The sequence below is a fragment of the Meriones unguiculatus genome, chromosome 15 (assembly GCF_030254825.1).
Source record: "Meriones unguiculatus strain TT.TT164.6M chromosome 15, Bangor_MerUng_6.1, whole genome shotgun sequence".
Taxonomy (NCBI): Eukaryota; Metazoa; Chordata; class Mammalia; order Rodentia; family Muridae; genus Meriones; species Meriones unguiculatus.
Genome location: NC_083362.1, coordinates 47153606 through 47297784, shown reverse-complemented (window position 1 = coordinate 47297784; position 144179 = coordinate 47153606). Strand labels below are relative to the sequence as shown.

The 144179-nt window shown below is 46.5% G+C and overlaps 1 protein-coding gene and 1 long non-coding RNA gene across 6 annotated transcripts; one reads left to right on the top strand and one right to left on the bottom strand.

Moving 5' to 3' along the window:
- Positions 1-47318: 47318 nt before the first annotated feature.
- Positions 47319-141215, bottom strand: Cdk15 (cyclin dependent kinase 15). 5 transcript variants are annotated; one of them, XM_060368417.1, is made up of 14 exons: positions 141063-141215; positions 140238-140375; positions 139818-139915; positions 133008-133087; positions 119798-119892; positions 118607-118669; positions 112123-112246; positions 110662-110782; positions 96608-96701; positions 88915-88978; positions 72738-72786; positions 67878-68017; positions 55080-55209; positions 47319-47824 (listed from the first exon to the last, which is right to left on the bottom strand). In XM_060368417.1, the coding sequence occupies exons 1-13, from the start codon at positions 141186-141188 to the stop codon at positions 55100-55102; spliced, it is 1302 nt and encodes a 433-aa protein (XP_060224400.1). In that variant the 5' UTR covers positions 141189-141215; the 3' UTR covers positions 47319-47824; positions 55080-55099. The 5 variants fall into 5 exon arrangements, with proteins under 5 accessions (XP_060224400.1, XP_060224397.1, XP_060224398.1 ...); XM_060368414.1 differs by lacking the exon at positions 47319-47824 and adding an exon at positions 49849-52208; XM_060368415.1 differs by lacking the exon at positions 47319-47824 and adding an exon at positions 49849-50921.
- Positions 141216-141273: 58 nt separating this feature from the next.
- Positions 141274-143502, top strand: LOC132648067 (uncharacterized). The gene is made up of 2 exons (XR_009586439.1): positions 141274-141479; positions 142338-143502. It is a non-coding gene; the product is annotated as an uncharacterized LOC132648067 (long non-coding RNA).
- The last annotated feature ends 677 nt before the right edge of the window (positions 143503-144179 follow it).

Sequence of the window (144179 nt, the reverse complement as noted above, 5' to 3'; positions counted from 1 at the left end):
ACGGCGGCTCTGCCTCCTGTTTGCCTTCCTCCTGTCTTCTCTCCCATGATCCTTCTGTCCCCAAAGCCCTCAAACCATAGCTCCGCCCCTTCCTTCTGTCCTGCCCTGGTGTAGGCTTTTTATTTAGCCAATCAGGAATAATTTCTTAGGCAAGGTTACAAACGTCCTTCTAGGGTATGTGAGTGTCTGCTTAAAAAAGACAGCAAGCAGTCCTCCGGAGCAGAATAGTAACAACCAAATACAAAGCAGCAGGCCATGCTGTTACCTCCTTGGGATAACTTCTCACTTCCACTTGTCTCCTCAATTCAAACCTTAAAGTCACCCCCAGGAGAAAAGAACTTTTGCTTTTTGCTCTATCCAAATGGGTTGGGTTTGGTTCAGCTGCTTACTACTCCAGCTCATCCCCAAGGGAGCATGAGGTTTTTATAAGCATGAGCTCACACACACAGGCGCATACTCCAAAAATGCATGAAAATGCAACCGCGGTTTTGGGAGTGAATTTTACTAATTCTTTCTCCACTTAAGAAGCAGCCAGACGTCTTCCCAAGCTAGAAGGGGAGAAACTGCAGTTTTTGGAAACCCGGGAGTTCAGAAAAATGGGCACACGGAACAGCATGGGTAAGGGAGCTAGTGTGTCAGCACGGAAGGCGAGGCCAGAGAAAGGTCAGCAAATGTCTCTTAAGGTCAAGTGAACACTGTGGCTATGAGTATAAAGAAGACTGGCCAGGGAGTAAATGCTACCTGGTGATGGCTACAGAGCGACTTTCTCTATCACAGCCAGGACACCTAAGCGAATCCCCCTGAAGGCATGAATGACTGCATCCCACCAGCCATCTTACTATGTAGCCCTGGTTGGCTGATACTTGCTAGGCAATCCCGGCCTTGAATTTGCAGCAATCCTCCAGCCTCAGCCAGCCCCCCCACCCCCAGTCCTGGGATTACAGTGATGTGCCACCAAACCTGAATAAATTTTTCACTTTATTTTGTAATTTAATGTCCATATATCTTTATGACATAATAAAAGAAATCAATATTTGTATGCAGTGTGTAGTGACCCTATCAGGGTGAAGTAAAGATTTCTGTCTTCTCAAATATTTCTATTTGCTGGAAAACCTTACTCTGTTTTTGTTTTGATTTTAGATTTATTTATTTTTATGCGTATGGGTGTTTGCTTGCATGTGTGTTTGTGTATCATGTGTCCCATGGAGGCCAGAACTAGACTAGAGCATGACAGACAGCTGTCACCATCATGTTGGTTCAGGGAACAGACCTGTATCCTCTAGGAAAACAAGTGCTCTGAACTGCTGAGTCATTTCTCCAGGCTCTTGCTCTTCTATTTCAAAACACTGTTGTGGACTGTGGCTAGCCAACTCTACTGTGGAATGCCAGAACTAAATCTTTGGGTCCAGCTATGTTTCATCGGCTTTTGCCCTAATTTCTTTCAGTTCCCACACGATTCTGTACCTTTTCCAGTTCTTAGTAACTGCTATCCCACTCTCTTGCTTAAGATCAATATTTAAGTTTCTACAAATGAATGCGAACAGAAAGAATTGTCTTTCTGTGCCCGGCTGGTTTCACTTAGCGTGATATCCTTTAGTTCTGCCCTCTTTGATGTAAATGACAGGATTTTTTTTTTTTTTTTTTTTTTTTTTTTGTGGCTCAGTAATGGTCCATTAGGCACATGTACCAAACTTTCTTTATTCAGTCACACTTTGATGGAAGAGCTTGGTTGGTACCAGATCTTGGCTGCTGTGAATGGTGCTATAATCATCAAGAGACTGCAAGTGTCTCCCTCTTGTAAGAGTTCCTTTCCTTGGATAAATGCCCAGAAATGAGAGTGCAGGTTCATACAGTAGTTCTACTTTTTGTATGTAAAGTAGTGGTTCTCAACATTCCTAATGCTGAGACTCTCTAATAGATTCTCCATGTTATGGTGACCCCCAACCATAACATTATTTTTGTCGCTAATTCACAACTATAATTTTGCTACCACTATGAGCAGCGTGTGAATGCCTAATATCCCTCTGAGATCTTGACCTGTGGGTCAAGCACCACTGATGGAAAGGAATCTCCATAATTGTCTTAGGTAGGGTTTCTATCGATGGGATAAAATGCCACGACCAAAAACAACATGGAGGAAAGGGTTTATTTCATCCTACTCTTCCAGGTAACTAATAGTCTGTCCCTGTGGGAGGTCAGGGCAAGAGCCTGGAGTCATGAATGGAAGAAGCCATGGAAGGGAGCTGTGTGCTGGCTTGTTCCCCATGGCTTGCTCAACCTGCTTTCTGATAGCACCCAGGACCACCTGCCCAGGGGTGGTGCCACCCACAATGAGCTGTGCTCCCTCACATCAGCCATTAAGACAATACGCCACAGACTTTCCTCCAAGCCAGTCCCGTGGAGGTGTAATTAAGATTCTCTCCTCCCAGATGTCTAGGTTTATGTGAAGTTGGCAGGAACCATCCAGCACTGTTTTCTGCAGTGGCCACCCCCACCACCCGTGTTTGAGTTTTCTTCCCTCTGTGTCCTCACCAGTGTTTATCACTTAGTCCCTCGAATAATGGCCGCTCTGACTAGGCTGAGGTACCGGGTCATTGTGCCTTTGGCTTGTGATTCTGCTCAGTGATGTTGAACGTTTTCATCTAACTTGAGATCATGTGTACATCTTCTGAGAAATGTCCATTTGGCTCACTTGCCCGAGTTTTGATAGGATGGCCTTCACCGGGCTGTTGTAGTACCTTATAATATCTGGATATATAGCTTCTGCCAGTGGAAAGGTTGTAAGTACCTTCCCTCACTGTTCTGGTTGTCCCTTCACACCGACAACTGTTTCCCTTGCTGTGTAGAAGGTCTTAGTTGGATATAATCCCATTAGTACATTTTTTACTTTTGTCTGTGTTTTGGGGGTCTTATGCAAAAAGATCTATTCCAATCCCATGTCTGGGAGCATTTCCCTTATGTTTTCTTCTAGTAAGTACAAAGCCTCAGGTCTTAATTTAAGTCTTTGATTCTTTTGAGTTGATTTTTTTGTGTGTATCTTGAGAGGTAGGAGTTTAGTTTCATTCTGCATGTACTGCCTGATTCTTGCCAGAAAAATGCTGTGGCGGCCACATTCCCTGGCGGTGGGTGGGAAAGGCAGCCTCCCACATCCTCTCCTGGTTCTCATTGTCCTCTGCTACAACTGTTTTGGGAAGTGTTTGTTGATTGCCAAGCAGACATGCCGATAGGGACTCAGCGAGCTGGTATCAGTGAATTACTTTCAGAGATGCGACACCCATAAGGCATCTGTTCTTAAGTGACAGCCAAGCCTGGTCTGGCGAGACTGTCGAGTTCTGCCAAAGCTTCAGCCACCACAAGCTCTGGAGCTCGAGTTCTAACTCGTGGCCTGTGCGGCCTAGATGGTTCCTTTCCTTCGTTTCACGGAGGCACAGTGACAGAGCTTGTCTTGTGTGCGCCCTCCAACTGGTGACACTCCTTGTCACATCCCACACTTCTCCAGCTTTTCTTCGGAATATCCTGAAAGCTTTTCTTCCTTCCTTCTTTCTCTCCTCCCTCTATTTTTCCAATGACAGTAGAGCATGGGGGGGGGGGTTTCTGGGTTTGAGTCCTACTTTAACTATGTGACCTTGGGCGAGTGACTTTACCCTCTGTTCATTGGGCTTCTTCATATACCAAAATGGGAGCAACAATCGTATCTGCCTCTCGGTTCTTGTGAGGCCGAGGGAAGGTGAAACAGACAAAGTGGCCTTTGTGGGAACAAGAGATACAGGTTCTCACACCCTTAATCCATAAAGCCTGCTACCCACCAGCAATCTTTCTCTTTCCCTGTCAACAGTGACTGAAAGGTGGCTGTCCCTCCTCCCCCTCTTCCCTTATCTTATCAAGAGAAAGGGAGAGAGAAACAACACCCCGCGAGATACAGGAAAATGCCAAGATGTCTCCAAGGATGAGCTGTCCACAGATCTGTATCTTACCTGAGAAAATCCCTTAAACTTCTAGGAAGAGACTTCTCTAAAAACGCTGTCCTCATGACTAACAAAAACCACCCACCTCAGACCACTCAGGCAGCCTGATAAGATGGCTGCCTGCTCTCTGTCAGCCGCAGCCCAGTCTCCAGAAATCCAGCGCAGTCCCCTACCTCAACCCATTTTTTTCCCTTCCATGAAAACTTTTGCCTGAAAGTTTCTGATCGCGATTTAGTTCTTATTTCCATCACAGCCAGGACAAAGTTTCATTGTGTCTCAAATGAGAGGCAACCCATACCAAGTGTTGAGAACTATAAAGCCTCCAGTAATTATAGAATAGATGCAGCTATCATCTTGGGAGAGAAGGTCATTTCCTAAATGTTTCCTTCCTTCAGCTCAGCAGTTTTTGTTGCAGGGGAATAAGACCCAGAAGAAAAAGCATAGTCCTGTGTGTGTGTGTGTGTGTGTGTGTGTGTGTGTGTGTGTGACTGGCTGGCTGGGTGTGGTGGCTCATGCCTGCAATACCATTTGAGAAACTGAGGTAGAATTGCTGAGTTCAAGTCCAGCTGGACTATAGAGTGAGACCTTTTTTGAAAAAAAGAAAAGAAAATCGGTCATCAAATAAATAAATACATGCCAGAGATGATATTTGTGTGTTAGAAAGTATTGAAAAATGAGAGAAGCCACTGAGGCCCAAGAACTGGCTGAGGCGGAGTGGGGGGATGTGACAGGTTAGGAGGTCGAGGCTGAAGAGTTGACCCTAGCTCTAGGTCTTAAAGGAGAAAGCAGAGCCATGTAATGTGGTCCAGCTGTGGTTGCTATTCTGTGACCAAAGGTCACCAGCGTGGAGGAGGGTACAGAAGGGGCAGCCAGGGGACAGGTCAGGTCACTGACATGAGGACTGAGGTCACCCAGGATGATAACAAGGGAAGGGAGGAACCAGCAGGAATGCAGGGGCGGGTGGCTGGCCAGACACTAAGGGTTTGACTGGCGGGACCAGATGGCAAAGGCTTACACACCTTTCCTTCCTGCGGCTTTTACAGAGAGGGCACTGAGAAGCCGGATGTGGCCTGGCATCGGCAGGCTTGGGTGACGAGGAGGGGGCCGTCAGGGCTACTCGGACCGTAGGGTGGGCTTTCGCTGGGTTCTGTGAAAAGGTGGGAATCGAGAGCCTCTAGGAGAGTCCCTGGCTCCCGAGGGAAGGAACCTTGTGTGTTTGACGCTGTCCCTCTGGGACCAGGAGCTCATCCTTCGGTTAGAGGGAGAATAAACCAACACACAGATGCTTCGGTGTTGAGAAGACTGCCAGGTTCCCATTGATGCCCACATATTTTTCGGGAGCCAGGGTGGCACTGACATCGCAGCTCTGGAACAGCCGCCCCGGCACTCTTTCTGGGCAGCACGTGTGGGCAACACTGGGGCCTTTCTCCTAAGACGAACGTCCTTCTCCTTGGGCCTGTCAGGGGGCTCAGCAGGTAAAGGCACTTGTCACAATGACCTGAGTTCCATCTCCGTGGTGGAAGACGAGAACCAACTCCTGTGGACTTCCGCACATGCACAAAAGCAAGTAGATGAGAATGTAGTTCTAAGACATCTTTCCTGATCTTGGCTTTCCACATATTTTTCAATTCCTAGTCCTTGGTCTCACCTCAAGGCAATTGCACTTCAGTTGAAATTCAAGAAATTCAAGCATTTCTCCAAGCAAGGTATCCTTGGAAAATGCTCCGCATTTCTTACTTCTGAGTCACCTCCTCCTGTCTGGTCATTTGCTGACATGTCATCATCCTCTCTCGGAAGGGAAGTCTGAACAGAAGTCATCAGACCCTGCAGGGTCTGTTTCTGCCCGTTTCCCTTGATCCCTATCCAGTCTATCCAGAGACTGACTCGCCGTCCTCATGTCAGTTCAGAGCCTCTGGGTGGTCCGAACCTGTCACAGCAGGTCACACCCTACACTCGGTGCTCTGAGCCATTCCAACCATACAGATCAACCACTGAATAGTGCAACTCTCCCCGGGGCATTCCCACCCCCTGGCTTACTGTAGTTCCCTCTTACATTCTCAGGTTTGGAAGGGCACTTTAAAGCACAGCCCATAACTAGAGCAAAAGGACATCTGGCTGATGACTGGTCCCCGCGGGTTCATGCCTGACACTTCAACAATCTCACGCTTTCCCCTTTTACTCTTTCACCATATCCATTTTACTTTTTCTATGTATTTTCTTTCACTCATTTAGTTGCCGTCTGTTTCCTCCATCGGAGTGTGTCCAGTTAGAGGACAAGGGTCTTGTTCGTTTGGTCCACTGTGGCACTGAGCGTCTGTCTCAGCCTTTCCAGGCCCTCAGTGGCTGGGAGTGTTTATTGGGTAGGAAGAGGGATGAAGGCATCCAACCACTCCCTCTTCCAAATCGAGACACATGGCCACCTCAGTTAGTTTAGTGGTTTACCTCCTTGGCTAGCCAACTTTGGTATAGACAGAAATACAAGCTCCAAGAGTGACCTGTCTGAGAAATGAGAAAAACCAGGCCAGCGTGAGGTCTGTACAGTAACTTCATCAAGAAACTCAGTGTTTCTGGGGTAAAGCTGTGCCTTCAGGCAAGTTTTTCAATGTAGGAAGAGCTATCGGAGCTATAAGTGAGGTTTCACTTGGTTCACGTACTAGATTTAATTTTAACCCCTGGGATCTTGAATGTCCTCGCAATTCTGAAGTAATTAAGTGGAGACCGCTTTGTTCAGCTCCCTCCAGTTTCTGCCGGTCTCACCCCAAAGCATAGCTGGGTGGTAGGTGGGGATCTGGTTTCTCAGGAACCCCAGCTGTTTTCGGCCTGAGCCTTGACAGAACCAGAGGTGGGCAGTTCAGGCAGAGGCCAGGCTCGCAAGGGACAAGCTCAAAAGTGCTCAGTCCAGGGTTGGGGTTGGGGGCAGGGTGAGGAGGGCTAGGGCTGGGAATGGGGTGAGAGCCGGATGGAACTCACTCAACCCGGGAATCAATGGCAGGAGCAATTGAGTAGAGCAGATGAGGGCCTGGCGCAGCAACTTTGTGCGAATCAGAAAAAGATGCTGCTCCAGGCTGAGGATGGGAAACCTCATCTCTTCACAGCTGTAGGCAAGTCCGGACGAGAACAGAAGAAAGCCAGCCAAGCCCTGGGACAAGCCAAGGACCCAAGACCTCCCTGGGAGGCTGAGATTCAATGATATAAAATTTGGCCTCTTGGGAGCTGTGGTACTTGCCTGTGGTCTCAGAACTTGGGAAACTGAGGGAGGAGGATAAAGGTTAACAACAGGGCCTTTAAGACGGCTCCACAGGTAAAGCCATGTGCCTGGAAAGGCTGTCAACCTGAGTTTAATTTCTGCAGTCCATATGGTTGGTAGAGCAAACTAGAGTACTGACTCTTGGAAGTTGACCTCTTACACACACACAGACACACACACACACACACACACACACTTTTTTCAAAAGAGAGTGAGCCAGCCTGGGTCATAAGGAAGAGTCCATCAAACAACCAGCAAACGAACAAACCCTGGCCCCCTTAGAGAACTGTATCCGAAGCAAGAGGAGCTGTGGCTTGTCCCAGGGCTTGGCTGACTTCCTTTTCTTCTCTGCAGGGCCTCGCCTATCATTGGAAGGAGACATCCTTTCCCATCCTCTGCTGGGAGAAGCATCTTTTTCTAATTCATACCAAGATGCCATGCCAGGCCCTCATCCACTCCAGTCAGTCTGGCGACCATCACGGCAGAACAAAGTTGAGCTGCAGATAATCAAACAACAGAAATCTGTTTGTAAGAACAGATAAATCAGGGCCCAAGTGTGCCAACCTCAAAAATGACTCGAGTGTGTTGATGGAGTCCCCATTCTTGCTGACACAGAGAGGACCCCCAGCGTGAGGGCTCCTGAAATCCCAGGCAGCCATTCACTGGTCTCAGTGGCACAGGCACCAGATTTATCTTAAAATAGACCCACCTGTGGGGTTTACACTTAGGGGTTCCCTAAGTGTGGGCCTTGGACTAGCAAACTCTTTGAACTGGCTAGAAATGCAGATTTTTGGGCCATTCCCGGAGATGCTGAGTTAGAAGTGGATTGAGGGGAAGTTGGGTCACAAGTCAATTCTCTCTGGAATCGAGAACTTGGCATGGTTGAACTCAGCATGTCAGGCTTGGCAGCAAGCACCTTTACCTACTGAGCCATTTTACCAGCCTGGAAACGAAAATATTAACAAGCTGCCAGGCAATCCTGATCTCCGGTACAGCTTGAAACCACCCTTGTCATTGAAATGCTCCTGCTACTGGGTTAAAGACAGCCTTGGTGTTGATGGAGAAACTCCCGTGCTTCTGGAAGATACTGGGGCGGATATTTATGGCAAATCTCCATCTGTTTAAAACGAAGAGCAAGGTTCTGACTGAGGTTCAGGGCAGGAGGCTCATGCTCATGCCCAGCGGCTGGGGAGGCTTTTCCTTGATTCTAATCCTTAGGAATTGTTCCTCATCATCCAAGGACAAGATGGATCAGAAGGAATTATTGCCACTCTGGTAGCGTAGATGCAAAAGAAAAGGTCCTTTTTGGGGTAAGATGTCTATTGAAGTCTGTGGGGCTGAAGCGACATTTCTACTATTTTCTTTAAGTAACAAACTTCAGTAAAGATGGAAAAAGAAGTAAGACAAGTGTGGCGATTCCTGACAGTCCCTGAGTAAGCTGTTGACAAGCGACTTTCCTCATCGCCTCTACGGAACACCTGAGGATCCATCTTGAAGAAGGGTTTGCTTTGGCTCATGGTTCCCACAGTTTCGAAGGGTTCAGCCCATACGTGCTCGGGTCGATGCGGGACAGATCACGGTAGTAGCTTATAGCAGAAGAAACTGTTCACTGCTTGGCTGAACAGGAAGCCGGGAGCAGGAGAATGTTGGGTTGGAGAGACAGCTCTCCCTGCGCAAGCGTGAGGGTCTGAGTTTGGATTCCAGCACCTATGTAAAAAGATGGCATCTAGGTCTGAAATCTCTGTCCTGGGGAGGCAGAGATAGGTGGACCCCCGGAGCTCACTGACCTGCCAGCCTGGCTGGCTTGGTAGGCTCCAGGCTCGTCAAGGGACTGGGTCTCAAACAAAGCAGAGTATGATGGTCGAAGACACCTGATCGCAGCCTCTAGCCTCCGTATGCATGTGCCCTTACATGTACACACTCATACACCACACACAAAGATAAACGCTCAGCTAAAAGCAGTCTTATTTTGTGTAACTGGCTTCGGTCTAAAAGGGAGCGGGTGTCTCCTGAGCGCAGCAAGGTAGATGGCCCCAGTATTAACTGTCCCCCCTCCACCCTGTTGTCCCAGAGAGGCCCACCTTGGCCTCTTTACGTTTCCACCTGCAGCTTCTCAACAGCCAGGGTGGCTGGAACCAGCACACACCTGTGGGAACCAGAAATGAACACCCCTCTGGAGGTCGACTTTAGGGGAAAGGGCAGTTCTACACCGTTAAGCAATACAGGCTTGTGGGGGTGGAGTATCAGATGTCAGGTGGAAAGGAGGAGAGGAGCGGCCTCCTGGCACCAGCTGCCTTCTCCCAGCTCAGCATGCTTTTAGAGTCTGGGGAAGACTGCTTGGCTGTTTGCAGGAAGTCTACTTTGTACATTTATTTTGTTTGTCTGGCTAAACCTTTTCTTACTATGTTCCCTAGGATGGCCTTGAACTAACGGGCCTCTTCTGAGGACTACGATCATAGAAGCACTCCGCCCACTTCCCTTCATTTATTAATTTAAAATGCAGGGCTTGACTTCTGTTTAACGGTGTGAAATAGGTCTCGTCATTTTCCTCACTCTAATTTCTGATCAGGGATTTTTTTTTTTAACGGACAACTTAGAGGCCTTGGGGTTGATCGCTAGCTCTTCATAGCTCTAATGAGGACCTCTTGGAGGTAGCAAAGTCATCACCAGCCTCTGGGCTTTTACTAGCTGGACAGCAAGAGACATCTTTCGTACTTCATTTACCCACAAGTGGAGAATGAAGAAATGGCTACGGGCAAGATCACAGGACATGACACAGGTCAAGAGACTGTGCTTCGTTTTTAGACAGTTGTTTCCTCCTTGCTGGATGTCATGCTGTGTGTGCATGGCATAAGCTGCTAGTTTACAAGCTCTCTGAGGACCACCACTCCATCCAATGGTCATGTCACACCATTCTCCAAAATAACCTCCGGCTCTCCATTCGAACATCTTTCATAGGCCTTAAATATGTCAACAGCAGCTAGGTAACCGACTAGCTGAGTACCTACTGAGCTTTGACTGGAGAGTTAATTAGCTGAGTACCTACTGTCTTACCTACTTGCTTATTTTACACATTCTCCCTCCTCTCTGTAGTGAAATCTTAAGATCCCAGGGTACCCAGCCTTCCTTCCTTGGAAGATGGCGAGGAAGAAACACCTAAGAAAGTCCTGAGACAACCTGTGAGGCTCCGCACACTAAAGGACGGGGTTCAGTTTTGCCCCTCTATCCATTTGAATGGCTGCTAATACTGGAAAGAATTCAACTCCAGTGGCTGCCTGTCCCCAGGCCGGCTCAGATAAGGATTCTTATGGAGCCACTCAAGCCCCAAGATGGAAATACAGATAATCCTCTGCTATTTAAATCGGAGCTCCAGTCCTTTGGAGACAAATTAGAAAAAGAGGAGGGAGGCAGCGGGGGGAGAAAAGAGGCCTGTTTAAATCTCTTTATTTTCAGGAAAACAATAATTTTAATGATTCAACCTTTAATTTGGAAAACAAACACAGCTGCCGCTCGACGCCCTCATCTGATTTCAAAGGCACTCGTCCTCCAGCAGGGCTCCAGGGGACATCCCCAGGACTAGAGGTTGTGGCGTAGGTTCAGACCTGTTGCAGAGATTGGGGGGCAGGGCCCGGAAGCCCAGTGGCCACCAGAGTGGAGCTTTCTACAGTGGACGACCCACGGGTGTACACCAGGGCCGGGACATCTTCTGCAAAGGGTCAGACAGGAAGACAGGTTTTCCTAACGGACCCTCACGGCCATGGAGCTTGAGTGGACAAGCCACTTCCCCACCGGGGAAGTCACAGTGTACGGATAGATGAAGAAGGCTGGCAGAATTCTGCTTAGCTCGGTGTGGTTTCTGTAACACTCCCCAAAGAAAAAGTTTCCCATTAGGAAAGGTTCGGGGTTAGGAAACAAACAAACAAAACCAAAAACAAACAAAACAAAAAGGCCTAGCCTAATAAAGTGTCTTATGCCTCTTTGGGGAGGCTGAGGCAGAAGGATCACTGCAAGTTGGAGGTTACATAATGAATTCCAGGGTCAGACTGGGCTGGTCACTACAAAAGGGAAAAGAAAAAGAAGTTACAGAGACACAGGAAGAAGGAAACGTGACATAGAGGATGACATGGTTCCCTATGAAGCCTTGTTAAAACAGGTGTTTATCTGAGACCCACGATTTCAAACTACCCAAAATGGCTCGGACAATAAAGAACTCAGCCTGAGGATGATAAAATTTTCTCTTTAAGGGCTTGTTTCTCGTAAGTAATGATTCTGCCCCTACAGTTTTAAGCAAAAACACTTTGGGGAAAGCCGTGTTCCTAAAAAGCCAGCAGCATTAAGGAGCCTTCATTCTTGGGGGAGGGCAGGATGGCTTGGCAGGTAAACGTGTCTGCTGCCAAGCTAGTTGACCCCGAGTTTGACATCTGGTACCAATATGGTGGAAGGAGAGAACCAACTCCACAGATTTGTCCACTGACCTTCATATTTGCTCCATGGCTCTTTTGTTCACACACACACACACACACACACACACACACACACACACACACACACTCACGGGAGGAAAACATGCAGTTTCATCAGTACAGATTTTACAGTGCTTGATGTGGTGGTACCTGCCTATAATCCTGTACCTTTTGGTGGAAGCAAGAGTAGAAAGTCAGGAGTTCAAGGCTGGCTTCGGTTACTTAAGAAGTTCAAGGACAGCTTGTTTTTTTTTTAAGACCCTATCTTTAAAAAAAAAAAAAAAATTCAGGCATGGTGGCACCCATGTGTGCCTTTAGTGCAGAAAAGCTGGAGGCAGATGGCCAGCCTGGTCTATGGGGTGAGCACAGGCCAGACCAAGCAGGGTAAGTGAGCTGAAGATGTCTTCCTGCAGGTGTCACAGTGGCCTTCTCCAGCTTGGGCCTAATGTCTGCTTCGGAAGGGAGAGCAGCGGTGAGCGCCCAGGTTTCTCTAACCCACGTCTGCTGTTTTCTCAAATGACAAGATAGCACACTTTGAGGTAGCATGTTCTAAACTCCTGGCTGAAGGAGACAGACGGTGCAAAGGAGCCGGATTGCAGGGGCAAGAGGTGGAGCGATGCCTTGGTGGGTAATGCCTTGCTGCCGGGGCTCCCCACGGGTTCTGTGGCTCCCGAGTTCTCCAGGGGGACCTGACCTTGGAACTTCGGTTGAGTTTGGAGGTGCTGCAGGCTGAGTTTGGAGGCTGACCCCTTCTTGTAGGTTAATCCAAGCACCAGCTGCCCCACAGCAGGGCAGGCAGTTCCCACCAGCCGTGGAGATGGTACCGGTTCTTTTCCTCTGAATCCTTGACCCTGCTGTCCTCCAGAGTCAGTGATCCGGACAGGGTGCTGCAGGAACCTTCCTGACCCGTGGAGGGGACTGAGTGGGCTCCCAGTCACCGGGCTGTTAACATGAGCACTGAGGAGAGAGAAGTCTCCATACTGCGTGTGAACTGGGACGTGCAGCCCAGGCCTGACCTGCCCGGTCTCCTCCTTAGAAATGTGCCTCTGGGACTGAGCCTCAGGCCCGCTAACAAATACTTCGCCCAGTAAGGCCTGCTCCAGTTTTTATTCTGCGCCTCAGACCTCTACCTGCCTGTTGCCGGGGGCTACAGCAGAGAGGCAAGCCACTTGTCAACAATTTTCCTGTGCTGAAATTCCCTGAATCCTTGATGCCACCGTCCCCTTAACAAACAAAGGGGAGCATGAGAGACCCCGTACCACTCACCCTCCCGCACCCTTCCTTTCTTCTATATGCCTCCCCCCCCATCCAGACTGGTGAGAAACTCCTGAGAAACCACATCCACAATTAAGTTCGGAGGTCACATTTAGTTCAGCACCATTGGCTGCTTAATTGGCTGAGTCTATCGCCGCTCTCCTCATCTGCCAACACAGCCTCTAACAAGCTGCTCACAGGGCAATTAAGCCTCGGTTTCGGAGCGTGGCTGATGCAAGGCTCCACTCGAGTAAGTACACTCTCTTCTAGACTCCCGGACGAAACTATGGGGCTCAGTGAACACAGCCGAAGGAGCTGGCACCAGAATCCAGGAAAGAGCTCTTCTGGGCCCCGAGGAGACAACTCAGCCTGACTGAACCTCTCAGGTTATCTGGGGCAGAGAGGCAGTGATGCTAAAGGGTTAGAGAATGCAGGGTCAGGTATGTCCCTCCGCTTGGAAATCTGACCTTGCCCCTTTACTATCGTTATGACCCTGGGAAAGTTACAACCTTTTCTGAGCTTCCGTTTCTTCACCACCAAATGTGGATGACTTCATGCTGCAGAGATAGAGCACTTTGCATAAGGCCTGGCGCTGTATTAGGTCGACAATGATGTTAGAGAAGCAAATGAAATCACATAGCCCAGGGCAGATTATCTCCAATCCCAGATTGACAGGAGGACCTGTAAATGACAGCGGCCATGAAGAGATGGTAGGGATGGAAGACAGCTGTTTATTCAACCAGGAGGAGCAGAATTGAGGTGGAAGGGTTTTCATCCCTTCCCCCACTCAGTTTATCCACTGACTATCCGTGGCTATTGGAAGCGTGCTGTAGCATGGATCTGGAATGTCCCTCACAGGCCACACGTTAAAAGCGTGGGCCTTAGCAGGCCTGGTCAGCACGCCTTTAACTCCAGCACTCGGAGGCAGAGGCAGGCAGATCTCTGAGTCCCAGGCCAGCCTGGTCTGTAAAGTGAGCTCCAGGGCAGCCAAGGCTACAGGACTACACGGAGAATCCTGTCTCAAAAAATCAGAAGCCAAAACCAAAACCAAAACAAGCTGAGCCTTGGCTTGAAGCTATGGTGACATGGTGGAGACCCGTAAGAGCCAGGGGCCCAGTGAGATCAGTGGGGGTGTGTCCTCAGAGGAAATGTTGGAATCCCAGCCCCCTCTTCTCTTTCTCACCATGACTAGTTCAGTTTCACCATGAGTTTGCTACAGAAGGCTGTAGTTGTTAGTATTTTGGAACACAACCTGCTGGGTTACCTAGCAACTTATGTCATCATGTGGCCACGTGGTCACACCGGGAAGACGTGTCCTTAAAGGGACATTCCCACACAACACATGGTCGCTCTCTTGCTTCTTCTCTTTCACTCCTCTCTCTCTCTCTCTCGCTCTCTCTCTCTCTCTCTTTCTCTCCCCATCATGTCCTGTTCCCCCGTTCCCTCCATACCCACCTAATAAACCTCTTGCCTAGAAGATCAGTTGACCAGCCTCATTCTTTTATAAATCTAACAGTAGTAACAGCCAGCCATGCCCTAAAACCTCTAACTCTATGAGTCAAATAAACCTTTCACCGATTGTTATAGGTGGATCAGCACAGGGCTTTGACACAGTGATAGAAAACCGTCATCTCCATTATCAATATCACTATTCAAAGCCAAGCATGGTCTCCAAGCCCATCTGGAGAGATTAGTGTTCAGTCCTCAGATGAGGTCTATGATGTGTGCGGAGGCTCGTCCTTCCAGCCCTGAGGTTCTTTACTTTCCTTGTTTGATCACACACATGCCAAGGCGCTCGGAGCCCGTTTTTCTGTTGCAAGCCAGGCTTCGTCACGCGGGTGTGAGAACGTTACTGCTGGGATGGCCGAGGGACGTCCGGTTGATGATCTGAGCAGCGCTGGCAGTCATCTGTATCCCTCTCTGCCGAGGAACACGAGGGTGACCCGAGCCCAGGCACACTGCTGGAAAAGGAAGTGCTGTATCCCCATGTGGGCCGAGGGGCTGGATGTGAAAACATTTCCATCCATTTCATAGCTGGACCCGAAGCCTCTGCGTAATTCAGAGGGTGGCGTCGGAGGGCTGGCCCAGACAGACACTCCCACTGCTCCTGAGGGTGAGGCAGGCATGTCCATTCCACCCCTTATGCTTGCTTAACAACAAGAAAATGGCTTCTTTGTTTCTAGATGGGGGGGGGGGATTTGTTCTGTTTCGTTTTGTTTGTTTTTCAAAATAAAGAGCTTTTCTATGTAGTTCTGGCTGTCCTAGAACTTGATCTGTAGACCAGGCTGGCCTTGAACTCAGAGATCTGCCTGCCTCTGCCTCCCCAGTGCTGGGATTAAAGATGCACACCAGCATAACTGACTGGAAAATTTGTTCTTAATAAAATAAAAATAAAAAAAAGAACCAGGGAGATGGCTCAACAGGTAAGAGTATTTGGTCTGAAAGCATAAGGGCCTGAGTTCAAATCCCCAGCACCCATTCTATTTATTAACTGTTTATTTATTTATTTATTTATTTACTTACTTACTTACTTATACCCAGGTGAGGGCTCCAGTATCTATAGCCCCAATACTGTGGGATGGGAACAGGTGGATCCTAAGAGATTGCTGGCCAGCCAGAATAGCCAAATGGAGAGCTTTCAGTCTGGCCAACAGGCTCTGTCTCAAGACAATTGGGTGAGAGTTAACAGAAGATCCTGCTCTGGCATCTGCATGCATGATCACATGTGTGCACTCACACACACATTTTCCATATATAATTTACCACACAGAAGCACACACAACTACCATGCACACGTCGGTATGCACCATACATACAATTCACCATACACAACTTTAAAAATATGAGTTAACTTTGGCCTCTTTGTTTAAATTCTGTGAGAGTCCAACACCCCAGCGATGGTGGTCCAGTGTGGGTGGTGAGGAGAGACAGGGTGAGATGCTGAGGACAGCCAGTGGTAGTCCTGCTGGCAGGCCCTCATTTCTGCGTGGTTCTGGCTTTGTTTACTGCTTAGCGGTGGCTGTGGTGGCTGCCTGCTTGCCTTCATGAGCAAACTTCCGTCCTTTCAGTATATGTTAAAACAATTGTTCCTGCTTTTCTAAAAAGTTTACTTTGAAATGGGAGCAGTGGTGCACACCTGTAATCCCAGCACTCAGGGAGGCAGAGGCAGTGGATCTCTGTGAGTTCAAGGCCAGCCTGGTCTACAGAGAGAGTCCAGGACAGCCAAGGCTACACAGAGAAACCCTGTCTCGGGGGAAAAAAAAAGGTTCCTTTAAAAAGTTACTTGAAATTGGGCATGATCCCACACTTAGGAGGCAGAGGCAGGAGGATCATGAGTTTGAGGTCAACCCTGTGACCAGTCAAGGCAACCAGCAACCTTAGTTTTCTCCTCTGGAAATGTAAACCTTGGCAACCATCAGAGAGGGTCAACGCACCAACACACAGGGACAGGACTGGAAGTGTCACCTGGGACTTGAATAACCCTGAGAATGCTGATTCCTGAGCATGGGCTTCGTTAGTGACTTGAGATACCTGGAAAATGAAGAGTGGAAAGGCGTGAAGACGCTGGAAATGTCTGGTTGGCTGAAGAAACTCTCTGGGATTCCTTAACGTATGTGTTTCTGGGTTCAGTCTGAGGATCTCCTAAGAAAGACGGAGTAGAGTTACCACAGATCCTGGAAATTCAAGATAATTCCCCTTCACCTTTCTTCTTGAAATCTCCCAGGATTTGGTTAAGAGTAAGCTGATTGATTGGGGCCTGCCTCCCTGCCTTCCTGACTCCATTCCTTCTTTCCATTCTTTGTTTCTTCTTCCTTCTTTCTTTCCTTTCCTCTTTTTTTCCCTCCCTCTTTCCTTCCCTCTTCCTTCCTTCTTCTTCTGGGCAAGACTATTAACAACCAAGGAGATGGTTACAGGGTGGGCAGTAATGGTAAGAAAAGGAGATGTGGTAAAAATCTAGTCTGGGCAAACAGTCCGTGGTTCATCGAGGGCAACACTGTGGCTCTGAAGCACAGACGGGAGCCATGGCAAGAGTTGGCATCTCAATCCCTCCCCACCAGGCTGAATGAAGAGTCCTGCTCCCAGGCAGGAGCGCTAAGGAGTGTGAGAGCAGTACTATATCCCTGACCGAGGACTTAGCCCTTGTACGGGTATTCACTCCAGGAACTATTAAGGAGAGTAGAAAATTTGCTCGGTTCAGTTCAAAAAAGCAATGACTTCCTCAGTTTTGCAAATCCTCATTGGTTGGTTCCCCATGTCCATAATTCATATTCATTCTCCCATTTTTCTTACCAATACCCCCAGTTCCCTGTGAGGAATCAGCCTTCCTCCCATTCTCTGTCACTTTCTTCTAGAGGATCTAGGGGATTCAGATTTCAGTGCTCGGTAGGGGGAACGTGATTTCCCATAAACCAGTCGATACTTGAATTTCTCCTGTTCTTCTCTATCAGTTGTTCTTAACTGAGTCTGGGTTGGGAGCCACCTCGGGGTTGTTAGGAAAAGCCCTGACGTGGGTAGAGCCTGATGGAATGAAGAAGCTGAGAAATGGAGAGAAAAGGAAGCAACCCTCTTTGGTTGCTTGTTTAGGTTATGAGAACAGTCTTTCCTGGAAGGAAGAGGCTGCCCTACTTCAAACCCTAGTTTAAAGAAAGCTGGTAATCGGCCCCCTCTCCATTCACTGTGGGTGCCGTGGCACAGAGGTAGAGGTTAGGAGACAACTTTCAAGGGTTGGTTCTCTCTACTATGCAGGTCCTGGGAACTGAACCCGGGATCGGCTGCAATTGTCTTCAGAAGCTGAGCTGCTCCAAAAGTTTTGATTTTAGAAAATGCTTTGATAAAATATCTTGAGCCCATTTGCATGGGGTCTCCCATTATTTGTAACTGAAAGCGTCTGATCAGAAACAACCAGCAGCTGAGAATGTAGCTCAGTTAGTGGAATGATAACCTACTATCTGCATGCCCTGGGTTCAAGCCCTAGAACAGCTAGAAAAGAGAAAGAAAACAAACAAACAAACAAACAAAAACCAGACTGCTTGTATCTGCCACACAAGGTTACAGTAAGGGCTAAATTGGAATACATCAACATGAAGAGCACAAAGCTGCTTTTAGTCTCTCTCCCTCCCTCACCCTAAGTGCTGTCAGTGTTAGCAGGTGAGGCAGTCTGTGGGAGTGTCTGCCCAGAGGAGAATGGATGCTCTTCTTGTCTCCGAGGCTTGCCTCTGCCCAAAGGGAGACCCGCCACTGAAGCAGCTCCCCTCCTTGGAAACTGAATGAGTTTCCCTAACATACGACTGTACTATCACTGAGTTGGTTACTTTTTGGTCAACTTGATCCAAGGTGGGATCATCTGGGAGGCGGAACCTCAGCCGAGAAGATGCCTCCTTCTGATTGGTCTGTAAGGTATTACCTTGATTTAATGATTGATGCGCGGTGGTGCAGCCCACTGGGGGCAGGTGGCCCTCGGTGACATACATCATGGGGAGCAAGCCGGTAGGCAGCACTCCTCCGTGGTCTCTGCTTCAGTTCCTGCCTCCAGGTTCCTGCCTCGAGTCCCTGCCCTGACTTCCCATCAACTGTGAACTGTGAGCTGAGATAAACCCTCTCCTTGTCAAATTGCTGTTTGGGCGCAGTATTTTATCACAGCAGCCGAAAGCAAAAGAGGACAGGCGGGACATATGCATTTAACAGTTTGGAAGGATGACCAGAAGTGAGAAGTCAGCTTCACCTGGCTCAGAACGAGCCGCCGGAAGGACGGGCTTTCCTGAGGCCACGGGGGAGATCTGTCCTTGACTTTTGCTGCTTTTGGTGGCTGCCTGTATCGCCGGCCCTTGTGCAGTTAGTCCTACTAAGGCCACTTGTGATTGTGATGGTTATGTAGCCCACACAGGTCAATTTAGGAATAGTCTAACCATCTGTGGTGGTTAATATTGACTGTGAGGCTGGGGGTGGAGGTGCTCGGGAGCAGAAGGAGGAGGATCAGCTTCAAGGGCAGCCGTGGCTGTAGAGTGAGTTTGAGGCCAGTTTGGATTCTATGAGGCAGTGTTCTAACCCCCACCCATTCTCTCTCTCTTTCTGACTTGGTTGGAACTAAAATCACTTAGGAGACAAGGCTCTGAACACGTCATCGAGAGAGTTTTTCTAGACTGGGTAAACTGAGGAAGATCCACTCTAAATGTGGGTGTCACCATCTGTGGGCTGAGGTCCTAGATGGAATAAAAAGGAGAAGTAAGCTAAGCCGGGAACTTCGTTCATCTCTGCTTCCTGGCTGAAGGTACCACGTGGTCAGCTGCCTCGAACCCCTGCCACCATTACTTCCTTGCCATGCTGGACTATATTTCCAGCTGTCGGCCTAAAGAAATCCTTCCTTAAGTTGCTTTTGCCAGATGTTTTTTGTCACAGCAACAAGATAGTAATGAACACATCATTCAGGATCCTTGACATGACATCTGCCCAAGTCCCTTTTGTCATTAGAGGCTGCATCCCAGGTCCTAACCTCAGGTCCTCCTGGGGTTAGGACCTGAGTGCCTTTGGGAGGACATTATAAATCCTTTCACTGCAAGTCAAGGGGAAGCCTCGTTGGTTCAAGACACACTCAGGAGCCCATTTTTCTTTGCTTTGCTGATGGCTATGCCACCAGAGATGACAAAATACACTTTTCTTCAAAGGGCTCCATGAGCTGTTTTTGTTGTTCGTGGACTCATTCCGCTAACCGCTGTCATTTGTCAAAGGCCGCATTTGTAAAATCCCGACCACATTTATGCCTCCCTCTCTAGGATGTAAGTTCCCGAATGACGCTGCTGCTGGCTGTGGAGTAGCCTTTGGTCTCTCTCTCTCTCTCTCTCTCTCTCTCTCTCTCTCTCTCTCTCTCTCACACACACACACACACACACGAAAGCCAGTGAAGATGTAGACTTGTTAGACTTGGCTCAGCTCTCTTCCAGTCTTCAAAATCATTTCCCTCCTCGCTAGGTGGGATGGGCGGTCATTTGAGCCTGTGGTAAGTACCAAACTCCAAGAAAGTCTTTCTCACACAGCCAGTACTGAGCTCCACCAAAGAAGGGCATTCTGTCAACAAAAACACTAAAGCTGTGGTGTCCTGTATGCTGGGGGCTTTGTTCAGCCAAATCCGGTGGCCCCGCTGGGGCTCTTTCCTTGCTGTGCCAGGGTGGCCTCCTGGGACTCGGCAAAGGCAACACAGCTTTCTGTCTCGGAGGAGTGACAGATGGCTTCAGAGAATCCTCCTCTCTAGAGGACAGGGGAGAAGGAAAAAAAAAAGAAGATTTTGCTTAAACTGTGAAAGGGGAAAGTAGCTCTTGCTGGGATCGGGATTAAATTGAGATGTTATTTTTGGGTGACTGTGACTTAGCATTAATTTTTAATAGCAAGAAAGACGTGCCTATCCTAACTACCTCCAAATAGAGCCAGGGAAGAATAACTCAAGATGCTGGAAAGTAGCATTTTTAAAAAATGTATTTCTGATGGATACATGTAAGTTTGAAGCATTCACTTAATGTCTTCATTAGATGCGGGCAGATTCACACTAAGTAGAAGCCTTAAGTGAGATGCCTGAGTTACTGTTTATTTAAAAAGCACGGTTTTATTATTCTTAAGAGCTTTGAGTAACAAGCTAACAAGGTGTTACCTAGGAGACATAGTTGTGGATTTATTCTTGAGGAAGCAGAAATGGCTCCAATTTAGAATTCCAATTCTGCTATTGGGAGGGCAAGGTCTGCAAATTGAAGGTGTGCCCTTGCTGCAGGTAGGGGCATTCAGTCACACTCACACACACGAGAGAGAGAGAGAGAGAGACAGAGACAGAGACAGAGACAGAGACAGAGAGAGAATTTCAACACCACACAGTCATGACCTATTGGAGTGGAACAACTCTGCAGCCATCTGGTCAACCCAAAAGACCCAGGAGCCTCTCAAAGGCCAGAGTGGTGAGGTGACTTACAGAGGAGTTCACCACGGGTGGAGGAAGGGAACTGAGGTGTGAATCTCTGGTCCTAGGGCCAGTTCTCTTTTCCTGGTGCCTTTTAGGCCACATTAGGAAAGGGGGAAAGAAACTGGTAAGCAAGGGCAGAAGGGGGAGAACTTTTAGATTTGGAGTGAGCTACCCTCGGCCCCCTGCTAACACAGCAGCAACAGCAACTGCACTTTCCCTGGGGCTGGTCCACACCAGCCTTTCTAAGCACTTGACATGGATTGACTCATTTGACCTTCAGGACAACTTCTTCAAGGAAGAACTGTGATTAGTGCCTTAGCACAAGTGAGAAAACTGAGGCAGAGAGTCAAGAATGACTGTGCCCAGATTCAAATCTAAGTGTTTTGACTTCAGAGGCTTCCCCCCCCACCCCCGCCAACACACAACCACCATCATTCTGCCACAACCATTTTTCTCTGGGTGGATTGGGGGCCAGGGGTATCTGTCATATTGTATTGTCATTTGCTCTGGGTGCCATTATATAAGAAAGTCTGGGAGCTGCAGTTCTATTCTGCGTCCTGGTATTGATGAAATCTGTTTCTACCCCGTTTAGGCCATCTGGCCCACTTAAGACGAAGTATCCGCAGCATAGTGAGTAAGCCTCCCAGATCTTACTTCTTCACCTCATAACTGTGAGAGAGAGAAAGCCAGGGCGCACCCAGGTACATGCAAACCCATCAGCTACCAGAAAGGCTTCTGGAGTTTTCAGCTGAGCGTAAGTCAGCAGATCATGTACATGTGAAGATAGGACTTGGGCCAGTGAGAAAAAAGCTCTCCCCGTGGCAGCCTGATGAGCTGAGTCTGATCCCTGGGACTTCCTTTGAAAGGACAGAACCAACACCTAACAACTGTCCTCTGACCCTCACACAAATTTCAGGAGGCTGAAGCAGGAGAATCCAAAGCTCAATGCCAGCCCAGACAACATAGACAACACAGTGAGTGAGACTCTATCGCTATAAGAGAAAACAAAAAAACAAAGTCAATGTAAAGAAACCATTGCTGGGCATGGTGGTGCACACCTGTAATCCCAGCACCCAGAGGCAGAGGCAGACAGACCTCTGTGAGTTCGAGGCCAGCCTGGTCTACAAAGTGAGTCCAGAGTTATCAAGGCTACACAGAGAAACCCTGCCTAAAACAAAACAAAACAAAACAAAACAAAACAAAACAAAACAACAACAAAAGTCTAAAGAAAGCACCAAGGCTTTGAGTCACAAAACCTGAAATGAAGGGTTAGGTCAGTTCCTTTTCAAATGTTTCTGCCTGTCATTCAGGGAAGCTAGTTTGTGCTGGGAAGGCCATGTTCTGTTCCTTGAATGAGAATTACCTGTTCTGAGATGCCGGGGTTAAAGGAGTCAGCAATTATGAGCTTACAAGATAATGACATGTGTGTTTAGGGTGATTGGCAAATTATACCATAGAAAAATTTTTTTAAGATTCGGATTGAACTGTTTTCCCATATAAACTTACTGCCTCGGGAAAACTGTGGTTAAAATTATAAATTACCAGGAAACTTCAAATTTGCCCTAGAGAGCCAAAATAGAAATACAAGAAGCATTGTTGAAACCATCCCAAATTGGAAGCAATGGTTATTCAATTAAAAATAAGTTAGTTACACTTTGTGTTTATATATTTTCCCTTAGCTAGAGGCTCAAAGGGAGCCTTAGTAATTCTGGCTTTTGGTCTCATCTATGATGGCTTACTTAGGAGCTAATCATTTTGTCAGTTGTTTTGTTTTTGAGACAGGCTGGCCTCAAACTCATGATGATTCTCTTGCTCCAGTTTCTGAGTGCTGGGATTACAGTATGAGCGGCCATACCCAGCAATGATAGCAGCTAATCTTTCCCCCCCAAATCTCTAAAGATACAGCCTCCTCTAACGTGACCCTGCTTTACTCTTCCTAGCTTTCACGATCAGCAAGTCCCTTCTAATGCCTATTCAGAATTTTCTCATTACGATCTAAATTTATCTACTGTTGCTAACACCCCTGCTATGACTCTTTCACCCATGATCTTTTGCTCTGTTTTAGGGAAATGGCGGGCAGTTAGCTCTCCATAGGCATAGAGAAAATAATCTGCTTAAACCCTGACCTTGTTCCTATAGAAATAGGCAACCTTATGCCATACAGCTTCCATCTGGGGAGGGAATGGCTAAATATAAGCAGACAGGAGGCAGGGTCATCACTGGAATGCACTGTTGTCTCGGTGGATTCTGCTAGTTGCCACTGTTGACTGTTCCATCTGTGGAGTCGTGGGTTGGCCAGTGTCTGGCCTTCCAGGAGCAGGGAGTTGACTTTTTCCTTTATCATCCAGGAAACGCGGAGTCTGCAGGAAGAAGAGGTGCTCTCCAGGAAGGCAGAGATGGGTTTCACACACTGTACACTGGCCTGGCACCTTGGGTATCTCAGTGGACCTTTGAGTGCCACAGTGTCCTCCTTTGTAAGGATAGTGACCTCTTCACAGAGTCTCCAGAATGATGCTAAGATCAGACAAGATGTAGGGCTGTTGGTGTGGCTTGGTGGTAGAACGCTTAAACTTATGTGAGGCTCTGGCCTTGATCCTCAGCATCTAAAACGTATGTGTGTTAAGGTTAATTGGAACGAAATGGCCAACTCTAGCTGGATGAGAAGTGAGATTAAGCCACCCATCGGGGGGGCTATTTTCTACCGGTTTAAAAAGTGCTTTGCTACCTAACGTTGCTACCTTCCCTTTGCTTCATGTCACCATTAACTCAGTGTGTGTGGAAAAAAAAAAAAAGTATGATTTCTCACTAAGCTAATGTAAGATTTCAGAGTACTAAGTGTGAGTTCCAGGAGACCAGTGTTCTGGGCTAGGCTCCTGCACTAGGCCTGAAAGACCAGGCTAGCATATCGGAACAGTCACTCATGCCGGAGTCCTGTGCTGCCAAGATGAAACTAAGCTACCCATTTCACCTTTGAGAAATCAGGATTAGGAGACAGCAACTAGATTTCCCAAGTGGGACCAGTTTCAACTGGCAGGATCGGATTCCCTCTGCCTTAATCCCACGTAGGCTAACTTTATGTAACCTACTTCATGAAGAGCAGTTTCCTACAGTCGTTTCTGCCTCCCTGCCCTGCCGTACAGGGCAGGTCACTTTGAAATGACCAATCTGTTGGCTGTTTTCAGTCGTTCCTTCCCTCAGCCCTTTTCCGTCTGTGGAGCCAGCCTCCCGTGCTTGGCTCCGGGAACACACATTCTGTTTCATGGAAGGAAGTGTTGCTCAGTCCTAGACTAAGAAAGAAAGCCAATTAAGACCTTCAAAATGAATTCCTGGAATCTGGTCCTTTGGCGTTCCCTGCTACAGTCAACAAAAGATGTCCATCAGCATGGAGATTTTTCCCCCTGGGATGGGTAAAGCCTTGATGGCAGTTTCTGTTTTATCATAGGTACATTAGAGAATTCCCTCTGAGGTAGCTGGGCTCTGGGGAGAAAAATGGGGAGGGGCTGTTACAGGGGACCAATCCATCCAAAGTCTTCATGTGGTGGGTGCTGGGCAAAAGGCACTTTGGATGGAGAGAAAGAACTTGAAACTTGAGTTGCCATTTGTAAGCCATCTGCCTTTGGGTTACCACTGCTGATGAACTTTTCTTTTCCTAGAAACAAGGTACAAAGAGCTGAGTCTGTTTCTCACAGCTGAATCTGAGGGTAAAGCAGCAGGCTGTCCATCTCTGCAAACCGGGAAGGGAAGGCAAGAGTTGCTCAGTGCTGTGACTCTGCTGTATATCTCTAGATCCAGGGCCAGCAGAAAGAGACATAAACCCAGTCAGTTTGTTGAGAGCACCGCTATGCCTAGTGTGTCTCAGAGGTATGGGTGCCTGGTGCCATCCACACAGGAAGTCTGATAACGTCCTGGATCCCTTGCTGGGAACCCAATGCTGAGCTAATGACCTGCCTTCCTTATTTCCAGCCCTCACGTCAACCTGGTAGCAGTGATATGGTTCCAGCACCTGTCATTATGTATGAGGAAAGGAGGCCAGAGAGGTCAAACAACAGTCTAAGGTCACACAGCAGTGGCAGGCAGGAGCTAAGACTCGAACTGAAGACCCCAGGGCCCAAGTTCTTGGTCTTTGCTTCCATGTAAGTTTTTCAGGCATGGCCCCCTAAGACCTTCATCATGAAGTCCTGGTTTAGACAGGAGACAACCAGATCCCCAGCACTTCCCCAGCTCAGCTTACAGAGATGGCCAGCAGACTGGGTTACCCAGGCTTTCCATTGGGTGGGCTTGTAGATCTCAGAGGAGAGGTGGTCACCCGTCCGTGTGCTGGTACCCAGAGCACCAGGTCCTCATTTGAGGCATGAGTGGTTGTAACAGAAGTCAAAATATTTCTTTTCTTTCCTTGTCTTTTCTTCTTCTTATTCATCTTCTCGTTCTCTTTCGAGACAGGGTTTCTCGATGGAGTCCTCGTTGTCCTGGAACTTTCTATGTACACCAGGCTAGCCTCAGATATCACCGGCCTGCCTTTACCTCAGGAGTGTTTGGGATTAAAGGTGAACAGCACCGCAGCCTGATTTAGAAGTCATAATATTTCAACAACAGTCATCAGTGGGGAAAGAAGCCAGTGAGGGCTCATGTCCATGTCAAAAGACCTCTGGTCCTTCTAGGCACCGGGCCATTCTCTCCCGTTTCAACACACAGTACTCACACACTGCGTGGCCTCCAGCCAGCAGAACTGTTGTGACACAAACCTCTTCAAACTCAAAGAGCTTTTAATCAGCTGGCACAGGAGAAGAGGGGGAAGAAAGACAACAGGAATGCAAGTAGGGCGAGCAGGGTGCAAGGGCCCACTCAGAGGGAATTAACTCCTTTGGCCCAGCCCTTCCCCAAAGAGAAGGCAATATGAGGGGAGCTGAAGGTGGGAGCGGAACAGAGACAAGCACTGTGGAGGCCCAGACATCTATTTTTAAACCCCCGAAGTCCCAACTCAGCCTTGATTTGATGTCACACGTTCATTTAGGGCTCAGCCATCCGGCAAGTGTGACTTCCTCCATCGCCAGGAAGTAGAAAGACTGCTGCTTTCCTCTTGAGGCCTCCAGAACCAGAAAGCTAACATTGTGGGTGTGCAGTTTCACACCCTAGGCGTCTACCATAAGGGGACTGACGGGCAGACGGGAAGGAAAACATCCAGTGATCCGCAGGGGTTGCCTGCTGCTCCGTGGGAGGCCTGGGAACTAGCCAGGGTGGAGGCCGGAGCCAGGGGAGAGATGGGTGTTGCCGAGTGGCAGGAGCCAAGAGCAAATGGGAGTGAAAGAAAGAGGCCTAAAGTGGTAAGAGCTCTGTCATAACTGTCTCTTCAGCAACCATAAGGCACAGGTTCTGGGCAAGATGACTGTCTTTTTTCAAGCTCAGGACAGATCCATATTAACAATCCAAGATGGTTCAAGGAGGGCTTTTGCTGTTGCTGTTGTTTCAGTGCTAAGATTCTTGGTCTTTAAATCATTACTTACATTTAAATTTTTTTTTTCATAGCTACTCAGTAAAACCCCAAATTAAAAATAACATTCTGCCCAACTCTTCCTGATTTCTGAGTTTATTTCACCACTCAGCCTAGCGGGATAGAGAGTGTTAGGCTCTCCTCGTTGGCTAGAAATGAGAGGGAGGTTGTGTGGATTGACACAAACTGGATTGACTAGAACCTGGGTCTTTTGACTCCAAATTCAGCCTTCCCACAGCCATTATCCACCAACTGAGAGAGGAGCTTTCAGAGGCAAAGCCCTACATTAATGTTCCTTTGAAATGCCCATCCTTTGAGACAGTTCATTCTGTAGTCTAGGCTGGCCTCCAAGTGCTCTACCTGTCCTGGTCTCTCCAGTACTAGCATTATGGGTGCGTGTCTCCATGCTTAGTTCTGTCTTTGCTTTTTAAAATACAAATCAGGCTTGGTGGCGCACAAGAAATTTGAGGCAGCCAGATCTCTGTGAGTTCGAGGCCAGCCTGGTCTACAAAGGGAGTCCTTTGTGTGTGTGTGTGTGTGTGTGTGTGTGTACACTGTCATGCCATGGCACAGATATGGAGGTCAGAGGACATCTCTCTGTGAGCAAGGTTCTTTCTTCTACCTTTATGGGTGCTTCCAGTTTGCAAGGCCTGTTCAGCAAGGCCTTATTACCTGAGTCAGCTCACTGGCCCCATCCCTTTCTGTTTCAAGTTAAAACTTAAAAAAAAAAAAAAACAACAAACAAACAAACAACAACAACAAAACAAACCTGAGACAGGGTCTCGCTGTGTAGCCCCAGCTGGCCTAGAACTTGATGTGTAGACCAGCTTGGCTTTGAACTCACAGAGATCTGCCTGTTTCTGCTCCTCTTTCTCTTGTTTCTGCTGGGAATAGCTCCATACCTAGGCCAAAACTACTACTACCACCACTACCACTAAGAAACGTTTTAGAGAAAGCTGAGTGTAGGCAGGCGATTTCCTGTTCCCATCTTTGGGGAGGATGCCTGTGTTTCTGTCCATATTTTAAGCTCTCAAATACCTGCTCTATGTCCTTGAGCTCACCTTGCCCCAAAGTGTGTCCGTCACCTCACCTCCTTGAACTCTGACCCTTAACTGAACATGCTCAGCACTCCTAACTGGAGTGCTTTTCCGTTGTGACTCTGAGTTGGTTCCCCAAATTAATTCCTCCCTTCCTTTGTTTGGAGCACCTCTGGGGCCTTCAATTCCTTACCTCAGTAACACATCGCCTCCACCCCCACCCCTCCCTCATGCCCCTCCATCGCTTCTTGGCTTTTCATCCACAGAGATGAGAATCCATTGCATTCAGTTGCGCAGGGGTCTGCAGTCACTGGAAAATTAAAGCAGTTCTTAGGGCCCCCTGACTTGGTCTGTCCAAAATGCTCTAAAGCAGCCATTACTTATCAACTGACCAACCAACCAACCAACCAAACAAACAAACAAACCACTTTTCAGAGCATCTTAACTGCCATTGTCCCCAGCATGGCATTTCCGAGGCCTCGTGGGTCTTTTCCCACAGTGGTTCTCTATCAAAGTCCTGCCTCTTGACCAGGCCTGCCTTTCTCTCTAGCTCTGGTTTTCGTCCACTCCACTTGCCCCAGACTGTTCACAGAATCTGTTCTCCATCCCTCCAGCACTCTAAAATCCCCAGCGCACCCTGGAAGGACCTGCACATTTGGGGTGGATAGATAACCAGATGGGAGCTCCCCCTGCTCTCTGAGTTCTGCCCTGGCTCCCTTTGCTCTTACTCTGGGGTCTGTATCTTCCTGGAAAAGGTTTGAGGTGGACACAGAGTTAACACAGCTCACCTCTGGCGTCTCTGTGAGGGACGGCTTGGCATTCGATAGAAACCTCCTCGCTGCCGGGGGGGGGGGGGGTTGCTGCTCATCATCTTCTGCTCCCTCTTGCCAATAAAATGACCCATTTAAAACAGATTTTTCTGATTAACAAGCTTCTTACTAAATGGCTTCAGCTGTACTTGTTAATTTATGAGGCTCGGGGAGTGTTGCTCAGCTGCAGCACTCCTCGTTTGTCCAAGTCTGTCTGTGCCCCCCAAACCCCACCCGTGAATCTTTGTTGCCCAGGCGATACCATGGCAGGATACCAGCACTCTCTGAGGGGCAGCCCAGAGGGATTTCTCTTTTCTTTTGAAAACTCTAATTGTGGACATATCGAAACAAACAAAATTCAAAAATGACATAATAAAACCGGTGGTGACAGCACATACTTTTAATCCCAACACTCATGAGGCAGAGGCAGGTCAGTCTCTGTGAGTTCGAGGCCAGCTTGGCCTACAGAGTGAGTTCCAGGACAGCCAGGGTTACACAGAGAGACCCTGTCTCAAAAACAAAACAAAACAAAAAGCCCAAACTCTTTACAAATGGTTCGTCACCTGCCAGCCGTGTTTGGTTCACCGGCTACTGTCTCCCCAAACTGACACCATCCTACTGAGATTGATTTAAAGCATTCATTTAACCTATGGATGCTTTAGTGCATTTTCTAAACAATAAAGACTATCTGGGCTTGAACATATCACCAGACTATTGTTACATCTAAAATTAGCAACCATAATTCCTGAATATTATCTGATATCTACCCAGAGTTCAAAACTTCCTGGTTGTCTCACCAATGTCCTCTTGCGTTTAATTCCTTTAAGCCGAGATCCAGCACACACTTAGTGCAGTGAACCTGTGATCCCAGGACCAGGGAGGTGGAGATGAAGAGGCTGGGTCTGCAGACAGCCCAAAAAAAAAAAAAATCCAGTCACTTCCCAATTACATCTAATTAATGTGCCGGCTCATGTGGCTTTCTGAAACAAAAACAAAAACAAGTTTTTCTTTTCATTTTCTCTTCTCTCTTGCCTCCAGGTTCCCAAAACATGTGTTCACTGTGTCCTAAGCAGTAAACAAACCTTGAGAGCCCTTACCAGCTGACAACATCCTGATGCTGGGATGGAGCTGTTCCCACTGCCATTGCCCTAGCCCACAGGCCTGTTCCCTGCAGTCCCTGCGACTCTGTGAGAAGGCTAAATGGTTGTATTCCAATACCGGGGTCCCAGGGTGCTGAGTCGGTACCAGCCCACTCACGCCAATTACTCACAAATGTGTTAATAAACTTGCCATGCAAGTTCTCGCTTCCCTCTGGGGCCTTCCTGAAGCGTCCAGGTTCCTCTCAGGCAAGGCCAGCAAGACCCTTCAAGGGAAGGGTCAGTGGGAGGTGCCCTGGAGTAAGGTTGTGAGAAAGAGGAGGCTGGGAGGAGGGGCCTCCAGAGACCTAGTGGCCTTCTGTGGAGCCTCTTTGTCTATGCTGGCCTTGCTAATATCCAGGAGGAAGGCTTTCTCTCTTCTCTGTTTTCACAAGTCTACACAAACCTTTATAACCACACACTGTCAAGCCTACACAAGTACAATGTCCACATGCCCTCATGACAACAAATTCAACACAATTGGTTGGCTGATTGGCCAGCCCCACTAGTGGGCACTTCTACTATCACAGGTTTTCGAATATGTGAGCATGACACACACACAGACACACATGCACACACATACATGCACACATAGACACATACACACACACTCTTCTGTGTTGAACAAAGTCAGACTCTAGAGAGTGTAGGGAAGGGAGGGAAGAGGGAGGAAGACTAGTGTTTTGTCTTGGTGGCAGCCACAACAAAAGGCTATTTGACTTCAAGTAAAAGGGCTGTCTGTCCATCCATCCATCCATCCATCCATCCATCCATCCATCCTTCTATCCATCCAAATTTGACAGTTTTTGTTTGTTTGTTTTTGTTTTTCAAGACAGAGTTTCTCTGTTTAGTCCTGGCCGTCCTGGAACTCTCTCGCTGTAGACCAGGCTGGCCTCGAACTCACAGAGACCCACTGCCTCTGCCTCCCCAGTGCTGGGATTAAAGGCGTGTGTCTGGCTATTGGCAGGCTTTCTGAAATCCTGGAAAAGAGAAAAACTGTGGGGTGCCTGGTGAAGGTGGGGAGTCCGGCTGTGCGTAGGAGCTGGCTGGTTAAAGAGCCTTGAATCCAGTTCTCTCTAGGAGAGGCCTCATCTGTGGTCCTAAGTGATAGAAAAACACCAACTGCTAGCAAGATAATCCAATTTCCTTTCTCCATTGCTGGAGAAGGCCTGCCTGGGCCCTCCTGCTCCAACTTCCTGCTGGGCCTCAGTCTGGCTAGAACTCTCTACCCCTCCAGCAGAATGCATATCAAAGCCTCAGCCCCCAGGGTTCATTAGGAGGCATTTATTTCTGCATATTCTTGGCGGGGTGGGAGGGAGGATAACTTGATTCGCAATGCAAATTGCTCGGCTGTAATTTCAACTCTCCCTCCCTTCTCACAGGGAGATTTTGCAGGTCATTAAAAATATATGATTGCCTCCAAAATAGCAGTGGCAGCTGCTCTGCTGTGCTGGGCCAGGTGCTGGTGTCGAGGAGTGATGGAGGGTGGATTCTCTGGGGGCAAATGGTGCCAAGCCCTCACTGCCTTGTATGCCAGCGTCTGGGCTCCGGATCACGAGGCTGGTGGCCTCATCTGTCTTCTGTTTGGTTGTGCCTTCTGCTGCTGTGGGAGGCAGGGCGAGCGTTTTTTTCATCCCTGAGCCCATGGTTTCCTCCTCCACAGGATGGGGATGAATAAAGGGTTGGGCATAAAGCGGCTGGCATGGAGTAGGTGTGTGGTCGGCTGTGTGGGCCAGGTTTGCTGCTTGGCCCAGCACCCTTCTCCACAGGTTTGCTGCCCAGCCCAACAACATAGTGCCCTTCTTTATCCTCTGGCCCTTCCCAGTCTCGGGTACTGGAACACACCATTACGAGGAAGAACTGTTTAAGTTTATGATAAGTACCTCACTTGGCCTTTTCTTCCGCATGCTGCTGTGGGTAGGAAACTCCAGAACTGTCCAGGCCTTTCCCCCAGGCTCAGCTGATTCTGTAGATAGCACCATACTGGGAAGAGGAGCAAGGAGTCTGCCTTAGTCACTGTTCTGTTGCTGTGACAAAACACCATGGCCAGGGCAATTTCTAAAACAAAACAAAACAAAACAAACCAACAAGCGCATTTAATTTGAGGGCTCACGGTTTCAGAATGTTAGTCCATGACCATCATGGCAGGGCTCACGGCAGTAGGCTTACCGGCATGGTTTTGATGCTTACATCTCATCCACAAGCATGAGGCAGAGGAAGAGAGAGGAAGAGAGAGGAAGAGAGAGAGAGAGAGAGAGAATAAAAAGAATGCTAACAGGCAATGGCTTGGCCTTTTGAAACCTCAAACTCCCCAGTGACACACTTTTTAAAAACAAAGCCACACCTCCTGATCCTTCCCAAACAGTTCCACCCCGGGGACTATGCATTTAATACATGAGCCTATGGAGGACATTGTCATTCAAACCACCACAGGCCTAATGGATGAGAGCACCAATCACAGCCAGTAGTAACAAGAAAAGATTTTAGAAAGGACACTTCCTTCATGAGTCTGAGGAATAAACCTGGGATTCTCTTAGTAGGTCCTTCAAGCTTAGGTCAGCAGAGTCCCAGGATGCCACAGCCTGAGCATGAGGGACATGGTGTTCTGCTTCAAAAATGACCCCACAACAATGGAGGAGCACAGATTTCTGTGTGCAACTGTAAGAGGGAAGCCAGACATTTTGAAGAGTTAACATTACCTTTTGTATTTCATTTTAATTTTGAGTTTTGGTGTTATGAGGTTAAACCCAGGACCTTATCCACATTAAGGCACTCTATCTCCCAGGTCTAACTCAGATTTTAATAGTGTATACATGTGTGCCAAATAGTTTTATGCCAACTTGACATAAGCTAAAGTCATCTCAGAGGAGAGAACCTCATTAAGAAAATGCCTCCATAAGATCTGGTTTTAGGGCATCTCTTTAATTAGTGATCAGTGAGGGAGGGCCCAGCCCATTGTGTGTGATGTTACCCTGGGCTGGTGGTCCTGGGTTCAATAAGAAAACAGGCTGAGCAAGTAATGGGGGACAAGCCAGAAAGCCATACCCCTCCATGGCCTCTGCATCAGCTCCTGCCTCCAGGTTCCCGTTCTGTTGGAGTTCCTGTCCTGGCTTCCTTCAATAACAGACTACAATGTACAAGTGTAAGCCAAATAAATCCTTTCTTCCCCAACTTGCTTTTTGGTCACAGTGTTTCATCACAGCAATTGAAACTAGGACAGAATTTATAAGAAAACAGGTTGGTAGTTCTTAAAAATGGCAAACATGGATCTTTCACATGAGTCACCTTTTTATCTATACCAAGAGGTAGAAACAAGGTCTCACGAAAATTTGTCCATCCATAGCCATAGCAGATTATTTGGTAGCCCCAACCTAAAAAACAATACACATGTCCTTAAGGTTATGGGGCAAAATTATAAATAAAGACCATTAGGCGTACGACAGATCTTATATATAAAAGAGGTTTATTAGGTGGATATGGAAAGGGAGAGAAGGGAGAACAGGGAGAGCAGGACATGATGGGGGAAAGAGAGAGGGAAAGAGAGAGAAAGGGGAAGAGAAACGGGGTACCCCGATAGAGAAAGGACCAAGAGAGGAGGGATCAAAAGAGAAAGAACCAAGAGAGAGACCACATGGCCGGCTGGTCCCTGTAAGGGGCAAGGTAACCACACCTTCCAGGTGTGGCCACCTGGCTGGCAACACATGATGACATCATAAGTTGCTAGGCAACCCAGAAGCAGGCTTTGTTTCAAAATCCTAACATGTCCATCAAAGGATGAATGATTGAAGTATGGTATATTTTCAAAATGGATGCTGATGAGCCACAAAATGAAATGAAAACTAGAAGACAGTACAAAGTAAAGTTTGAAAGCCTTATAAGGCCTAAAAGGCCCATGACAAAGATCACACATTATACAATCCTGTTAGGAGCAATGTCCAGAATAAGCAAAGCACTGAGACAGAAAGCAGGTTAGTGATTACCTAGGGTGAAGGGTAAAGGAGTTGGGGGAGAAAGAGGGGTGCTGGAAATGGGTGTGTCCTTTCTTTGGAGGCAATATGTCCTGGAAGGTATTGCTCAGTACAAATGTATTGTATGGGAACTGTGGGAACTTAGCAAAAATTACTGGATTGGGAGCTGGGCCTGTAGCTCAGTTGGTAGAGTGTTTGCCTAGCATGCTCGAAGTTCTGGGTTCATTCCCCAGCTTCACCTAAAACTGGTTGAGATAAGGCGGGGTGCATACACAATCCCAGCATTTGGGAGCAGAGGCAGGAGGATCTAGGGTTCAAGATAATCTTTGGCTATAGAACAAGTTTGAAGCCAGTTTGGATTAGAGATCCTTCTCCCCCCAAAAAAAAAAAAAATCCCTAAAAGCTCCCACTGAATCATGTACTCTTTTTTTTTTTTTTTTTTTTTTTTTTTTTTTTTTTGAGACAGAGTTCTCTGTGTATTTCTGGCTGTTCTGGAACTCACTCTGTGGACCAGGATGGTCTCAAACTCACAGAGATCCAACTGCCTCTGCCTCCCAAGTGCTGGAATCAAAGGAATGCGCCACCGCTGCCTGGCTTGAATCATAGGCTCTTAATCAAGTGAACCCTATGGCATAGGAACTTTATTTCAAAACAAATAGCAAAACAGGAAGGAAAGAGGTGGATAATGTGACAAATCCTTGCTGTTTCTTCCTAACACCGCTGATGGGTTCCTGAATCCTGAGCACAGAGCCAGGGGCCACTCACCAGCCAGAGATGGAAGTGGGTTTGGGGTAGGCAAAGGGGGACAGAGTTAGTGGGAAATCTGCACACTCCCTTGACATTCAAGGGATGCACATTCTGAAAATATAATGAGCACATTCACAAAAAGGTTTCAACAACTCTCTGGCTGACAGAGGCTGTCCTCACCTAAGGCTGATGCCCTGAGCTTGTCAACTTAAACAGATGAGATCTTATGCAACCAGAGATCAGAAGCAACGGCTAGACAAGGATTCCAAGCTCTGAGAAATGTGCTCATCACAAACTCTGGCACACACGCACATGCGCGTGCACACACACCTCTGCTTGCACTCACTTTTGTTTGGACAGTTTCCTGAAGAGAACCAGGTGCCGTCCGCACAGGAGAACCTGGGAAGAAAGACCCCTCTCGCCAATTCCATCTGTAGCTGTTCCTCCAGTGTTGCTCTTTGGATCCTCAACTCTCTGTAGTTCTAGACCCTTCTATCCTGTTCTTTGTCCAGCCACCACTCAATTGTCTTCCAGAGGAAACTTCCCTAGCCTCGTGTTTCCCCAGAGGCGGCTGTTCTCTGTCACCTTCCCCAGGCTAAGGAGCAGTCACGTCCCTTGGGTAGTGAACAAGCACAGGCCACAAGGACTGGGAGCTCCCAGCAGGAAACCAGACTTTCCTTACTGGTATGGGAAGGAAGGAAAGGAAAGGAAGACAGAAGGGGAAAAAAAAAGCTTTTTTTAAAAGTTACTATTTCTGTGTGTGTTTGTGTGTGATAGAATAAGTATGTGATGATGTGCTTATATGTGTGTGGTATATGTGTATGTGTGAGAGACTGAGTATGTAAGGGTATGTGTGTATCATATGTGAGGTGTGATTGTGTGTATGAGTGTGTAGAAGTGTGTGAGCATACAAGAGAGTGTGAGTGTGTAAATGTACGTGAATGTTGAGGTAGGTAGGCAGGGCAGAGGTTGAGGTTGGGTGTCTTCTTTTTTTATAATTTATTTAATTTTATTTTATGTGCATTAATGTGAAGATGTCAGATCCCTTGGAATTGGCAATACAGACAGTTGTGCGCTGCCATGTGGGTGCTGGGAATTGAACCCGGGTCCTTCCATAGAGCAGACAGTGCTCTTAACCACTGAGCCATCTCTCCAGCCCTGGGTGTCTTCTTTTATTGCCCTCCACATTATATTGTGAGGCTCTCTCACTAACCCTGAAGCTCTCCACTTCTGCTAGACTGGGTGTACAATGGCTCCTGGGGTCCACCTGTCCCCCCACAGCCCTGAGGGGTTGTACTGAAGTCTGGCCAATCTGGCTTCTCACGTGGGTGCTGGGGACCCAAATGCAAGTCTTTACATTTGGGCGGTAAGCACTTTCCTCAGCGAACCTTTCTCCACCCTTGGGTGCTGTTTCTTACTTTTATATGATAACGTTTAAGAAGAAAGAAGAGGAACGGGTTTCATGAGGTCTCAGCTCTAAGCTTTTATTGTTGATCTTGCATAGGTTCATTTGTGAATAAGACACAGAGGGGAAAGCTCTGGCACATTTTACATGCTAAATAAACTAAAAGATGTTTGAAGAACTGAAAGAAGTAGCTACAGACTAGACATGGTGGAATCTGCTTAGAGTCCGGATTTCTCTCTGCTCAGATGGAAACACACACACACACACACACACACACTCAAAGCCGTTTCCTTCAGCGCAGGAGGGCCTAGCTGCCACTACATTTCTCTTTGGTCCAAATCTATCCTGCCCAGGGCTAGTGTGTGCAAATGCTCAAGGCTGACTGTCTATGAAGTTCAAAGGGCGTTCCATAAGAGCACTGGAGATGTGGAGATAGGGCAGACAGGGCTGGCCTGTCTATAGCAGTGAGCAATTACTGTGCTTTTATAATCATTAACTAGTATCCTGCTGGAGCAGGTCCCACAGGCGTGGATGGAAATTGTTTGAATGTGGCAGGGTAGAAACTGACCTTCTGGCTAGGTTACTCTCCCCTCCCTCAAAGCTGGTCACCGTGAAGAAAAAAACTCTGAAAGGCTTCCCCTTCCATCTCTGCCATGAGGCAGCTGTGTGACCTTAGGTGCTGAGGTCACCTGTTTCCTTGACAGTTTTGTGGCTGGCTTCAATCAGTGGACCCAAATAGGTATCAGATGTGCTACCACGGCTGTGCTGCCGTCATCCCAGCAGACATGGCTAATCAATCCTGGTGCTTTCCCTCAGCCTGTGCAGAGCCGCATGACTGTAGGTGCCTGCAACCGAGCTGGTGATGGCCTGCGAGCCTCTGCCACTTCCCATGCCTGGATTAGAAGACCTTTACTCCTTCTCCCAGGGCCAACACTCATCGATGGTAAGTCTTGTAGCCGTTTATTTTGTTGTGGAAACGGCCATCAACAGACCTCATAAAACTACACTCTCTGCCAGGCATCCCAAAGAAGCTCTTTCCTTAACATGCTTATACAAAGACAGAAAAATAGGTATTCTATTTCAACACTCCAGACGGTGAGTCTGCCTGGAAAAAAAAAAAAAAAAAAAAAGAATTGGCCTAGCTACTCTATAATTGCCAATCAAGACTAAAAGCTGTGGCCACTGCTGCAACCGATTCCTACTTCTTGCCTCTGGAGGAAGAGGCGAGTCTTTTTTCCCAAAGGGAATTCATACGGTGTGAACCTGGGATGGAAATTAGTAGGCTCGTTGTACATGCCCGTGAGAATATAAGACGGTGCTACGGCTTGGAAAACAGACTGGCAGTTCCTCCAAATGTTACATGTAGGCATGCCATATGACCAGAGAGTGTGCCCGTGGGTGTGCTAGACCCGTAAGAGGCGCACATCCACAGAGACACCCGCCCGGTGTTCTCGGGAGCCATTGCCGTGCTAGCCCTGAGGTAGAGAGAACTGGGACCCAGAAGTTCCACAGCTGCTCAGCATGTAACGGTGGGAGCCGGGCATGATGGCACGCACCTGTAATCCTAGCACCTGGAGGCTGAGGTGAGAGGATGGGCAGCTCCAGACCAGCATGGGCTACACAGCAGGACCCTGGCGTCACAAATCAAAAAAAAAAAAGTGCAATCGCGGGAGTGAATAAAAAGACCTCACATTGTAATACTACACAGTTGTAAAATGCCTAGAATAGGCAGATCTATGCAGACAGAAAGTAGGTTAGTGGTAGGATAAGACTGACAGGGATCTAAGAGGCGTGGTTGATAAAAATATTCTGAAACTGACCCTGAGGGAAACCAGAACAGTTGCGTGTGTGCGTGTGGTACTGGGGTCGAACAATGTGTAGATAGGGTACTAGCTACATCCCAGTCCTCAGATATTATTTAAAAAAAATTCTCAACCTGCCATTAGCTGAATGTGCAGATACGGAACCTGCAGATGTGAGGAATACCTAAGTCCCTACACATATGAACGTATAACCTTTGCATGATTTCAAATTGACCTGTTCATAAAATCACACTTGTCAATATTAAAATAAGATCGTGTATAACAGCAACATTCAAACTTTTTTTTTTCTCAGCAGCTTTAAAGATTTTTGTTTTGTTTTGTGATAGGGTCTGAGGCTCAGGCCATTCTGGAACTCAGAGTCCTCTGGTCTCAGCCTCTTGAGTGGTAAAATTACAGACGTGGGCACCACGCCTACTTCTTACGGGTCTTAGCTGGTGTCGTCACTCCCTCCCAACTACCACCCCATGCTGGAGGATCAGCCGCAGAACAGCACAGATCCCAGGGAGCACAGCATTTATGAGCCAAAGGATGAGCCCCAAGCTGCGCAGCTGGCCGATGGCAGGCCTGCCCACCCGGTCTCTCACTAGTCACTAGTCTCGTCGGCAGAGAGCCTGGAGGATTTCTGTGAGAAACCAGTGGGCACACGGACTCGATGCACAGCTACGTTAGGGGCAGAAAGAAACCACCCCTCACCCCCCTTTCGAAACTATTAGAACACGCTACAATATGTATTCTAGTGGACCAGTGTTGCTTCCTTCAGTTCCTGGGCCTGGACCCTTGCACACGGCAGGCCGAGGGTTGCTAGTGAGCCGGCCCTCTGTGTATACACAGGATAAGTGATGGGCCCCGTAAAACAGAGATTTCTTTAATCTTCCGAGGGAGCACCGTGGACGAGACACCACGAGGGCACAGCTGTGCTTACTCCAGGGTCACCTGGTGTTATTTATAATAAATGCTTTTGCTTTTGCACTTTTGGATATGAAGTATGTTACCCCAGAACCAGACACCGTTAATGGGCCCACATGTCTCTGAACACACCAGCCGGTCCCAGATTTTATAGCATCCATCACAGGACGCCAGGATCCTTATTAAAGAGGAGAACTTTTGCAGCGTTTCCCAGAGCATCATATATTTTGGAGTCAGCCCACAGGGAGAATGCTACGGTAAAAGATATTGCACTGTAGGCCGTTAGCTGGGGTCTAAGGACGTGAAGGCAAGGGGGAAAAGTCATCAAATGGTATTTATTACGTGCTCTCCCGGGTTGACACAGTGCTAGGAGCCATCCAAGGAAAGTTAGAACGCTTGACACTTTCCCCCTTAGGAGCTTCTATTTGGAAAGAGAACACTGAGGCCTAAGTAAGAATTATGACTCACTTCTCCGCATGCACCGTGGAGTAAAAATGTAATTAACTTTGATTTACGGTGTGCAGTACAAACCCTGATCTTTTTAACCCCCCTGGGCCACCAGAAGTTCTTTTTCATTTCAACCCTCATGTAATATCTTATCTGCTGGTCTCGGGCCCCTTTCCCTATTTAGGAAGTTGAGTTTACCAAATATAATCTTATCTCTCTCTTTCAGGACTAAAACTTTCGCGGTGTCCTACTGGCGTTTGAAGCTGGCCCGAGCGCTCTGTGGAGAACTGCAGAGCTGACAATGGGCCAGCTTTGATGTTGACACCTGCCCTGCCTCTCCACTAGCCGGGTGGCCTAGGACACGCTGCGCCAGCCACCAGCCAAAGCCCTGGTGAAATGGAACTAGCAGCAGTCACCCTCCCGGGGCTGCCGATGGCAAGTGGGAAGTCCTTAGCACGGGGTGGGCCCGGCTGCGAGCACCAAACGGATGATTGCTGTTATTGGTCATGTCTAAATGGAAGGAGAGCCCAGCGTAAGATGTCAGGACCTATCCCAGAAATCTCCACAGCTTGTACCAAGGGCTTCAGCACCCATGCAGCTCCCCGCTCAGGGCTCACCCTTCCAGCCCCTGCAGCTGGGCCTATCAAGGGCTGATGGTTCACAGCATTGTTAACCTCTCACTGTTCTCAGCCACCTCGTCAGAGGCTGTGCCCTCCCCAAACTGGTCACTCAGACAAGGAGGGACAACCCTTTTTCTTGCTTTGGGGCAGCGAGGAGGAACTATGCCAGCCCCAGAGTTGTCCCTGAAGCCAGCTACAGCCTTGGATGACATCAGGCTGATGTCCCCCTCTGTTGAGTTCAAATTTTCTTACCAGACAGCTCTTCCCAGTAAACCTGCGGCCTCAGCCTGTTGGGTCAGAGTTTATTTTAGAAGGATCCGGCTTAAGCTGTTGCTTAAAAGTAAATAGCTGGCTTTAACTTTTCTCGCCATTTTATCGTTTCCCCGACATGTGATATGCATAAAACCCGCTGCTGAGATGCCGGAGCAATGGCTCCGTTGGCTGAGAACCTGTGCTGCTTTTCTAAAGGACCCACGCTTGGTCCCCAGCACCTGTGTCAGGCATAACCACCCGTAACTCCACCTCCAGGTGACCCAATACCCAGTCTCTGGCCTCTGGGCACCTGCACATATGTGGCGTATGCTCATACATAAAAACCCATACATAAAAATACAGTCTTTTAAGAATGCTGGTGAGTACCTTTTCTGGTTGCTCAGATTTTCATTTCTGCTTGCTGCTACAGCAAGCCACCATAAGCCTAACGGATTTAAACAATCTGTATTTACCATATTGTAATTCTGAGTTAAAGTCAAGGATTCCCCCTTGCTTTTTGAGGGTGGTAGGGGAAATCTGTTTCCTCATCTCCCCTGGCAGCTCGCACAACCCTGCCTTCTGTTTCTCCTGCCTGCTTCTGCCATCCTCAGAGCCAGCAACGGCGGGCCCAGTCTTCCCAAACAATTCTCTGCCTGCTTCATCTTCCCCCCTTTTATTGGCTTATTTCTTTTTATATTTTTGTAAATTGGTGTTTCACCTGCACGTATCCACGTGTGAGGGTGTTGGAGCCCCTGGAAACTGGAGTTACGGACAGCTGTGAGCTGCCGTGCGGGTGCTGGAAATTGAAGCTGGGTCTTCTGGAAGAATGGCCAGTGCTCTTAACCGCTGGTCAGTCTCTCCATCTCCTCTGTCTGTAGTCCCTAACTCCTGCTCATCAGATAACGAGACACAGACATGGGTGTCTGAATGGGGACGTGGACATCTTTGGGGACCATTCCTTTTCACACTGAGGGACATTTAAATAATTAACCAATAAAACAAACCAAATGACAACAGCCAAGAAACCAGAAGTGACAAGAAGTTATGTAAATGCAAAAAAAAAAAAAAAAAAAAAAAAAAAAGCAAGACTATTCTTTGGGTAAAGGAGCAAAGAGGCCCATACATAAGGCCTAAACCCAGTGACAAGGCCAATAGACTGGATTAGCCAGCACTCTGCCTAAGGTGTGTTAAGAGCCGAGACTAAAGGAGCCAAGAATGGGAAATGATGGTTGCCTGTGTCTGGTGCTGAACCGATGAACTGGAGGATAGGTGGGTGGATGGATGTCTGGTTACAGTATGACTACATGGAGAAGCTGACAACATTCGTCAGAGGTTGTTGGGCATTGTCTGGGCTAGGATGTTACACCACATTTCTGGCGACCTGAGGAGCATCTCAAAAGTCTCAGCATGGATGCATGAATGAGGGATGGATGACTTCCGGTCAGAAATGCTGCAGCTAATACCTAATCATCATCTCTTCAGAGCCCCAAAGAACTTCCACTTCCGGACAGAGACGGGATGGTGTGTATGCTTGGGAAACATCTCTGTTCAGGTGGGGTCCCCTTCCTCAGGGGAGCCTCTTGCTCATGAGCAATTTAGTAATTAATTGACCTTTGCAGCACTGGGGATTGAACCTACGGCCTTGCACACACTACGAAAACATTCTACCACTGAGCTACATCCCTGGCCCTTTCACTCATGTTTATAGTACTGCATAAAAGTTCAAAAGTGCAGACAAGACACAGTCCCAAAGGACTTGGTGACCTCATCAATCCCCCTTCCCCAGCAGAGTGGAGTGTCAGAGGCACCAGGGAAGTTGCTTGCGAGTCTGTGCAAGGACACTGAAGGTATGTTTTAAATAAACATACCAGACAGCATGCATCCCACAAGAGCCTCCCTTCAAAGCAGTCTCCTTGGAAGACGAATCGCCTAGCCCCAAGACGCTGTTAAGAAGCCCCCCGGTTCCTCTCCTTTCAGACACTGCGCTGCGTTCTTTGGAGTATCCTGATGAGAGCACATATCTATCCTTTGAAGGTGGATTTGATTTTTAACAGCAGCCAAAATTCATTCAGATCAAAGCCCAGGAACTGAGGTGCACAATCAAGTTGAGGAATACCATTTTGGAGCAGATGATGGAGATGGTGAAATTCAATAAGTGTCGTTTTCATGGGAGGTTTGCCTATGCTTATGGCAACCAAAGAGTAGGGACAACGGAGGGTTTGCGAGGACAAACTGGCGGGTTTGGAAGCCACTTCTTTACAAGACAATACACACGCGAAAGTGGAGAGTGTTTTAGAATTTATTCCTTTTTTAAAGCTGTTCCCTCAGAGGCCCCTATATCACAGCTTTGAAAACACGAACTCTGGGGTGAGCCCCGAATCTGCGCACCTCCGGGGAAGTTGCCTGGCCTGGTTGAGTGTCACCGTGGTTACGTGAAAAAGAGGGTCAGAGGGTCGTAGCATCAACCGCATCACAGGACGGCTTCATGTCATCTGTGTAGAGCCGAAGTGCATGCGTGCAAACTACTCAGCCTGTACTGCATGACGTGTGGAAAGCGCTCAGTCAATAGCGGTTAATTTTCCCCTCGTAGCCACGCTGTGCACTCACAAGTACACACATGTATTCATAGTGTTAGCTGTGTTTGCCATCCACGTGACAGTCCTGATAACGACAGTTGGATGAATCTCCCTGTTGGTCAGCTCCCCTCCAGTCTTACTGTAACCCCTTAGAAATAGGTGCTATTGCTGGACCCGTTTTCACAGGTGACGAAGCTGAGGCCTAACCCATCCAAAGGCATTCAGCCAAGAAGCCACTGCATCATGCCTTAGCCACTTCCACACAGCGGCTCCTTGTTTGAACCCTTCTGCAGAAGGAAGGCCTCCAGGACAGACAGTGGAGTCCCATAGGTGTGATTTGACTGACTCCTGCTTATGTCTGATGAGGAACCTCATGCAACACAGAACTGATCCCTGGGCTCGGCTGAAGCCAAATGAGACAGACTGATATAGCCCTGAGGAATGAATGGAGCATGCTGCCCTGGGCTCAGCTGAAACCAAATGGGATTGAAGGCCGTGAGGAATGAATGGAGCGTGGTGCCTGGTTTTGGTCACCTACCACCTACTCATGAGGCACACACACCCGACTGGGTGCTGGGAGATAGCGTTCTGGGCTGTTCTAAAAGCCTCTGGTGATAACCCAAGTATGAAACACAGTCTTCCTGATAGTGGAGAGGTCTCCTGAAAGCAGGAAAAGTGTCTCTATCAGATGGCGGCTGAATTCCCGTGAGAGTGGAGGAGGTGACAGACAAGAACACTTCAGTCGCTGCTCAGCCTACGAGTCGGCACTCTGATCGGGCACTATTCCTAACACACGTTCCTGGAGAGCGCCTTGTTATCTGGGGCTGGGGGTTGCCTGCGGGCCCCCACGCTAATCTGAGGCAATCGCCACCACAGCGCTTCCCCACAAACTGCCAGGCTAAGCCTGAGCGGTCAGGGGAAACCCAACAGGGTTTGCGGTTTGGCCTTGGGCTGCTCTGGAGTGTTCCTTCACCCCTTTTCTCGTGTGCATCTGTTTCTCTTCTACCCGCTCCCAGGTGACCTAGTGCTGGTCGTCCTGGAAGCAGTTGCTCAGGCCCCCCGGGGAGGACTCAGATCTGTGGAGGACATTGTTCTTTTAATACCGTTGTTTACATGGGTTCCTGTGCTGCATGCCTGTATTGGTTCTTTGCTGTTGGTGGAACAACACCTGTTGATGGTCACGGCTCAGAGCTTCAGAAATTCCAATGCGTGGTGAGCGTAAGGCGCCTGCGGAATCACGGAATCTGGCTGGCAGTGCTCACACATGTGTCTCCAGGGTCTCACTGCGTGAAAGAGCAGCTGCGTCCTTGGTTGTGTAACCACTGCCACCTTACATCACTGTCGGTGCCACGTTTTACAGACACAGAGTTGCTGCTTTGTCGGCTTTGGTCTCTAACTCAGAAATAGTAAGCTACAGCTACCTATGCATTTTGAGGCTAGCCTGTGCTACATGAGACCTTTGTTCAAAAAAAAAAAAATTTAAAAAGGCCGGGAATGTTGCTCAGTTGGTAGGATGTCAAAGGATTTTTTATTTGCCTGATTTAATTGTTGTTTCCAAGGCTTACTGCCTCTGTCTGCTGACTTAGGCCTAGTCCTGAAAGCTTCCAGCCTCCATACAATCTAATCTAGGCCTAGAAGGTTGTGAGCTCTGAGACTTACTGCTGAATAAGCTCACCATTTCTAGCTCTTTTTGAAATCTGGCTGGCTGGTTCAACTCAGTTGCTCTGGCTCAAACTCTTCTCCAAGCTGACTGATTCAAACTGGCTTCTCTCTCCTTCTGACTAAATTACTCTGCCTGGCCTCATACTAAATTTGGCAGTACGTTCTAAGTTTCTGGATCCTTCTCATTCTCTGACTTGTTCTGGCTTCACCTGTGTCTAGCTTGTTCTCTCTCTGCCTGTCTCTATAAAACTTTCTCTCAGTTCTCTGCACTGTTCTCCTAAGTCCTTGTTTTCCTGTCTCTTCTGGTGAGAGTTGGGCGTATCCTATCCTGACTCATTCTGTTAAGTCTTTCTCTGATTCATCACTTTATCTGCCCCTAAACTAGATGACACTTTCAAACATGGGTGCTTCCTTCTACAAACTAACTTTACTTTCATTGCTTGGGATTAAAGGCGTACACTATCCGTGTTGCTGGATTAAAACCCCTCCACAGCAGGGTGCTTGGCCATGCATTCACCACGCAGTAACCACCGCTTCCAGTTCAAGACCAGACTGGGATATACGAGATGCTATCAAAAAGAACAAAACAGAAACCAAAAAGCTTTAAAAATAGGGGCTCAGCAGCTCAGAGCATTTGCTGCTCTTGCGGAGAACAGAGGCTCGATTCCCAGCACCCACACAATGCCTCACAAGCCTCCCCAAGTCCAGTTCCGGGAGGTCCGATGCCCTCTTCTGACCTTCTCAGGCACATCCACGGTACCCATAGACAGACATTCGGGCAAAACATACACATAAAACAAATTAGTGAAAAAATTTCAAATTCAGGTAAGCGATACTGTTTAAAGACACTGTTGTTTTTGAGACAGGGTCCATGGCATAATGCAGGCTGCCTTGGGACTTGCTGTCCTCTTCCCTTTGCTTCCTGAAGTGCTGGGAGGTATTACCACACTGGTTCAGAATTCTTTTTATTAGGTGCTAAAAATAAGATGGTCCTTCCTAGCCCATTTCCTCACCAGTACGTGAGACTTTAAAGAGGGTCTCTAAAGCTCTAGCGAATTGCCAGTGAGGGTGAGTCCTGAGAGTGCCAAATGCATGAGTCTTTTTTGCCCCCAAACCACCAGCCTCTATCCTAACCCAAATATTATTTATTTCTTTCATCAACATAGTAAATGCTTGTTGAATGAGTGACTGAACTCACTAATGAATGCCTACTGTGTCCCACCCCAGGGAATGCCTTTGAGGACCTGACAATCTGGAAGAGGAGGAAGATATAAACAGAAGCACCATTCAGCTCAACTTTATTTTCGTTCACTTTTTCTTATTGTTATAATTAAAATTTAATTGACCTAGTCTAGTCCTTTTCCAGCTGCTGGTTGCCGTATAATGACTATACGCACTTGCCCTGCAGAGCAGCTATCTCTGACCCAATAATAAAGCCTGGTGAAGGCGAGCAGAGACAGGACCGTCAGCAGTCCGTCACCTCCGCAGATGGGACTCTTTAGCTTCTAGCTTCCCCCACGCTGGGCTACCCGACCTATCCGTAACCCATCCGTTCGTTTGCTTAAAAGTGTCTAGCAAACTGTACATAGTTTCTTAGAAACTTTGTTCTATGTGTTTGATCAGTAAAAGGCTATAATGATGTCTTTTTAGCCACCGCAATATATTACATATATAAAAATATACTGTATATGATCTATTCCACCTCTCTCTCTCTCATACACACACACACACACACACACACACACACACACACACACAACATTGAATACTGTTAAGTATACTTACGTCAAAATGTTTACACTGCTTCTTCCCTAGTTCTTCCATTGAACTTCACACAGGATTTTAAAAGAAAAACAAACGTTTTCTTTCTCTCTTCTATCCGACCTCCATGCTTTCCTCTTATTGGTGAGAAGAGCCTGAGGCGTGTGTCCTAGCCTCAGTTTCCCCATGGTGAAGCAGAGATGCTGAGTTTAGCGACTGTCAAGGGCTCTGTGACAGCCGCATGCTGAGTGGTCTCTTTGATTCTGCACCGGTTTTGCCACAGGATCTCCAGAAGTTGGTAACACTGGGAAAGTTATTTTTTTTTGCCTGGTTTAATTTAACTTTTTCAGAGTACATTTCTATCAGAAAGTAGTCAAGCCCTATCGTCAGAGATGTGTCTTAAAGGTATTTCCAAACTTGTTTCTTATTCTTTGCTTGACACGGGCTGTCACAGGCTCCATCACTCCTAGGCTAACAGCTACCAATAAACAGAGAATTATTTCCCACTGTTTACTTTCCAGAAAAATTGCACTTTCCAATCTGACAGTTGATCAAGGGCGTCCCGCTGCTGTCAGCAGGAAGAAATGTTTAAACACAGAGATGGGAGTTTAAACATTTTCTCATTATCACAGAATAAGAAGAAAAAACACAAATAAATAAATAAGTAAAAAATGGCATCCAGCCTCTCCGGACCCCTGCTGGGAGCGTAATGAAGCTGTGTCATGTGACCAGAAGGAGTGGGCTTTTATCTCTGGCCTCAGTATCTTACTCAAGTGACACCTGTCACATGACCCAACTTGGGTCTTTTATCTGCCTTCCCCAGGCACCCTTTTGGGGAATTGTCTTTTCCAGAGCCTTGTGTCCTTTAACAGCCATTGTCGTGGGCACTGTTAGAATCTCTTAGATTCCCCAAATGTGTTTAAACACACTAAATGATAAAACTAAAAGAAAATCTTGAAATGGTCTGGGGGTGGGACGGCCATGTCGTGCTTGTATTTCCTGTGAGTTTGCGTGGCTTGGAGCCTGTCTGTTGAAGGTAGCATCTGTGATTTGAAACTCCGCTCATCGGTTTTGAATCTGTTTATCAGAACAGTTCTGGCAGTGAGAGGCAAGCATCCGAATCATGGCCACACCCAGGCAGGTTCACGGAGTGAACCCAAGCACAGCAGAGGCAGAGGCAGGTGCTGGGACCGTCCCCTTCACCCCCAGCCCCAGCCTAACTCTGGAACCTGGATCCCTGGTCACTCCTCTGCGTCCTTTGTCTTTCGCTTTGCTGGGGCCCTGGAACCACCTGGCCTGCCTTTGCCAGCAGCAGGTTCTATAGGGCCCACGGTGCACCAGGCGGTGTTTAAAGGGACCCTGGGTGTTAGGTTGTTTAATCACAGGCAGCTCTCGCTCCGAGAGATAGTCATTATTTGTGCTTTACAAAAGAGGACAGGAGCAGACAGGATGGCCCAGGCCTCTAAGGCCGGCACTCACCAAGTTTAGGCAGGAGGATTGCTACAAGGATGAGGTTAGCCTGGACTACACGGTGATATCTGTGTCTGGTGAAAACAAAACAAACAAACAGGAGGACGTGAGAGTCCAGAGGCACAAGCAGTAAGTGGCAGATCTGAACAAAAGGAATCAGAGTCTGCGTCCTCAATGGAGCTTAGCAGTTTAACATCTTTAACATTTTTATTTTATGTATTGGTATTCTGCCTACATGTGTGTTTGTGTGCCACCTGCATGCCCGGTGCCCTCAGAGGCCAGAGACGGGTGTCGGATCCCTGGAACTAGAGGTACAGACAGCTGTGGACTGCCATGTGGGAATCCAGCTGGGTCCTCTGGATGAGCAGGCTTGGCTCCTAACTGCCAAGCCATCTCTCCAGTCCCTTCCTCCCACCTTCCTTAAGCTTTTGTTTTCCTTTCCTTTCCGTTTGAGAAAAGGTATCAGTAGGTAGCCCTGACTTGAAACTCTACACAGTCCAGGCTCCTTCAGACTCTCAGAGATGCGATTAGCCAGTGCAGGCCGCTGCTCCCTAATGCTCTTCAATGGGTCCCCTTCAAGCTCTGAATCCTAGCTATTTCTTGTACAACCGTCTTATGAGCACGGCCCTATGCCAGGGAGAGCTCTGGATGCTTGGTGAGGGGTGACGCTGAAAACACAGCGGAGGCCAGGAGTGGTGGCATGCATCTATCATCGCCGTACTTGCTCTCAGCTGAGGCAGGAGGATGGTGGGGTTGAGGCCAGTCTGAGTGAGGCCGTATCTTAGAAAACAACAAGAGAAACATGGTGACAGAGTGCGTCCATCCCGGATGTTTCTGAAGCAGCTCCTGGGGGAGAGAGAACAGTTTGTCTTGACAGACATGGCCGCTAGGAGGTTGCCCAGTCACATGTGCGGCCTCCCACCCGTGCACTAGTGGACAGCATTGATTGGACTCAGTGGGTTAAAAACAGGAGGACAGGAAGTTGGCAGGGACCTGGCAGGAGTTGGGAGGGAGAAAGGAGGGGTGGATATGGTGATCCATTATATATACACATGAAATTCTCAAAGAATGCATTTGTTTAAAGGCAAAAAGGTTTTGAAAGCAAAAACCAAGAAGATAAGGCACTCTCCGAGGTATGTTTGTCAGTGATTGCAGTTCTTGCCTTCTAGAAACAGGAGCTATCACAAGTAAGTCATAAATTGCTGGGCATGAGATCGAGTGAGGACCTGTGCTGGGACTGGAGCAGAGGCAGGGGATTAATCCAGAAGGCTTTTGGGTCACACAGGTGCTGTAGGAAGCTGCCCTGAGATGTGACGGTGAGCAAAGGCTTGACACAGGCCAGGGAGCTGTCTGTGAGGGTTATTTGGGAGAATAAGCCAGACAAAGCCAGTGAGGGAAAAGGATAGGCTGTTGGGCTGTTATTTGGTTGTTGTTTTCTCTTTCTTTCTTTCTTTCTTTCTTTCTTTCTTTCTTTCTTTCTTTCTTTCTTTCTTTCTTTCTTTTCTTCCTTCCTTCCTTCCTTCCTTCCTTTCTTTTTCTTTCTCTCTCTCTCTTTCTTTCTTTCTTTTTTTCTTTCTTTCTTTCTTTTCCTTCCTTCCTTTCTTCCTTTCTTTTCCTTCCTTTCTTCCTTCTCTGTCTCTCTCTTTTTCTTTCTTTCTTTCCTTCTTTTGCCTCTGATGCTGCCAGCTTTCTTAGGCATGTAAAAATGCATCACCTCTCCTGTGCTAAACAAAACAGGGAGCCTCTCGCCCTTGTTCTCCCTACTGCTATCCTATCTCCTCTGTCCTTTCAGGAGAGAATTACTGAAAGGATCAGCTTCTGTTTTCTGGTCAACTCTCTTTAACCTGCTGTGTTTTTCTATCAGTGGATGAAGCCCCCCTGTAACTTACCAGGGATCAGTAGCCAACAAACCATGGCCTTTCATAGCTCATTCCGCCCTTTCTTTTTTAAAAATACACAGTTGGGGAATACATATAAGCACACCCTTTTGTGTGTTTTTTTTTTTTTTTTTTACATCTTCAGACTTCCATTTTTGTTTCACCTATATGGGTGTTTCGCTTGCACGTATGTCCGTGCAGCAGTATATACAGTGCTTATAGAGACCAGAGGAGGGTGTTGGACCCCTGGAACCAGTTTCAGACAGTTGTGAGCTGTCATGTGGGTGCTGGGGATTGAATTTGTGTCCTCTGAAACAGCAAGTGCTCTAACCGATGAGCCATCTCTCCAGCCCAGTTGACTCCATCTTAACAGTTTGCTTTGTAGGCCACCAGTCTGCAGATGCTTCTCCTAAGTTCCACTGCATGGAATGGCCCTAGTTTCTACCTGCCTTCGCAACCTTCTCTCCTTACTAATTCCTATTGGCTCTGTTAGACTATTTTATGTTGCTATCATAAAACAGCAGAGCTTCCCCGTACTAGGGAACCCACTTGGATACTGAGCTGCCATGGGCTACAACCATGCTTTAGCTCTTTGTCCTGGGCTCATCTTGAGAGATTCTGGCCCACATAACAGCAGGAGCAAAACAAAGGAAATCTGGAGAGGCTCGCACAGGTAGCCAGCAAACACTCGGCCCAGGCACCGAACCTGTCATTTCTTCTCACAACCTGTTGGCTAGAACAGGTCAAGCTGTCCTCCCCACCCACTAACGAGGCAGGGAGTACATCTGGCTGATTACGGATGATCCAGAGACAGAGGTCCCAAAGGAACAGCAGTAATGGCTAAGGGTGGCTAGTCGAATGGAGTACAAACAATTATGTTTTTGAAAGCCAAGTGTGTCGTTATCAAAGGACTCAGCAAAAACATGGGAGAAAATGCACAAACAGCAGGAATCCTTATTTTACAAAATCAAGGAATGAAGGAAAAATTCAATGTTTTAAAGCCAGTGTGCATAATTTTTATTAATCTTTCCAATAGGCAGATCCATTAAAGGAGGGAGGGGAAGGCACAAACATAATTTATCTTCCACTTATTTAAAGATGATACTTCTTGTTTTTGGTTTTGGGTTTTTTTTTTTGTTGTTGTTGTTGTTGTTGTTTTTTTTTTTTTGAGACAGGGTTTCTCTGTGTAGCCGTGGCTGTCCTCAAACTCTATCTGTGTAGTCCAGGCTAGCCTTGAACTTGCAGAGATCCACCTGCCTCTGCCTCCCGAGTGCTGGGATCAAAGGTGTGCACCACAACTTCATGGCTAAAGAGGATAATTTTTTTCATTTAATAATAATAATAATAATAAAAATCTTTCATAGAAAAAAAAAGTCTACCTATTCGTGCAGTGACAGGATCTTACAGAAACCCCAGGGCAGTCTGTCACAGAGTTCTGAGGTCATGCTCAAGAATCTGCTGTCTTAACCTCCCAAGGGGAATCTTGGCTATAGCTCTCCGGTCGTCCAGGAGGTAGAGAAAGCCGCCGCTGTGGTGAGGACTCATGGCCAGGTGAGCTGGTTCATGGAGCTTTCTGGCCCAGCCCACACAGAGCAGTGCTGATCCTGCAGGCCTCAGCAGCCCGCCGGCCCCTTCACTGTGCCACAACCCCTAGCACTGGAAGGAGGGTCTCTGGCTCCTGGGTTTTCCTCTTCTGGCATCTCGTCCCTCCACGTGGCTTGTCCCACATGCCTTATTCCTCCTGGTAGTTCACCTTGGAGCACAGACTTTGGGGACAGAGTTTGTGACTCAAACCCTAGCGACTTCCATCTGATCTGAGTGTCCTCTGTAATCTCTACCCTGTCTTGGCGTTGTTAAGGAGATTATGCACGATTAGATCTGCAAGCTAACAGGCGAGCAATAAACACCTATTTCATAGAATGCTTCTTCTAAAGCGTGGTATGTGATGTGCGGAGCTGAGCTTAATGATTTGAATGTGCCCGGATCAGAAGAGGCTGCGCAGTTTTTCTTCTTGTGGGGCATCTTCTTAGGCTTTCATTTCTGAAGGCTGAAGGGATTAGTGTTATCTGTTGGGGGCGGTGAGATTATATAATTAATTCACCTCATACTTAAAAGTGCCACTTTCCAGTAAGTCACAGCCTTGCTTCAGTTATGAGCACTTTGAGCCCAACGTGTAAGAATTCAAATCAGATAAAAACTGACAGGAATAAGTATTGTTTTGACTCACTGCTGATTAGCTAGGTCTGCTTCCTCTGAATCAGGATCCAGTGGAAAATATCAGCCGCCTCCTCAACAGTTCAATGGTATACAAATCTGACTGAGCAGGCTTTGTCAATGGCTTGTTCATATACACAAAGGCTGCTTTTTTTTTGGGGGGGGGGGCTATCTACACGTATTTCTTTTCCTTTTCTCATCTCAGACACTGGGTGGATAGTTACCATTTTAAAATTCTCTCTTAATTGGTTCCTGCTTCTAAGGGATACAAACAAGTCTCTGGTTTCTGGGCTACTATACTGCCTGAGATGATCCCTTGATGAAGTAATTTGAGTTTCCCAGGCTTCCTTTAGGAGGCACTATAAAAAAAGTGGCACACGTGTCAGCTGGGCGTGCGTGCACACGTGTCTGATGGTGCCACAGAGATTGAATTGCGTCTCTGGAGCTCCAGTATCTCCGCCATCAGTGGCAGCTTAGGTTCCCCGGTGCTTTGGCCATCGCTGCGACGATTAGGATTCAGTAGCGGGTGATAGATAGCCTGCAACTCAATTCTAGCCAGCAGCTCAATCTGAACTCCTCAAATCTGGGTGGACTGAAGTGCTAAAGCACCCTGAGAGCCACCGAAGGAGGAAAAAGCCCGAGCTCCACCCCAGGCAGGAGCATCAGGAAGTCCCAAGCAAATCCGTTTGTTGACAACTTTATCCAAGAGACCACCTTCCCTGGAGACCTCGTTAAGCCGGACTAATCCTCTCTGTGCCCCAGAAGTTGGGAGGAACTGTAGGGGCCGATGCAGCAAGCACCAGCTCTGGCTCCAGAGCATCCTGCTGTCCGTCTCCCACTCTGTCCTGTAAAGGAACAGAGCAGTGTGGCCCAGGGAACTGGCAAAATGGCTGGAACTGTTAGGAAGTCTGCTTCCCATGACATCTCAGTTTGTGTCTGTTTTGTTGCTGTTGTTTTAAGGCAGCAATAATGGCAAAAAGCTCCCATTGCATTCCCTTCCTGTTTTACATCATTGCCTTGAACATGGTGTTTTAAATATTCTGGGCGGCAAGAGAGAAAGTAAAGATCTCTGATCCAGCATGAAATAGGGCACGAAGCATGGAGATAAACTGACACAGTGAAAGAGCATAGCTGTGGGCCTGAAAGGGAATGAGGAGAAAAACCAAAATGAAACAATGAGTGAGAAAAGTACAGACTGAGTAAAGAAAACGGGTTAAACGCTACTGAAGACGGAATTCCATATTTTGGCTTTAAAAACGTGCTGATAAAGGATTACAGAGGCAACATCTTAAAATAGTCATTAAAACATCACTGATTGTCAAGTGTCTGGGTGTTTTGGCTGCAGGTGTGTCTGTGCACCACATCTGCGCAGGGCCCAAGGAGGCCAGAAGAGGGTGACACAGTGAAAGAGCATAGCTGTGGGCCTGAAAGGGAATGAGGAGAAAAATGAGTCCCAGGGACCTGAGTTGTGAGCCCTGTGAGGGAGCAGCGAGCAGCACTCTTTAGCCCTGGACATCTCTCCAGCCGAGAGAGACATCATCTTGTCCATCATAACAAGAGCCAGGAAAACTTTAATAAAAAGAACTCAGTGTGCCAGTGTAACATTTAATCCCAGCAATTGAAAGGCACAGGCAGGTGGATCTCTGTGTGTTCTAGGCCGGACAAGGCTACAAAGTGAGACCTATCCTTTTTTTTTTTTTTTTTTTTTTTTTTGTGGTGTTTAGAAACAGGGTTTCTCTGTGTAGCCCTGGCTGTCCTGGAACTGCTTTACAAACCAGGCTGGCCTCGAACTCACAGAGCTCTGCCTGAGTTCTGGGATTACAGGCCTGGCTCTAGAATGTATTTTACATCTACCTCTGACTTTACAAACTGCGGTTGTAACTCAGCGCACCGGGGGTGGAAGTACCCTAGTTTTAACACGCCGCCTGAGAATCACCATGGTCACAGGGGTGACTGGTATGTTTTGCACACAGAACACTTCGGTTCCTCTCCACTCCTTTGCTGTGGACATCAGTACCTGTGTAAGAGCCCCAGACTGATATTTTTATGACCCTGCCGAGAGTCTTGATCTTGAGGTACTGCTGCCAGTTACCAAGTCCTAATACCCCGATTTACATTTTGACTGAAAAGCGAATATTTTAACATGAGTCAGATTTAGAGGAAAAGATTTACAGACCCCCTGTGTCCCTGTGAGCACAGCTCCTAGTCTCCTTAACTCCAGCACTCTCCAGTTTTACAGACCCCAAGCCATTTATTAAACCGTTTAATTGCTCTAGCTTCTCCCACTTGTGGTTCACCTCCAACAGGTTTCGTCTGTGTGGCAGGACAGAGGCCTCCGCACTTCCTGGGTCTGCTCCACGAGAGGCTGATCTGCCTCCTCCCGCCCACCATTGCTAGGATTCAGCTCCACATACCACATCGGATTGATCTTTCGTCGTGACCAATTTTGTGTGTAGAGGTAGCCTGTTCTTTGTGAGGGTCCTCCGTAGATCAGAAAGGCAGGGTTCTCTCCCTCCCTTCTGGCTGCTTAAGAGGGACAAAATCTGGGGTACAGCAACAGCTCCGTGGCTAAGAGCCCTTGCTGCTCTTGCAGAGGACCCAGGTTCTGTTCCCAGCACCCACATGCTGGCTCACAACTGTCTGTCACTCCAATTTTGGGGATCTGCCTTTTTCTGGCCTTTTCAGGTAACAGACATACATGTGATATACATACTTACCTATGATAAGGCACTCATACAAATAAAACTAAATTTTAAATAATTTTTTTTTAAAAGTAGGCCAAGACTGTCACAATAGAAGGAAGAGCAGCACTGAGGTAGGCAAGCATTTGAGGCTGTTTTCCTTAGTCTCGTCTTGACAGGGCTTGGGCTAGGATGTTTGCCTAGCCCACACCAGGCTCTGGGTTCAGTCTTCAGTTCAGGAAGGGATGGCAGCTTTGATGATGGCGTGAAGGATTAACCCCTCACTTTGGGGATGGTAGTTTGAGTTGATCCTGCTCTCAGCTAGTTAGTCTAAATGGGGAATTTTTAGTCTCAGTTTTGCGTGGGGAATAATTTCACATTGGGCATCATCAAGGCACACACTTAGACATTCATAAAATGCTGTGGGGGATATCTGTAATTCTCAACTTCCCTGCTATTTAAAGGCAAATCATTGCTGAAGAGCCAGAAGGCAGACATCCTGGATTCGTAGATACCTTTAAATCGTGACAGTCGGAGACAGAGATCCAAGAGAAGGTCACAAAGAACCAGAGGATGCCAGGCAGTGACACTGGGGTGCACACAGGGGGGATAGGCCGTGGTTTCCACTGGGAGACAAGGCCAATCTGTGGTTGCCAGCTGGGTGGCCCTATCACAAAACAGTGCTTACGGTGTGGACTCTGTCCAGGGACACCTAAAGGGCCTCCTGGCCCTGCACGTGGCTTCACACTAACGCCATCCGCATCACTGTCCTCAGGGCAGAGGCTCTGTATTAGAATTGCTCCTGAGACACGGGGTGTCTGCACTTGGCTTTGGGGAGTGTCCCACCAGCCTTGTGTGCATGCTGGCAGATACCTTCAGGGTACGGCGGACCTGGGAAAATCTACCATGGTACCGTTTACTCCTTGAGACTGCCAGAGAAGATAGTTCACCACTAAGATGACAAAGCCTCTTGATTTAGCAGTGTCACGTCAGCACTGACTAGCCTGTGACCCCCCCACCCCCCAGGAACCCTCTCAACTTTGGGAAAAGTGGCTCTGCTGATCAACCTTAGCCCTGATGTGTGTCTCGCCAGCTAACACAGGGGCCTACCTGGTTAAGGAAAACAGTGCCACTGAAATTCTATTCCACTAGTGTTGGTGGAAAGCCTGAGAGGCTGTGACTCAGGAGCCTGGCTCCAGGGGTGGGAGAGGTGGCCACACACATCCTCATCTCTCCCCCGTCTTAGGAAACGGGGCCCTAGAAATGGGGACAGGTGAACACTGTTCCCTCCGGCCAGCAGCTGCCCCCTGTGGTCCCGGGACCGCTTACCTGAAATGATCTGGATGACCTCACCAACATTTGTTAACCCCGGCTAGGCGGTGACCCTTCCGGTAGGAGGCCGAAAGGTCACACATTTCTGGCTTTAGCTTCACTCCCGAAACTGCGAACAAAGACTCCTCTGTAGGGAGGAAAGGAGAAAAGCATCAGTGTGCTATTTCCCGAGATCTTCCACAGCACATATATTTTGTCTGCTCTGTTTCCCAAAGAGGTGTCAGGATAGGCAGGCTCACTCATAATTTATGCTGAGTCGGGGTACACTACCAAATCCGTAAGAGCTGTCAAGTGCTCCCCATTTAATTCAGCTCTGTGCCTATCGGCCAACGGACAACGGCGAAACCGGGGAAGGGTCTGGCACCCACACGGAAGTGTTAGACTGTCATGCCAAGGACTCTTCCACCAAGTCGGGCAAAGTACAGCACTAGTACAGCCTAGACATACCGTGGGAGGTTTAAAGACATGCCAGATCCATTAGTCTCTAAAGTGAGTCTAAATAAACCCTCCGGCATGACTTCCATAAATTAAGGAAAAAAAATACTATTTTGAGATATCCTTATGTCGAACCTTCATCCTTACATATAGACAGATGTCCCTTGACTCACCACGGGGATATGTCCTGTTAAGCCAGTGGAAGACTTTGGGTTCAATTCCCAACGTAAAAGAAAGACGATATATATCATAAGTTAAAGATGTGGGTTTTTTTTTCCATTTACTTTTTATTTTATGTGTACGGATGTTTTGCCTGCATGCATGTCTGTACTATCCATGAGGAAGCTGTGGAGGTCAGTGGGCATGGAGGTCAGGTTCCCGGGGACTAGAGGTGCAGACAGCTGTATGCTGAGGTGTGGGTGCTGGGAACTGAACCTAGGAACTGGTCCCCTTGAAGAATGGCTATTGCCTTTAAGCACTGAGACATCCCTCCAGCATCATTAAAAACTCACTTCATAGGGCTGGAGAGCTGGCTCAGCGGTTAAGGGCACTGGCTGCTCTCTCAGAAGTCTGGACTTCAGCTCCCAGCACCCACATGGTGCCTCACGACTGGCCTGGAGCTGTAGTGCCACAGGATCCGATGCCCTCTTCTGGTCTGCAGACGTACATGCAGACAAAATACCCATAATAACCAGATACAAAAATGCGCTTACTAAGACCTTATCTCAAAACAATAACAAGCATTGAGCACACCTAACTTACAGAACATCGGCTTAGCCACGCTGTTCACTGTAGAGAGCTGGTTGTTTCCCCCATGAATGTAGTGTGGAGAGAGTACATCACTAGACCCCAAAGGGACCAAAACTTGAAAGAAAGGCACCCCTTGTGCCCTGGTCCAGGACTACCGTGAGCACCCAAAGATGCTAAGTCGCTCATGTATAGCAGTACCGTATGGACCATACGTGCTGTCTGTGCATATTACACACCCATACATAAACACACACACACACAATCGCCTCTAGATTATTCATCACACCCAGTGTGGTCCACACTGTGTAAATAGTTACACGGCATCTTAAAGGAAATGATGACGAGAGAAAAGTTGTTCTGTGTTAAGTAGGGACACACTTTCTCTAGGCTGAATACGTGGGGTTGTCTGCATCTGAAACACAGTCATGGGAGCCATGGACACGGAGAGCCCGTTCTATGGTTCCTATGGAATGCATATGGCTTTCACCCCATGATAATGACGAGACAGCTCTGAAACGAAAGCGTTGCCGATCAGAGATAGCCTGTGTGTGACTGGCTGGGCACCCTGGCAGCTGGCAGTTCCACAGACGCCCCTGTTTGTCGCACCCCTGGGGTGTCTGTGTGCACTCAGCAGGGCGCTGGGCCAAGTTCTTCCGAAGTCAGTGTTCACTTAAGGGGCTCCTCGGCATGAAGGGAAAACAAAACTTCCCAACAGATTGCTATGAGTTAAATGTGCACGTGTGCGAGACGCCTTACACGGCTCCTCACACCAAGTAGCCACTGGACCACTGCCATCGCTGGGGGCAAGGGCAGAGCAGTACTGGGGCCTCGGGTCCCCAAGGCACACATCTTGCTCACACATCCTCCCTGCTCAGGCATTGCTCCTCCAGGCTCATAATCTGAAAAGCTCGTAATTTAACAGACAGAGCATCTATGCTCGGCACACCAAAGGCACAAAATGTCATGATAGAATTGTTTGCTCACAGATGCTCACACCCAAAGGGCAGAAAGAAGCCTGTACTGTTAGCTCAGCCGGGGCTTCTCTGTGGGAAATCTGCGGTTCTGACATCTTTGGTTTAAAATTATAGATTTGCTTGGCTGGCCCGGGGAGAAGGATAAATTTTTGCTGATCCAAATAAGACATTTTTCACTCTAATATGCCCTTTTGTACTCTTCCTTAGCTCACCATCACAGCATAAACGGTTAAACAGCTGAAATAAACAGTGTGTATACTTTACAGATGACTCTCCGTCAACCCAAATCCAAGCCGATTTAGGAGCCTGTCTCCAGGAGAAATCTCTTCTTGCCTTGGAGACAGTGGCATGAAAGCCGGGGTTTCCCTGAGGCTTTTTTGCCCCTCAAAAGCAGGGATGGAGATGGAGGAGGACAGGGGGAGAGAAGAAGGGGAAAGGCGAGAAGGAAGAGAAGAAGGGAGGGAGGGAGAGGAGAGGGGAGGAAAGGAAGAGATGAAGAGAAGAGAGGAGGAGGGGAGAAAAGAGAAAGTAGGGAAGAGGAGAGAGAGACTGAGAGACTGAGAAATTAATCAAAAGGATTCAAGTTGGCTTGCCAGACTCTCCTTCCTAACTCACAGTAAAAGCAAAATGAAAAAGCGGGGAAGAAAAAGATAGAAAGGGAAGGAGGGAAGCCAGCAGACAGGCTCCCCCAGTGATCTCGGCAAGGCAAGCCCTTCCACTCCGGTGACTGTTCATTAGCTTAGTGAATCTGACAGCGTAATTATCACAGCTGCTTTGCACTTAGAATAAATAAATACGAAAGTGGGTGCTTAAAAGTTTTTTTGAGAAGGGAAATTCAGTCATCTAGACTGTCGGCAAGACAAGTTTATTTAAAACTTTTAGGTTCTTATGTATTTGGACCATTTCAGAGGAGATAATGAGAGAGTTGTCTCTCAGTCTAATTGAGTTCCTCAGCTCCTGGCAGCTGGCTGTCACCCTTTCAAACTTTGCTTTGACTTTCTTCCTTAGAAATCGGATCCCAGCGTCTCCGTTTACTCTCCCCGTGCTGATAACCTGGGGAAGGCCGGTGCACTGGAGTGCAGAAAGTGACTTAATGGGATTGGCGGCTGACTAACCGGCACAGGAAACAAGATAATCAGATCTCCCTTGTCTGTGCTGGCTAAAGGAGAGGGCACAGGTTACAAAGGGCCTAGAAATTAAACTAGCCTTGCAAAATCCCATCACGTGGATTTTGCACACCAGCTAGAGCGTGTGTGCAACTATTCCAGGCACACACTTCTGCACAGGGTGGCCAAGGTCTTAGCTCATGTATGCACATACGGCAGCTCCATGGCTTCAAAGCCTAAGGGATCAGAGAGTGCCTTAAACTGAAGAAATTGAAGTATGAAACATGCAACTTGGGGACCGTGGAACCTTTCCCAGAAAGGCTTTAAAATAAACACAGCAGCAACACACAGAGGGGCTGAGAACGGACCTTGACTCTAAAACAGTTTTGCCATAATGTCCTTGTGAGGTCTGTGTAGGAAATAACTACGGAGTGGGGGGAGAATGGGCTGGGAGTCTCGGGCGAAGTCAGGCCTCCGGTCTCTGCTACTTACAGCTAGGTGACCTCACTCGCCATCCCAGTCTCTGTTTCCTTTCTGTTTGAGTCAGTCTTCCTAGGGGTGGGCTAGACCAGACTCACTGCCATCCTCCTGCCTCAGCCTCTTGGGTACTGAGATCACAGGCATGCAGAACTATAGCCCGGCAGCACCAACTTCCTAATATGTAATGTAAGAAACAGTAACTCCAGCTGGGTTGAATGAGATCTACTTAAAGCCCATAGGTGCCAATAGGTTCCCCCCAGTGTCAATGATATTTCTCTATGATAAAGGAATAAACAGGCTAAGTGGCCTTGAGGGTGCTTTCCCTGCCTGACTAAGGCCTCATTCTCTCCTGAATGATTTTTCTTTACTTAGAGACTCTTTGAACCTGGGAGGCCACTAATTTTTTTTTTTCTTTTTTTCCTTTTTGAGACAGGGTTTCTCTGTGTAGCCTTGGCTGTCCTGGACTTGATTTGTAGACAAGCACCACCACACCTGGTTGGTGCCAGTAAATTTAAGCAAGTTACACACTTGGTGGGATTGGGGGAAGGGTTGACTGAGATACCTCCCAGCAACACAAACCTATCCAACACCGTAAGCCACAGCTCCACTTCCAATCATGGGAGCCTGCCGAGGACAACTTTACAGGAAGAAAGTGACTAAATGGGTTACACTAGACACCTCCTTATTTGCTTCTTTTTTTTTTTTTAATTTTCCTTACAATTATTTACTTTGTTTATGGGGGTGGTGGTGAGGGAGCTTGCATCCCAGCGCTTGTGTGGAGCTCAGAGGACAGCCTGAAGGAGTCGGCTCTTCTCTTTGACCATATGGGTCCGAGGGATTGGAGTTAGGTTGTCCAACTTTGTCAGTAAGCACCCTTATCTGCTGAACCATCTCACTGGCCCTTGATTTACTTCTTAATTGATTGCTTTAAAAATTGTGCTCAATAAACAACTTAAAAAGTGGAGAAAGGGGGCTGGAAGATAGCTCAGTCTATAAAGTACAAGGACCCAAATCTGAGCCCTAAGCTACATAAAAAGTCAGGCATTTGTCGAGTGGTGGTGGCACATGCCTCTAATTACAGCCTTTCTGGAGGTAGAGACAGGTGGATCTCTGAGTTCAAGGCCAGCCTAGTCTACATAGTGAGTTCCAGGACAGCCAGAGCTAAACAGAGAAACCCTGTTTCAAAAACAAAACAAACAAAAACACCCAACCCAACCCAACACAAACAAACCAGAAAGTCAGGCATGGTGGTAAAGGCCTGTAATTCCAGACCTGAGGAGGCAACGCTTGAGGCTTGTTGGTCAACCAGACTAGCCAAATCTATGAGGTCCAAGTCCCAGTGAAAGGTCATTTCTCATCAGCACGTGCACACACACACACACACACACACACACACACACACACAAATGAATGAACAAATGATCAAATGAATGAATGTGTAGAGAATGGTCTGTGTTACACTGTTTTAGTTCCTGCTATGGTGGCACACAGCTGTGAGCCTAATGCTTGGGTCTTTGTGGCAGGAAGATGACCTACCTGTTTGAGGCCAGCCTGGTTTACAAAGAAAGGTTCAGGCCAGCCAAGACCCCGCCTCAGGAAAAACAAAGAAATGAAGAGACCGAGAGGAGAGGGTGTGGAGCAATCCTCTCGTAGAGTCTCTCCTCCTTCTCCAAATATCTTCAAACTTTGAACCGTGGCCTCAAAGTTTGCTCATTACAGTGTGAGCAAACTGGATGCAAAAACAATGAACAGAGGCTGGAGAAATGGCCCAGTGGTTAAGAAAACTCACTGTTCTTCTGGCCGACTCTCTGTAACTCTATTCCCAGGGGATCCAGTGCCCTCTTCTGGCCCTCGTGAACAGCAGGCACGCACATGGTACACACACATTCAGGCTAGCAAAACGCTCACACACGGCTCTCCAGCCCCAATAAGGCCTTAAAAAAAATAAAAAATAAACAATAAACAGGGGAGGCTCTGGGAAGAGGGGAGAGAGGGGATGTAGTCAGGATGTAAAAATGAGTTTTAACTATAAAATTTAAAAAAATCAATTGAATTAACATTTCCATGTTTAGTTGCAGCAAATTCATTGCGAGAATGAAAAGAAATCCCGGTGATATTAGTGACAGTAGTATCTATTGATGCACTTCTAATCCATTAAATGCAAGAATCTCAAGTCCCCAAAGATAACAAAATTAATAATAATAATAAAGCAATGAACAGCAGCAGCTTGAAATCAGAAGCAGCCTGCGAGCTTACGGTGTGTGTGGTGTTGTAAGAACGTATATTATGAAGAGAGTGAAGGCTGTGACGTATCAGCTTCAGGGTCCTGCCTGTTACTGGAAGAAGGCAGCTGCAGAACTGAAGAGTACTGCAGGACGTGACCGGGATAGGGACATGGTAAATAGCACTTGCGTAGCACACACAAAGCCCTGGCTCCATCGCCAGACCCTCATCCACTGTGAGTGATGGGCCTACTTATAAATTGGAAACAAGAAGACCAGAAGTTTGTAATGAATTCAAGGCCAGCCTAGGGCACGGATGACACTGTCAAAACATGAAAAAAAAGAAGGGAAAGAAAAAAAGTATTCAATTATATGACATTTCTCTTTTGATTTTTTTTGGTCCTAACCACTTAGACTTTTTTCTTTTTTTAATTTTTAGGGTGGCTGTATGTATTGTGCATGCCCACATGTACACAGAAGTCAGAGAAGGATGCTGGGTGCCCCCATCAATCACTCTTCACCTTAGTGTTTAAGGCAGGGTCTCTCATTGAACTTGAAGCTTCTGTCTAGGCTGGCTGGCCAGGTCTCTGTGCCCCCAAATGCGGAGGTTACAGGCCATGTCCCACTTTTTCTTTTTTCTTGGTGGCCGTGGTGGAGGGGCGATCAAGACAAGGTTTTACTGTGTAGTTGTTGTCCTGGAATATGCTCTGTAGAACCTTGGACTCAGAGTTCCTCCTGCCTCTGCCTCCTGATTAAAGGCGTGCGCCACCACTGCCTGGCACATGGGGATTTGAACTCAGGTCCTCATTCTTGCACTGAAAACACTCTTGCCCACTGAGCCATCTTTCCAGCCCACTCCGCTCCCCCAACTCCTCATCACTGAGATCCACCCACAGTTCTCCTGGCTCTCCACAGTGGCATTCACCTCACTTTTTCTGCACCCTCAGACCATGTTGCATATGACAGCTGACCTGTAGCTACTCACGTACCAGCCTCGTTACCTTAAGAACTGTCTACTCTTGGAGGGTAAAGCCCATGCCTAGTTCACTGTTCTGTTCATCAGCACCACACTTAACACACACCCCATAAATCTTTGCTGAATGAACTGAAACACATTTGTTCATTATGTTAGAAACCCAATGCTATGTTGGGTCTAGAGTCTTAGAGAGAGAAACTGGAAGACTTTCATAATACAACAATAAGACTCAATGACTAAAGAAGGAGGAGAAATGGAGTTTATAGCTGATGTGTATGTGGTGGGGAATTAAAGAAACTTAATCTGAGGCTAAGCAAAGCGCAGTGGCGGGGCTCTTGGCCAGTGTGTGTGAGGTGCTGGATTCAATCTCCAGTGCTGAGAAAGAGAGCAAGAGATGGAGAGATAGACAGAGACAGAGAGAGACAGAGGAGGAGGAGAGAGGAAACAGGAGTCCACCTGGGATGCTATGCAAGCATGAGGACCCATGATCAAGGCTGGACCTGAACTTGAACGTCAGCATCCATCCGTGTAAAAACCACAGTGGTGAAAGCCAGGTGTGGTGGTGCATGCCTTTGATCCCAGAACTTGTAAAGGTAACTTTTATTCACCTACTTTAATTGCTGTCTCAGATGTTTACAGCCTTTGACTGCTAACCTAGGCCTACTCCTGGAAGCTTCTAGCCTCCATACAATCTAGTCCAGGCCTAGAATGTGTCTGGCTTCTGAAACTTAACTGCTGAGTAAGTTCACCCTTTCTAGCTCTTTCTGAATTCTGGCTGGTTGGTTCAATTCAGCTGTTCTGGTTCAAACGCCTCTCCAAGCTGACTGATTCAATCTGGATTCTCTCTTGACCTCTGACTGAATTGCTCTTCTCCTCATACTAACTTTGGCAATCTGCTCTAATCTTCTGTTTTCACCTGTGTCTAGCTTGTTCTCTCTTCAATCTGTCTTTTGTAAAAACTCTCCCAGTAAAACTGCCTCTGAATTCCACAACCTCAACTCACAAACACAACTCCACTGTACTGCCTCTTGACTCACTGACTCAACTGAACCGTCTGAATAGAACTGACTAGAACTCAGAGATGTTTGCCTTTGTCTCCTGTGATTAAAGGTGTGCCTGTATTTCAGCTGGATCTCACAGAACTAGAAGGTCTCTGGATGTGATCTTTTGCCAGAGGAGCCATGTTCTGAATTAATATTCCTCTTCAAGCACTCAGGAGGCAGAGGCAGGAAGATCTCCTGAGTTTGAGGCCAGTCTGGTCTACAGAGTGAGTTCTAGGAGAGCCAGGGCTACACAGAGAAACCCTGACTTTAAAAGTCAAAGACCAAACCAAACCAAACAAACCATGGTACAGAGAGCTTGTTATGCCAGTGCTGGAGGGGAGACAGGCAGATCCCGGTAACTTGACCACTAACTAGTAAGCCCCAGTCAGTGAGAGGCCCTGACTTCCATCTCAAAAAACAAGGTTGACGGTTCCTGAGGAAGGACACCCAGGTCAGCTTCCACATATGTGCGTGCAGATGAGCATGCGCGCGCGCGCGCACACGCACGCGCACACACACACACACACACACACACACGCACAAACAGAGTTAAGGAAACCTAGACTAGAGAAGTGACTCTGAGCAATAATGTCACGGGATCATCAAATGTTTAAAGACATGCTGTTAAAGGAAGACTTGAAATTTTTCATTGTTTTGGAGCAAACTATGGCTCCAACGTTAATGGGGCAGTAAGAGTGAGTCCGCTCTCAGAGCGGAGGTCTGAGAGGGTTGAGGAAAGGCAGACGTGGGTGCTGTGGGCTCTCCCACCCTTGTGCAGCCCGGAGAATATTGTTTCTACAAATGTATTTGTGAACCATGGCAAGCTTTTACACTTCAGGAATTTTTTTTTTTTTTTCCTAAGATGCCAAGACCTATTTTAAAGGAGAAGGGGAATTTAGTCCAGGAAAGAATGGTAGAGACTGACTCAAACCTGGATTAGGAGAGAAAATGAGACCAACCAAAAGAGAGAGAGAGAGAGAGAGAGAGAGAGAGAGAGAGAGAGAGAACCTTTGATGTCTTGACGAGCAAGAGCCTTGGCTTAAGGACCAGACTCTTAAATCATGTGGCATTTACTGGCCCGGATTTAAAAAAAAAAAAAAAAAAAGCCCTTGTGGGTCAGTGTATGTGCTCAAAATGGCAAGCTTCCAAAGTCGGCCTTAACTTTCTGAGGGTGACGTTTGGAAGGCTTCCTATAGGAACTAAGGAGCCGTCTGTAGAAGGGGCAGCTTAATGATTTTTCTACTCCCCCACCCCAAATAGTTAACCAGAGTTCCTTTCTCAGAGCCCAAGTTCATGCTGAGGGCAGAGGGAATTAAGCAAAGAGGTTGAACCTGCAGCTAAGATTAGAGAGCTGCCAAGGGCCTAATTTTAGGCCCTTGCTGGCCCAGCTGACGCCCTGCATGGCTGGCTTGGCCGTGGGGACCACAGGCATGGCCGTGAGCCGGTGCTGGAGTGGAGAGAGCTGCTCCCTGGCCATCTGCAAAAGCAATTAGCTTGCTGATGGGTGTGTTTTGAGAGAGACTACCAATAATTTCCCCTTCAACAAATGTTTCTTCAGGTGTTCAAGAGGCAAGGAGGGAAAACGTCAGAGCTTGGCAGACGTTCCCACAGGCTCCCCATTCTCGCTTTCCCACTTAACAGTGATCGCCACCTGGGAACCAGTTCTGGAATTCCTGGGTTTTCATGGCAAATCACCCTTGATCAATTTCCTCCGGCTCTAAACTTACTGCCACAACTTAGAGAAAGCGTCGTCCGAGGCTGGCTTGATGAAAATCGACATAGATTGATGGGAACTGTTCTTTGATTTTGCGGGGGAGTTTGCACAGCAGCCTTCTGTGGGGATTTGGGCTGTCCTCTGGTCTCCATATATTTTCCACTTACAGGTTTCATGCTTAATTGTCTTCTTCAGAGGCCAGACAATAAGAGCTGGCATCTTCCAGATCAAAGGGGAAACAGAATATATTTTAAAGTGACAACTCCGTTACCCTGCGACCAGAATAATAATAAACTGATGTAAATATAAACCCTAACGAGTCTATGCTAAAATGCTACCAGAGAGCAAGATCTTTCTCCTAATTACAACACAGCGCCACCCCCCCCCCCCACACACACAGATCATTCATGAGAACACGTCTTATTTCTGCAATCCTGATGCCTGCGGCAGCCCACCTCAACAATGCAGAGTTTTCTGTCCCTGCAGGTTGGGAGCTGCTGGGCTTACCCACTGGGTCCCTCTGCCTGCAAAGCAAGCTGTTAACAAAGGCTCCTTGCCAGGGGCAATGAAAAAGCAGGCTGGCAGTGGTGCTCAGCCCAGGGAATGCAGCCCTTAGTGGAGGAAGTGCCCTTGGCCAGGGCCACTGTTGTCAAGGTGCCCGGATGGGCTCCCGGGGGTCTCTCTCCATTTTCCTCTCCAATCTCCCCAGAACCTTTGCTCTTCCTGTCACTTGCCACACATCCTAATGTTACCTCTGTGTTTATGTCTACACTTGCTCCAAGCACACATGCACACACACACACATGCACACACACACACACAAACGCGCGCGCTCGCGAGTGCACACACACTGGCACCTCTCTTCCCTGTCTCTCGGTGCTGGTCCTTTCATCTTCTCCCTCAGGGACTCGAGATGTCGCTGCAGGAAGTGCTTGTCCGCCAAGGCAGCAGCCAGCAGAGCCCCGTGGCTTTGACAAACCTCATTTAATTGGGAGGAAGCCAGGAGAATTTGAAAGAACTGAAACATCCACGAAAGTCCTTTTATCAGGCATAATTTAAACTCTGCATGGAAAAACCCCTATATGTATAAAGAAAAGTCAACTCCCCTCCTGCTGTGGGCACTCCGCATCTCCCCCCAGCACACCAAGGCTTCTGCAAGATTCCATCTTTTCATTTTTCTCAAAGTGTCAAAGTAGATTTGGGCTCTGCAGCAGGGTGAACAGAGGAGGAATACAGATTGTTCTCTCTCTCACCCATGCACACACACACACATACACACACACACACACACACACACACACACACACACACACACACACACCCCTTTAGCTGGGTATGAACCAGAGTCCATTCTAGGGAGAATCAAAACCCAAGTTCTTAGGAACGCATCTGTTTAGATAGTGATTGCTGCTTCTTAATTAAAGAGCTTGGCGCCCAGAGAACCTTGAAGATCCCAGTAGTTCTCAGGGCCCAGAATAATCGTCTCTGCAGGAAGCCGACAGGGCACATTTGTTTAAAGAGAGAGATGTGAGCGCGTGTGTGTACAGCCAGGCGTGCACACGTGTGGGATGTGGTGTCCTGAGAAGGAAGGTGCGGATGGGAAGGAGGGGAGCTTGACGGGACAGGCAGGCTGGACCCACGGGTGCCAGGAAAGGGGCGGGCTCTATGGGTCTCGACCCAACCCCACCTCCCACCTCCTTGCAAACCCTCTGCAGATTCACCTCCAGGCTTATCCGGCTCCCCTGGCTCGCCCCCACTTCCCCACATGCAGTTTCTGAACATCTGCAGCTGGTTATAGGCAGATCTTTGCTGTTCTGATATGATTTGTGCTAATACATGTAGAGGGCGCCCCGTTTCCTCTTCTTCACCTTCTTTTCCTCCCACTCCGTAAGATCCTTGAGGCCAAGGACAAGTGTCTTGTTTTCCTCAACTTTTTATAGCACTTCATGTGCTCTTGACACTTCATGGCAGCTTCATAAATCCTAATGGCTGCCTCTTCTTACGGGGGTTCAGCAAGATATTAACCTCAGATGTATGATGATGGCTATTTTTAGAGGTCTTAAGTGACTCACTTTAGTAATAAAATTTCTCAACAGCCCCAAACTAAGAGATTTGTCCTGTTTCAGGACCCTGTCTGAGATCCTGAGAAACTGTGTTTCCAAAGCCTGGCAACTGGGCCAAGCTGTGCCTACGCCCCTTAGGGAGTAGCTCTACATGCCATCCCCACTCCCACCCCACTCCAGGCTGACCCCCCCCCCCCCAGGCCTTCCTGCTTAGCTTTCTTTTCTTTGGCTTAGGACTTCAAACAACGATTTCCCATCGAATGTGGATATTTTCAAAGAGACCTCACCTAAGGAGACTCTCCCCAGCACTCCCTAAACGGCCCAGGCCTTGACCGCACCACCCACATCCTCCTCCAAGCCCTTCTGGACCACATTCTGAGGAACCCAAGTGCCGCTCCTGCCCTGTGACCCCTCCGCAGCTTTCAGATTTGGAGGATGACTCAGGCGCAGGCAGCAGGGCCTGGTTTCAGGGTAACCTGTGCTTGCAGTGGGCGCCTGGCCTGGGAGCGCGCGGCCCTTCCCCGGGCGCCAGCCTCCCGAGCTTCCTTGGGCAGTATTGGGTTACCCATCCAGCCGGGCCCATCTCTCCTTCCTGGCACGCCCATGTCACCTATTGGCTTACTCTCGGTGGAAGAGGGAAGCGGCTTGTTAGGAACTCCGGTTTCGCTTCTCCCTGCAGACGCCAGCTAAAGCAAACACCTCAGAGGCAACTTTCATCTCCTCCGATTTCTAAGCGCAGGCTTGAGTGTGTGAAAGGTTCACATTATTAGGAGGAGGTCCTTGTCACCTTTCCCCGCTTTAGAGTTTCAGAGAACCTGACTCAAAGCTCAGGAGAAAGTGGGCTCCTGTGCTTCTTTCTGGAAAGCAAATTAATCTCTGACTTCACTTCTGGTTGCTTCTCCAGTGTTGAGGGAAAACACCTAAGAGGAGACTTGATGCATTATGTGCACACATACGTGTACATACACACAAATACACATACACACACATACACACACACACACACACATGCACACACGCACGCACACTCACCATCTGGAAGCTGGTACAACTGGGACGGCAGGACACTGAAATAATCATGAGCAAGGGCTTCTTGGGCTGAGACTCGGTCCCTGGGGAAGCCTTTCAGCATCTGCGAGGCCAGGTCTTCAGCTTCGGGAACTCCACCCAGCCTGGAAAAGAGAAACAGTTTCTCTAGAGGCCGCTATGATGGAAAAAAAAAAATGAAGAAGAAGAAGAGGCGACAGAGGCTTAACATATCTCAAAAGAGTTCCTTCCTGGGCCACAGATGGAAAGTGAAAATAAATAACCCAACACCAAAACTCTTCCCCAGCCTGGCACTAGGAGGGGAAGAAACACCACTCCCTCCCCATGTCCCTGGGTACTATGGGCACACAAAGGACACAGGTTTGTGGCTGTAGAGGCAGGAACGTATGAAGAAGGCTCCTTCGTGGAGGAATTCTGTAGCCCCAAGCAAGCGGAAAGGCCTAGTCAGCAGAATGTTCCAGGTTCTGGATAGCAAGGACAGAAAGGATGGAGTCCTGGAGGGGAGGAGTGGGCAAGGCAGTTCCAAGGGTGGAGGTCGGTGGAAATAGCCTATTAACAGGGTTTCTGAAGCTCAGCCCCAAGGTTACCGGCCGGGACGGTTCCTTGTATCCCCTCCCGTGGTAGAGCTGGGCAGTAGTAATAAAATATCCAAATTCCAAAAATCATGACTCGTCCCCAAGCTGGCCCCGTGCTGACTTATGTATCTGGAGGTCAGCAAGTATGCTTACTGAGCAACTGTACATGTTAAAGAGGCTGGCTCTGGGAGGCCCAAGGCAAAACTGCCCCCCAGTAGAGTCCAGGCATTCCCCAAGCTATCACGCAAGAACACAGATACATCTGTGGAGGGAGCAGCCCTCCTCTGGTCTGACGGTTTGTAGTCTCGGCCTTAGAAGGTCTGGCCTAGGGGAGATAATCAGGGTACAGGAAAAGAGCCTTCATGAGGGGCTTAGGTCCTTCATCAGAGAAACTCTGGGGAACCCATCTGTTTCTTCTACATATGAGGACGTGCCAAGAAGGCATCACGGAGGCAGCACAGAATCGTCGTCAGACACTAAATGAGCTGGTGCCTTCAGCCTCAGACTTTCCAGCTTCTAGAACTGTAAGCAATGGTCTTCCGGTGAGGATATAAATCACCCAAAGCATTCTGTCAGGCTGGATCGTCCAGTTGAAAACACCATTTATTCTCACGGCCTTGATCCTTAATCTAAAATGGAAGCCGGTGGGTAGGCCTGAAGCCTGACATTCTGCCTTGAGTTGCACAGCCACAAATGAACCTGTCGGAAGATCCTGCTATTAAGGTCATGGTCCACCATGTCCAGATAGCTCCCTGAGCTTGGTGCAAAATGGAGGACTCCCTTCATCAGTAGGGACTCCTCTTCTTTGCCTGACCTTGCGTGGAGGATGACCCTGCACAGAGCCATGTGACTCAACACACGAGTGCCTCTCCTTGGTCTGCCAGTATGATAACTAGGTACCATCAGCCCTTCCTGCCCGTAACCCTGAGAACCTTTATATACCTCACCCCAAAAGCAATACAATGAGCTGCCTCTCTGAAGCTGATCCTGGAAGGCTTCTCCGTCATACTCACGGCCATCTGAACCTCATTCATTACTTCTGCTCCCTTTGTCCTCGTGGGCCAGTGGCCAATGACCCCGGAGGAAGGGAGGACTACATGAGCAATCAAACAAAACCTAGAGGGGCTTGCTTACGTCAGCATGAAGCAGGGAGGAGCTTGTGTTCCTCTCGGGCAGGCATGATGCAGGGATGCCCCAGGCCCTGTCCTACAGGTGTGACGTGTCTGATTGAGATTTGCATAAGAAACGTCCAGGTATCTGATTTCTACACTGCAGAGCTGTGTCTGCAAACAGGTTATTAGTCTCTGACTCCAGGGTAACTGTTTCACAGACAAGATAAAGACATTTGGAAAGCCCAGGCTAAGGACCTGCTTACCGGCTGTGCGTGAAGGAGGACGGGTTGGCCAATTCTCCACGTCACGTGCTCTGTCCAGGCTGTGTGATTGCATGAAGCAGTAGCTACTAACCATCACTCAGCACAGGTTGAGTATGGCTGTTCTCAGAGGAGTGAGCGAACCCTGCTTAGTTTTAATTGCCCAGCATGCCCTGGCTCTGAGTATTAGGATCTCCTACCTACACTGTCGCCACTGACCTTCCCAGTAGGGGAGGCGGCTCTCTGCCGTGAGCTCGCCTGGGCACCGTGCTTGCCCTTACCTCATATAAAGGAGAGGGTGTACGAACAGAGTGGCCACGTTGCTAATGCTCTCAGTCCAGGATAGACACCCACAGTAAGAAGCACCCGTCCCCAGCAGGAAGAAACAATCATTAGGAAAGCTGTCGATCTGAAACGTGAGTGTGTACTCACGAGGCCCACGTTACAGAGATCACCATTAAACCCACAGCGAGGTCCATTTCTAGCCCTGTGCACAATCCCACTGCACCTTTGTGGGAACTGTGCAAAAGGCTGGAGACAACTCCACTTTTCTACACTCAACACACTTGCCAACCGAGTCTATTGCAACCCTCTGCGGCACACGAATCAGGGTTCCACCACCGACCTTCGATAGGCGACCCAGTTTCCTCAAGCCTCAGTTCCTTCCTGTTTGACATCAGAACAGGACTGTTAAAAAAAAAAATGTAACAAATGCAGAGGCAGAGGCAGGCAGATCTCTAAGTCTGAGGCCAGCCTGGTCTACAGAATGAGTTGCAAGACACGGTTTAGGTTTTCCTGTCTTGAAAAAAAATTCCAAAAACACCAAACAACAACAACAACAGCAGCAAATGAATGTAACAATGTGCAGCCCCAGGAGCACACGGTGGGCACGTATCCTTAGTCCTCTGCAGAGCCAAGGATTTCCTCATGTGCTAATCCAAGCAAACTCTGTCGGATAGAATTTTCCACAGTGATGGGAATTCTCTGTTTTCGCGCTGTCCGATGCAGTCGGCGCTTGTCTGTGTGCGGCTGTTGAGCTCTGGGAATGTAGGTAGTGTAACCGAACAACTAAACTTTAAGTTTAGTCGGGAATCATTTCTATTTAGACGGCTGTTTATGTCTCGTGGCAACGGCACTAGCGGTGCTCCAGGTATTATTTCTTGCTCCAGGAGCCAAGGAGGGAAAAAGGAAGTCTGAGCAAGGGCCAGGAACCCAGGAATGGGCAGGGCAGTAGGTGATACCTGCTCGGGAGAGTGAGAGAATTCAAGTCCTATCAGCTCGGAAGGGGGGGGGGGGCGGTGTTTCAAGCGACAGCAGTTAAGCCAGTGGCAGAACTGTGACAGCCTCAACAGCAGCGGCAGAGAGTATTAAGGTGCTTGGCGTTTTAAAAAGCCAATAGGAATGAAAGGAAGCTGTGGAGCTGTGTGGAGTTTCTCTAGGCTAGGCCTGGGGGGCCAGCATGCCTGCAAAAGGGTGGTGGTACCTTCCGTTGTTATTGTTTTCACAAGTTTAAATTTATTCCAGTCTCAAAGTTGGAACCAACTAAAACCGGAGCTGCTCTGCTTAGCAAACAGAGCTTCCCCAGCTCCTACTCAGGACCTCAAAAACGCGTCTTTGACATTCTAGGGACTCCAGGGATCACTCCGGGTTAGACTGAAGTTCCTGCCGTCTTTGACATAGTTTTTGAACGAGTATCTTAAAATCATTGATACCTAAACCTAAAAAAAAAAAAAAAAAAAAAAAGTGTGTTTTTACATGCCAGTACTGCTCGATTAAATGGCTTGTAGGAAAGGTAACTATTTTAAAATGTCGTGATAAATCGAAGCGGGAGTCCACAGACGGCTGTGATTGCTTAGCGGTGATCGCGAGCAGTTTCTGTATCCCAGAGGATATAACAAACAGCAGTCCCTGGGAACATGCCTCCGAAATAACGGAGGCTTCGAGCCATCCTGGGCTTTGAAAATAAGAGCAGAGCGTCTGGGCATCATGGGAGCCTTGTCTCTCCCCATAAAAGATCCCCTGTCAGTCCATGGCTCTCTGCTCATTCTTTGTACCCTCTTTTTCACTCTTTACAGTGCCTTTTAAAAGCATACAAATGGTACATAAGGAATAATCAAGCCACCTTTGGTTAGATTAAACCACTCTGTATATTCAGGGACCAACGGTTCAATGTTCAGTTGGGACTTTGGCTGGGAAACTCTTTCCTTCTCTCCACCTGCGAGAGTGTTTTTCTTTGACATCTGAGCTCCTTTACCCAGTCTCTGATGTTTCCCTCACCGCCCTTTTTGCCTTCTCACTGAAGCAAAAAGAACAGAGCCTTCACTAATTACTCTCAGATCAAATAATACTGGTTATTGTAATTGGTCATTGTCCGAAAACACTGAGTTCTTCTTCGCCCAGAGGCTGCCTGGTGCAGCATAGTTAGCTAGCTATTCCTGGAATGTCTCTATTATCTGTTTTACTTTGCAAAAGAAACTAGGGATTTGTTGAAAGCTGGTAATAAAAGTCTGCCCTGGTCTGAGCCGAGACCATGTTGAGAGGGCCTGGGAAAGCATGACCTCCATGAATCACGTTCCCCTTCCAATGCCCACTCAATGATGTTATTTGGTTTCCCTGTGTCAGAGAATAATAAACCCACTAGGTTTTCTCGGAGGCCAACACTATTGCTCTCAGGGCCTGGGGCATGGCTGAAGGGCACAAAACAATTTTAATGACCAAACTCACTGAAAGTAAAATGGTTCATAAAGAAAAACCAACACCCTACCAGGGGGTTGGCTCTCTCAGAGGCTCTCTCTGGGGCTCGGATGTGTGGGGGGGCTGGAGCCCAGTGCTCTGGGGTCTAGAGAAGCATCTCTGTCTTCTCTGTGTCTAAAGAAAACTTGCCAGTGTAGTGCTTACCTACTCCAGACACTCTGCAGGCTTTGAGGTTTAGGCAGCGGGAACCATTCTGGAAAGCACACAGAGAGAAACATTAAATCCAAGAGCAAAATCCTCCAGTCTGTTGCCAAAAAATATTATTAAAATTCCAAATGCCCTTCTTGGCTGGGGGGGGGGGGGGAAGAGGGTTCTAGAACTGGGCAAGCTGACTACTAACTTTTAAGGCCCCTTCTCTGAGTGCTTGTGAGTCACTGAAAGGTCCTGTTAGGCATGAGCTTTGTGTCCTCCAGACTCCCATGCTGAAGTCCTAACACAAAGTACCATAGCATAGGACCTTACATGGAAAGGCCAGAGTGACGTTCTCATCAGAGTGGGTCCTGATAGGATTTGACTGGTATCCTTATTAAAGGGGAAAATTTGGACAAGGAGATAGGCATTAGGAAAGATGACACAGAGAAATATGAGAACAGCCAAGGATGGATACCCCAGAGAGATTCCACGCTCAGAAAAACCCACCTGTGCCGATGCTACCCTTTCAGACTCCCAGACTGGAGAACAAGGAGCAGGCACTTCTGTTATCTGAGCTTCTCAGTTTGTGGTCTTCGGTATGGCAGCTTTCACAGACCAACTCAGTTACAATATTCAGTTGAATTAATAAGCATTTAACACACCGGGTATAGTGTGTGTGCGCCAAGTACTAGCGAACACAAGAAATCAAAAGACATTCCTTCGTCCTCTCAAGCTTACAACCCACCTGGGAGAATAGAATGGAACACACACACCCCCCCCCAAACAAACAAGAGTTTTCTAAAGGGGGTGGGGTGTTGTGGGAGAGTTGGCTCTGGGGCGAAGAGCGATCGCTGCTCTTGCAGAGGACCTGAGGCCAGTGCCCAGCACCTACCCTGGGTGGCTCACAGTGGCTCATCACTCCAGCTCCCAGGGATCCAATGCTCTCTTCTTGCCTTCCCAGACACCTAACACACGTGGCATTCATTCACACAAACACCCACCCACCTGCATATACACAAAAATAGTAAAAATAAATCTTCAGGGCTAGCACGGTGGCGCGGGACCCACATCAGAGAGCCCACAACTGTCTGTAACTCTAGATGTGGGAGATCCAGTGCCCTCTTCTGGCCTCCACAGTCACCTGCACTTGTGTGCATATTATCCCCCCCCACATACACATAATTAAAGAAATAAAATAAATCTTTAAAAAATCTTTTTAAAAGCTTTAAAAATTCTAAAGCAGCTAATAAAAAAATAGAATATTATTTAGAGAATCCTATTCTATTTATATTTGGACATGCATATTTCTTTTGCATTTGGTTAATACATTAGTGCCAACCCAAGCTAAAACCACAATGAAAGGGGACTTTTTTTTTTTTTTTTTTTACATTTTAGAAATAATTAAATTGGTTGAGTTAGCACCAGCTTTGCTGGCTCTTGGGGGGTAGAGGCAGGAGGGTTACCACAAATTCAAAAGCTAAATAGAGAGACTTTGTTTCAACAAACAAGAACTCATAATTGACCTCTGGGTGTGGTAGCACATGCCATGGCACAAGTCCTGGAACTTGGCAGGCAGGAGCAGAAGGTGGGGAACTGTAGGCCGGCCTACACTACCTATGGGGCCCAGAAAAACAAGCAAACTGTGAAATAGTAATTGGAAGTCTAATACGTGAAAGGGCCTCAAGAGAAGCCATGAAGGATGCCAGTGATACAACTCATCAAGTCCCCCTCCCTCTTTTCCTCTCCCCACGCCCTTTCCCTGTTTCTTCCTTGAGATGAGGAACTCAGGGTGGCCTCAAACTTGTGATCCAGGCTGAGGAGAAATACTTCAGCTCCAATTTAAAATGGCACCACCAGCTTTTCCTTTTCTTGGACCTAAAATGCGATTATCTTGATTTTTAAAAATCTCTTCGCCCGGGTTCTGTGTAAATGGAATGAACCAAGATTGTGTATCATGGTTAAGAATTGAATCATCCTTAGGTAACAGCTGCTTTGTAACTCTCGCACATGCTTGTATGTAAGTGGCTGGGCTTAGAGGGACTCGGTCTTCACACTTATGTATTTATTTTCTCAAAAAATAAAAAGTATATGCAGGTAGCTTTCTATATCCGAAGGCTTCTACCCCAAAATTCCTCATGGCTTCAATCAATCATGAATTTAAAATGTATGCAGTTTTTAGTTGCTGGGCCAGGCATAGTGGCTCAAACTTATAATCCTGAGACAGGAGACTGAGGCAATTCAGGGCCAGCCTGGGCTACGTAAGGAGACCCTTGTCTCAAACAAACAAACAAATTAAAAAGTAAATTGCTAGGGCAAGTGTAGAAAACCCATTCAGATATTTTTTGTCATTATTCCCTAAACTATGCTATTATGTTATAACAATTATTCACATAGCACTTCACACTCTGTCAGGCAATGGGCTCACGTGCTGAGGATTCTGAGTGATGATGCTGTTATTTTTAGTCCCAAAAGTAAGTTCAATTAAAAGTTTATTTGTAGTGCTGAGTTGTAGAGTAAAAAGAGTGATTAAAGAAAGCTGTGGTGCCATGGCGCATGCCTTTAGGCTCAGCACTGGAGAGGCAGATCTCTGAGTTCAAGACCAGTCTGGTCTACAAAGTGAGTTCTTAGATAGCCAGGGCTACACTGAGAAGCCCTGTTTTGAGAAACGCTGTTTGGAAGAATAAAACAAAAAAAAAAGAAAGGAAGAAAGGAGGAAAATAAGTTGTGGAAACTGAGTTTCCAAGGTCAGGTCCACCCCTACAGAACCATGCAGCTAAGAGCTGAGTGCCCTCGATGGACTCCAAGGGGTCACAGTAGAAGATTACTCTGTTTACTAGCCTGTGCCTGCATTCAAAATAACTAAAAACAAAAACAAAATAATTAAAACACCACTATCCGGCATTTGTTAGAGTTCATTTATAAACTACTTCCTGCTGCCTGTTTGTCACTCTTCCAAAAGAAGAAGAAAAAAAGAAATGGTCCCTCATTCAATCACATCCCAGTTTCCAGCCAACAAAACAAAATCACTGGGATTTCCAGCAAGTTACTTCAAGTATGGTGGCTTAGTTACTTTTCTATCGCCTTGCTCAGCTACCATGGCCAAGGCAACTCATGCAAGAGTTTCCTGGGCTTACAGCTTCAGAGGGTTAGAATCCCCGGCCTTCACAGTGGAGAACATGGCGACAGCGAGGCAGGCTAGAGCCCCAGCTGGGCACTCACATCTTGAGGTTTAGCCACAAGGCAGAAATAGCTAACCGGGCTTGGCTTGGCGCGGACTTTCAAAACCTCAAAGCCCGCCCCCAGGGACACACCCCCTCCATCCAGGCAACCCTTCCCAACCTTTCCCAAACAGCTCCACTCACTGGGGACCAAGCATCCAAATACATGGGGTCACTCTCATCGAAACCATCATCTATGGTGACCACCTGCCCTTGATTTGTTTCGTGTACTCAACGTAAGAGGCGTTGGCTTTGATTTTTGTGGGGGTGGATATGGGTGTTTGAACATCACTGTGCATACAAATTTTGGGGGTCAGTTCTTTCCTTCCACCACCGGGTCCAGTTGAACTCGGGCTGTCAGGCTTACACAGCCAGAGCTGAGCCATCCTGCTGCCCCCGATATTGCTTCCTTTTTTGTTATTTTATTTTATTTTATTTTATTTTATTTTATTTTATTTTATTTTATTTTATATGTATGGGTATTTTGCCTGTACATATAAATGTATGTGCCTGGTACTCACAGAGGCCAGAAGAGGGCATCAGATCCCCTGGAACTGGAGTTACAGACAGTTGTGAGCTGCCATGTGGGTGCTGGGATTAGAACCTGGGTCCTCTGGAAGAGCAGCCAGTGCTCTTTACCTCTGAGACCTCTCTCGAGCTCTAGGTATTTCTTTACAGCGGGGTTTAGTAACATGAACACAAAATCCCAGCTCAAATCTCTCTGCCATTCAGGTGCTCTGGGACTTGGGGGGTTGAGGAAGCTACAGAAAGTTTGTGGAGCTGTAAATGAGAATCATTTTCAGGTTTCCTGGAAGGTTAGATACCACCTCTGGCGAGTAGGAACTCAAAAGCTATCGGTCTCTGCCTTTCTTCCCTTCCTTCTGCTCTTGAACATAGTTTCAGGAGGGGGAGCACCGGCCAACAGGGTAGGGCGGCCTCACCTGCAGAGCTTTTAAAAGGAGGCAGCCTGGCTCCGCCCCATAGGGAGCCCGACGTGACAGGTCTGGGAGGGGCCACCCATTGGTTGGTTGCTGTGCTGTTATTAGGTCTTTAATAGGCTCCAGATGTTTCTAGTGAGGTTAAGCCTGGAGGCCTGCCGATCCAGCCAAGAAAGCAGGGTCTGGCACTTGCCAGCAGCTCTGGCCCGCTTCCCCGAGCCTCACTTCCTCATCTGCGACAACTCTAGAAGGCTGTTGTGAGAATTCCATTAATCAGTGTACATAAAAATTGCAGAATGTAACATCAGACTCCTACTTAGTACGTTTTTTTTTTTTGTTTTGTTTTGTTTTGTTTCTTCAGTACAGGAAAGAGGAGACATGACAAGGGCAAAAGAGGCTCTCAGGAATTCCTAAACGGATGCCCTTGGCCCCTGGGAGGGCAACATTTTGAACTTGAGCCCTCTGGTTCTGCATATCCTGACTCTTCCCACATCTACTCTGTAGCCACCTCAGCAAAGCAGCCATGGTCAGTTGGGCAGCTGCAGGGTAGCCAAGGCAAGCCCCAGCCTGTGACCCACCCTCCCGCCTGGATGCCAATACCCAGATGACCTTGCCTCTGCCATTGATTTTTCCCAGTAGCTAAGTTTCGAGCAATCAATGAGAGAAAGGTTCACAGACAAACGGGCATCTTACAAAACAGCACCATTTTAGGTGGGTCTGTTTCTCTGACTTCAGCAGCCTCTATAAATAAATAAATAAGTCTAGCGATGGTAGTAAGTCATTAGGGTGGCTTTTCCTCCTTCTCATTTGAGTTCAGTTGGGACTCAGGCAAAAGTGACCCGGAGAAGCAGAATATTTAAATTTCCAAACGAAGCCAATTTCAAATGAGGGCAGAGCAGCTGTTATCATAAAAGATTAACGCAGGTTTTTTTGTTTGTTTGTTTGGTCCATCAGTGTTTCATAGAACTCATTTCACAACTGGACTCAAGTGTGGGAACCTTTAGTCACCCGAGATTTGTTGACTGATCAGTTGATAAACTTCACCTGGCCGTTTGGAGCCTTGGCTCGGGGTAAAACATTCCCTGGTTACCATAGTCTTGCCGACGTCCTGAGGTTATCTTCTGGTGCAGTCTACTGAACTACACCCCTGGAATTTCCTGAACACAATGCATTCTTGAGATACCACCTGTTTATATAGTTGATAACGCTGTTAGCCTGATTTCGCTATCTCAAGCAGTAACGTTTAGAGGGTTCTGCAAAAATCTGCAGCGCTTTCGTGTCCACCTGTACTCCCATCCGGTTTAACCCTCCCCCACTCCCCCAGCTGCTGGTTTCACTCTTTCTCTGGGAGCTGGCTTGGAAACGTGTTTAGGCTTTGACTCCCGGACCTTTGTCGGACTTCAAGGATCTCTGGGAGAGATCACGTTCTCGGCTGTAAAAGCCAGGCCACTCACGGACGGGGCTCCCTGGCACATGAGGCCCACACTCCAGTCTGTATGCATGGCTTGTTGTTTGGGGGACCCTGTACCAAAACTTCCTGTGACTGCAAGGCCACTCCCACCTCTGAGGCCTGTTCCTAAGGTGAAGAAAGAGAAGCCAGGCCTGACCGCTGGGGTTGGAGACACAGGAGCAAATCTCAGTAGTCAAGGCTGTCCCCATGCTTGGGGACACTGCCTGGCAACTGTCTGTCCACGCTCACAAAGGATGCCTGAGCTTGACCACACTTTCCGATGCGTCGTTGGGCATTTGCCACTCTGCTGTAGCCTCTGCAAGCATGTCAGCCCTAAGCACACACCTGGCAGTCCCCAGGAAGCTTAAGGTCACGTGGCATTGTTGTTAACAATGACTTGTTAGTCCTCTGCAGCCACTCTGGTTCTCCTCTCAGCTTCCAAAGGCCCTTTTCCCGGTCCTTGGCAATTGTTTCTAGTCTGTATTTCTAGATTGGGATCTTACCATAGGCTGGCTTTGGGTTTGGCTTTAAGAAACCTGTTCCTCCTCCCAGAGGTGGGTCCCCGGCCACCCCCTCCTGCCTTTCTATTGGCTGATCGGCTGGAAGGGGCTCTCTTTCTTTCACCATTGAGGCAGATTTTTCCCCCTTCACAATTCAAATCTGATTAGTCACAACTTCTGACTTCCTTCCTCATTGTCCCTACTCCAGTACTGACACCTGGCTTGTCTCCCAGGACTTAAAGCATTGCCACTTTGCCTCTGGTCTTACCTACCACCAATTTTCAATTCTGCATCTTGTCACCCGAGTGAGTATCTTTAGAAATTAAGACTTGATAGATCAAACCCTTTGTGTGTCCTCTGTTTCCTTATAGGTCAACATGTACTTCTCAGTGGGCCCCGCCCACCCACCGGCCTCCTCTCCTGCAATGGCCCCCTCAGGGAAGCAACAGTTTAGGTGTCCAGAGCAGTTGCCTAAGTACACCTGCTGTTCTGTTCCCAGCATCTGGCTCCTTCATCTGGCACATACATTCTTGCTCACCTGGAGACAGCTATCCTCCTCTGTTACCTTTCTCTAATCACCGTGGAGACTACGTTCACAGCTCTCATATACCTTAAATTAAGCTCTGCCTTCCCCAGAGTCCTTGATGGTCCCTGGGTGACCTGCTGCTGTATAGTTTCCACATCGTATGACTAGTTCACTTCCTTATTTCCTGGACCATATTTCTTGAAAGCAAGAATCCATGCTATGGTCCTTTATATTTCCTGCCTTCAATAAATACTTGCTGGATGAATAAGAAGAGTTGAGGTTTGGATTAAAAAATAGAATGGAATAAATTTACTACCTCTTACTTGTAGAACTCACATTTGTGTCTATTTCTGTGTCTTCTGAGAGTGTGAAAGGGACCTCTGGTTTGAGCCAGTTCCATGAATTACATTTAGTGCTTTTTAGACCCTTCTTGGAGCTGGGAAGGAACAAGGCAGGACTTAACTTCGTGTTTATTTTTAATATTTGACATTTTATCTTAGTTAATAAGCACAAACTGTAATCTATGTATGCAAGTATACTCTTGTAATTCCAGCACTTGGGAGGCTGAGGCAGGAGGATTGTGGGTCCAAGGCTAGCCTGGGCATAGCAGGTTACCCAGGGCTACAGAGTAAGACCCTGTTTTAAGAAACAAAACAAATGAATAAAAAACTTTATATACACACACATACACACACACACACACACACACACACACACGGTTTTATATTAAAAATATTTTTACCTGCTTTCACTTGTAATTTTCTTAAACTTAATTACTTTAAGCTCATCTACTCCCACTCCTTAAAAACTAATAATTGCTACCAAATAAATTAAAGATGAGAAAACCAAAAATAAATGTGGAAACTAGAAGAAACTATTAATGAAGATCAAAGTGGGCTGTGTATCTAAATTGATTTCACTGACTGGCATAGGGGACGGGTTAATAAAGATGTTAATAGAAACTCCCCAGGAGCTTTCTGCAGCGCTCCTGAAGTGATATCATAATGAGCCGGTCAGGCTCACAGATCCCTGAATGCCTGTGGCTTCATCAGCCGTGGCAAGGGAGGGCTGCTGGAGTCCTAGGAAAGGAACAGTACATTCCAGACGCCACACTTAGCTTCAGAAATCTAGGCTTGATGGAAAGACATCATCCCAAAATGGGCCTGGAAGAGTATCATTAGCTTGTCCCCTGTGCACGGCACTTCACTGTTTCATTACCAGACAACCTTTACAGCTTGATAATGCGTGCATATGGGATACTGTTATGATGCCCGCCTTCAGATCCAATGAGCCTGGGTGTACTGGCTCAAATGCTTCCTGGCTAGGTGACTCTACAGCAGAGATCTGCTTCTTTTGTTTGTCTGTTTGCTTTATTTATTTATTTTTTTGAGACAGGGTTTCTCTGTGTAGCCTTGGCTTTCCTGGACTCGCCTTGTAGACCAGGCTGACCTTGAACTCACAGCGATCTGCCTGCCTCTGCCTCCCGAGGGCTGGGATTAAAGGCGAGAGCCACAGCTCTCATTTATCAGGTATGGCTGGGGGCTGGAGAGATGGCTCAGCTGTTAAGGCTAGGCTCACAACCAAAACATGAGGTATGGGTGGTAACATTGCTCCCATTTGATGAGGTGGTTATGTATCAAAGTAAGATGGTTTCATTTCACAACTATCTATTGATTAATATTATGTGCCAGTTAAGGGGCATGCATAAAATTCTACCAGAAGGGCCGGAAGTAGCTGGTTTGACCCCTAGAACAGTCCAGATATCTTTCTTTTGTAACACATTTGAGCAAAATAAGCAGCGAAGATGCCGAGACAGCTAATTTAAGTGACCTACTGCATTCCGTGGTTGGTGGAGAACCAGGGCTCTCCCAGGGAGGCCTCTGCGGGCACAGGGTGGGTGGGTAGGCACCTGATAGCAATTTAGATGTGGGGAACAGACGTGGGCAGGTTTACCAGGCACGCAGACACACGTAGGCCGGTGCTGGAAAACCAAACATCAACTTTAACGATGTGGGAATCCAGACAACGCTCGGGCCCACGCAAGCCCAAACCAAGAGTCAGTCCCAGTGCCCACAGGGACGCTGGACAACCTGGAGGAGGCTGGTCAGCATTTCTAAGGTTCTAAATATAAAAAGAGAGGCAGTGTGTTCTTACACACCTGTCGTGGCGCCTGAACCACGATGGATCACTGAGCAGCTGAACTTGAACACCATGACCAAGAGAATGGGGGTAACCTTGATCGGCTTTTTCTGCAAAGCTAGGCTCTGTGGCAGTTCAATAATTTTTCAGCACCATGCTTCAGCATGGGACGGGAAAACAGCATGAGAAACAGAAGGAGCAAAACTGGGTGCCGAGTCCGTCCTTTGCGATCAGGAAAAGCCTCTCTGTGAGCCTGGGGGGGAAATGTCCCCATCTGTAAGATGGCACAACCTCTCCCAACAACGACCTAGGCCAGCAGTAGTAGAGATTAACGATTATGTGTAATATATGTTGTAGATAATCTATAATGCACTGTGTATACATATCATTATATATGCATACACTTATGTACTTTGCCTGGGACACGGGGGGTATGATAGGATAGCTCCCACTTTGCCTCGGACATGGGGGATATGCTTTAAGTGATAGGGTAGCTCCCACTTTGTGGCCCAGAGAGCTGAAAATAAGAACTCCCTCAAATTCTCCCAGACAATGAATGGAGGAAATTGGGGCTTTCAATTCAGAAAGTAGCCCCTTCCCTCTGAGTCCGGCCCTGTGAATAAGTCTCCCAGCAAATACCTCATGCGACTGAGCCGACGCCAAAGCAGAGGCAGAGTTAGGCTGCGTTCACGGCAACGTACGTGCTCAGAGTTCCGAGAGCCTAGGGCGTAATAGCACTTTACCGTCCCATTCAGGGCGAGGAGCATTCTCAACCCGATCTCTATCTCTTGCATGACTCCCACCGTGGTGTCAATTGCAGCTGAGCTCTATCCTGTCTTCAATACACACCTACATATATACATACGTGAATGTATATTCACATACCTACCTACATATATAATTGAGATGATATAATTACAGCGTTCCCCCCTTTTCTTTCCTCCCTCTAACCCTTTGCATGCACCCCCCATCTCTATCTCCCTCAAACTTATGACCTATCCCTAAGTACATAAATACAACATGCTTAGTCCATGTAGCATCACCTGTCTGCACAATCGAGCCCTGAGAGCGTATGCATACGGGGAACATCTTAAAGCGGTTTTAAATTCGGGACTCAGGAGTGAGGCCTCAACACCTGACAGCTGCTGTCACTAGTCCATCCCAGTTATTTCTTGCTTCCACCTAGCGGTCAAACGCTGCAAAAGCAGGCACACAGCAAAACAACAACAGGCCAGGCAATGCTCCAGTCCCTAGGGCACAGACTCGGGTGCCTGGGGGATTTTTGTGTGTGCTGCTTTCTTGCCTTTTGACTTCCACTGAACTCCTCCAGTGGAATAACTCCCCAAATGAGGTGTTCTTTCCTGGGACTGAAAACCAGCCTAATCCCGGATGCTTCCCTGTGGCTGAGCTCATGAGGCAACTCGGGCGAGCTTTTCAGCGGATATTTCTTTAAAAGTCCTAAGGCCGAGCCGGACGCTGTTCGCTTCTCTGTGGGAACAGGCATCAAAGAGAGGGGAGTAAAGTGCTTTGCGCGCGCATCAGGAACTAATTGCCAATTTGGCAAATGTATTGACTAATGTCACGCACTGTTATTTCTAAATCCTCTCCTGTCCTTGACCCCCAGTATCTAGATGTAAACTTGGAACCATTAGCGAAGAAGGATAAAGTCTTCTGGTGCCTCAAATGGAATTGAGAGGGATTTAAACTCAGCGCTTTTGAGTGTGGTGAAATGAACTCAGCAGTACATTAATGCTAGGATTTGAGCTCACACAGCATGAGAGCTTTCAGAAACTGTGTTTAAGGAAGCAAACAGAGCCCCGACAGACCCTTTCAGGGGAGCAAAAGGAGCTGGACGGAACAATCCCTGACACATTAAAAACCACAACTGCGCTGCGATCATGTGGGCAGGAGAAAAAGTTCCTCTTTATCACACGATCTTCCCATCTAATGAGACCTCGCCTGGACAGCCTCCAGAGGAGCCGGCCTCTGTTTACTTTAACGGAGACACGTCTAAATATTTAGCTGAGTCCCTGAAAAGCCCTACATGATTTTGTAGCAAACGGGTCTCCAACGTAAGCCCCTATGGCCTGTTGCCATTGAAAATCTAGAGAAAGGGGAGTTGGAAAAGAAAAAAAAAATATATATATATATATATATATGGTGATCAACAGCGCAAATGCTTACATTTCTTTCCCTCTCAGGATGAACTATATTTTAATGCTCCTCAGGTACTTAGGTTGTTACATAGCCTTAACTGAGCCTGCTTCCCTTCTCCTGTAGCCTTTATTCCTCTCTGGATGGGGAAGCCCACACTGTCTCTGTTTAGTTGGCCCCAGCATGCCTGAGGTTCAAATGACTCTGACTGTGTTTTCTTGTGAATGGAGGGAACTGAGGTACAAAGACTGGAGGACCTTTGTGAAAACACCTTCAGGCGCCTGCTGCTCAAATTCACCCACTGTCTCTGCATCAGCAGATCTTAGCCAAGACGAACATCTGGTTTGCTCTAAGCTTCTGGCATCTCCTGTGCCACAAACTCACCACATCCCGGATAGCCCGTCAGTTGGGGCTTTAACCTCTTCAGACATTTGGGCAGAAGAATCCCCTCCCGGACTCTGTCGTTGCTTCAGGATGCTTAGGAAGGGTCACCAAAATTTCTCCCCTCCCCCGCTGCAAGAGGCCGGCAGCCTCAGTGCCCGTCAGTTTGATTAATGTGTCTTGGCTAATTGTGTGAAAGATAGCAGTCCTTTAGCAAGTGTGACCAGTTTATTGTCCAGCCAATCACAGACACCTCAGTTAGCATGAGAAAGGGGGTGCCTTGCAGGGGGAGGCGGGGGAGTTCTGGCGGCTGAGTCAAAGGATGAGAGTTTTAGGGGGGGCGCAGAGCAACACCCACTCCTTTGAGGGGAACTTACTGTGCTCTGCTAAACCTGTAAACCTCCTAGTCAAAGACCTTTTTCTCCTCCCTCTTTTTTCAAGATCTTTTTTTTCCCATGGTACAAGCAGGCAAGGCCCTGGCTACTCTGCAGATGGAGTTCACGTCCCAGGGTTTTTAATATTTCACTTTTATATTTCTGTTAGAGGATGATCCTGCTGAGAGTCTGGGAATCCGGGCTCGTCAGAACCCCCTCACTGACACTTGGATATACGGCTCTGAAAGCCATCCCAGGAGGAAAGATTAAACAACAAAAAAAGGGCCTATTTTTCAAAGCCTACTTCTCAATCTGCCCACATCAGAATAAGACAACTGGCCCTTTGAAGTGGAGGAAAGAGAGTTCTCAGCCAGCTTGCTTAAAGTGGGGAAGGAAGGGAAGGAAGGAAGGAAGGAAGGAGGAGAGAAGGAAGCAGTTTTGAACGTGATACACTCCACTCGCCTTCCTGATTTAATCAGGGATGAGTATGAAGCCGGGAAAGCCAGGCTCACTAGAACTGGGAGAAAGCTGGGACTTAAAGGAGTCAGCACTGGGAAAATTTTTAATGTCCCCAACAGAATCAGGATGGTTCCTTAAGACACAGTCCAGACAAGGCCTCACGACGGCAGCAACTGGATAGAGACTGGACTATTCACCCAAGTTCAGGGCAGCCAAACACCTTCAGCTGTGCTACGCTGCTAAAAGTTTTCTAAATGAGCAAATGACTAAAAGGAATATTCCTCAAACAAGCAAGACATGTGAATGGCCAGGGAACACACACACACACACACACACACACACAAAACAGTCACCAGTAATCCTCAGAGAATTTTTTGAGCATCACAAAACCAAGAGGCAAGTTCCAATGTTAGAATAGACACTATCCATAAGACAAGTGGTGAGTGGGGCATGGTGACACATTATAGTTGAGAGGCTGAGGTAGAAGGATCACTGAGGATGAGGTCAGCGTGGGCTAACGGAGTGAATTCTGAGCTAGCCTGAGCCACATGGCATGATCTTGTCCTCAAAAACTAAAAAGGCACCCCCATACACAAACAATGATGATGCTGGTGATGTTGATGATGATAGTGATGGTGATGATGGTGGTGGTGGTGGTGATGATGGTGATGATGGTGGTGGTGATGGTGGTGATGATAATGATGAATATGGGTAAGAATATGGATAAAGACAAACTCTCACTATTCTCACCATTGGTAGGAATGTAAATGAGTACAGCTATTGTGAAAAACAGTACAAATATTTATTTAAACGAAAACCAGGAGTAAAACCCCAGGACCCTGCATTCTCGCTACTGGGCATATATCCAAAGGAACTGAAGGCAGTGTATCGGGTACACAGCTATACTTGATGCTCACCCCAGCACTGTTTATACTAGCCAAGGCACAGACCAAGGTAGGCATCCACCGAAATAAAAATGGAAGCAGGAAATTGCTGTGTACTCCTAATAGGATACTATGTGTCCATACAAATAATGGGATTCTGTCATTTCTAGTAACATGGATGAAACTGGAGGACATGGTTAAATGAACTAAGCTGAGCACTGGAAGATAAGTCTTGTATGTTCTCACTTCTATGCAGGAGGTAAATGTTGGCTCAACAGAAAAAGAGAGTAAAGTAGCTGTTAACCAGAGCCTGGGAAGGGTATGGCGGAGGGAAGGATGGAGAGGGAGTGTTTGCTAGGACAAGGGGTGCATGGGATAGGAAGGTAACTCGTAATGTTCTAGTGCCCACCTCCTGTTCAGTTATTAAGTTATTTAAGTTATTGCAGGTCAAATCTGTGGAAACAGCAGTAGCTCAGGAATGGGGGTAGATGGGCATGCCTCAAGAGAGATTTGCTTATTCATAAGACTCACCCCCGGGACAAGATTCTCAATGACCTCTTTAAAACACGGTCCTTTTGTCTGAGGTGTTAATATAGTACCAACACTATGCCTGAGATAAGCTAGATACGTTAAGATTTCCAAAGGTGGGGTTTGAAATCCCGGCTATGATTAAGGTTGTGACTCCCTTCTCATGCTCAGCTTGACCCGCAGCCATAAGCTTCCCAAACCCACAGAAACAGTCCCACTAGTGAGCACTGCAGTCCTAGTGAGAACCGGGGAATGAATCCAAGCCCATGCGCAGGAGACTCAAGAACACACCACGTCCATCCAGGGACTGTAGCACCTTGCAGGAATCTAGCAGATAAAAAGTATGCTAGGCGCAGTGGCCTACACCTATAATCCCAGCACTCAAGGAGGCAAAGGCAGGCAGATCTCTGTGAGCTCGAGGCCAGCCTGGTATACAAAGTGAGTCCAGGAGAGCCAAGACTACACACAGTTTTTGTCTTCAAAAACAAACAAACAAACAAAGTACTAAAAACCAGTTGTATTTTTCTGAATTAAACAGAAGGAAACCAAAATATGAGCCCGGTTGATATTGGGCCTGGAGAATTTTCTTTGAAAATAAAACCTGCTTTAGCCTGACAGCAAAAGGAACAACGTGACATATTTCTCTCTGTTTTTGCAGAGCCCAGATATCTTCTTAGCATGGCATCTGGCAGGGAAGCATTTGGCAGTGTGCCTGGCTTTGATGACCATCTGCCATGGGCATATCTCATTATTGCCTGAACCAACCTGCAACACAAGCATCTGAAGTTTGGGGTAGCCGCCGATGCTCCCAGAACTACTGTGTATGCATATGTACCCAAACAGCTTCCGGTTCTAAACTTCTGCTTCTATCTGTGTTAGGGAACAGAGGAAGGTAACTGGACCATTTCCACTCAGGCAAAGAAGAGGGGATGGGGTGGGATTACAGGCTACATGGGAAATGAGGGGAACGAGATTCTCCTGGAAACCATGGCAACTAGAGCTAGGAGCTATTGCAGACTGGACCAAGACCTCCATAAACAGCTTTTCTTTCTTACCTCCCTCTCACCCCAAAGGAGAAAGACATTATTCTACACTTCAAGACCGGAGTGTTAAACGACTAAAAACAGATAGTTGAAATAGTAAGCCAGTTCTAAAATGACTTTAAGGTGATTTAGCAAGGAACATGATCATTTACAAAGAGGTCGAAAGGACTTGAAAGGACTTTACAGTTAGTCTTTAGCTTTCCATAGACTTTGTTAACTATTTAGTTAGGAAAGACTGGTAGCTATGCATGGCTTTTGAATAAAAGTAGTAGATGCAGAATAAAAAAGGGAAAAACCTAGACTCCTTTTCATGTCTTTCATCAATTTCTCCTCTTCCTGTTCTTTGTTCTCTCTCTTTCTCTCTCTCTCTCTCTCTTTGCCCCTTCCTCATTTTCCTCTCCCTCCCTCCCTTCCTTCCAAGTTTTTCAAGCTCTAGCCTCCCAAGTGCTGGGATTATGGGCTGATAGTACCACACCCGGAATTTTGTTTTCTCCCTTAATCACTTTTGAAGTCTCCCTGCAATTTTTTGTTCTTGTAGAACTTTTCCAGGAAAACTTCAAACCAAAGTCAAAGTCTATAATGACAATTTTGGAAAAATTTGGGGTTTAGTAATGGGACAGTGTAAGAAAATCTAAACCCTATAGTCTAGCTCAGAGGACTTCCATCCCAGTCAAGTCCTTATCTGTTCACGTGTGCCTCTCCTTTAATCCTGCCGGGGAGAGGTTAGCATCAGCATGGGCTTTGCTTGCATCTCAGGGCTTCTGAGATGCCCCATCTTCATCCTGTGGCTCATTGGATGTCTCCTCACTTCTGTCTCAATGCTTTGAAAGACTTCTTGGTGATCTGACCATCAGCCATGGCTTGGGGCACACGTCACAAAGAATTTCTCTGTGGACAATACTCCTAAGGCTTCCTTATCTATCCCCGGCAGCTACTTGTGGGCGACCACGTGTGACAGAAATGACCAGTTGTTGGGCAGAGAGACAATTCTTTAGTGGCATCTCAACGGCCTTATCTTAGGTCTAGCTTGTCTCTTGCACCCTCTGTTGCTTTAACTTTCCTTTTATACAAGGCTCAATCACGTCGGAAATAAGCCTGGTGACAGTTATGGGCTCAAAAGTGAGAACAGTTCCTTCTCATGGGATTCAAAGCATGCTGTTTTTTGAGCCCTGGGCTACTTGGAAATGGATGTAGACTCCATGATAATTGTCCTTTCCAGTTATTTTCACCTTACTATCTGGGGTTTATGGCATTGGAGAACTGATTTCACCTTAGTGACTTTTTCAATATCTTTTTAATAAAAGAGTTAAGCTGGGCATGATGGTACAAGCCTGAAATCCCAGCACTTGGGAGGTAGAGGCTGGTAGTTCTCAGTGAGTTCAAGGCTAGCCTGGTCTACACAGTAAGTTCCAAGCCAGCTAGGGCTACACAGCGAGACCCTGTTCTAAATAAATAACTAGACAAGCAAACAAAAGAATGAGTTGGAAAATACACAAATCGAGTACTCTGTGTGGTTGGGTTTAATACAGGATTGACACTCTGTGTGGCCAAGGCTCTCCTGGCGTTGCCAGTCCTTAGAATGTTTAGAAGCTTACCTGGGTTGTAGTTAGGCAGCTTGGAGACTCCCGGCCAGGTGTCCTCTGTAGGGACCCCCAGTACCTGCACAGAGACACACAGAGAGAAACAAAGGTTAGAAGGAACCAGCTGGATAGAGCAGGCACAGACACAAAGGATGGAGCAGGGAGGAAGGCCGAAGTTAGCGATGCCACACGGCACCAGCCCAGACACAGTAGTTCCAACATTTTTTTTATTGTGTGAAGTGCTGTATCCCCGCAGTCCCGGGCCTGTGTCTCCGCTCACTCCAACTGCATGATCGCCAAGTGCTAAGACTATGAAGCAGCAGGAGTGACTGTCCATCGCCTCCCACCACAGTTCTATACGCTTATTGGTGGGAAACGCCGCTGGCCTCAATTACCCCCGGGCCTAGACATTCAGTTTTTCCTGGCTGTGCTCAAATTCAGAAGGATTCAAATTACTGACCTCCCGGCAGCGGAACGGTGGCTAAAAATGACCCCACTCCAACCTTTGCATTTCTACTAAATCCATCTCATTTTTCTTGTTTTCTCGGCGCCCAGCAGCTTAGACTATAATCTGGTTTTCCGCCAGCAGATTATAACGGTAACATCATGTGAAACAGAGCTGGTTTATGCCTTTAAAAAAATTGTGTGTGCACGTGTACGCGTGGAGATGGCCGAGGACAACTCTGTGAAGCTGGTTCTCGCCTTTCATTTTCATGTGGGTTCCGGGCATCAAATTCAGTTCTCCAGGCTCATGCAGCAAGCAAGCCTTACCCATCGAGCCATCTTGCTGTCCCTGACCTAAGCTTTAGACGTCCACATTTTAAGTTCTTGCTTCTAATGAGGGTGTGGCAGGAAAATAAGAGTCTTCCGGAGTATGAGGCCGAATGGAATTCGGATGGAGCTGCAACTGCAGTCCTCTGCAGACACCATCTTAGCATTCTTTGAAGGTGACCATAAATCCTACGGTCAGCTGTGTGGCAGAGACTGGGTCGTGCGACTTTTGTGACATGTTCTAGTAGTTTGCTTTGCATCACTACCGTGTGGCTCTTCTCTGCAGTGTATCTGAACATTATTTCTCCTGTAAAACATTGACTAGAGACACTGGCCCGGTTTTTTATGGCAGGAAGCTATTGTCTGGCTGAAGATAATTAATGAGGAATGCAGGACCTTAAATCCATCGGTGTGGTGACTAGGTCCCCGGAGGAGAGGTATGCTTGTGGGGTCTTTGCACTTGTCTTTACACAAAAGACACTAAAGTGCTATTTTTCCCTCCCACGATATATTTTGAAAAGTCATGCCACCCAGTAAAAGCCTCCAGCTTTGATCTAGTCTCTAAACAAACTGAGAAGTGACTGAGAGGATTACAGGCTTTTCCTATCAAGCAACCCAAGCCTGAGGGAATGCTGAGGAGCTTGGATTCCATTTTGAAAAACCAACTAGACTTCTTTTGTGAGTGAAGCCCGGAGGAGGGGAAGCTAATTCTTTCTCAGCCTACTGTCATCTGTATTTGTACAGACGCATGTGTAAACAAGTGGGTGTGACTCATGGGTACCCATTCATCTTCTGTTGGTTGGCAAAGCACAATGGAAAAAACGCACAGTCAGAAGGAGGAGGAAACAATACAGGAAATGAAGACCAACCACATCCATGCTCTCTGGAAGGTGAAAGTTACCAGACTTCTTGATTACTTTGTACTATGTTTAACTGAGGCCAGATGGATACCAAATTTTCTGGAAACTTTTATGCTAAAAGCTTATTAAACTGAGATGTTAGGAGTTTAAACAAAAATTCAATTATTCATCTAGCGAAAATTCATTTAGTAAGATACAACCTCAGAAGCTAAATCTGTTTGATTTTCTAACTTATTGCACAGGCAGGGAAAGCAAAAATAGATGAACAGGACTCCATACAACTAAAAAGCTTCTAGAAAAGGGAATAATGGAATGGAGAAAGTCTGCAGAATGGTAGATACATATGCAAACTGTGTGGTTAGAGGCTGAGATCCAGCATGGACAGGGAACACAGAGGACTCAGTAGCAAGTAAACAAAACACCTAATTAAAAAAAATGGGCAAAGAACTACAACAGACATTTCTCGGAGGAAGACACACAAATGGCCAAAAGGCATGAAAAAAAAAAATCCAACATCATTCACCATCAGAGAAATCCAAGTTAGGACAACAACTATAGTTAGGACCATGGAAGTATTACTTCACTGTGTGTTTGTTGGAGTGGCTTTACACCAACAAAATCAAAGAAGAGCTCAGCTGGTGGAGTGCTTGCCTAGAGTGCAGGAGGACCCGGGTTCCATCCCCCACACTGCATAAACCAGGTATGGCGGCAGGCACACACCTGTAGCCCTAGCCCTTGGGGGCATCAGGAGGTCAAGACTGGCCTACCTGACACCTATCTCAACACCCTTCCTCCCGCCCCCAATGACAAAAGAGTGGTGTTGGTTAGGATATGGTGAAAAGGTAGCCTTTGCTCTTTGTTGGTGAGACGATGAATTAGTACAACCATGATGGAAATCGGCAGAAACTCCTCAAAAAGCTACTCTTTAATCTACCCTACTGCATATGTATTTGAACAAATTAGCATGTCAAAGGGATGGGTTCATATTTACTGCAGCAGGAGGATAGCATAAATGTACCATGGAATATCTCAAAAAGCATCTCCTTGACAAGTGTGTGTGTGTGTGTGTGTGTGTGTGTGTGTGTGTGTAAAGTGATGTGTATGTTAATTGTCTTGGTTTGGCCATTCTTCCAAAATGTCATTTTGGGAGCTAAGGAACGGCTCAGCAGTAGAGAGCATGCCCAGCATTCAGGGAAGCCCTAGGGATCTGATGACCTGAGTTTGAGGAGGAAGCCGAGAACAGATTCCCACAAGTTTTCCTCTGATCTCAACATACAGGCTGTACCCACTGATGTGTATGGGAATGAACATTCATACATATACAAACACAGCAATAAATAAATCAATAAATAAATGAAATAATTTAAAAAATGAAACACTTGGGCTGGAGAGATGGCTCAGCGGTTAAGAGCACTTGGCTGCTCTTCCAGAGGTCCTGAGTTCAATTCCCAGCAACCACATGGTGGCTCATAACCATCCATATTGAGATGTGATGCCCAACTCTGGCATGTAGATATACATGAAGATAGAGCATTCATATACATAAAATTAATTAAAAAGATTAAAAAAATAAAAAAACGAAAAATTTTCACATCTGTTCTGTCCTCATATACCCTTCAAAGACTTTCTTCCTGCCCTAAATCCATACCGATTACAACCATATTTTGCACAAGGAGACTAAACTGAGATACAGTTATTTCTGTTGCCCAGCATTTACCATTGATTACTCTAAGGAAAAAAGGAAGCCTCAACTGCTTGAGATACAGTGCCGTCATAGAGTTATTGGGCCGTGGAGACAGCCCAGCAGGAAAAGGAGCCTGCTACCAATCCTGATGACCTGAGTTTGATCCTTGGGTTCCCACACGGTAGGAGAGAGCTGACTCCTTCAAGTTGTCCTCTGATCTCGAGTTTATGTCATCGTAGCGCACCCTCCCCTACCCAAAAATACATGTAAATCAACGACAAAGTCCCCTAATGTAGGAATTTTGTCCATTTTCCCTTGGAATATGGGCCAGATGTAACAGGAGACTGAGTTAAGTAAAGCAGGCCAGAGCTAGACAGCACAGAGCTATCTACCCGGGACAAGGGAAAGCCGACAGCGAGCCATGCAGCTATAACACGCAGAAATAACTAACTAAGGGAAAAGCCAGTGAACAGAGGAGCACATTATGATTTAAAACTACCATGCTAGGGGGATGGCTTGGTGGTTAAGAACACTTGCTATTCTTCCAGAGGACCTGGGTTCAGTTCCCAACACTTACACGGGGAAGCACTCTCTTCTGGCCCTCACGGGCACTCGCATGCACATACCTGCACACACTCACATGTTAGAGAAATCCTTTTAAAAATGATAGGAGCTACAGTTTTCCCTTTGTAGGGGCTGTAACCTCTCAGAGTCAGAGAATGAGGCGCATCTTAAGACAGTAAGACACAGGAGAGTTTGGGTGTAGTCATGTTCTCGGCTCTACCCGAAGCCAGAGCTGCGTTCAGAACTCATGAGCTCTGACTCCAGGCCAGCATTATTTTTGACATGCTTACTTGATTTAAATTTGTAATAAGTTGTCATAAATGTCAAAATAAAGTCTCTGGTTGACTTCAGTGTGGAGAAGATAAAGTCAGGCATGAATATAATTTTTTGGGCAGGGTGTATTGGGGTAACTGCCAAAGCACTTGTCTCCCAGGACCTCATGTCCAGATCTGAGCATGGAGCCTTTCATTAACTGCCTCACACACATGTGATGTGGCAGTGTCAATCACCAAAGACCAACAACTACAGGGCCAGGGCAACACCTAGCCCACTCCCTTCCTGACTCCCGAGTGCTGTGCTAAATGCAAAGAATTGCAAAGTGACTGTTTTTGAGGCATGTGGTTATTTAAATAGTGCCAAATTTTAAAAAAAAGTTATTTATTTATTTTACATACATGAGTGCGGTATCTGTGGGCACACCTGCATGCCAGAAGAGGGCATCAGATCCCAGTACAGACGGTTGTGAGCCACCAAGTGCTTGTTGGAAATCAAGCCCAGGACCTCTGGGCTGGAAGAGCAGACAGTGAGTGCTCTTAACCACTGGGCCATTTCCATTTCTCCAGCCCAAATCCGGAATATTTTTCAAAGCCGGGTTTATACACGGTTCTCTGAACACTAATAGAACCTGTGGCTATACCGACATTCTTTTCTAATATGGTATTTTTCAACTATGCTAGCAGCACGCCGCCCTCAGCACCAGCTTATGTGAGCTCTCTGCACATACATGCTTTACAGTACATTCGCCTCAGGTTTGTTCACGTATGCCGTCACTCTACCCTGGTGGGAAAACATATTCCTCAGGTCCTCTTCTCCCCCTTTACCTTTGGCTTCTCCTAGTCTCTGAAGAATATTTATATATGATTATTGTCTGATAGATATTAAGTAACTAGGTAGAAAAAATTATCAACTGTGTAAGGGGCCATTGCGGGGTGAAGGCCAGCAGCGCTAATTGTTCTCTTGGTTACGGACAGGAGTAACAGCTCAGAAATGAAAGAGCAGAACAAGAAACATCCCTACGACAGTTTATGAAAAAGAAAGCAAATGTATGTTTAAATATATATATATATATATATATATATATACTTGAGACACAGTCTTGCTAAGCAGTCCTGAGTGGGCTGGCACTTGCTACACAGCACAGCTTAGACTCAAACTCATCCTCCTGCCTCAGCCTTCCAACCACTGGGATTATAGGAGAATTCAAGAGAGCAATTCTTCCCCCCACAACTCTGTGTGTGTGTGTACACCCATAAAGTTCTCTTCCTCCACCATGAAGTCCCAGGGACCAAACGCAGGCTGGCAAGCTTGACAGCGGTGGTGTTTATCCTCTGAGCCGTGTCTCCAGGGCTATGAATATTTACTGAGCACCGACAGTGACCTGGTTTAGCTGTACATTCCATCTCACAGAGTTCTCACAACGAGATTACAAGATCACACGACTAACCTCATTTTGTACATGAGAAAACTAAAGAGTAAGAGATGCTATGTGAGCCAGTGTGGCGGTACACGCCTGTGATCCCGGCACTTGGGAGGCAGAGGCAGGCGGATCTCTGTGAATTTGAGGCCAGCCTGGTCTGCAAAGTGAGTCCAGGACAGCCAAGGCTACACAGAGAAACCCTGTCTTAGAAAACAAAAACAACAAACAAACAAACATAAGAAGGGGTGTTATGTGAACTTTGTCCATTTTCATAACTAGTAAGTAGCAAACAAAGGCATCACATTAACCAAGGAGAGATCTAAAGTGTGATTTCTCTCTCTCTCTCTCTCTCTTTTTATATGTCTTTTGTCTAGAAAAAAATAAAATAAAACTTTGGTTTTGGTTTGTGAATGCTTCCCATTTGTCCCACATTTCCCATAATATCCTCCAGGCGGCAAAAAGCTAATTTAAAGTTAGTGATTCATTTATATACAAGGTCTTCGTTTCTTCACGAGAAGACACAGAGCTGGACTGCGCATAGCAACTGATAGAAACCCCCACGTACGGTACCTTGATGCGCATACAATATGAACGAGCCTTGAACACATTATGCCCAGCGACATAAGCCAGACCTGGAGAGACTAACGCTGTTTGACTCCAACAATGTCAGCTGTGTGATAGTTCACAAATTCACACAGACAGAGAGTAGATGAGAGATTCTCAGAGGCTGAGCTGGGCGGGCCGCAGGGAGCCGCTTACGGCTGCAGGGCCTGTGACTGGGACGGTGCGAAGGTGCTGGACGTGAGCGCGGGGATGCCAGCCGGATGTGCAGGCGCACTGACTGCCGGGAGCCGTGCCCTTGTTAAAACAGCGCGGCTGCCCATCTCCTTTATTTTCAGGGTGCCTTGGAGCTTAGTGGGTGCTGCGTGACTTTTTTAAGATTTCACTGATTGGGTTGTGTGTGCTGGGTTTGGCACATGTGTGGAAATCAGGGGACAGTTTGTGGGAGTCCTTCCACAGTGTGGGCCGGAGGGTGTCCGGCCTGGCGGTGACGGCCCTTACCCAGTGAATCACCTTGCAGTCCCACAGATTCAGCATCTGCGCGCTGTGTGGTGTTAATATCAGGGAAATGTATCTATTCTCTCAAACAGTGGTCATTTTTGTGACTAAAAAAACATTTGAAATTCTTTCTTGTATATATATGTGTGTGTATAAGCAAGAAAGAATTTGAAATGTTACATGTTATATTTATTTATATGTATGTATACACACACATCTATATACACACACATAGAGAACGTCATGGCTACTTACCTACAATATACTGGACAAGAGAGAGCCAGATCCTAATTTATCAAAACTGTTTTTAACTTGATATACATTGACCAACCTGGCAAATGTTAGCTATACTTTACCAAAATATGAAAAAGCATAAAAAAAAAAAAGGTAAATAGACAGTATGGCTATATCATTGTCTATAAAGCACAGAAAAACAAAACACATCAGAGCGCAAATAAAGTAGAGAAAATGATAAGGAAAGAAATGAAAGCACACATATGCCTGCATATATCCACACACAAGAATACATACACACGTGCACACACACAGATGTTTATGCACACACACATTTATCACGCGCTTATACACACATTCATACATACAGACATCCATACACACATACGTACACACTATACAGACCCACGCTCACACACGCATTCACATATGTGTGTGCGCACACACCAACATTCTTAGCATCTTAGGTGTCATGCCATGTGCATCTCCTGTTGATGAAGGTTCAGGCCAAATGTATGTAGAGTTAAAAACTGAAGGCTAACAGCCCAGGTAGGTCGAGGCAGTACTGGCAGAGAAGCTGCTGGGAACTGACAGAATACTGCCAATAGGAAGCAGGAGGACCGAGTGCCTTCAGTGGGTGGATTAACAGGCTGGTGTGGGACAGCAGGAGCTACAGAGCCTCTCATACCGAAGGAGCTCATTTCTGAGACAGATTCAGTTTCCACGTCTTAGGCCCAGCTCCATCTCTTGAGCAGATGGATTGCTTCATCTCTAAGGCAAAGCAGGCTCCAGTTAGTAACGTAGGTGTTCCTTTCTTCTTATAAGGGATTCTTGTCTTACCTCCCAGATCTTCTCCAGCTGTTCAAGGATGTTGGAAACCCCAGGAAACAAAGGTTGACCCTGGAACATTTCAATAAAGATGCAGCCTGCGCCCCTGGCAAAGGAAGCAAGACATCTATAAGGAGGCCGTTCATATAAAACTGAGTATCTACAGTGTCTCCTTCTGAGAAATACTTGGAGACTGCTAAATACGGACCACGTGTTATTAAAAACCCAGAGCCAGAAAGTTCCTAAGTGAGGACAGTAAAAGGAAAGAGATTTTGTTCTCGTAGAGCAAAGCCAGCTGCCGTCCGGCGCATGCTCCGGTTATAAAGCTTAAGGCACCTCAGCTCACCAGCTCTCCATCCTGTGGGTGGGAAAGCCCCAAGCACCCAATTTAAATAATTAAACCTAAGATGCTACCTCCATAAGATGTTAGGGTATGTGCCATTAGGAGAGAAAAAAAAGCACACATTACTTCATAACTACATACAATTATTCTGTGTCAATTAAAAGCTGGAAAAATGTTTTTGAAGACTGCATCCCTGGATATAGTAGTACACGCTATATTCCTAGTCTCTGGGAGGCTGAAGCAGGAGGGAAAGAGATTGCAACCCTCACACACACACACACACACACACACACACTCGCGCGCGCACGTGCTTTCTCTCACACGCACACACATGCACACTCACCCTTTGCAAATTCTATTATGATGTGGTCAAGAGGCTTATTTTATCCTTACTGGAAGGATTGTTATAAATGTAATTAAACATAGGTTACTTTCTAATATATACCATACTTGTACATGCAAAAAACATGAACATTGAAGTGAAATAAATTGGTTTGAGCATTCCTAAAACTTCTGCACATTCAGCATTTGGTTCAGAGCCTCTGCTGCGCGAACCCACGGTATCAGCCTCTGTGTTAAGAGCCGGTGATGCAGCAAGTCTTAAAATGAGCCATGAAAGAGCTAAGAGTCGCCGCAAATGAGCTTCTCAGTGCCTCCACATTTATACAGCTAGCTTGCTCTCGGCTCCTGCCTGAGGACGGTTGCTAAACATGTCTGATTCCCTTCTCCAAACCATTTGGCTCCTCGGGGGTTTAAAACAAAGCAAACCTTGTGTGCAGATTTTCCTTCAGTCACTGACATCCATTCTGTAAGTTTTTATTTTTCCAAAGATTTTTTTTTTTTTTTTTTTTTTTTTTTTTTTTTTTTTAGTGTGTATGTGTGAGTGCCTGGACATATGTAGGAACACCAAGCATATGCCTGGTGCCCGTAGAGGCCAGGAATAGGGCATCAGATCCCAGGGACTGGTGTTACAGACAGTCGTGGGCTGCCCTGTGGCTGCTGGCAATGGAACCCAGTCCTCTGGAAGAGCTGTGAGTGCTCTTAACCTCTAAGCCATTTCTCTAGCCCCTCCCTTACTTATTCTGCCATCCTTGTGTGATGTAATCAGGAAGAAATTTTAAGTAAAACATTTTTGTTATAAATGATCATAGTAGTAAATATTTATTATGAGGTTCATTTGAAATATAGCCTTTAATAGTATTCATACATAACTTTTTACTTTTTCTAGGCATAGTCTGTTTAGTTTACTTTCCAGTGATTGTATAGGGGAAAGCATATTTCTTGAGAATTAAATTTTAAACTAATTCTTATCTTGTGCTTTATCTGAGGGTAGAAGATGTGTTAAAAGAAAGATTGAGCTGGGCATGGTGGCATATGCCTTTAATCCCAGCACTCAAGGAGGCAGAGGCAGGTGGATCTCTGTGAGTTCAAGGCCAGCCTGGTCTACAGGGTGAGCCCCGGACAGCCAAGGCTACACAGAGAAACCCTGTCTCAAAAAAACAAAAACAATATACAAACAAACAATAACAACAAAAAAGAATTCCTCTGTGGCTTTTAAAAATATTTTGGGCTGAAGACATGGCTCAGCAGTTAAGAACACTGTCTGCTCTTCCAGAGGACCTGAGTTCAAATCCCAGCACCCACATGGTGGCTCACAACTATCGATAATGTGATCTGATGCTCCCTTCTGGCATGCAGGTGTACATGCAGATAAAACACTCATATACATAAAATAAATCTTAAAAAAACAAAAAACAAAAAATGAAACACTCTCAAAACCCAAAACATCTCCCACCATCACAAACAAAATGACCCAACATAGTTATTCCTAAGTATGAACCTGCAGCTCTCCTGTTTTTCCCATCCTCCCAAACTTTCATTGTCTTAAAACAAAAGGTCTCTTTTCCATGGTATCTTCTTTTTGGGGGACTTCTCAAAGTTAAGTACCACTAAGCCACAGCCTGGGACCCGCCTTGTTTTTTTATATTTGTGACTGTGGGACACCAAGAAGGAAGTCTTTTTGTTAGACAATTTCATGCATCCTTTATCATCTGCACAAGGATGACGTACAAAGTTACATAAAGTGTACTTTGAAAAACCCTAGAACATTTGGACCATTATGTAAGCAGTACAAAATAGCATGGGGTCTTAGTGTTCTAGAGGAAAAATGCTAATGTTTAGTTAAAATTTCCCATTTGCATTTTAAGGTAGCTTGAAACCTTTATTGAACAAATCTAGAGTCTGAGGATACTCATATACATATCATATATACTATCTATAGCATGTATACTCTTATATACATATGTATACAATATGTATATGCACATATATATGCTTATATAGATGCTTTACAAATAAGACAAAATCCTGAATCAATTGTGTTTCAGTACCTGGAAGATCCATTAAGTACCATCAGTGCCTAAATGAATATTTAATTATCTCATCTAATGCTTTATTTAAAACAAAGAGGTAGATACCTAAATATGTCAGTGAGTTTGAGCTGAAAGTTTTAAAGCTGAAAGATATTTCTGGATATAACTGTTGTTTTGGAAAAAAAAAAAATCCAGTCTATCGTCCTGTTATGCAATTTGTTTTTCAGAACCCTGTTAGTTTTTCTTTGTTTTTTTCAGCTTAAGAATACGGGTCACTCACACACACACACACACACACACACACACACACACACACACACACACAGTGGGGGGCTGGAGAGATGGCTCAGAGGTTAAGAGCACTGTCTACTCTTCCAGAGGTCCAGAGTTCAGTTCCCAGCGACCACATGGTGGCTCACTATCATCTATACAGGGATATGAGGCCCTTTTCTGGCCTACAGGTGTACATACAGATAGAGCATAAAATTAATAGATAAATCTTGGCAGTAGGCAGTGGCTCAGGCCTGTGATCAGTTCAAAAATCAAGACAGCCAAGGCTACACAAAGAAACTCTGTCTGGAAAAACTTAAATAAACAAACAAACAAACAAACAAAATAAAGAACAGCCAGGTCACAGCCAGGCTTGGTGGCATATGCCTTTAATCCCAAAATTTCAGGAAGCAGAGGCAGGTAAGGTCTCTGTGAGTTCAAGGCCAGCCTAGTCTTACAAAGTGAGTTCTAAGACAGCTAGAGCTACATAAAGAAATCATACCTGAAAAAAAAAAAAACAACAAAGAAACAAAAAACAAAGGGCTGGAGAAAGGGCTCGGCGGTTAAGAGTACCAGAGGACCTGGGTTCAATTCCTAGAAACCACACGGCAGCTCCCAACTGTCTGTAACTCCAGTTCCAGGGGATCTGACGCCCTCACTCAGACATACAAGCAGTCAAAACACCAATGCATATTTTTTAAAGTTAAAAAAAGAAAAAGAAAACAACAAAAAGTACAGGCTCTCAAAACTAAGGGCTATTTTGCCTACCCCAGACTCTGGTAGGTAGGGGAGGGCGAGGCAATGCTTTAAAATTTCACCACATCCAGGTCCAGCTAAGGCGCCAGTTCCTACTTCCTTTGATTCCTCAGGTTTGTTTTCAGTCTTCATTCTTGTGACTCTTCTTACGCCCTTCATGTCCTTGTGCTTCCGGTGGGTTTCCAGTCCGTGAGTACCAGAGGGCAGATGGGATGGGGTGGGAGGGGGCAGCCCCTGGGATGGAGGCCTCACTCAGTTGGGGGCAAAGAGCAGGTGGCCTCAAATAGTGCAACTTTTCAGATGCTGGCAGTTGGCAGGGGTCAGTTTATAGCTCCAAACGTTGCTCTTCAAGTTAGAACAAACAGCTTCAATGTTTTCTGGCTATCTTCCGAATTTTTTTTCTCTCTCTATTCTAAGCATGAACAAATTCTTCCAGAAGAAAAAGATTCCTCAAATTCCTTCAGCAATCCCCTAGGGGAGAAAACCATCTCAGGAGTCTTTAGCGTTTCAGAGATGTGAGGAGCATATAAAAATTCTGTTGGGTGAAATGAATCCATATTTCATTTTTTACTGTTGAAGTTAACTCACAGTGACATGATATATGGCAATAACACGACATTTCCAGTTACTCTCCTTGGGCCACGTTTTATGTCTGAAAGTTTGCCGCAAGAAGCCTGGAAGTGCAGAATGGGGCAGGGAATGCTTTCCATGATGGGAAAGCCAGCAGCCACCTGAAGTCAGCACTGAAGAGGGGACACTGTGTTTCACAATCAAGGCAGTCAGTGTGCTAGGGGATCCAGAGGTGGTGCAGTGGTTAGAGCCCTGGCTGCTCAAACAGAGGACCCGGGTTCTGTTCCTAGCCTCCACTTCCGGCAGCTCGTTAACACCAATAATTCCAGCTCCAGGGGATCCAAGATCCTATTCCCGTCTGCAAGGATACACACCCCCTTCCTCCCTCTCCCCAACCCCTCACACACCACACAAATAAGTCCTAATGAAAACCTCAGTGTAGTAGACCAGGATAAACTTAAAAACATGCTAAATGAAAGACACCAGACATGCAAGGGCAAATATTGGCATGGTTCCAGTTATGTGAAAGAGACAGAACAGCCGAGACTACACAAGTGCAGAGAGCAAAGTGGTGTTTCCCAGGGGCTGATGGGAGAGTTGGTGGGATTTTTAATGGTTAATGAGAGCAGGTTCACTACGGGATAACGAAAGGTTCTAGAGAAACACAGAGACCACGGTCACATGACACAAAGGCGCCGACTGCCACTATTTGCTATTTTAAATGGCAAAATACGCTGTTTTATGTTACGTGCATTTTAATATAGTCCCTGCCCCTCCACCCCCCTCCCAAAGCAAGCAAACAGAAAATGACCACGGGGTGTCGTAATGATCCTAAAACATCTTTTCTCCCCACAGTCCCTAACGAGGGACTTCTGAGGTCTGAAAAGGACAAGGAGAAAGTGGAAGTGTTGGCGGCCTAGAGAGCACTGGCTAAGAACCTTTGTCCTAATGCACCAGAGCCCCCAGGGCCTTTGTTCCAGGCCCCCCACTGATGATGTGGTCGCCAGCGCTCCCCTAGATGGCTGATTGCTCCCCTAAGAACATCACGTGTCCCTGCAAAGACGCTCAGCCCAAAGCTGGAACACCGCATACAGCACCCAGCAGCATCGCCTTTTCCTCCTCTCCGCTTTTTTCTCACCCTGTAGAGGAAAGTGCCAGAAGGAAGAAGATCTCCGTGTAAACCCCAGTTTTTAGCAAGGCCCTGAAAGCAGACAGGCAGTAAACCCAGGGGCAAAGTCAGCCGTCCTGTTTCTGGGTTACTTTTTAGTTTTATTAGGCCAACAACAACAATAGCAAGGTGGGCAGAGAAATAATGGAAGTGACTTTAATTTATAACTGAATAATCCCTTCACAGGGGGGATGTGGGTGTGGAGCACATTCGGAGGTCGGCTGGAGGACAACTTCCGAGTTGGCTCTCTCCTGTCACCTGTGTGGAGGTTCTGGCTATGGGGTTGTCAGGCTAGTGTGACTGCCGTTACCTGCTGAACCACCTCACTCGGCTGGAAGGTACTCGCTGTTGGAGAGGAGATGCCTCTGTAGCATCTTTAACCTGGAATAGTTCTCTCATTTTTTTTTGACTCTGACACGGGGGTTCCACAGGTGAGTGTGCAGTGCACCAACAGACTGCTTGCCTAGAACGTGCGAGGCACGTGCAGGGTTCGAGTCCCAGCACCACCAAAAGAAAAATAATTGAAAAAACCAACCAACCAACCAACCAAGCTCTGCTCTTTCAAAGGTTCCAGGCCCACTGCTTCAGGAGACTGTCCCTAGACTTGGGCTTGTCTGATAGCTCCTCATGATCAGAGCTGGGTAGACCTTCTTCCAGGAATCCCGCATCAATGACGCTGGGCTCTCGTACATCTCGTACTTTGGGAGGCCCAGGCCAGGGCCTCCATTATTCATCATATTCACTTTAATTGCTGCTGTGAGGTGTGGTCTGCCAAGTCTCTCTGCCGTGAAGTCTCTATTTTCTCTTTGTAATTGACCGGTAATTTGTGAAGCTGTGCTCTGTGGCTGTGTAAACGTCCTGCTCTTCAGCAGTCTTCCCCTTTTAGTTACGCATCAATGAACCTTGTTTCGACATAGCGCTACTGTATTGGTTTCAAAATAGTGATTTGCCAACTGTGTCTTTTTTTTTCCTCCTTCTGTCATTAGTTGGCATTCTATTGTGGAGGTGGGGGGCGGGGGAGGAACTTTTCTTTCCACCCCTCTGGCTAGTTAGCCAGCTGTCTCCAGTACGGACTCTTACCTTATTCACTAGGCTATAATTAATTTCTCTCATAATTTACTTTGATGTTAAAATAAAAGTGTCCCAGATTTGGCTGGGGGAAGCTTCTTCAGACATGTCTCCATTTATTTTGTATTATTTTGTAACCCAACACTTTGGCCCACCAAAGAAGTTCCAAGACCCTTTCATACTCCCACCTGAAAATCAGATGATTCCTCCAAGAGTCACAGTTCTTTTTAGTAGCCAGTGATATAAAGAATTCAAGATTTAGATGCTAGCCTGGTGGTGGCGCATACCTTTAATCCCGGCACTCAGGAAGCAGAGGCAGATGGTTCAAGGCCAGCCTGGTCAGCAGATCCAGTTGATCCAGATCCAGAGTTCCAGGATAGCCAGGGCTACACAGAGAAACCCCGTCCAGAATAAACAAAACAAGATCTAGATGGCAGAACAACACTTACGTAAGATACATTAATAAATAACAGAGTCTCAAAAACAAAACAAACAAACAAAAAAAACCCAAACATTTTTTGGAGAGATGGCTCAGCAGTTAGAGCTTTGGTGCTCTTGTACAAGACCCAGATTTTCATCCAGCACCTGGGCTGGAGCTCTGAGCTCTGACCTTGAACTCTGCCTCCTCCTGTCTTCACCCCCTCCCTAGCGCTGGTGGGCAGGAATGTACCACAGTGGCTGGTGAGGGCTGGGGGAAGAAGGTTCTCTTTTGTGCTTTCTAAGCAAGTTCTCTACTAATTGAGCTGCATTTCCCACCCTTAATAAACGTCCTTAAAAACGTATCCGAGTTGCACTCCAGGAGAATCCCACAGGCGTTACTCCTTTGGGGAGTAACTGTGAACGTGGGGCTTTTTATTCAACCTCATCGCCTTATAGAGCAGTAGGAATTAGACATGGCGCCACTGAATGTGTTTGCTGTGTTAACCCACTTAGAAAAACGTCATTAAAAAAATTGTTTTGAAAAGATTGGGAGGTGGGGTGGCACAGACCTTTAACCTCAGTATTCAGGAGGCAGAGGAAGGTGGATCTCTGTGAGTTCAAGGCCAGCCTGGTCTACAAAACAAGTTCCAGGACAGCCAGGGCTACAACAGGAAACCCTGCCTCAAAAAAACTAAATAAATAAATAAATAAATAAACTTTAAACAAAATCTTTAAAGTTCAAATATTTATTTATTTTCAATTTTATGTATATGGGCATTTGGCTACATGTATGCCTATACACCACATGCGTGCCTAGTGCCTGAAAAATCTAGAAGAATACATTGATTCCCCTGGCACTGGAGTTACAAGTGGGTGTCAGCTTCCATGTGGATGCTGGGAATCAAACCCATGTCCTCAGGAAGAGCAGCCAGTGCTTGTAATTCCTGAGTCATCTCTCCAGCCTCTGGGATCAGCACAGGGAGGTTGTAACCTGAAAAAAATTTGCCTTTTTTTCTCTGTTTAAAACTATATAAAACATGAAACTATAATGTTATATAATGTATAAAGTATATTGCCATACATAAAGTATAGTTTTAATTACACACATATATGTGTGTATATATACATACACACACACACACACACACACATATATGATCTCAGCATTTTCAAATGCAAACCCTCTCCAAGGGAACCCTTTGAATGTCCTTTGAATGTCTTCAGTCATGTACCCTCATGTGCTCTTGCAGGGCATTCTGATCTTTTCTGTTGTTTTGCTTTACACAAAGTTTCCTTACCACTTTTCACACACAAAAATATCACAAATATAATTGCAGGAAAGTTAACCTGTAACTATCAAAGACCACATTCTCGGGAAAAGACACCACACTTGGGGACCAAGAGAAACGGTCAGCAATAACAGAGATTTGGAAGGACTTTTGCTTTAGATATGTTCGGCCTTAAACAAAAAGTTATAAAATGTTCAGAAGACCTATGCAGGCGGAAAGATAGGTTGTGCTGATCACTTGGAAGTCAAGCACAGTGGTGCACACTTACAAGGAGGTAGGAGCAGGAGGATCAGGAATTCAAGGTTATCCTCAGCTACAAGCAGAGTTTGAGGCCAGCCTGGGGTACGTGAGTACATGAGACTATTCCTCTCTCTCTCTCTCTCTCTCTCTCTCTCTCTATATATATATATATATATATATACACATACACATATACATATATAATACATTTATTATACGTATCTATAAAAAATGAAGGGCCTAGTTATTTTCACAATATTCTATACATTCTATGCAATTCTAATGAAAACCCCTCTTAGGAGTTTTTTACGTAACTGGAAACACAGATTCATGAAGGGTGAGACAGGTCCTGTGAACTATCGATTATTATTATAAAGCTGTGGAAATTAACATATCAGTACAAGGACAGATAAACTGACCTCAGTGTGACAGAAGGAAGAGCTTAGAGACAGACCCGGCATTCGTGGAAATTTGATATAGAAGAAAGCTGGCATGCTCTCAGGCCTTGGACAAGGTCAAGCCAGTAACTTGCCTACCTGGAGAAGAAAGGGCTCACAAGCCTCCTCGCCTAGCCGAGGACCACTGACGCCGGCGGGTGCTGGGGAAGGCCGTGGCCCTAGGGTTGAGCGTACTCCAGCAGATGGCATCACGCCCATGAGTACATGGGCAACATAAACTGGACTTGGTGGGTTACTATAAAAAAGCATCCTAGGCCCCCTACACACGTGAAGCTGATGGGCTGCTTGGTCCTCAAATGGGTCCCCTAACAGTTAGAGCACAGGCCGACTCTGATTCAAACCCTGTTGCCTCCCTCTGGATCCCGTTTCCCTAGCAGGGCTGCCTTGTCTTGCTGCGGTGAAAGAGGAGGCACTGAGTGCTGATGTGACTTGATGTGCCAGGGTGGGCTGGTGCTTAGGGGTGGGAAGGTGGGGGAAAACAAGGGTATGGGGGAAGTGGGTGGTGGGTGGGAGGAGAGGAGGGAGTGGAGTTGCAATTGGGGTATAAAATGAACGTATAAATAAATTAATAAAAAAATACTTCCAAGTCTTAAAACACACACACACACACACACACACACACACACACACACACGGTTGAAGTTAGGAGGGAAGTTGGGGGAGGGATCTGAGTGGAGATAAGGGGAGAGTTGGGGTGAACATGATTAAAATATACTGTTATGTGTGTATGAACGTCTCAAAGAATTAATAAATACATTTTTAAAAGGAGAAACCTGGCATGAGAGATAGCATAAGAAAATGGAATGAGACAGCTGGGTAACACGTATTAAAGTCGGTGTTGAGGTGAAAGGCAGGCACGGTGGCTCACTGCAGTGACAGAACCCAGAGTGCAGGAAGTCGATCAAAGCTACCTAATCAATCAATCAATCAATCAATCAATCAATAATTAACCGAATCTGAAGGGGCCTGGAGAGATAGCTCAGCATGGCCAAGAGCGTACTTCCCCTGCAGAGAAGCTGAGTCCAGTTCTCAATATTACAATAGGCATCTCAGAACTGCCAGTCACGGGGGAGCTGACACCCTCTTCTGGCCTCCTCAGGCACCTTGGTTCACGTGCTCATACACACAGAGACAGGGAGTAAAGAATACAATAAATACCAAAACCTGAAAAGAAAACAGCCCAAAACTTGATGAGTGTTTCATTCTTATGTCCGGGACTTTTTTAAAACAAGAAATAAAAAAGGGGGAAGCAAAAGGAAAAATATTAACAAAATATTAAAAATATTAACAACTTTGGGGGCTGGAGAGGTGGCTCAGCAGTTAAGAGTACCGTTTGCTCTTCCAGAGGTCCCGAGTTCAGTTCCCAGCAGCTACATGGTAGCTCACAGCCATCTATACTGGAATTTGATGCCCTCTTCTGGCGTGAAAGTGTACATGCAGATAGAGCACTCAAATAAATCTTAAAAAAAAAAAAATTAAGAACTTTGTTCAAGGGCTGGCAAGATGGCTCAGTGAGTAAAGGTATTTGCTGCCAAAACTCCCTCACAGCGGAAGGGGAAGGCCCCGCAAGCTGTGTTCTGAGCCCCACATCCTCACTGTGGCATGAGCGCCTGCACATGCAAACACAGATAAAGCAAATCCATCAATTAAAATGTAATTTAGACTTTTAAAAATCCTTTCATTCAAAAAGAAGACATCAAGACTAGAAGACAAAAGTCCTGTATGGGGAGAGACTACTTGTAATATAAATAACCAATAAACTACCTAAAAAAGATCCAGCAGAGAGGATGATGAAAAGGAAGTGGATGAGTCTTAGAATTCATTACAGTGTGTGTGTGTGTGGGGGGGGGTTGGAACAAGCCACAGAAGACTGAATACAATATAATACTGCTTTTACAAAGCTCAGATTGAGCCTGGCAAGATGGCTAACCTGGTAAAGGTACTTGCTGCTAAGCCTGAAGAGCGTCATTCAAGCTGGAGGACCCAAACAGTGGAAGGAAGAGAACCAGCTCCTGAAAGCTGTCCTCTGACCTCATACTTGAGCCGCTGTACTCATCTCTCACCCCCAACGAGTAAATAGATGTAATTTTTAAAAATTAGTTTTCAAAGATTCCAAAGTAGGCAAAAATGAAGCCGTTAAAAAGATTTTTTTTTTTCTTTTTAAGAACACAAACAAAAACGGAAAATGATTTGTTTCTGAAGAAGAAAGGGGGTGAGGGCCGGAAACTAAGGTAAAGATCAGGCGGAAGCCTGTTCCATGGAAGGCAGGCTGCACAGAAAGGTGCACAGGACAGTAGAAAGTGTCTGGGCTGTAGCCACTGCACGCAGTTTTGGGGTTGTGCTTCTGATGCTGGCTGCTCCCCTGTTCTTGTGTGCCGTCACCGACATTTTGTGCTGAATAAATGTTTTCCTTAGAAGCCGTCTTTTGCAGTACGGGACTTTAAGCAGCTTCCCAAGCTTCTCTACTCCAGCTGCCGGTACCTTCCACCAGCTGTGACAACAAAGATGTCACCAGACATTACCAAGGAAATGACAAAATCGCTCCACTGAGATTTGCTGATCTTTCCTATGTGTGTTATATATATCTCATTGTTTTAAATATTCTATAATATGACAGAGTTTAAAATTGATGGCTGGAAGGTCCTCCCCTCTGCCTGGGAAACACCAGCTGAAAGGCGTCATTCAGAGCAGAGCTCCCGGAGCCTGCTGAAGGCCTTTGAGGTTGAGCCCGAAGAGAGGGTGGGCTGACGGTTCTAGAGCAGTTGAGTAGCAGGTGACAGCTCTAGAAATGGCACTCAGTACCAGAAGCCCACAGCTAGTTACACTGGGGGGAGGGGAGACATCTTCATTTCCCAACTTTTTGAGAAATCTAAAAGTTTAGCGCTGCTTAAAAATTACCTGCTTGGTTAAAAAAAAACATCTATCATTGACATGTACTGCAGATACCGGACCCAGAGGCTCTGCTCTGGGTCTGACCTGAAAGCCTCCTTCCCTCAGGATGAGCTTTCACAGCACTGGAAGGTGCTATACAGGCCAGCCGCCAAGGGAGAGAGGCAGGGACAGTCCTACCCAGCTGGGATGCCTGTATCCATAACGATGACCGCAAGTCAAGCTGTCCCTAAGGGAGCAATAGTGCTGCCAGGCAGTAACCAACAGCTCTCAATTAGCTCCAAGGCCTGCTTAACAGGAAGGAAATCATGCCTGGCACTGAAAAACCCAGCCAGCTTCTGAGGCTAGTGGGGCCACGGTCTTTCACGGCTGTGAAAATGTAGAGGACAGCTCATCAGGGGTGCCTATCCCCAGTGGACACGCCCACAACACAACCCCTACACCTAAAGCTCAGGAACATGGAGGAAGAAGGGGCAGAGAGACTGTCAGAGCCAGAGGGCCAGGGAGTCTGCTGTGAGATTGTGTCTCCTAGACAGGACAATGAGGCTTCACTCCACCACGCTTCAATAAGATGGCTGCTTTAAAAGACCTGAACAAGAACAACAGCAACAGAAATGCTAACACAGAGGGGGCAAATCTCACAGGGACCCACTCCCAGACAAAGAGCTATAGGCAACAAGGAAATGCTGCTGGGCGCTGGAAAATTAGCCTTCCCCTGGGATTTGCCCCCTAATTGGCTACGGCTATCTTAGTGGTCAGTCCTGAAATCATATACATACAAACAATACTAAATGGCCTCAGCAGTATTTATAGATTTTATACACACACATGCACACACGCGCACACACACACACACACACACACACACATGTAAGCACAATTAAAGAAAACGAGGCCATGAATTTGTGAGGGAGTGAAGAGAGAGACATAAGAGTGGTTAGAATGAGAAAAGGGAAAAGGAAAATGATTTAATTATATTTAATAAAATTTTTAAAAAGTCTTCTGTTACTAGAATAAAAGGAAATGCTGTCTTGTCACATTCAAATCAAATAACAGCTGAACTTTAAAAATAAGCATGCAAAGAAAAAACGCTATAACTGATTTTTAAAAATAGAGCCCACATTCCTATAAAGCCTTGGAAAAGGTCCATGTGTTTTATTACCTCTGAGGAGCGGGTGAGACCTGAGAAGTCCCTTGGTCCTCACATGCCCAGGCTAGCTCGAGAAGTAAGAGCGAAGTGATGGAGGCTGGCATATGGCTCAGGGGGTAAAGGAGCCTGTTGCTAAGCCTGACGACTTCAGTTCGAGCCCCCGGAACCCATACAGTGAAAAGAGGGCCCTGACTCACAGAGGTGTCGTCTGACCTCCATACACGAACCTTCCAATAAATGAGCAAAGTGTAAGGCCCACACATCCGGCTCTAGGATGACAAGTGCCTGAGGGCACCTGCTACCCACTGTACGCCGGTAAATCCTCCAGCCCCTCGTTCGCAGGCTTGCATCCTGGTCACGTTCAACCTCTGATGGGGGGAGCTTATTGTCATTTTTAAACATTTATTGCGTATTGGTACTGGTGTTTTGCCTGCATGTATGTCTGTGTAAAGGTGTCAGATCCTGGAGTTACAGACAGTTGGGAGCTGCTATGTGGGTGCTGGGAATTGAACCCAGGTCCTCTGGAAGAGCAGTCGGTGGCCCTTAACCGCTGAGACAGCTCTCCAGCCCAATTATCCTTATTATTATTATTTTCGTTTTCTCTGAGATCCACCCCCCTCTGCCTCCCGAGTGCTGGGATTAAAGGGGTGCACCACCACGGAACAGCTATCTTTATTTTTTTTAATATTAATTTGTATTACAGTTGTGTGTGTGTGTCTGTCTGTCCACCTGCCTGTCTGTAGGTCGAGGGTGAATGTCTGTTTCTCTGATGACAAGTGGACAAGAAGGGGAACAGGCAAAGAATGAAGGGGTGACAAGCTAGGAGGGGTGTGATGAGCTGGAGACAGCAGATAGCTCGGGAAATCCCTCTTTGGAACATTGTTTCTTTACCCATAAAACCCCACAGGATGCAAAAAATCAAGTGAGGTGTGTATTACAAAGCACGGCGGGTTTCCATGCACAAACAATGCGTATCCTTATTAGAATAATTGCTAAGACGGAACACAGATGGAAAGTGAAGCAGCCATCACCGGTACCCTCATTTTTTTTTTTTTTTTGGCACTATTTCTTACCATATGTCTAGCTCTGAGGAGTACTCCGTGGCTCCCAGCAGTGCGTCAGGTGGCCGGTACCAGAGCGTCACCACTTCTGAAGAGTATGTCTGGCTGGGGATGGACTTGGCTCGAGCAAGACCTGTCCAAAGAGGGTGAAGATGGTACCCATGATCCTGGGCCTCTCTGGGGGTATTGGTGACACACTGTACTACAGAGCATATAAACAACACGGAAAACAAAATCCCGGGGGTGGGCACGCTCCCCGGAAGCATTCAGCTACCCAGGGAAGGTCGTTTCTAGAACAGTGCCTACTGCACTTGCATCTCTGCGGTAGCAGTGAACTAACTTGGCTCAGGATGAATGTGTCTGCTTCACATTTCGGTACTCTATGACCCTCTCTGCCAGTGTAGCAGAAAAAGAGGGAGGACTGTTGGCCCAGATTAGTTAATGTGGTAGACTGTGAGGTCATTTCCTCTCAAGGGCTTCTCTGCAAAACAAGAACATTATTGACAGGAACCAGTGTGCCAGAGCCGGAGAGGCAGCCCCGTGGTAGAGCAATCTCCTCTCGTTCATAAGGCCCTACCTTCAATCCCCGGGATTAAAGAAAGAAAGAAACAAACAAACAGAAAAGTCCCAACCAAACAACAATAAAATACTAGAACCAGTGTGTCATCCAGTGGTCGTGCATCCTTGCAATTCCTGCACTTGGGAGACGGAGCCAGGAGGATGACTGTCAGTTCAAGGCCAGCCTGATCTTTACAGTGGGTTCTAAGGTCAACCGGAGCTACATGGTGAGACCTTGTCTTCAGGAAAACCACTGCGCATTTAGTACTACTCTAGGAATACAATGATAAGCAAAAACAGACTCTCAGCTACGTGCTAGGAAAGGAGAATAAAATCGGAAACTACATATAAGTGTGTGTGGATAGTATGTGTTTATGCACTTCTGTATTATGGAGCTGTGAACAGAGACTACGGCATGCTGAAATGGAAAGACCCAGTTGGGGAGGACGGCTGCTTCCATTTGCTAGGAATATGGTCAAGATGACGTAGGCATTTAAGGGTGCAGAACAAAGCATTGTTTCCACTTGTACAGGGGTCACGCTACATCCCAGTGCCAGCTTCACCCTTCTGCCATCCTGGGACAGAGATCTGTTCTGACAGCGTTGTCATTACCCACTTAGACGCAAACACATCTCCTGAGTACCGTCTACTCTCCAACACCACTACACCAAGAGTGACGGTGGGATCACACGAGGGCCTCTTTTAGGCTTCTGGCTAGTCCTAATGGAATTCTAAGATACTTCCACACTCCCTGCCTCTCGCCTCACATTTCCTGCGTGTGAGTTTGACATCCACACGCAGGGTCATGTTCTTGAGCTCTAGCTTTCAAAGGCCGAGCCTCGTCAGTGCTTCAAACAAGGGCGTACAAAAGAGTCATTGTTCATTGGCCAGAAGCAGACCTGAGGGGCGACTCACCAAAGTCAGCCAGTTTGAGCTCTCCCAGGTGACTGATGAGCAAGTTCTGAGGTTTCAGGTCCCTGTGAAGAACACGCTGGTGGTGGATGTATACCAGGCCCCGCAGAAGCTGAAACATGAACAGCTGGAAGAGATGAACACCATACCTGAGGACACTTGAACCACTGTGTGCTGATTTCGCCTCTAAATCAAAAACACTCCTCTAAAAGAATATAGTGAGAGTGTCTCTTGAGAGATGAAAGGAGGGAGAGATTTTTTTTAGAATCAGTCAGAAATAGGGGGAAAGGGCAAGGGAATCGTGGCGACTGCATTTCAAGCAAAGGATTCTGGCTCCTCCTGCCATCTTGTTCCCGATAATGAAGGAGTTGCCCTTCCTTAAAAATCTAAAGTGAAACTTTGGGGTCTCCTTAGGAGGAGCACTTGCATTGATTTAGATGTGAATGATATATATACATTTTTTTCCGCACATGAACTCTGCATGTCAGGTCCAAGTTGACCTGGAAACGATAGTCTGGAATTTACGATTGCTTTGTTTTTCCAGGCTCCGATAGGAACCCTTTTAAACCTATGATCCCAGGCGACACGACTGGAAAATGTATTTTAAATGGTGTTGAGAAATGAAGGGGTGTGTGCGGGAGAGAGATGGCTCAGGAGGTAAAGGTGTTCTCTGTGAAGCCTGGAGCCCTTTGCTCACCCACATACAGCTGGAAGGAGAGAATCAAGTCAAAAGTGGTTCTCTCACCTCTGCCTCCATGAGCACTCACAAGTGATGGTCCGTTTTGTTTGTTTGTTGAAACATGAGAAGACTAAATAAAGGAACCATTGTCTTCATGAATTATCTTTAAACCCTTAAATTCAAAGTTGAGAACAAGGGAAATGCATAGTGTGTGTTAGAAGGGAAGGGAGCCAGCTCCGGGAGGCAGAGATAGTGGGTCGGCGGAGAGCCTGACCGGGGGCTCTGTACCTAATTAGTCAGCACCCACTTCTGGCTGTTCCTCTCTGTCCTCCGAGCATTTGTAAGTGGGAAAGCCCAGGGGGGTTTAAGAATGGTATTTCACAGCATCTTAAAACCCTAGCCTTACCAAACCTCACCACCCACTCACCCTTCCACGCCCTCGAGCCAGGTTCTTCCTCCAGCAATTACAGGAGAGCCAAACCTGAAGGCGCTTTCGCAATTAGTGTCAAGTTGGATCTTGGCCTCTCTTTCTATAGCTGCTTCCCACACCCCAGAGTTTGGGAGCCATGAAGTAAGTCTATTGAGTTAGTGCCATCTGGGCTAGAAGGCTCTCAGAGCCACAACTGGAGGCTTAGCACTGGAGAGGTTGAGGACGGAGGATAAAGTGTAAGTTTGAGGGTAACCTGGGCTACATATTAAGACACTGTCTTAAAACAAACAAACAAACAGACAGACAGACAGACAGACAAAGAACAGAACAGGAAACAAAAGAAAAAGCATAAAGATAGATTACAATGGGACCAAGCAAGTCTGGGCCTTATTGCTCCTACAGCCTCAGTAAACAACTGTCTTCAGAGCATTTCAAAATCTTTAACGCAAGGCAATTTCTCGTGTCATGGTGAGCCTGTGTATGTCAGAATACACCTCTCAGGAGCCTGTTGGTTCCTCCACAGTGGGTTCCAGGATCAAACTCAGGTGCTCAGCTTGTGTGGCAAGTGTAAACCCACTGAACCATCCTACCAGCCCCCACTTTATCTTTTGAGACAAGGTCTCTCACTGAACCTGAACCTTGTTGTTTTGGCTGGACTGGCTGGCCGGCAGGCCCCAGGGATTCACTTGTCTTCAGTCCCCTTGCTGAGGCCACAGATGCCCAGCACCAAACCTGGCTTTTGAATGGCTGCTGGGGTTCAGAGCCTCGAGCCTCAAGCTTCTGTAGAAAACTCTTCACCCCTGAACTGCTTTTGACTTTTAGACTCACAGACTCTGACATTCACTTGAACATCCCATAACGCCCTCCCTCAGCAGGCTAAAGCTTAATTCACTATATTTCTTCAAAATCCGTTTCCTTCCTGGTCCTCCCTCGCTGGATCCACCTCCATCCATCTTGTTACTCAACGCCAGAAATATTCTTGCTGACTCTTCCTTCACCCATCAACTCTGGATAATTGATCACAGACCCAGCCACTTTCCCAGAACCGCCGCACATCTGTAACTGTTGTCTTAACCAACCTCACTGTCAAGGCTGTAATCCAGCAGAGGAAGAGGATTGTCAGCGTGGGAGTTGGAGGTGACCGTAGAAGGCGAATGTCAAGTCAAGGGACTATCACACACACACACACACACACACACACACACACACACACAACTTTTCAATAAACTCCAGCTCCACCTCATGTGGTCTCAACCTGAAACCTTTTATTCTGTGGCAAGGCCAAGGCCCTGGTTTCCTAAAAGGTGGGAACTGACACTGAGGGTCCTGATGTACCTCCAGCTGCACCACATGTGACAGCTGTGATGCCCTTAGCCGTGTCCTCCTTGAATCTGTCTCTTGGCTTCCACCACCAGGAGTCCCAGGGATGACTTGCAGGCCTCGAGGCGGCTTGCTTTCATCCACAACCTTCTCTTACCGTTTAGCACAAGAATCCCACCATGAGTCCTGTCTCCATGCTCAATCTGCATTCCAAACCCTGTGTGCCCAAGGCCCGAGACCTGTACTTCAGCTCCCAGCCTCCGCACTCACCAACTCCTCACCTGCCTACTGCTCCTTTCCCTGTGGGTGGCCGGCCCCAAGCGGGCCCCAAGTAGAGTGGATATGTCTAAAGCCCCTTCCCTTCCTCCCCAGGCCAACTTCTCCCATTTTGGTCAATGTGGCTATCACTCTGCCGGTCAATAAAGCTCAAAAGAAGAAAAAAAAAAAAAATCAATCCTGTTTGCCCAGCCACCTCCTTTCCTTGTCACGTATAGCTGGTCAGCAAGAGCTCACTGAAATCTCCTTACTCTCGTTCACATCCCTTCCCACTTCTGCCATCACTACTGGTGTGATGAGATTCTTACCTGGCTCCCTGCCACTCAAAGTCCGTCTCCCCACAACCTCTGCCTCACCGTGGATGATGCCAGAAGCTCACCCAGGCTTGATGCCGGATTTACCAAACCAGGTCCTCAGCCATTCACCTCCTCACTGATCTGACAAGCAGCAGGCTAGCGCACACCAGAAACTTCCAACCGGGATTCCTGACTCTAGCCTCTTCTTCCTTCTAAAACTTTTTTTTTTTCTACACAATATATTTTGATATATATTTTGATCATTTATTCCCCTTCCCCCCAACTCCACCCCACAGTTAGATGCTTGCTACCAAGCCTGACACAGCCTCAGTTTGATTACCATGACCCCTATAGAAGAAGGACAGAACCAGTTTCTACAAACTGCCCTCTGACCTCCATACCTTCGCCATGGTGTGTGTGTATTCCCAGCACCACACACAAAACTAAAGAATAAACTGTAATACAAACAATTAAACACACAGGAAAACACTGACTTCTCTGCATAGCTACAAGACCAGGCCTTACTTTTCATTAGAAATTGAAATGCTTTTTTATTTTTATTTTACGTGTGTGAATGTTTGGCCTCCATGTTTTTCGTCTGTGTACCACCTGCATGCAGTGCCCATAGGTACAGAAGAGGGCGGCAGATCTTGTACAGATGGTTGTGAGCCATCATGTAGGTGCTGGGAACCAAACCCAGGCCCTTTGCAAGAGCAACAAGTGCTCCTAACCCTTAAGCCATGTCTACAGGCTTTATCTATCTATCTGTCTATCTGTCTATCTGTCTGTCTGTCTGTCTCTCTCTCTCTCTCTCTCTCTGTATATCTACCTATAGAGTGCAGCCTTATCTCATTTTGTAGAAAGGCTCGTAAGGGCAGGAATTGTGTCTTCCGTGTTTCTATCTTTCTCAGCCTTTCAGTGTCTGATATGTGAGTTACTCAAGCCCCAGATCTGTTTTCCCCAACGGTTCTAGTTAATCAGTCTCTCTACTTCCTTCAGCAGTGCACTTTCTCCTCAGCGTCCTGCTTATCTCAGCATAACGACCCGAGGCTAGAAGCAATGGCCATAACCACCTGAGGCTAGACGCAGTCTGGAAGCAATGGCAGTTGCATTGACTTCTCTTATCAGTTTCTTCTAGACCCTTGTTCCACTGGTTGTTATTCCCACATCTGGCAAAACGCCAGTTCTGAATCAACCGAAATGTCTGCTGTCCTCCACCCCTCTACTGGAATATTTTTTTCCTTTCATTTATTTCAATTTATTCACTTTGTATCCCAACTGTAGCCCCCCCTCTCATCCCCTCCCAATCCTGCTCTCCCTCCCTCTTCTCCCCCTATATCCCTCCCCCAGTCCATTAATAGGGGAGGTCCTCCTCCCTTCCCTCTGACCCTATCCTATCAGGTCTCATCAGGACTGGCTGCACTGTCTTCCTCTGGCCTGGTAAGGCTGCCTCCTCCCCCCCTCAGGGAGAGGTGATCAAAGACCCAGCCACTGAGTTCATGTCAGAGACAGTCCCTGTTCCCCTTACTAGGGAACCCACTTGGATACTGAGCTGCCATGGGTTACACCTGTGCAGGGGTTCTAGGTTATCTCCATGCATGGTCCTTGGTTGGAGTATCAGTCTCAGAAAAGACCCCTGTGCCCAGATTTTTGGGTTCTGTTGTTCTCCTTATAGAATTCCTGTCCCCTCCAGATTTTTCTATCCCCTCCCCCTTCTTTCATAAAATTCCCTGTACTCTGTCCAAAGTTGGCTATGAGTCTCAGCCTCTGCTTTGATACCTTGCTGGGTAGAGTCTTTCAGAAGCCCTCTGTGGTGCTCCTGTCCTGTTCCCTATTTTCTCCCTCTTCTAATATCTAACCTGTTTGCCTGCTGAATGAGGCTTAGCATCTTACCCAGGCTCCTCCTTCTTGCTTAGCTTCTAAGGGATAAACATACTAAAATCTCTACTGGAATTGTTAAGTACTGCCACTTTAAAAAAGGAAAGGTGGTGCGCTGGAGAGGTGACTCAGTGGTTATGAGCGCTGGTTGCTCTTGCAGAGGACAGGAGTTGGGGTGCCCAGCTCCCACACAACAGCTCATAACCATTTGTAATTCCAATACCAGGGTATCAGATGCCTCCCCTTTTTTGCCTTCTGTGGGTGCTTGCAATTATGTATACACACACATAATTCAAAAAATAATAAATCTCATAAAACAACATTAACAACCTCCCCCCCACGAAAATAGGCATGTGGACAATTTAATGTTTTATCCTCAAGAGGGTCCTTGAGACTACTACCCATTTCCTTTTTCCTTGCTTCCCTGTCTACTTCTCATTCTCTCTACCTCCTTTTCTGAGACCCTCCCCCCTTTTCTTGTGATGGTGGTGTGGAGACAAGGCCTCTACAGCCCAGGCTGGCCTTGATCTTGAGCGCTTCCTGCCTCCACCTCCCGAATGCTGGGACTGTTGGCATATGCCACCACAAGCTCATCCCTGCCTAGTTCTCTAGCGTGGCTCCGCACCGCCATTTAATTTTTATCACTCCTCACCCTTCCTTGTCTTTAAACCTCCTCCTTAAAGGCTTGCTCCTCTGAGTAGGCTCTCTCTGCTTACTAAGTGTGCCATAGAACTCCTGTCCACATAGCCAAGCACTAAATGTTGTGTTTCTAACTAACTAATAGAGGCCATGCTGCACTTTAAACTCATTGCGGATAAGAAACACAAACTTTTCAAAATTGAATCGTCAGAACTCAATGCAGCACTCAATACTCAATGTATATTTCTTTAATAAATGAATAATATTTGTTTATTAAGCATAATTAAATATTAAACATAAGTAAATATTACCTAAATGAATAGTTACACCAAATGCAACTTTCATATATTTTACTGCTGTCAATAAAACCCTGAGGAATGAAAAGTTTGAAATATAAATGGTTTCTAAAATGCATAACATATAGAATTGCAGCTAGCAAAGGGTTTCTGATTTCTGCTCTGATGAACTAGAAAGTGAGATTTAGCCTTTTGTGTATAGTAGGACCTGATAGACTAGGCATTACAAACTTTATCACAGGCCCCAACAGCCTGCTAAGAAAAGGGTCTTTTTCATACTGGCTCCTGCCTCTCTTTTCTCCCTTTGAGGTAATTATATTTAACTGGTCCATCAATCTAAACACGCACTGTTGGGTTAGGCTGTATAGCTACACATCTTTGTATCTTGAGGTGATAACTATCTTCTTTCAGTGTGCTTAGCTGTTGTTGTGAGACAGGGTCTCACACTGTAGTCTAGGCAACCTAGCCCTCACTGTGTAAGCCGGGCTGGCCTTGAACTCACAGTAATGCTTTTGCTTCAGTCTCCAGAGTACTGGGGGATTAAAGGCATAAAGCACTATGCCTGGGCCCGTGTTCTTTTATCGGATCACGGACTTTACTCTGGGATGGTTGTCTGTTTCCTGATGCTCCTCCCTGGCAGGCCAGAGGAGAGCCTGACTCTGACAGTACTCACCCTGACGTTGTGAGGATGAAGTCCTCCAGGATGCTGGGACATGTACTGAGCCAGGTCGGTGTGCTAAACAAACCAGCAGAGAGACAGAGGGCAGAGCAAGTCAGTGGTGCATGGACAGTACCCTACATCGCAGAGGAGAGACAACAAAACCAGCCAAATGTTTGAGACTACCGTGTAAGAGAGGAATAGCCACATTTTTCTGATACCTATTGTTAAGGTCAGGTAGAGTGTGCCTTTCTAGCTGGCCACTGGCACAAGGGAGCCTGTTTCTTGGCACAGAGATGCTCATGTGAGTGGCTGACACAGGGCACAGCAAAGGAAACTTTCACTTTCCAAGTGTCCTTGAAGGCAGGTCAAATACACTTACCTCAGAGTTTCTTTTTGTTCATTTGAATCTTTTCTTTCCTTTCCAAAATACAAATTGAGTTATTCTTTATTAGTCTTATATATGGTCTTTAAATATCTTGTGTTTTATGTCCATCCATTTAATCAAAGGAACAAAATCAGGTTCTACTAGTAACTAAAATGGCCCTTAAAAAGTGCAAAGTTTTATGAGATGCAAAAATCCTAGTTTATTACTGGTGGTGAGGGGGACAGGACAGACAAAAATCCAGGTGAAGAAGTACTAATTGCCAGCCTGGGACATCAACGGAGGAGCATGCATGGTCTGCACCTAGGCCCCCTGCACATATGTGGCCCATGGGCAGCTTGGTCTTCGTGGGCTGCCTGGCGAGTGTAGGGGAGGAGACTGTTTCCATCATGGATTCTGGTGCCTGCTTTTGGATCCCTTACCCCCTGGCAGGGCTACCTTGCCTGGCCTCAGGGGATGAGGATATGCTCAGTCCTGATGTGACTTGATGTTCTGGGGAAGGTTGATATAGGGAAAGGGGGGCTCCCCTTTTCTGGGGAGGGGGGAGGAGAGGGGAAAGGAGGAAGGAGAGAAAAGGGAGGGACTGGGAGAGACGAGGGAGGGGGCACCCTTGGGATGTAAAGTAAATATTCTAAAATAAATTTTAAATAAAAGAAGTACTGATGGCCAGTGAGAGCAGCAAGGTCCCGCTTAGCACATCAATGATCCATCATACCTCCACATCATAATGGAAGTTTTATCGTGTCATAAAATATTAACAGATTTATTATACAAGTACTAGGCCATCTCCCTCGTATGTAGTAAGAGTCTGGAGAACTCACCATGTATTCAAACACGAAGGTCAGAGTCTCTTTGGTGTGAACAATGTCATGCAAGAGGACGATATTGGCATGCTTCAAAGCCTTCAGGAGAGATGCTAGAAAGATTTAAACAAGGTGTTAACAGCAATCACTGATAATGAAAGTGCCTCTTTAAACCTATTAACCAATATTTATTTTTTTCTGTAAACATTTCAAATCAAGCAGTCTTGGGTTTTTACTGCTGAAAATGAACCTCTTCTGGAAGAATATCTGAAATGACAACGGACTTTTATACTTTTATTGCTTTAAAAATGGCGAATCACTGTATTTCCACAACTGCCTTCTCCGGCCGGCTTGATGGTTGCAAACAAGGCTTCCATCCACCTAATCAATTTCCTCAGAGCACTCAGGGCACTTTGTGAGGCTCTCCTCTGAGATTCTCACCATCCCAGCTTCAGAGCTGTAGGAGCCTGGGCTCAGAGACACACACAGGCCATGGGTGGAGCAGGAAACTGGCTGTTCTACCACCTTTTAAAGCAGGAGTTTGCAACAAGTGACAAAGCTCTGAGAGCCAAAGACTAGCTGGGGGACAGTGGGGCTGATAGACGGGGTTGGTGGGAGGGAGGCTCAGGTGCAAAGAACACTGGTTACCTATACAATAGGGAAGACTTCTTAAGGGAAAATTACAAGCCTCCTCTACGGAAATACAAACTTGAAAGAGAACGCTGAGCTTGGGGAGCCTTGGGGAAGAGGAGTGCTGACAGCTGTCTTTTGCCTATTCAGTAACAGGTCATTGTTAGGTTTCTAAAAGCAGCCATTTATTATTATTATTTATTTGCCTACTTATTTATACTGTGGATTTAGCCCAGGGTCTTGCTTCAGGCATTTTACCAGTGACATAGCCCGTTGTTACCTCCCAAAAGCATCCAACGAAAGAGGAGAGATTGCCACGCAAGACCCAGAAAGGTTGTATTTGGGAGTTTCAGAGAGATGGAAGACCCATGACCTCAGAAGGATGAAAACAAAGGAGGCATAAAGAGATGATAAGTCTCAGCATAAAGAAAATAGTGTCTTTGAATCTAAGGGTGGTGCCTGATATGACTATAGGACCAATAATCAGGTGACTGAGGCTGGAGGTTTACTGCAAATTCAAGGGCAGCTTGGGCTACAGAGTGAGACCCTGTCTCAGAAACAAACAAAAGACTTAAAAGAATGAAACTCAAATCGTCAATATATGTATATGTGTATTTAGGACATAAGAAGCAAAAATATAAGGTGAGAAGATCCCTAAAGGGAAAGAAAAGGAGAAGAGGGCAGGGTAGAGGAGTAGAAAGACAAAATATCACATGTTTTCTCTCACAGGCAGAGTCAGGATTTAAATACATAGGGGACTGGGGAGATGGCTCCGTGGGTAAAGCGCTGCCATGCAAGTCTGCGGACTGAAACTCAGACGCCCAGTGCCCACATAACACCAGGTAGGAGTGGCGGCCCATCTTTAATCCCAGGAGGTGGGCAAAGGGGATCTCTGGGCAAACCACCACAGAGACTAGCTGAATCAGAGAGCCCAGGGTCAGTGAGAGGCCCTGCCTCCCTACACACTGTGGGAGTGATCAAAGAGGGGAGCTCAGGTCAACTCCTGGCCCTGTGTGGAAAACAACACACATGCACACACACTAAAAACATACGTGCATACATACATACATACATACATACATACATATATACCTATTCAAAATGGGGACTATTTGGTGGGAGGAAAGGGGTCAGTGATAAGGAGGAAGGGACAGGAAAAAGAAAAATTCTAATAAGATGCAATGGGTATGAGAAGATCATAATGAAATCCCATTATTTTGTCCTCTACCTAAAACCATGAATTAAACAAAAGAAAAATAGTATATTTGAAAACAAAACAAAAAAAACGCCTCAAAATCAGTGTTCTGATCGTGTGCCTCCAGTTCTGCTTGACAAATCTTCTGCATCACCTCTTTCCTCCTGAAGAGTTCTGCAAAATTAAGAACAGGAGGTGGCTCAGTGGGCAAATCAATGCTTGTCCCACAAGCAGGAGCGCCTGAGTTTGGATCCCCAAAACCCAAGTAAAAGTGGGGTGTGGCCATGCAGGCCTGTAATCCCAGCACTGGGGGGGCTGAGACAAATGATTCCAGCGGCTCACTGTGGAACGGCCGGCCTAGCGCTCACTGTGCTCCAGTATTCATCAACAAATAAGGTGGAGAAGCCACCGAGGACACAACATCTATCTCTGGCCTTCACACACCCAACCACACATGTTACAAGCACATGTGTGTGCACAGACACGCATCTCTCCCCCTCCCCAGATGAACTCTAGTGCTCTCTGCAGTCTGGGAGCATAATGATTCCCTCAGGAACCTGTCCTGTCATGTTTGCCTCCCGACGGTCAGTCTCCCCTCTAGTGGGAACACCATTCTTTCCCTCACTCCTCTTAGTCCATTCCCTTCTATTCGAGCTACTCTGCCTTTACCCAAGAGTGGCCTTGTGACCTAGAAGTGTCCACGACTGGACATTTCACAGACACTGCCCAGTTTCAGTGACGATTGGTTCAGAGACAGGCAAAACCCAGCCGCTCAGAAAAGCCCTCCCCCGTTCCCACCGTTAGTAAAGAGCTGCTTTCCTTTCCACTGTGTGGGATGTACCCAGGAGCTAGCTGCTGGGGACAGACTACAACACCTGCTCACAGCAGGCCTGGCCATAGAGGAAGGCAGAGGTGCACTGTGCTGGAGCACTGTGCTGGAGCTCAATGCAGAAGGCCACAGGTTCTAGCCTCAGCACCACAAGCACGCACGCATGCACACACACACACTCGCTCTCTCCCTCTCCTCGTTCACCCCTTCTCACAAGATTAAGGCAGAGAAACCAATTTGGTTCATGGTAGCACTGTTAGTGCCAGGCAAGCCTGGTAGTTGTCAAAGCAGCCACCACTCTTAATCCTTTTTAAAGTTAGTTTGAGCTATGAGCAGCAAAACATGCCTTTAATCCCAGCACTCCAGAGAGTTCGAGGCTAGCCTGGCCTACATAGTGAGTTCCAGGACAGCCAGAGTCACATAGAACGATTTGGTCTCAAACAAACAAACAAAACAAACAACAACAACAATAAAACCAAGTCAGTTCGGGGTTAGCTGCCCTCACTGCTGAAGGGGTTCTGCCGGGCCTGTCAGGCTATTGTGCTCTTCTGAGCTGGGCCCGCAGGGTCCTTAGGGAACAAATGTATTATTTCACTTTTAACAGTGAATTCATTTTGCAAATATGAGGACCAGTTTCACAGCACGCGTTTCATCTCTCTAGGCCCACACCGACATCCACACGGGAGCAGAGCGACTTCCTCTGTCTTTTGGATGCCCCAACACCACCTCGGGCAACCGTTAGCCAGTTGCTTAGCCAAGAGTAAGAGCTTAATTCATCAAACATCTTCACTGAGTGCCTTCAGACACTGAGTGTCTGCCGAGCCAGGAATCCTGGCCCTGCCACTTTCTCAGTGAGCACTGGGGAATGTCCCGCCTCATGGAGAAAGAGAGAGAGACCGTCTTTCCTGACTTCACTCCACAGGGTTCTCGTGAATGAACTCAAGCCTCTATTCTTAAAACCTTTCGTGAATGGCAAGTGTGACAGAGATGCAAATTACAGTTACTCTCCTGACTTCAGCTTCCCACTCTCTTGAGCCCACTAAAACCCCACTCCCAGTCATAAAGCCTAATCTTCGGTATGTTTCTCCTAGAGTTTTCAATACCGCCCAGATTTATAGCAATGGCTTCTGACCATCAGTTGAGAACACTTGCATTTTATATGCATTTTTATTTACAAATAATTTCATAAGTTCCCGTTTCTCTACACACACATATACACAGGACAAAGCTTTTACAGGCGTAGCACAATGCTCACCTCGTATGTGCAAGGCCTTGGATTCAATCTTTAACACTACACAAAAATTACATTTTTTTTCCCCTCTGAAGGACATGGAAAACAAATGGCAAAGAACATTAAAACATTTTAATTAATTAATTTACTACTGACATATTTATTTCAAGACCAGGTCTCCCTGCAACCCTGGCTGTCCTGGAACTCAGACTTATAGGTCAGGCTGGCCTCAGACTGATAATGATTCTTCTGCCTCAGTTTCTCAAGTTTTTAGATTGCAAATACCTGGTGACGCCCCCCCCCCATTTTAATTTCACGTTTAATGCAATTTTGTTCTTACATAATTATATCACGAAGACTCCTTAGGCTTACTTTAAAGATGGTGGTGGCAATGGCTTACTAATCACAGTGCTAAGACACTCAAGGACCGTGTGATTGGATGAGGCTTCCTGCTAACAGCCACGGCCATCGGCCATCAGCCTTCGCTTCTGTATTTTTCTCATATAATCTCAGGTTTGCAGGAATGGGGAAAGTGCCCCTTTCATTATTTCTCTCTGTTGGACTTATTTGTATCATCAATCTTATCCTGAGTTCACAATATCCTGTGCCCAAGTAAGTTAAAGCCCTTCACGCTTTTTACGTAGGTTTAACACACTTGCGAACAGCAGTCCCTCTCAACTGGTTGTTTTTTTGTTTATTTTTTTTTTCATGCTCTCAACTGCCCCATCTGAAAATCTGTTGTCAGTTCTGCAGAACATGCCGTGGCCCTCACTTCTTTCCCTGTTGCCGACTGCCCCGCCTCGGCCAGGTCATGTGGTATCTCGCAGCAAAGGCACCCCAAGTAGTCTCCTTATCTGTCTGTCCCACAGACTCTTCCCTCTGGAAGAATCTGAAACTGTCCAAGCAGATCCCTTCTGATTCCCAACGCCTAGAGTGACTGCTCATCTCACTCAATAAAATCCAAAGGGCTTGCAATGTCCTGTCCAGCCTCCTCCCCTCTCCCACTCCAGGCCTTCATTAGCTCTCCTCTCCTCCCACTCTCACGTCCCTGTTGTCCTCTTAACTGTTCCTCCCTCCCCCTGCACTCCCCCAACCCTGTCTTATGACCGTCATTGTCTCCACCCGCAATTCTCTTTCCCTGCTCTTTGCATGTTTTCCGCTCACTTTCATTAGGACTCTGCTCAACCGGTATAGGGTACATGTAAAGTATGGGCTTTCTTGTCCACATCATTGCAGATGAAATCACAGCCTTCCACCTCACTCAACCCAGTAAGCCTCAGCTATCTTATTCTCCTCCATAGCACTCATCACCACCTTTCATCACATGGACACCTGATCACACATATACACGCACATACGTGTTGGTTGTCAGTCTCCCTTCTGAACACAGCTTCGTGGAGGACAGCCACGCTTAGCCTTTTCTGCTTATTGGATCTTTAGTGCCTCTTAGAACAGTGTCAGGAATGTTTCCGACTGCTGGGTTTGGGATCTTGTCTTCCAAAGTATCATTCAGATGTGGTGTACGGTTGAAGGCAGGGTTTCTGTCGAAGATGTTTCGGTTCCTTGCTTTTTTTTTAAGCACCTTCCTCACCTACATCAAAAATGTTCTGTCTCCAGGTCATGTGTACCATTGCTTTCCTAATGCCCCAGGATACTGAAAAAGCTGTATGGAAATAGAATTTTACTGAGCGACTAACAGGGGATTTGCCTGAAAAGCAGTTAACGGTTTAGTCCGAAGCTCATAGAATTACATGGTGTGTGGCTGAGTCCACACACCAGAGGGTCTCCCATGCCCTAGCCTTCAGGTATGTGTGAGAGGAACACTTGGGGGAGGAAAGCTTGCTTTCTCCTACTTCTGAGGACTCTCTAGTCATTGGAACAGGATGTGGGATCTTGTGTGAAGACTTAAGGATACTAAAGTCACCTGAGGAAGAGGGAAAGCAGCTAAAACAAGCATGCTGATTCTGGAAAAGTTGTCCACACACATCCACACCTTTCAAGCCACTCACGCTTGTAGTCCCATCACTTAGGAGGTGTATGCAAGTAGGAAGGTCACCCCCAGCTACAGAGGTCAAGGCCAGTCTAGGCTACATGAGACCCTGTCTCAAAACAAGACAAACAAATGGCTTATGTGTCAACATCCTTACTTTGTTTTTCTTCAGAGAAAAGACACAGAGATAAATTGGGCTCCAGGGGAGTCACAATGGGCCTGCTGTTTTGGGTGAGTAGAAGACTGGGGATAATCCCAGAGCCTTGAGTGTGTTTTCCACTGAACTATATCCTACAGCTAACACTCCTAGATTCTTTAAGATACACCAGTCATTGCTGTAAGAATTTCACAGACATTAACTTGGTTTGATCATAAAAACACCAAAAATCAAATAGTAAAGATGAATAAAACAACGTATTTTTTGCCTGAGGAAAATGGTCAATGCTGATATTTTTGTTTTGTTTGTTTGTTTTGTTTTGTTTCCAGATAAGGTTTTTCTGTGTAGCACTGGCTGTCCTGGATTCACTTTGTAGACCAGGCTGGCCTCAAACTCATAGTCATCCGCCTGCCTCTGCCTCCCCAAGTGCTGGGATTATAGGCATGCACCACTAGACCTGGCTAATGCTGGTCTTTATCTAGTATAAAAGATAGTTAATATAGGAGGATGGGGAGGTGGCTCAGTGATTAAGAGCACTGTTTGCTCTTCCAGAGGTCCTGAGTTCAATTTCTAGCAACCACATGGTGGCTCACAACCATCTATAGTGAGATCTGGTGCCCTCTTCTGGGTGTACATGCAGGTGTACATGCAGATAGAGCACTCATACATAAAGACAAATAAATAAAATTGATTTTAAAAAGATAGCTAACATATTTAGGTAAAATATAATGTGATTTATTCTATCACATATTATTAAATAAAACATTTAATAATAATAGTATAATTATTAACATATAAGCAATGAAATATTAATTAATATATTTTAAATATATCACATTTAAATATAATATAATATAAAGTATTTAATAATTCAGGAGAAATATTTCCATCTTACAATGGCATACAAATATTTTCTTTATTTCATTATGATCTGCAGTTGAACAAGTTTTAGGAAAATTGATGTTTTGCTAGCATAGTGGTTCATGATATTTTGATGTTACTCTGCATTGTTCTATTTAGTTTAGGAAAAGATGTAGAAAATGATAGCCATAGGTAGAGCAAGTCTGTCTCTCAAAGTCCTAGGGTATATGTATCTATATCCTGGAAACCAAAGCTCTCTGCCCCCTGACTTTGCATTTCCAGCACTAACATAGGCCTGGCATGTGGTGCTTAATAAATGTTTGTGAATCAATAACGACTAGGCCACTTCTAATGAGTCTGTGCAAGAGTCATTAATAGAGCCCACCCCCACTCCATGAGACACTGAACAATAAGGGATTTGCATTTCCTAATGTTACATTTTCTCTGGCATAAAAGCCATGAACCAAGAGAAGGAGTCACACTATGCACCCTAAGAAACTGTATAATTTAGAGAAATGTTTGTTAAGTATCAAGGCAAATGATTTCTTTGGAAGTCAACCCCTTATCACATTGTATTCTCTGGGGTGATAGTGGCATACCTGTGGGGTAACCAATCATTTCATGCTTAGATTTGAAGCATGCTCCCAGCAAGGAATTCATATCTGGTACTATACACCCCATCAGAAGTCTGTGGCTCAGGTCCTAGGTCCCAGTGGGAAAGCTACTGTGGTTTGCTAAGCGAATGTGGTATGCCCATTAAATCACCTTTCAATATTTCTGCTTATGGTCACAGATCAATGATGCTGTCAGCTTTGATCAGAGGAGCGTCTCTTTTTCTGTGGTGGACAACAGTCGCTGAAGAGTGTCTTAACTAGTCAAGTGTGAAGAATAGGTGATCATCCTTAAATAAGGCATCTTTATTATGCCCTCCAGGGCTCAGAGATCATGGGAGATTAGGAGAATGGAAAGAATGTAAAAGCTGGAAGAAGAATGTTTAGGGACACTGTCTTCAGGGCATGACATGGACATTGCCATTGAATCTCTCCTCCATGCTCTGTTATGGAGGAGAGGAGCCTGTAAGCCCCATACCTCCCTGGAGAGGTGTAGGTGATTAATAGTTTCTATGGGACAAAGGCATCTCTTCCCTGCCCTAGCTACTCGTAATGGGTTCATATTCCTGCACTTGACCTTGATTAAACTCACTAGTTCACTCCCCACAAAATGACATGAAAGTGTGCGGGGAGGGGGGGAATCTAATAAGGACTAATATGATTGAAATATATATGTGTGTATGAAAACGTCATAATGAAACCCGTTATTATGTATAGTTAATATATGCCGATATGACTCTTTTAAGGCCAGAGAGATGGCGTCACTGTTTGCCACACAGGGCTGGCTGAGTTCAGTCCCTGAAACCCATGTGTAAAGGTTGGAGAAGAGAAGTGACTGCACAAAGTTGCCTTCTGACCTTCAGACAGGCATCATGGCACAGCTTTGAGTGGATACCTGTGCACATGCACACGCACACACGTGAACCCACAAACCCACATAGACACACACACACACATACACTAATCATTTTTAATTAAAGAAAAATTCCTCCCACGTGCCATTACCCTGGGGTTATTTCTCATAAGGCTGTAACTGTGCAGTGAATGCGTTATATCCTTGACATGACTGGATTGTACTCGGGCAGAATTCCTGTCAGCCAGGCCCGCCCTCATCCATCTGTGCTAATAGCTGACTTGAGATTTTAATCAGAGTCTTTGCTGATCTGATTGGACGACCCCAGCAAGGTTCCTGAACCCCTTTTTGGTGAATTTTCTCACAAATGGATTAGGAGTGATTACTTCACAAAAGGTTTTCATGATCTCAAAAGGTTTTCCATGGCGACTGTTTCTAATTTAGATGCTGTCATTACCGGTTCTGCAGAGAGAGCGGCATGGACTGCTAAACACACACTCTCAAGGTTATTTTTCTGGAGAGTGTTACTTCTGAGTTTGCCTTCATTTTTACACAGAGAGTGTCACAGGGTGGGTTTCCATTTCCCCCGTTTACTCTTGCCGAAGGAGATGCTTATATCAAGCAAACATTTGCAGTTTTAGGTGATGAAGTAGGGAGAAATTTAAACATAACAGACTTTAGTTCTAATGCCCAGAAATGCTGGGTGTATCTGTGACCCCACACAAATTACCCAGCCTCTCGGAGGCTTGGGCATCTTCATTTCTACAACAGCAACAACGCTTTGGGCTTCAGCTGTTTGTATAAGGGGTTAACCAGGACTCTGGCGGAGGGAGACATGTCATAGGCCTGGTGCTCAGACAAGGGTAGATGTACGGCTTCTTCCTTAAGGAAACACTGTAGACAGGCTGAAGGTCCTAGGTTCAACCCCAAAACTGGCTGTTTTTATAAAGGCATTTAAAATAAGATCCATTCTTAGGATTTCAAATATAGAATTCAATAAAACTAAGGCACATTCATATAAAATCCATAAAAATCAACCTACTCAAAGTATTTTCTCCCAGTTGTAAAAGTAAACATTTTAAATGTGATTCTGAGGCAATAAGGAAACATTCTCTAAGCTGCTACAAAAACTTCCTATTTTTTTTTTTTTCCATTTTGTTTCATTTGAGGCAGGGATTCACCAGGTCGCCGAGTTTGCCTAGACCTGGCTCTGCAGACTCTGCCGGCCTTGACCTGTGACCCTCCTGCCTCTGCCTCCTGAGTGCTGGGATTATGAAAACCTATCACCACATCCAGCTTTTTCATCTTTTAATTAGCAAAAAGATGAGGATAGTATGGCCTGGGCCCATGATCCCACCTACCTCAGGAGACCAAGGCAGGAAGGTGACAAGATCAAGGCTAGCCTGGGCTACAAGGTGAGTTCAGGACCAGCCGGGGCAATTCAGTGAGACCCTGTCTCAAAATTAAAAGGTAAGAGGGCTGGGCCAATAGCTGAGTGGTGGAGAACTTGCCCAGCATGTGTGAGCCCTGGGCTTTGGGCCTCAATATCCCGAGGACAAACAAATGAGGCAAGTAGGGGCTGTTTGTGGACTGTTCCCTCCCCAGGAGTCCGCAGAGCCCCTGGCACATACTGCCCCGTGAGGGCACGTAAAGTTACCCGTGTTAGTCTCAGTCAAATTTGGTTTGAAAGTTTGGCCATGTGATAAAATGTATTAAGAGAACTGGAGGATGCATAAAAGCTTATTAAGCTTTTCCCTTAGTATCGTTCAGATTTTTGTCTGATATTATATAGCAGTGATATATAATATTACGGTATTACATGTGAAGATGGCATGGAAACAAACATCCATCCTACCCACTTAGAGACTGTCTACGCAGCAAAATCCTACTCACGAAGTCCTGGGCTGCCATAGCTGGCAATCAGACTGCTCAAGAAACGCATTCTTGCTTCAAGGGCTTGGAAGAGAAGGTTCCCTCACTCTTGAGTTTCTTTGCGAAGGGCTTTCGGTTGCCTTTGCAGCTAATGACCCTGGGTTTTAACTAATGAGCTCCAGCTGTTCTTAGCTGCCTTCCCAGCCCTGACCGTTTAACCTCCATCTCTCTGGTCTCACATCCATCGGGGTCTTAACCGGAGGGGGTGTGTATGGGGGAGAGGAGTGAGCCAGTGCCAGAGTTCTTAAGCGAGGTCTTGCTTTCAAGGCTGCGGGCTCTCACACCAGAGGGGAAAGAGGCAGCCATTGTTGGAAACTGCGTGTGGAGCCGCTCCGACCTGTCGGAATCCTTTTGTGGCCTTTCGTATCGTACAAGCAAAGCTTTCAGTCAGGGCAGTCCGTAAAAATAAACCGAGGCAGCCCACGGTGGAATGCCAGCTGTAATTGTGAACACCTGTGTGGGAGGCCAACACGCGCGCAGAACTGGTTGTGCGAATAGAACAATACACACCCGGGGGCTCGGAGCCAGGCTGAGGACATCTGTTAGCAAAACGCGCTGCGGAAAGGTTTCCCTGTGACGGCCAGGTGTGGACGAACAGGACACAGCCGTGGGCGGACAGGACCAAGCCCGGAGAACCAGGAGGGCCCTCCTCTAGCCACGTGACCTGGGGGCCTCTGCTGGGTTCACAAACGCCCTTCGGCCTCTCCACACTTCTGCCTCCAGCCAGGATCACCCTGCCTGGTGTTGAACGCTTAAAACCACGTGTCCCCTCGGATTGCACCTGACCCGGCCACGGTGAGTCCCCGCTCACGCTGATGGCCTTTTGGCCTTTCTATTTAAATTAAAAACGTGTCCCAGGGCGGTCCAGGGACGTTTGAAGACGGCATCAAACTGAGTTGTAAACCCGTTTTCTAAGTTCAGCCTAAAATCCGCCTCCCTCCGCCACACCGATCCGCGCTTGTCTGAGTTCGCGACCGCCTCTAGACGCTTCGTCCTTGGGTTGTCTGCTCCGTTAAGACTTGAACACAACAGAACGAAGAACGGGGCTCCCTCGGCTGGTTTCTCAAACGTCCAGCACTCTGCGTGCAGTGTGTATTCCGAGGAGAAGAGAAGACAAATAGCTAGAGGAAGAAAGTAAGGCTGAGGAAGCAGGGGCCAGCTCTCCGGAATGTTTTTTTTTTTTCGGACGCAGGAGCAACCCCACCATTCCTGTGGCTCCACGGTGGGTGGGTTGATAGGCGCGCTTGCCTGGAGTGTTGGTTTGAGTGTTGAGTGTTCGGTTCCCGGCGGGTGGTGGTGCTGGGGGCAGTGCAGTTTTGCTGGAGGAACTGTACCGCTGCAGGCTCGGCTTTGAGAACGCCCAGCATCGCCCGCTTCCGCTTTGCTCTTTTCTGTTTCACCCACGTGGTCGAAGGGCCATCGCTTAGCTTCCTGTCCTGCTGCCATGGCGGCCTTTTGCTGTTGTGCCTCTCCCAACCCCCTGCTGCGATGGGCTCTTATCTCTTTGGACCCTTGAGCCAGATAAACTCTTTCTTCCATTTGGTCATAGTATTCACCACAACAGAACGCTAACTAATATCCTAGCATGCTTGAGGCCAGTCTGGCTCTATGGAGACACTGTCTCAAACAAACAAACAAACAAACAAACAGAAACCTTACATGAAATGTTAATAAGTTGTATTCTTTAATTTCACTGTTATTTTAAATTTATAAGTTATTAGTATTAAACACTGTGGTATAAATGTTCCCACTGATTAGTAAAATATGACCAAAAGGTAATAAAATAATAACGAAGAATGAAATAAAAGCAGCGAACATTCATTGAACCCTGAAAAGAGACTAAGTGTTATGTATTCTCATTTGCTCTTCCTAACAGCTCCATGAACTATTTCCCATTATCAGCCACTTGTTTTGTTTTTTGGCTTTTTGAGACAGGGTTTCTCTGTGTAGTCCTGGCTGTCTTAGAGCCTAGCCTGTAGACCAGGCTGGCCTCAAGTTCACAAAGAACAGCCTGCCTCTGCTTGGACATAAGGCACACACTAACCACCTTATCAGCTACTTTCACAGTAAGCCCCGCCTTAGACACGCTATCTAACCCAATATCACCTCACTCACACCTAGCAGCTAGAAGACAAGAAGGTGGATCTGTTCACCTCACTAGGCTGCCCAGGGTGCAAAGAAAACACAAGAAGCTAGGCTTGGTGAGACAGACCTGCATTCCCAGCTCTTAGGAGGCTGGGGCAGGAGTACTGCAAGCTTGAGGCCAGAGTGGGCTACAAAGTAAGTAAGCAAATTATGGAGACCCTGTCTCATTTAAAATAAATAAATAAACAAACAAACAAATAAATAAATGAGACCACTCCAGAGGGAGAGGGAGAAAACACTGAGAGAACATGCTTTCTATCCAAGAGGCTAAAAGCAGAAGGATTGCAAGTTTCCCTGCCTGAGAAACTTAGTCAGACCCTGTCTCCCAAAAATGTGTGCGTATGTGCACGTGTGTGTGTGTGTGTGTGTTGGACCATTGGTTCAATCCCTGAGTACTGTAGGAAAAACAAAACTAAGAAAAAAAAAACTATGATCAGGCAGATCCCCACCAATAATTAGTATGTAGTTTCACTTTTTTCTCTTTTAAATGAATTGCTGTGGGTTGTGTAGACATGGTTTCAGCATGACTCCAGACATAGGGAAAACATTCAGTAAACACTCATAGAGGTTCTACTATGGACAGCAGTTTTGAGTGTTATCTTCCAGGACAAACAATAAAAGTAACCGTGTAAATAATCTTGGGACACTGGCAAAAAGAACTTTGAAATTATAATATCACTTTTAGAAAACCCAGAGACCACATGCTGAGTGGGCAGATGGAATCCTTCACGATGTTTTTACCACACTGAGTTCTCAAAACAATCTCTGGGGTCCATTTTCTCTCCCATTCTTACCTTCCCGGATGGCTGTGAAGGGGACCCCCTCCTCTGCGTTCATGCTGATGACTTTCAGAGCTACTAGTTGTCCAGTTATCCTGGAGAGAGGTGGGGGCAGACACAAACGCACACTCACTGGGATGGTTCAAAGCAACAGCTTCATCACGTATAAAACATGTTGTGTATATATATGAAAACACTCCTTTCTGTGCTGAGGTGGCGTGTTTCTTCCCAGAACACCGTGAGCAAGCAGACACGCACCAAGCGACCACCTCCTTCACGATGCTTGCTGATGGCTTCGCTGCTCCGAAGCCAGCCTTGTATGTCACCTGACTGGTGGCTTCAGAACAGCCCTCTTGCTTGGGCATTTGTCTCTGTGTTCTCTCAGTAGAGCATGAGGGGATGTTTTAACGTGAAAGTCAACCCAACAGGTCACTTTTCAACACCCAGTGTGCCTCCACGCTTCGTGTCAAATAACAGCCAAATTCTCTTTTATCTTTTCTTCCTTTCCTTCTGTTTTTTTGTTTGTTTGTTTTCGTTTTGTTTTTACAGAGGGTGGGGAAATGTGAGTTTTCATTTTGTTGAGACAGGGTCTTGTAATATACACCAGGCTGGCCTCCAGCTTTTAATTCTGGATGAGCTTGTCAACAGCCAGTGTCTTACAGTAGCTCTCAAAGCGTTAGCTGGTTTGCCTAGGTCTCACCATTTCCTTTTCTATCCCTTTTCTCTCCCTTCCTCCCTCCTCCTCTCTATGTATTCATATAAGAAAATTTTGGGCAAGTCCTTTACGGCCATGTTGCTTCTAACACTGTGAGATCCATATAGCACAGTCAGTAATCTGTTCTCTCTCCATTTTCCATTCTCTTTTATGGTTCGTGATGTTTTAATAGACAGGCCGGCTTTGAAGGCATAACGACCCTCTTGACTTAGCTTTTCGAGTGCTGGGGTTACAGGCATAAGACACATGCCTCTTACAAAATGTGATATTTAATAATGTTACAGTGTTTTATCATACGAATACATCACAATGTGTTTTGCCAATTCCAAATTCTTATAAATTGCGGTTTGGGGTTATTTTAAGAATACTGCGCTGGACATAGAGGCTCCTATTGTAACCCTAGCCCTTGAGTGACCGAAGTAGGAGGAAGGTTGTCACAAGGTCAGCCTGGAGCATGTGGTGAGTTCCAGGCCAGCTTGGGCTAGCATGAGACTGCCTCAAAAAGCCAAATCAAACGAAAAACCATGACAATCATTTCTGCAGCTAAGTATTTTCCCACAGTTCCCACTGTTTCCTTAAGATAGAAGCGGACTTGCTAAATCATAGAGCAGGCAGTGCTTTCATTAATGTGAACTCGTGTCCCAAGCTGCTCCCCAAAGAGCATGGTGGTGCTGAGCTGCATTTTCAGCTCTATTGATGTAAACTTTGTTTTTTGAAGAACGATTTTCAAATTCTAGAAAACTTAAGAAGATGGGAAAGGAAGTTCCTATTTCCTTGCTTTCTGTTTCTTCTTCTGTTGACTCTTAATTACTGAGGTACAGTTATTACAATTAATGAACCAAGTTGGGCATGGTGACTGACGCCTATAACACTTGAGAGATGGAGGCAGGAGGATCAAGAAGTTCCATGTCATCCTCAGCTACATCTGAAGTTCAGCGGCCTGAACTACATGAATCTGTCTCAAGAAAGCCAAAACACAACAACCAAAATCCTAAACTAAAATAGTGTACAGTAATGATAATAAATAATGAACCGATATTGATGTGCTGCTATTAAAATGCAGCTATTAAAATGAGGATTTCCTTAGCTTTTATTTCATGGCCTTCTTATTGTCCGAGATTCTATTCAGGACTTCACTGACTTGTTGTGCCTCACTAGGCTCCTCTTGGCTGTGCAGTTGCCAGATTTGCCTTGGGTTTGTTTACCCTGATGGTTTTCAGGAGTGTGAGTAAAGAAATTCGAAGGTGCAGGGCACAGAGACACACATCTGTGATACCAGCACTTGGGGAGGCAGAGGCAGATGGATCTCTTTGAGGTCGAGGCCAGCCTGGTCTACAAAGTGAGTCCAGGACAGCCAAGGCTACACAGAGAAACCCTGCCACAAACAAACAAACAAACAAACAAAACCAAACAACCAAACAAAAATTCTGTAATTCTGAGTTTGGGGGAAGGTCAAGAGTCATCTTGACCGTAGTGTATCATGGGAACACTTTTCCATCGTCCTGGCTTGAGACTTTCCTTGCTGACTGTGACCACCTGTCTGAGGCGGGCTTGCTGAGTGCCTGTTGCAGAGTGACTGTCCGTTCCCCCTGCTTTAGCATCACTAAGTGCAGCCTTCCCTTTGGGCATGGGTCCACTAAGATCCACTTCTGAGACAGCAGATCCTTGGAAGGTATCTGGAGTTCTTTTGCATGGAAGATGTGTTTCTGCTTTCTTATTTATTAATTTATTGAGCCATTCATTTGCAGCAGCAGAAACTCACGAATATTTGATTCCTTGGGTTATAACACGATACCACTTCGTTTTGTGCCTTGGTTTTGGCAGGTTTGCCCCTTGGAAACTCTTCCCTTGATGCCCACGTGGCTTTGCCAAATTCCTCGTGAGTGCCAGCTTAGTTTTGCTGTTTTTGTTTGTTTGTTTACTTATATACATTCTTTATTTTAAAGAATTAACTAATCTTCCCAGGATTCAAAATTAGACTTTCTATGCTCAGTTTGTTTATTATTATCATTTTCCTTCTAATTAATTATTTTTTAATATAGTTTTTTATTTTTATTAAATACAGTTTATTCACTTTGTATCCCTCCCTCCTCCCCTCCCAATCCTACCCACCCTTCCCCTTCTCCCCCCATGCCCCTCTCCCAGTCCACTGATAGGGGAGGTCCTCCTCTCCTTCCTTCTGATCCTAGTCTATCAGGTCTCCTCAGGACTGGCTACATTGTCTTCCTCTGTGGACTGGTAAGTCTGCTCCCCGTTGCTTTTACCTTCACAGTTTGGTCTATGTGTGTATCATTAATTTCAATTTCTTTGCTTTGGGAAGTACATTTTCCCCAGTCTTTTCTACTTGTTTTGTCCTTCCCTCATGATTTTACAAGAACATTTTTTTTAACCTAGGCTTTTATCACTTTCTTTTGTCTTACAAATTTTGAACTTAATTCTCTTGTATGATGTTTAATATTTCCCAAAATATTTTATTGAGAGTGTGACTCTGTAAAAATTCTATTCCACCCATGTATTAAAAACAAACAAACAACTTTTTTGGTCAAATATGTTTAGAAATGCTTCGCACTTTCAGAATTACCACTGTCCTTATGTAGATAATCATGGCATACATAGGCAGTCTTGATATGCTGAAGGCATCTATTGTAAAAGATGGAATTTTATGGGGGCTGGAGAGATGGTCCTGAGTTCAATTCCCAGCAACCACATGGCAGCTTACAACCATCTATAATGAGAGCTGGTGCCCTCTTTTGCACTGAATACTGTATAAATAATAAATAAACATTGAAAAAAAAACACAGAAGCAGGCCAGGTGTGGTGTCCTACTTAAAAAAAAAAAAAAGATGGAATTTTATTTTGTCTAGGATTGCCAGTGTTGATTCAGCTATAGCTGTTTCTGTGAAACACCTGTTAAAATGTCTTGGAATTTGCGCTCCACATAGGTGGACAGACGGGCACCATGGCCTCTGCATTCCCATATTCATATATTCATAAACGGACCTCCCCAGCCTACAGGCTGCACAGAATTCATCTTCCTGTCCAGTTATTCTACACTGTTTTGTTCATTTAAATCTTCAATCTACTGTATTCTTATTCTACATCCAATTTTCAAAAATGGCTTACTATCTCAGGTCTGTTTAGGGGAGCGTTTTTTATTCACTGATGATTTGTTTACATATTAAATTTTACTAATTACTTGAATTTGTATATATTCAGGGCTTTAAAAAACTCCTGTTTCTGCCACATGTATGTTGTAATCTCAGTGCTGAAGCAGAGGTAGGAAGATCACAAACCCAAGGCCAGCCTCATCTACATATTGAATTCCAGGCTAGCCAGGGCGACGTTAGGAAGAGTTGATCTTTTTTTTTATTATTATTATCTGTGCTACAAGAGTTTAATTGTACTTAGATTATACAGCCAGCTCTCTGAATCTGTGGATCATAGGTGTGTGTGTGTGTGTGTGTGTGTGTGTGTGTGTGTGTGTGTTCAACCAATCACAGGTTAGAAATATTTGGGAAGAATATTGGTTGTGTATTGGTTGTGTATTGACTTTTTTCTTGTCATTCCCTACAATACAGAGACTGCGCCATTTTCTGTAAGTGATTTGAGTATCCTTGTATTCGGGTTCCCAGGGGTCAGGGTGGGGTCCTATCACCACTCCCTTAAGTATTTCAAGGGGCCCCTTTATTTAGTACACACCAAAACCGGCAGTCAGAGGTCCACTGACATCCTCTTGTTAACGGGTTCCAACTGTTGTACATTTGCGAACACCTCGGAGTACGCCGCGGCACACACATTCCCACTCGCTCCTCCCTGCCTTCCCCTGCTTGGAGCTGTCCTCTGTGTCCCTGTATCCAGTTCATCTTCACCTCCCTCAGATTTCCTCTCCAAATATTTCCTTCTCTGTGGGACCTCTTCTCGCCTCTCTGTTTAAAACTGTGATTGCCTGCCTCTCTGCCGTCTTCGGATCTTCCCATTGCATTCCTTCCCATGGAACTCATCCTCCTTTCATCCGCTGTTTTATCAGTTTGTTTATGTTCTGTGCTCCTCCCACACACTCCACACATGCAGAAGTGTCTGTCTCTAGTTTTCAAAAATACTCTTTTTTTTTTTTTTTTTTTTTTTACAAAAAGATGTGTTTTATTTTTATGTGCACTGGTGTTCTGCCTACATGTACATACAAACACATCCTCTGGAATGGGAGCTATAGATAGCTGTGGGTGCTGGGAATTGAACCCGGGTCCTTTGGAAGAGCAGACAGTGCTCTTAACAGCTGAGCCATCTCTCTAGTCCTCCAAAACATTCTTAACAGATAAGACATGGCATGGGGCATAACAAATATTAACAGCACAGAAAAATTAGTTTATGACAGCAGCGTGATTTAGGTCTTTTATATACCACAGCAAGTCTTTATGAATCCTGCTCATTTTAATTCCGATAATTATATTTTCCTGTTATTGTGAGAATACATTTTTTTACTGTATTTTCCAAATACTTATTGAATATGTAAGCAACTTGTATTGATTTTATAACTGATCACACAATTACTATGTGTTATTAAGCCTAATATCACTTAGGTGATCAGACGTCTTTTAGAAAGGCCATGCTACAACTCCCCCCCCCCCCAGAAAAAATGATCTCTAGTCTCAGTCTTTTTGCATTATCTGGAACATCTAAGATAGTTTTTTGTTTTTAGAGAAGGTCTCCCTCTGCCCCCGCTGTAGCCTCCTGAGTGATAGGACTATGGGTCTATGCCACCAGACCTGGCTCTCTATGGTACTTTAAAAGGTGCTTCTACACCATAAATGTTCTGTATTCATAGCCTCCAGTTTCAGCCACTAAAATCAAATCTTTTGTCCTCAGACTTTCTGTGTACGCTTCAATCTGCATAAGTAATAAGTGTTTTTGTTTTTGTTTTTGTTTTGTTTTGTTTTCTGAACAGGACCATCAAGTACACTTTGTTCTGTGGCCAGCATCCTCACCCCACCCCCTTCTTCAGTACTGGGCCTCAGTTTATATTAGTTCACAGTGTGGTGAATCTACTGGATATTTGGGGCCAGTTTTTATTTTTTTTATGCTATTATAAACCTCTTTTTCCCTTCTATGTACTATACACATATGCATGTATATAATCCTTTTGTGGTATATTACACATAGTGGAAATATAGTTCTTTTGTTTATATAATGCATATTTTATTCTTTTGTGGCCAGATCTCTCACTGGACCTGGAGATAGCCTACTGGCTGGCAAGCCCCACTGTCCTCACTCCTCTGTCTCCTCACAGTTCTGAGATTACAGGCATCCATAGCTTCACCTAGATTTTTATATCAATATGGGGGTTTGAACTCAGGTTTGGAAGCATTTCTAATGTACTTTTTCATCCTATTACTAAGCTGAGTTTCTTCAGGGAAGCATTTTATATTTTTAGTTCCTGGGATAATCTATGGTCATAAGTCAAATCCTGGTTCTATACAATAATTTAAAATTGTATTTCCCTAACAATCTCACTTTAACAAAGGCAGCATGAGTATACAAATGTTACGATAAATGAAAAGACTTAGTTTTATAATATTTGCACTTTTAAAATATGACTACCACTAAGTCATTATTTTTTCTATTGGAGTACTAAAACCTAAAGGAAAAGGTTTTCCAACTTTTCTACCTTTACTAGAAGGTAACAGAAAGACCAGAATTCTGTCTTTGAACTAGGTACTTGGATTTTGGACAAAGGTTCTTTTTTCCAGACAGTTGGTATATTTCACAAATGCAGAAAATGCAGGACATAGTTTTTGGATATTCTACACTTTGAGATTTAGAAAGGGATAAGAAAACCTTTCTAGAGACATCTTACTAACAGGGTTTCTTGTTGGGTAATAATTGTTCTTTGGGTCAACAGTGGGGAGAACCTACCTTTTCAGTTGTTGATTTTAGCTAGAGAAGAGTTTGTTTGCTTTTTGTTTTTTTAAGGCTGTTGAAATCACCTCATCTACCTCCCTGTTGGCCCAGGTGTCCTGCCACAGCCCCAAAGGCTGTGTGTCTGTGTGATATGTGGGTTGGCTTTATAATGCAATAGGAGAACCCTCATCCGAAGTCTTTAAGGAGTCACTCACCTGCTAATGCCCTTGTAAACGGTGGCGTAAGAACCTTCACCCAGCTTCTCCAAGTTCAAGTAAGAAGAGGCCGCCCCAAAAGGAAGGCTCTTCTTCTGCTGACAGGGTGGAGTGAGAGGGGGGAAGACAGAAAGAGCATTTCAAAAATATGTTGACTTATCTTTTTCCCAGGGGCATTAGACAGCAGGGTGTGTGTGTGTGTGTGTGTGTGTGTGTGTATGCTTGTCTGTGTGTGTCTGTGTATGTGAGTATGTGCATGTTTCTATATGTATTTGTGTGCCTGTGTGTGTGTGTGTGTATATGTGTGTATATGTGTGTGCATGCACCTGGGAGCCCACACAGGCATCCCTGGAAAGTGAGGGCCAGCTTCCCAAAGCAAGCACCCATGAAATTGTTGATGCCTGCCAGCCGCTCACTCACCCATGGCAACCCCTGCCTCAGATTCTCTTCCTGAAAAGAGTCACTGTTACTCCGTGGCCGCTTCTGGGCACCGATAACTTGGAGTCCCCTGGGGTGAAGCGAAGACGTGGAACGTGATGCTTCTTTTAGGTCTGTTAGCTGGAGGGGGAAAAAAGCACAAGAGCAAAATGCGTACAAAGTCAACATTTGGTGGCTGGCAAACCCTTTCTTTGTTTTCTTTGCCTGTGTTTTGTTTTGTTTTGTTTTCTAGGCTTCCTCCACCAGGCAAAGGCATCTTTCCTGAAAGCCAATTCCCTTTGAGGCTGCCGTGGTACCAATCGCTGAAATACTCAATTTCTCCTTCACCTGCAGTTTAACCCAGTCTCCTGAATGGGTGTTTTCCAATTTCTCCGGCTTAACTCAGTCTCCCCCAAGACTGCCGGCCTTCCTGCGTCCTTAAGGTAATGCCTTAGAATAATCTAGTAAGACCCTGCTAATAATCCGGAGCTAATTACTGAAACTGAGGACCCACAGAGGACCTACCAGTACGACAGCCCTCTACAGTTCAGCCCTGCAATTTAGTGGCTCAGCGAAGTCCAGAGAAGAGCCCTTCTCTATTTCAAGTCAGAAGAGACCAAAGCCAAGGATTATTCCCCTCCTCTGGTTTACAAGCACATCCCCTAACTTGATAACTTCGGCCATAAATCCTCTGTGACTTTAATAGAATTTCCTTTTTATGAGTTTGGACCTACCGCAGAGGAATCAGACCCTGCTATAAAAGGGAGTGTCTGTCCGAATTGCTGGGTTTACTAATAAAGAAAGATGCTCCTCCCGGGACACAAATACCTCGAACGCAGCAGCCTGGGCGCTCCCAGGCTGGCTCCTCTGACAGCTGTGCGCCTCCCCTCCCTCCGAGCGGCGGTAGCAACTGCATCCTGGCTGTAGCCTCTTGGCACACAGCTCCTGACCCATAATAGTCCGGGTTCAAGGAGAAAAGCCGCCCCTGAACCTCTCCCCAGTCCGCCTCTTCTGTCCTCCGTCACTCCCGTCTTGCCAGAGGTCAGCGGAGCGGAGCTTTTGCATGACTCACACGAGGGCTCTCCCCGGAGCAGCCTCATGACTTCAGCAGTTTTCGCTTATCAGTTCAAGGAACTGTGCACCAGACCCGCAGCGGCTGGCGTCCGCATGTGCACGCGGGTCAGGGGTCGCAGCGGAGTGAATGCAACTGGGTTCGCTCCAAGAACCGCCCCGCCCCAGCCACAGGTCAGCGCGGTGGCCGCACTCATTTTTTTGGGAATTTGCATGGACGCTGGCGTTTAGTGGGCCCTCAGGCTGTTAACATGGCCACGCTGGGGGTGGGGGTGGGGGTGGGGGTGGGGGTAGGGGTGGGGGTGGGGGTAGGGGTGGGGGGGTGGGTATCTCATTCCTTGCTTTCATCTGAAAGCCTCTTGGCTTTCAAGCCTTGAACTCGAGGTAATCCTCCTGCCTCAGCCTCTCCAGTTCTGGGGTTGCAGACGTGAGCCACCTGACTCGGGTTGGCTCTCCACCATTAAAATGAGTTTGAAACCTAGCCAACATTTAGAGTGGAAGAAACCACAGAATGGCGGGATGGAAGGAAAGCTGAGGACGCCCACTCCATCTCTGCCTCCAAGCAGCGTCTGCCAGGGCGTTCATTCAGTCATTCAGCCAAACATCATCTGCATCGAGGGAGAGGAGTCTGGGCTCAGTGGGTCACACACTCGTAAGCGCCCTCCTTTGGAGGCTGAAACAGGGGGATGGTGAGTTCAAGACTAGCTTGGACTATGATAAGATTCTCCGTCAAATTTCAAATAAAGAAGAGACAGAAGAAGGAGCGTCCGTGTGCACACGCCTCCTCACAGCCAGGCATGGTGGGGCTCGCCTTTAGTCCCAGCGCAGAGGCAGAGGCAGGCGGATCTCTGAGTTCGAGGCCAGCCTGGTCTACAGAGCAAGTTCCAAGAAGGCCAGGGCTACACAGAGAAACCCTGTCTCAAAAAAAAAAAAAAAAAAATCTAACAACAAAATAAACTCATCATTCCCCCATTTTTTCCTTCCTTTCGTATCAACGTAATTAATGTTTAATGTGTGTGAATGTCCCATCAGCACTTGGCAGTCCCAGGCATCTGGATCAGGCTGCGTTGTCGTCTGTGACTGTAGTCGTTTGCAGTCCTGGAGCAGAGTTCTTTCTGGGAGAGACCGATGTTTATTGCGGTTCTTATACGTCAATCATAGACGTAGGCGACGGGCAAGACAATTTCCACGAGCAAAAGGGCTGCGCTGTTATCACAACAGGATTGTGGATAGTCCACACCTCAGCTTTCAGACATTAAATCTTAACTTTCATGTAATTTAACTGTGGTGGTTTGAATCAGAATGCCCCCCTAGACTCCTGTGTTTGGATGCTTGGCCCACGGGGCGTGGCACCGTCAGGAAGAGTGGCCCTGTTGGAGGAAGTGTGCCACCGTGGCGATGGGCTGTGAGGTCTCAGAGGCTCAAGGTGGCCCTAGCGAGGCGGTCTCCTGCTGCTGCCTGTGGACCAAGATGTAGAACTCCAGCTCTTCCTCCGGCACCATGTCCGCCTGCATGCTGCCTTGCTTCTTGCTGTGACAACAGTGGACTAAACCTCTGAAACTGAAAGCCAGCTCCAATTAATTTTTTTAATAGGAGTTGCCATGGTCATGGTGTCTCTTCACAGCAATAAAACCCTAAGACGTTAATACTGAGCTTTTGTATTTCAAATTTTATTTCAAAATTACTGCAAGAAAGCAAGAATTTCCAAGTCAGCGCTTGGAATGCAAACAAGAAGATTTCCATGAATCAGAGGCCAACCTGGGCTGCAGAGTTAGTCAAACGAGAAAGAAATTGCTACATAAGAGCTACGGCAAGTCTATTCAAAGATTTACTAAAATCTGAGACATTTAAAAAGAGAGAGATAGAAAGCCAGGGAGACCAGTGGCACACTCAGGACATAGACTAGGCATAAAAACGGAACCAGTTAGGCCTCTGACCGGCATGCAACTAACTGAGAGAGGTCATTTTCTCATCTCAATCAATTCTCACTTATTCCTCATCACACATTTTGTCAGAAGTGCTCATGTCGGGGAGATGGTTCTCTGGGTAAGTAAGTGTCCCTGCACTAAGCCGGCTGACCGGATCTCAGCCTTGGGACCCTCAGGTAGAAGGCGGGAGGTGACGGCAGGTTGTTCCCTGAGATCCACGTGCCCATCGTGGCATACGCTTAACCAATTAACTGAAATATTTTTTTATTTCTTAAAAAACCCTGCTAATTCTTTTCTCAAAAAAAGATCATGGATTTTGTCACAGACAAATTACATCCTAGCTGGATTTGGTGACACAGGCCCATAGTCTCCGCACTTAGGAACCTGGAAAGAAGGATCCTGAGTCTGAAGCCAGCCTGGCCTGTAAGATCTCATTAAAAAACAAAACAAACCATGAGCCAGGGCTACACAGAGAAACCCTGTGTCAAAAAAACAAAAACAAAACAAAACCTATGAGTGAGGCCTGGCTTAAGGTGGTTTCATAAATTTTACACTGGGGGTGGGTAGCCAGTATTTCACTCTGTAGCCCAGGCTAGCCCGGAACTCACTATGTAGCTCACAGTAGCCGCCAACTTGTGGCGAGTCTCCTGCTTCTGTCTCCCAATTGCCAAATGACAGGTGATATACAATGCCAGGTGAGTTTTAAAAATTCAAAACGGCCAGCATTTGTGTTAGCTGAAGAAATTACGTCGTTAACTCACAAACATGCTTGAACAGAATATCTGATTACTTTAGCTAAGTAATTTCTCTCTGTATATGTGTGTGTTTATGTGTGTGGGTGTAGACAGCTTATGTCCTAAGACTGACATTGCTGTTTACATGCTACAGAGGACTACTGAAGGGAAAATGTAAAACATGCTTCAGAATTTTCAAAAATTAATTTATG

Coding starts and splice junctions, on each gene's coding strand:
- Cdk15 (XM_060368417.1), bottom strand. CDS start 141,188: ATGGGTCAGGAGCTGTGTGCCAAGAGGCTACAGCCAGGATGCAGTTGC. Junction 96,702..110,661: donor TCCTCAGAGCTAGACATATG/GTAAGAAATAGT, acceptor TTCCTTTGCCAG/GGGCGCAGGCTGCATCTTTA. Junction 68,018..72,737: donor CTGCAGAGTGTCTGGAGTAG/GTAAGCACTACA, acceptor TCTCTTTTCCAG/GCTGGGTGGAGTTCCCGAAG.